Below are 144,179 nucleotides of genomic sequence, written 5' to 3'. Positions count from 1 at the left end.
CCTCCCTGTCAATGTTCATGGACTAGATGGCTGCCATACTTATGCATATTCTGACTGCAAGCAGAACAGTATGAGCATTTCTATAAGGCCATATCAAAGAAACTCACACTCACTAACTTCAAGAAGAGCTGTGTGTTTGATAGCTTATGGTCTATAAGTGGTAATACACTTTTGTCAACTATGCAGACTGCTAAGCTCAGAATTGACAGTAGATGGAATATGCAGAAACTAATGTATATTTTGTTGAAATTTTATGACAATCTATTCATTTGCGAATAGATGGTTGGTAGGTAGGTAGGTAGGTAGATAGATAGATAGATAGATAGATAGATAGATAGATAGATAGACAGATAGATAGGGCTGGGCACGGTGGCTCATGCCTGTAATCCCTACACTTTGGGAGGCTGAAGCAGGCGGATCATGAGGTCAGGAGTTTGAGACCAGCCTGGCCAACATGGTGAAATCCTGTCTCTACTAAAGATATAAAAAAAAATTAGCCAGGCATGGTGGCACATGCCTATACCTGTAGCTACTCGGGAGGCTGAGATAGGAGAATAGCTTAAACCTGGGAGGCGGAGGTTGCAGTGAGCCAAGATCACGCCACTGCACTCCAGCCTAGGTGACAAGGGTGAAACTCCATCTAAAAAAAACAAAAGAACTAGATAGATAGATACAGATATTTGCTTCTTGACAGGTTTGTCACCATGTTTTTAAAATTTCATTTCCCATCAAAAAGAATAACACTATACAAACCAAAAGCTATTGAGTTAAATAAGAGAAAATCAGCAGGATGGTAATATCAATCAGAGGTTTTGCCCGGGGCAATGCTATTTTATGCCACTCTCTAACTTGTTTAGTAAACATATTTACAAATGTCTAAACTACTAATGTGATGGCTAATTGAGAAGAATCTCAGGAGATATATTAAACTGTAAAGTAAAATCATAGTCTCATCTTTAATGTCATCTGCAAATGGCTTTAATGTCATGAGATTGTATCCATATGGCACAAGAGGAAAACAGTCTTGTGAATTTACATACCCATATTTAGTATGTTGCTGGACCACAGTACTTTGCTGTGCCATTGCTAGAAACAATACGTAGTTTTATACAGTTTCAGCCTTGCTGAACGACCCCATATCATAAGACTCCACTATGATAAAACATAATAGGAAGCCTGGTGCTTTCAACATTTTAATTTTAATCATCACAAAATTATGCAAATTAAGAATCAGTATGCTCATATATTTTCAGAGGAGAAAACGGATTGAGAGAGTTCCATCGGCTTGCCTGCGGTGGCAGGTTGCTCATTAGCATAGCCAGCAGTCAAGCAGCAGCCAGGCACAGTAATCGTGGATTCTTCTTTTTTTTCATACTTTTGTTCCTGTGCCATACAGACCTTACCGTGAAAAGAAGTTATGCTGGCCCCTTTGGGGAAACACAGAATGCCTATTAATACTATTTGGATTCCAACTGTGAAATTGTTACACCACATCTTTGAATGGGAACCTAGAGACCTAACAGCAGAATTCCCGAAGAGAGACTTTCTGCCCAGTAGCTACTTTCAATGTTATTCTGTTTATTTAGGGAAGGCATTTCTCAGTATATATGCTGACTGTTTTTCTATGTGAAGACACTTAACAAGGAAATAATGGCCCCATGGGTGAAAATCATAAAATGAAATACCCTAGGGCATATGAATTTTATTACATAAAATTAAAAACACACCATCTACTACAATCCCCCAGTAAACAAACAAAAAGCAAGCAAGAAAAATGCTATGCAAATATTTTTATTAAGAAAATAGCTTTTATAGGTTCTATAATGTTCATAAAATTAATAAAAGTTTATTGTATAAATTTGCATAATAAAGAAAAAACACAAAATTGCATGAAGTTCACCCAAAACACTAGCTGGAAATAGGCATTGTTTTAATTTTTATAATGTCTTCAAATAATTTTTCAAAAACCTGAGAGTATATTCTATGACACTCTGTAGTTTGTTAAATCAGTAACAATTGAGAATTTTTCCCTTTATTACATATTCATCTAAGGAGTTATTTCTAACATCTGACTATGAATATATTATATGGGTAATGCAACTTAACCAATTCTTTATTGTTAGTCAGTTGGTGGTTTTCAATGTTGTATTAAATTAATACTGTGATAAATAACTTTCTATAAGAATGTTAGAAGAGGAATTACTCTTCAAAACGGTGTAAGTGCAATCCTTGGGCGTAGGCGGAGTATTAGCTCCAGGAGTGACCCTGGGATACCAAATTCCATGGATGCTTTAGTCCCTTATATAAAATGGCTTATTTGCATATAATTTATGTACATCCTTCGTATACTTTAAACTAACTCTAGATTACTTATAATACTTAATACAATGTAAATACTACATAAGTCATTGTTATACTGTATTTTTGTTTGTATTTTTTGTTCCTATAGCTATTCCTTATTGTGTGTGTGTGTGTGTGGTTTTTTTTAAGGAAAATTTTTGATCTGCAGGTGGTTGAATCAGATGATGCCAAACCGGCAGATATGGAGGACCGACAGTGTAAAATTGCGACTCATGTTATCAGATTCATAATGCCTTCCTGGCCAGCTGAAATTTCCTAACCAGCCTTAGTTATTTTCATTAAAAACATATCACTTTTGAAAAGGTAACAGCTGAGAAATACTACCTAATGTTGTAACACTTTATATTTACTTGACATTGAGTTTGATTCATATATATGTATATATATTTCTGTGTATACTCATGTATTTTGTGGGCCATTTTTTTCTTTTTTGAAAATTTTTATATTTTTTTCTAATAGGTATGTTTAATTGTTTATGTTGGTTTCAGGAACTCTGTCATATAGGATTAATGCTTCCTGATGACCATTATACTGTAAGTATTTTTTCCATCTATTTTTTTTCCATTTTTTTCTTGGCTTTTGACGACATAATTTTTTATGTACTACTATATCGTTTTCTCCCTTGCCTCAAATTTTAAAAACTCTTCTTTACTATTATACACATACACACATGAACGATACTCAGATAAGTAGAAAAATACTGAAATATGTTAGTGCCCAATTTATAAATATTTTATAATTATTTTGAAATTCAGTCAGAAATGACATGTGTGAGATGGAAATTGTTATATCTCACATATTTTCATATTTGTAACTGAGAAAATGCTAATACATATGGTAGCTATGAACTGTTACTATTATTAGGTAAAATTTGAAGTTTTTTTTTTTTTTTTTTTTTCTTTTTCTGGTACATTCGTCACTCTCTTTTTCTAACACCTAAATTTTACTTTTGAATTTTTTTGTGTAATATGACCAAGTATCTTAAAAAGGAGGCAACTGCTCCCCCTACCTTATAATTGCTCTGTATCAAAGGATTTAATAATTTTCACCAGTTAGTTCATCCAAATCAACTACATAAAAACTAAATCTGAGGTTTAAAGGTCCACTTGGGATGTTGATTGTGATTTTATTTGAATTGTCCATTTATTTGAAGAGATATGCCATCTTTAAAATACTGCATCTTTCTATCCAATATTATAGAATGCTTATTTATGAAAATATTATTTATGTCCCTTGGTACAATTTTATAGATATTTTCAGAATTAACAGACATTTCTGTGAAGTTTGTCTATAGGAATTTAACAGTTTTGTGGCCAGCCACTCATTCATTAAACAAGTATTTGTCGATTCCCTGCACTGTGATAAGTACTTGCAAAACAAATGATGACCAAAGAATAATGGGGAATATTCATACATTGATAGATAGATAGATTTAAAGTCACTCTAGGTTTTAATAATTGCTGCAAAGGAAATAACAGAGTGCTGTGATAAGACAAGGAAGAACCCTCAGGGAAATGAGGACTGAAAGGAAGGCAGAGGTCAGATTGCAAAGGGCCTGAAAGCAATGCTGAGGGTTTTGATATTTATTCTAGTATCAGAGGAAATGGATTCTGTTTTTGCAAGATAACTTATAAATATACAAGTGTGCTCTGTGTTAATTATGAACAAGTATAAAAAGTAAAAATGAAACTCTCAATGCTTTCCTCCACTATCTGATTACCCAAGTTCTAAATGAGGGCATATTAACTTTTGTCATTTTACCCATTTCTAGAACTTTTCTTCACTCTTGAACACTAATAATTTACTGCGCTATAATTATTCTCATCCTCTCAATTAGATTGTAAGTTCCAGGAAGGCAGAGGTGATACCCTTTTATTTATCCCCCACATACTTAGCTCAAGGCCTTACTTATTAACATATAATATTGAAATATTTATTGTTTGATGAAATGAAGAGTCCTTCCTGACATGATTATTCTTGACACGAACATTAAATAAGATATACATAAATGAATCTGATAGTTGCACTTCCTGTTTATGAACATGTACTGGTCTGTACTTGTGAAAAGTGCAGAAGAAATGAAACTGGCAAAAATATGTAAACATATTTTCTGATGACTTAAATGTACTTTGGGCTATGATCTTTATTGAATCCATTTCTTAGTCTCCCACTCAACTCCTTCTATGTGATGTACAAAATATGCATGTCTTTCTCATTAGGATTATACATTGCTGTTAAGGAATCAGTTTAATCTTTGCTTCTTCCTTTCAAATAGAGATGTTAAGATGTTGGCATGTGCAGAAGACTAGTTGTTATGGTATTTCCTAGTTTATTCACCAAAATAATTCAATCTACATCCATTTGTTGCCTGTCAATGACAGATTGGATAAAGAAAATGTGGTACATATACACCACGGAGTACCAGGCAGCCATAAACAAGAACAAGATCACATCTTTTGTGAGAACATGGATGGAGCTAGAAGCTGTTATCCTTAGCAAACTAACACAGGACAGAAAACCAAATACCACATGTTCTCACTTATAAGTGGGAGTTAAATAATAAGAACTTATGAACACAAAGAAGGAAACAACAGACACTGGGGTGTACTTGAGGGTGGAGGGTGGGAGGAGGAAAAAGAGCAGAAAAGATAATTATCAGGTACTGGGCTTAACACCTGAGTGATGAAATAACATGTACAAAAAAACCCCATGACACATGTTTACCTATGTAACAAACCTTCACAGGTATCCCCAAACCTAAAATAAAAGGAAAAAAAAAAAAAACTTGCCTTGATTTCCATCAGGTTTCTAAACTTTCTCCGTCAAAAGATATATTAATTTGTTTTATACTCATTTGTTTTCTTCTTTAACAATATGTATGCAACTGAAAAGTGTGTACTATTATTACCTAAAGCCATTAAAATTTAGCGAGAGGTTACGGGAATGCCATAATTAATGTTTAACAGTTGTCACAATACGAAATAATTTTAACAGTTTTGTTGAGGTATAATTGACGTACAATAAACTGCACACTGAAAATATATACTCTGGTAAGTTTCAATGTGTATACATACTCATCATAATCACCATAATCAATACATTTTATATATATGCATCACTCCAAAAAGTTTTCACGTGTCCCTTTGTAATACCTCCCTCTTCTCCCAATAATCACGCTACTGCTTTGTGTCTCCTTGTAGAATTTAAATATATGAAATTGTTCATGTAGTGTGATACTATTTTTTAAATCTGAAATATTTTCTCAGAATAATTCTTCTGAGACTCATTCGTGTAGTAGAATGTACCAAATGTATTCTTTTTTATTGTAGAGTGGAATTTATTATATGTATATATCATAATGTGTTTTCAAATTTATCTGTTGATGAAAAGTTGAGTTGTTTTCAATTTTTGCTATCACAAGTAAAACTTCTGAACACATTTGTGTATGAGTCTGTATATAAGCACATACTTTCATTTTACTTGGTACTAACACCAAGGAGTAGAATAGTTGGATCTTATGGTAGGTTTATATTTAACTTTTTAGAAAACTGCCACATTATTTTCCAAAGTTGTTGATTTTTTCACATTCTCAGCACCAATGCATGAAGAGTTCCAGTTACTCTACATCCTCATTAATAGTTGGTATGGTCACATATTTAAATTATTGCTATTTTTATAGATCAGTGGTAATATCTCATCATAGTTTTAATTTGCATGTCACTTATAATTAATAATGTTAAGAATATTTTCATGTGCTTATTTGCCATCCATATATCTTCCTGGGTATTGGTTGTCTGTTTTCTTATTATTGTAAATTTTGAGAGTGTATTATATATTCATAATACATATCCATTATCAAATATGTGATTAGCAAATATTTTCTCCAAGTCTAGGGCTTGTATTTATTTCCATTCTCTTAAGAGTGTCTTTGAAATACCAAAAGTTATTAATTTTGATGAAGTCTGATTTACCAATACTTTATTTAGTAGATCATGCTTTGGACTCATATCAAAGATACCCGAATAATATTGAATTATCTGACTGATGAAAATTATATGTCTGTCTTTACTAAGATATTTTGTAAAAATTTCCCTCAGCAATGTTTTATTGTTTTTCCATCTAAAAGTTTTATTTTGCCAGATTTAACTCAAATATTTCATATATTTTAATTCTTTTAATGAATATCAATTACATATCAATGTCTGATTGCCCACTATTAGTATATAGAAGCATAATTGATTTTACATATTGACTTTGTATTCTGAAATTCTGCTAAACTTTCATTACCAGCTTTTCTGTAGATTCCACTGAATTTTTTGTATAAATCATCATGTACCTGTGAATAAAGACCAAATTATTTATTCGTTTAATTATTTCTTTTCAATATGGATGCAGTTAATTTTGTTTTCATGCCTGATTGCACTGGCCTGCACTTGTAATACACTATTGAATAGAGTTGATGAGAGTGGACATCTTTGCCTTGTTCTTGATTTAAGGGGGAAAACAATTATCATTTAAAAGAGGCTTTCATTATTAAACATGATGTTACCTACAGGCTTTCTTTGAATGTTTTTTGTAAGTTGAGAAATATCATTCTATTTCTAGTTTTCTAAGAATTTTTGTCAGGAATGGATGTTAGAATTTGTCAAATATATTTTCTGCATCTATTGAGATTATCATGTGTCTATTTCATTTAGTTTGTTAATATGGCCAATATTATGGATTAATTTTCAAATAATAAACTAAGTTATACAACATTCCTTCAATAAATTCCACTTGGTCCTGGTATTCTATTCTTTCATATATCGTTGGATTCACTTTGCTAAAATTTTCTTAAGAATTTCTGTATGTGTTCATGAAGATAGTCATTTATAGTTTTCTTTTCATAACATGTCTTTGTCCAATTTTTCTAATAGTGTAAAACTATCCTGATAACATTAGTTTGCAAATATTCCTTAATCACGCATTTTCTGGAAGAGTTTGTTTAAAATTCGTATAGTATTTTCCTGAAATGTTTGGTAGAATTCACCATTGGAGTCATCTTGGTCTGGTGTTTTATTTTGTTATTAGATTTTTTTTTTTATTTTTTTCACTACAAAAGTAACTTACAGACATAGGGTTATTAAAGCTATCTAATTCTATTTGAGCAAAGTATCATTTACTTTGGTAGTTTATGCACTGCAATGTATGCTCGTTTTGCCTAAATTGTCAATTTTATTAGCACATTATTCATATTGTTAACCTATTAATGTCTTTAAATCTATAATGTCTCATTTCAAGTTCCTACAGTAGCTAACTTATACTTTCTTATTTTTTTCTGATAGGTCTGGCTCTGGAATTTTGCCAATTTTGTTGATCTCATCAAATAATTAACTTTGATTCATTGATTTTTTTTTTCTTTTTTCTCTTTTCTGTTTCATTTGTTTCCACAGCAAGCTTTTGCGCCAAATTCTTATGCTTCTTTTGGTCTTGTATTTATTCTCACTTTCTAGTTGTTAAGGAGAAAAAACTGAAGTCATTAATTTCAGACCTTCTTTTTTTCTTAGGCATTTATGTTTATAAATTGTCTAATAAACATGGCTATAGTTACATCCCATAGATTTTGAAAATATGGGCTTTTTTTCTCCATTTTTCTTCAGTTCAGAATATGTTCTAATTTCCCCTTTGTGTAGTTTCTTGACTCATAAGTCTTTTGAAAGTTTTTTTTCTTTTTTTTTTTTTTCTTTTTTTGGTTTCCAATTATTTGGGTGTTTTCAAAATATATTTTTGCTTGTGATTTCAAATTAAATTCTACCATGTCAGAGATCATACTTTGTAAGCTGAATGTTTTTTATATTTTTTAAGATGCATTTGATGTCACAGAACACAGGTTAGCAAACTATGACCTGAAGGGCAAATATGGCCTTGGGCTTCTTCTTGTGTGGCTGATAAGCTAAGAGTGATTTTTACATTTTTAAGGGATTGCAAAAACAAAGAACATGTGACAGAAACTACAAAGGCCTGAAAAGCTTAAAACACTAATTGCTTTTTGCAGAAAAAGTGTGCTAACATCTGTCCTTGATAAATATTACAGGTACAATTAAATGTGTATTTTTATGTTTGGGATAGAGTGGTCCATTAAGTCTCTGAAGTCAACTTGGTGTTGATAGTGTGGTTCAGTTCTTTCTTACCCTTACTATTTTCTCTTGCTTATTTATCAATTATTGAGAAAGCAATGTTAAAATATCTGATAATAATTTTGAATTTTATTTCCCCTTGCAACTTTCTCATTTTTTTGCTTCAAATAGTCTGATGTTCAATAATTAACTGCATTAGTGTTTACAATGATTGTGTCCTCTTGATGCATTGAGCACTTTATTCTTTATTAACTAACCTTTTTATCTCTAATAACATTTCTGGTACTGAAGTATGCTTTGTCTAATATTAATATAGCTACTTCAGTTTTTACTGATTAATCTTAGCACACATGTTTTTCTTTTTTTTTTTGAGACGGAGTCTCACTCTGTCACCCAGGCTGGAGTGCAGTGGCACGACCTCGGCTCACTGCAAGCTCTGCCTCCCGGGTTCCCGCCATTCTCCTGCCTCAGCCTCCCAAGTAGCTGGGATTACAGGCGCCCACCACCACGCGTGGCTAATTTCTTGTATTTTTAGTAGGGACGGGGTTTCACCATGTTAGCCAGGATGGTCTCAATCTCCTGACCTTGTGATCCGCCCACCTCGGCCTCCCAAAGTTCTAGGATTACAGATGTGAGCCACCGCACCGGCTCATTTTTTTCATTTTTTAAAACAAACCAATGTTTTTACATATAAACTGTTTATTAAGCATTATATAGTTGGGTCTTGCTTTTTTTGTAAAATCCTATCTGATGATCCCTTTTAGCTGGAAAATTGAAATCATTTATATTTACTATGATTGTTGATATGGACCAACATCCACAAGCCAAGTATGTGCTTAATTGCAGTTCCCAAAAAGAAGCATCAGAGGGAGATCTGGTAATATATTTTACAAAGTTATCTAAAAATATCTTAATTTTTATAAAACTATGAAACTCCAAATTGAAGAAGCAAGAGAAAGACCAAGAGAAAGAAACATGATAAAAATGATGCCAATTCACATCATATTAAAATTGATTAAAAGCTGATAAAAGGGAAAATCTTAAAAGTAGCCAGAAAGAAAAAGATACATTATCTACAGAGTAACAAAATAAGTATGATGACACATAATTCAATAAAGAAGAAATAATGCACGATAAAAGAAAATAGAACATTTTTAAAACTATATTTATTTTAAAAGACAAAATAGTGATGCTTTTGTATATACAAAGGTAAACTGTTATCAACAGAAATTCTCTGCAAAGTATATTCAGGAACTTCCGCAAAGAGAAGAAATATAATGCCAGATGGAAATTTCATATACATTTGATTTTTTGAATTTGGCTTACCATTCAAAGATGTTCTATGTTTTCAAAATGTTTTTCTCTTGCTGTTTAATTTTGGATAGCGTCTGTTGGTATGTCTTTTCTTCTGCAATGTCTGATCTGTCATTGATCTCATACACAATATTTTTTTATCTCAGAGATTCTTGATTTTGTCTCTATAATTTTGCTTGGGGTCTTTTTCATATCTTCTATATTTCTACTAAAATTTTTTTAGTCTTTCTTCTAGCTTTTTGGGCATATTACATATTGCTAAAAAAAACTATAAATATTCATGTCTTTTAATTCTGTCATTTGTCAGTAGTGAATGGCTAATTCTCCTTATAGGTTCTGTTTTACTGCTTCATTGCATGCGTTTGTTCATTTTTTAAATCATATGGCAGACACTGTATATTTTACATAATCAGCTGTTGCATATTTGTATGTTCCTAAAAATATTCTTGAAAGTAGTTTAATCCTTTTCTTTCTTCTTAAGCTTTGCTAAATGGGGCCAGAGCCCTATTTAGTGGAGGATTAATTTTATCCCAGAACAGGAGAAAGGCCTTTCTTAATACTCTAACTTGTGTCCAGTGAATTATGAGGTTTCCACTCTGCTCATTGGAAATGGGCACTAGTTGAGCTCTATGTGAGCTTTAGACACTGTTTCCTCTAATCTTTTCAAGTAGTTATTTCCCATGTCTTAAGAAGTTTCCTCAGATGCATGCACTGATCAGTACCCAAGTAAATACTTAGGAGGGTTCCTCTGGAGGTAAACATATCTTTTTAGCCTTTTCTTCTCTAATATATGTTCTGCTGTGATGCATGTTTCAAGTAATTTAATATTAGAGATCAAAACTTTCCTTTGGTAAAGACATCTAGTCACATATCAAATTCCATAAGGACTAATGAACATCTGGAAAGAGGAAACATTGGAAAAATATCAGTGGGTCAATAATATATGTGATGTAATACTCAAAAAGGAACCAGTTGCACTGAGGACAATTTATAAAATAAGAACACAATTCTGTAAAAATTGTGAAGGCTTGCTTTTAGGAAAAATAATTAATAAACAGTCAAATCATTAAAGAGTAGAATGTATAATTTATTTGTTTTGTGTTTTATTTTAAGGCAACCCTTCATTAAGTAAAGTCATAGGGGGATACTTGAAGATAAAAATATTTGAAGAGTTTAGGATGGAGATATTCAAGCTGCACAGCTACTTTTTATTTAGCATCATGTCGATCATTCAGGAGTATGAAAAATTTCGTTTTTTTTTTTTTTTTTTTTTATTCACAGAAAGCCTAGCCATATCTAGTCTTTTGAATAATAATCAGTGTTACCCTCAATAATTATTAAAGACATTGTATGGAACAGTGTATATGTTCCTTGATATACAATAGTAACAGTAACAAAAGAAAATATCAACAGATTGTGAAAGTATAAATTAGGACAACTACTTTGAAATAAACATTTTGGCAGCATGTAATTGAAACAAATATTCATACTTTGATCTGGCAATTCTCAGTCTGAGAATGTTTCCTGATGAAATAAATGGAAAAGAAGAAAAATATTTATGCCAAACATTATGCTTATTGTAGCAACATTATTTTTTTAATTGTAAAAGCTCAAAGACAACTCTTTCTTCCAAGAAATGGCAATAGTTAAATTCATTGACTCGCCCAGTCATTTGAGTATAATACAATAATTGAAATATTTACAAAAGCCATGTAGTAACTTTGAGAACACTTACAAAATAAAGTTTAAAAGGATTATCTATAGTGAATTATAATTTATAATAAGAAAATGCTGATAAGAAAGATCTACCAAGTCAACATATTAATAATACATATCTTTGAAGGAGGATGGAAGGATAGGAAGCAAAAAAATAGTTATGGAATGGGAAATGGAATCTAAATGAGTCAATATATCTGATCTCTGACTCATAGTGTTGATACTTGAGTAAGGTACATGAAGTCACTTTTCCTCAGCTTTCTCAACTTTGTAAAATGGGGGTAATATCAATTTTAGGATTATTGTTTTCAAAAATGAATTAACACATACAAAACATTTAGAATACTGTCCAAAACAAATTAAGCATTCTTTAAATACTAGCTATAAAATGGATAATGGATTATCTACATTTGTATATTGTACTTTTAAATATTTTAACTAGTCATGTTTTTATAATGGAATCACAAAAATAAATAACCAGCAGAGACTCACTTGTCAAAAATTCTCGCATTTGTTTTCTATTTTCAAATCAGTGGGTGTGAGGGAATAGCTACAGCATTTCATTTTCCAAATTTAGCTCCAATGGAAAGAGGATTTACAAATTTTATGCTCAACTTGACAGATTGCTGAATGCTCCCTTTCTCTACGCAGGTGATGTGCTTACTTTCTCCATCAGCAATTGCTATATTACCAGGCAAAATGGAATCACACTTTTATAGATTGGGTTATGCCAATTATTGATTTTCCTGGTTTACAAACATCAAAACAACCTTGAAAAAGTAGGAAAATTAAGTTCATATTGCTTAGGTTCAGTATGTTTTCACACCACAATGTGTAGAATATTTAATAATTCTAAAAGCAACATATGTAATAAAAAGCACTGTAATCCAAAAGTCTATCTTGCCTAAAAATCCTAAAACAAGATGTATATTTTAATGAATAGACTAGAAGATTGTGAAACTTAGATATAGTCACAAAGGGACTGCTTATTGTGAAAAACAAAAGATATTCTTTCAAATACCTTCGATAGGGTGTCCATTTAACCGGAATGAACTCTTACTGATTAAGCACTTCCTCTACTTCACTTCTATTTCCATTACTTAATATTATTTCTTTACAACCATCAATCATGTTCACCTAAAAGTCCTCAATTTTTAGGGAGAATATTCTTAAGAATTATTTTAAGTGGGAAGAAAACCCTGAAACTGGCTTAAACACACACACACACACAAAAAGAATGTTATTAGCTTAGCTTATATGTGATAAAACTACAGAATTAGTTTGATTCTAGGCACAACTGAATGAATCCAGGAGCTCATCAGTAATCAAAAACATATTCTTTTGCTGATTTTGCATTTCTAAGTTTTTGCTGCATCTGTACACATACTACCTTCATATGGTCACAAATTAGTCCTCAGTATCTCCATGTTAACATTCAATTTGCTTCAAGTCCAGTGGACCAAAGCTTATTTTTCTAAATTCTTGGAACTCAATCTTATTGGATCTGATTGTTTTTGCTTGTATCACATGCCAATTACTAAATAATTACTATGAACATGATTCTAGGGAATATACTGAATGGACAGATTTGGGACACTGTCCAACCTTGAAGTTTGAAGACATTCAACCCATGTAAACGATATGAACGAAGAGGAGGTAAGTATTGCTTCCCATGAAACTTAAGATGCTACTAGAAAAAAGCATTAGTGAATGAAGGAGCATGCTAAAATATTAAAAGTATTTAGGACACTATATGTGCACACTCTCTGTATCTGTATCTTTATTATTCTTTTTCTCTAGACAAATAGGTGTTTAAATAGATGATACAAAGTATATTTGTATATAGAGTGATTGGACTAAACTTCTTAAATTAGTATACAGGTTTTTTTTTCCTACCATTTCCTTCACATATGAACTGTTGAATTGATTTATCCTGTCTCTCAACATTTTGGGAGGATCTCATTACTCTAGTCCTTTTCGAATGTAGTAATAGTCTCAATTTTACATTTTAAACTCCAATCTAAACTACATGAAATCACCACTCTTTTTCATCTATTATAGTGATTTTTACATCCCTAAACTCAGGCCTCATCCTTAGCTTGGGTGCCTGCAGTAAGAAAAAGAGCTAATATTTATTCTTAACTCTTAGCCCACTAGTTCTCACCTCCTGCTTAGGTTCCAGTAGAGTTGGAGAGATAAGCAGAGGTAACTGAAAAAAGAGAAGCAAACCCACTGCTTAGTTGGCAGATGTTACTTGGCCATCACACCTTCTGTTAGTCCCATCGTTGACTCTTCACAACGGCTTGGAGGATCCTTTAGAGATTCCATGCCCACTCATACTGCATCATTCCTTGATGAGTGGCACACTCTCCACTTGATCCCTGTTATCCCTCAACTCAACACCCTCTGCTCTCACACACTGGGCCTCCCCATCTCTTGCTTCTCTCTGCTAGTGTTCCTTTACTCTGGCAAGCAACTCTCTGTATGTACTCTTTAAGGGATCTCACGCATCTACTTTCTCAGTGTCTCCTCGGTCTGTGGGAAACATCGTACATCTCTGCCCTGACAATAGGTCTTGGTTGCTTGCTTCCACTGTTGTCCTCTCTCCTTGCCTTACTCTGCCATGTGTCTACTCCAGTTAGTCATCTGGCCTCAGGCTTCTCTTGGGGAGAAGCAGCCACCTAACCTACCTCTATGACCCCATATTGCTCCACATCTGGAAGACACATGTTACTCTCTTCTAGGATGTTGCTCACTAAGTTGTACTTCATTCCCTTAGTGTCACAGGGGCACACAGTGCTATGGATGTGGAATAAGATGATGACCTTTGTTTCCTATATAATATTCTCTCATCTCTATGAATTTTATTTGGGAACCGTGTCATCTGGCTAAAGGTGGTAGTAGGAAACACCTTGCTTCCTATGGGTACTGGAGGGAAAATAAGAAACTCTCACTTCCTAGAAATTCTCCTGCTTGAATGAACTATCCCTGAAATACTGTTTCTTATTATTTTATATTCTGGATAAATGATGTGACCAGTGGTTGCAGGGCTGCTTTTATTCTTTTCTGTAAATCTCATCTAAATGTGTCTAGCACACTTATTTATAATTGGGAGGGAACTATTCGTCATTCATTGTTTTTAGCTTAGGGGGCTTCGGAGAAAACTCTGAAATAACAGGAAAAGCACTTTCACATCATGTTACCTTTTACATTCATTAACACAAGTAAAAGACTTAATTTTTTATGGACTTATAATGCCCTTTCAGGCAGGCACTGTTAGCCTTTTTTTTTTTTTTTTTTTTTTTTGATAAGGTAATGAGTCACATGAAGATAACTGATTCATCCAAGTTCTGTCACTGGGAGAAGGGCCAAAGCCTTGATGTTCCCCGTTTCTAACCTGTGTTTTCTTTTCTTTTCCATTCAAATACTTTCAAAATCTTTCATGAATGAATTTGTTGGTAAAGTATGAGTGATACCAATTCTACATATGTATTTATTCCTAGTGACTTATTCTTTGAAATAGTTGCTGTCTACATTGTATGTGTAATGAGTATGTGCCTGCATGTGTTTATACGGCTCATGAACTTTGTGTGACTTCTGTTTCTACTGCTGGGAAAACTTTCCGTCACCATAAACCCAATATATGTTGATAGAAATTTCATGGGAAACCACTCACCTATTATGTAACTAAAATTTAAATATAACCTTAGGTGGTTGTATACTTCTAAATTAGAATTTGTTCATGAATAATGGTGGCAAATGAAGAACCCATGACGAAGAGCCCTGAGTTGTATCTGGTCTGTTTAGAGGCAAAGCAGAAAACTATTCTCTTTATCAAGTGGATTCTGCTTTCCTATTCTTTGAGACGAAGAGCAGCTGGGAACAGCTACCATTCCCAACATAATATAGAACAGAACCCCATTTTAACCCCTCTCCTCAGAAATCTGTACATGATGTCGCCAAGTCAACAGTGGCCAAGCTGACTGGAGGCAAGTCAGCCCTCTGGCGGGCCTCAGCATCACAGCACTAGGAGTTGATGGGAGTTCCCAAGGGACAGTCTTTGTTTGGAAGGGTGGTGGCAACACTGCTGTCATAGAGAAGGCCTCTCAGTCACAGGCACATTAACAGACCACAGCTTGCGTGACATTCTTATATTGCTGTATATCTGCGCCACCCATATCCTTCTTCCCTGTAGCAGTTAATAGGACAATTATCAAGTAGAAGTGAGGGATTCTAACATCTTTTTTTTAATTATTATCTGAAGCATCCATTACGCACAAGCTGAGAAATCAGCTATGTTACTGCCTGTGTTTTCCACTGGGCTTTCTATTTGGGCCTGTACTACGATTTTTATTATTGCACTTCCCTGGCTTCCTTTTTTTTCTCAGTAATTTTTGCAATTATCCTATCCATGGTCCGTTGTCTTCTCTGCTGGAAAGTGATAAGGTTCTGTGGGAAACACTGGAAAATATAGGACATTAACTGTGTCCCCTGAACCGTGGACACATATAAATATTACTTTAAGTGTAGTGATAACAATTAGAATAAGAGGATGCTCAGTGTTAGGAAGCAAAGAAACATAACAGGGATGGTGGTATGTGTGTGATATAAGTTTGGGCAGAAGAAAGGTCTTACGACTCTGTTCCTAAGTCGTAATGAAGAAAACGCTAGGTTGATTGAGTGTGGGAGAAGATAAGAGATAAGCTGGAATTCCTGAGAGAATCAAAGTAAAGTGACCTGCCAGAGTAAGCTGATGCCTCATGATGTAATGCTATCATGGGTACCACTAAGGCTTCGTGAAGTACATTGGAGAGGGAGTTTGAGAAAAACCACTCGAGTGCACATGAGAACACATCCTGACGTCCATACTGTGGAACCAGTAAAACATATTCTTTGTAAGGAAATGTTTTACAAATGTTCATGAAATAAGCCTTCGTAAAATGACTGACAAAATTCCAAATTGTTCAGTGTATTTGTGACCATGGAGGCAACTTGGGGGTGGAACAGAGTAACATCCGTAGCAGCAATCTCAAAGCCTTTTGGACACATTAATATTATTACATTTTTTTTCAGCAGGCATCTCTAACATATATATGCATATATTTATAAATGATATAGATACATTATTAATCTACCAAACTAGGTGTATTATAAAATGTACAAATAGTACATATTATGGAATGAAATATAAATACTTATATATAGACATATATATTCATAACATGTGTGTGTATATATATGTATATATTTATGTATTTCTATTTTTTCTTCCAATACATTTGTGTCATCCCTCTCACTCCACTTGGAACTCCACAGGATAAGTTCCCACCTTAAACCCTGAGCTGCTGGAATATGTTCTGGATACCCATGGTCTTTAACTTAAATAACTGGGTAAATAATTATCTTACTTGTTTTAATTAATCTTTTGTCCATCTTAAATATATGCCATAGGACCTTAGTTCTTGTTTATATCAATGAGCTTATTATAAACTTGGTTTTGTCACACATTGTTTAACTTAAAGTCACAGTTTCCAGGTCCATACATGGTATAGCAAAACAATGTCTCCTTGTGATACACACACTTTGTTTTGCACTTGTTCCCAATTTCCTTTGTGATAGGGCTCCACCAAAATATTTAGCAAAGCTAACTGTAAGCCCTTTGGGCCACGACTGAGGAGTGAGGACTTAGAAAGTCTGGATAAATATGGTCACAAGGAAATAAAAATCTAATCAAAGGAAAGCAAAGATAAGGGAGGTGAGTAACATGTATAGTATCTCATCTTTTATCAAAAATATAACTTCAGAAAATGAGTCTTTGTGTGAAACTGTCTTCAAAGAGAATCTTACAAGATGAGACTTCATAAAACAAGAATCCCCCAAACACTGATTGTGCAGAAATGATGTATATTTCTTGTAAAATTTTCTAGTGCATTAACTTTATTCTTTACTATTACTCTGAGGATGCTCAACTCCTGAGTGTTAGTGCTATAAATCTTCAATAGCAAGAAGGAATATCAGTCAATAAATACTTAACAACAGTATAAATTATGTATGACAGAATAAGTGAGTATTGCAGGGAAGCACAGAGACTAATGGGCCTGCTTACTGAATGCCATAAAACTAAACATCCTGAATCTTTACAAGGAGGGCTGCATTACCTAACAAGTATGTCTTTCAAAATAATCATCCTAGATTTTGGGAGAAACTTTTCAAATGCCAGTGGTGATGTGTGTGAAAATTGTTTAGTAATTGTAATCTAAATATCCTTATATACATAATCTGTAACATACTTTTAATCAGAATTGAGTTTGTAAAGTGTAAAACAATTGGATAAACTGTAGATGTCTCAATGAGAATTTATATCTCATTCACTACTTGAAATATTTGTACTGACTTTTACCATTGAGATTATACTATATTTGTCTTTTAATGCTTAGATCCAAATTACTGAATAAAGATTACTAATTGTTTCCTACAACCTTGATGTACAGTGGCTTGTTTGAATACCCAAAGAAATATAAAGATTAACATTATAATTAAATAATGAATAATATAGGAAGTAATGCTATAGACTGGTGTTCGGTTATGCCTATATAATATGTGTTTATGTTTCCTCTATATTTAATATTGAGTCCTGAGAAATTATAAGCTCTAAGCAGAAATGTTAGTACCTCTGTTCAGTTTCCTTATGTGGAAAATTCTCACATACTACTCTAAAACCACTTAGTTCTGGTAGTTTCTTAGACAGTCTGTAATGCAAAAGCCAGAAAGAAATAGGTGTAGAAAAGACAAGAAAATAAAAACCAAAATACATAATGTCCTTAAATTGAAGTACCTTCCATAATCAATTTCAAATTGTCAAAACATAAAACTTGTTTTTGAGGGAAACTAATTTGAGAAATCTGATTCATCCCTGTGGGTTGCATGCACTGATTTTATTTTTACAGATGATTATTCAACTTCTATTTGACTTTGGATGCTTAAATGTAGGCATTATATGTATGTAACTGAATGTACAGCATAAAATAAAGACTGTGTTTCCAATTTCTCTATGCTCTATGCCATCACTTCCCTATATGTTAACATAATCTCAATCAAATGAATCAAAATAAGAGCCCAAAAACCTCAACAGCAAGGCTATTGACAAAAGATTTTGGCATAAATGGGCAAGTAAAATAAATCCATGTTCTTTTCTTTTTGAGGGGGTAACAGTGTCACTCTGCTGCCCAGGCTGAAGTGCAGTGGCATGACAAGTAAGTAAAGCCTCAAACTCGTAGGTTCAGGTGACCCTCACACCTCAGCCTCCAAAGTAGCTGGGACTACAAGCATGCACCTCCATGCCTGGCTAGCTTTTTATATTTTTTGTAGAGATGGGGTTTCACCATGTTGTCCAGGCTGGTCTCAAACTCCTGGGCTCAAGTGATCCACCCGCTTTGGCCTCCCAAAGTTCTGGGATTACATACAGGCTTCAGCTGCCGTGCCTGACAATCCACGTTCTGTTTTTTTTTGTTTTTTTGTTTTGTTTGTTTGTTTGTTTGTTTTAATTGAGACGGAGTCTTGCTCTGTCACCTAAGCTGAGTGCAGCAACCCGATCTCAGGTCACTGCAACCTCCACTTCCTGGGTTCAAACAAGTCTCCTTCCCCAGCCTCCCAAGTAGCTGGGATTACAGGCACCCACCACCACGCCCAGCTATTTTTAAAATTTTTTTTTTATTTTTAGTAGAGACAGGGTTTCATCATGTTGGACAGGCTAATTTTGAACTCCTGACCTCAAGTGATATGCCTACCTCAGTCTCCCAGGGTACTAGGATTAGAGGTGTGAGCCACCGCACCTGGCCAATCCAGATTCTTAATAAGCACAAGAGTTAGCATCGTTTGTGAGTGCATTTTAATTGCTCACTTTATTCAAGTTTATGTCCGTACCCAATTTTGACCCAAATCTTCACAGAAGACCAATAATAATGTCAGTACATTCCAGGAATTGGCCAACTACTGCCCATGGGCCAAATCCAGAGCATAGCTTGTTTTGGTAATAAAATATTATTGGAGCACAGCCATGTTCATTAGTTGATGAACTGTCTGTAGCAGCTTTCATTGTACAATGGCTGAGTTGAGTAGATGACACAGAGACAATATGGTCAGGAAAACCTAAAATTCTGATTTTCTTGGAACTCTGTCTGCTGACCCTTGATATAAACCAGTCAACTCATAGATTATTAGGGACAAGAAGAACTTAAGTGGTAATCCTGCCATACAACTTCATTTGACCACAGAGAAAAGTGAGCTCAGGAAGGTGATAATTTGCTCAATGATATAAAAATAATCAGGGACAACAGCTTGGAATATAAACCAGTTACTACTTCCTGATGCATTAGCCCTTGTACTCTAACTTACGTGGTAGAAATAAATCAGGTTTCTCATATAACTGATTTTTAAGCTTTGTCAGTATAATTAGAAATTACATGAAAACTTTCGGAAACATTTTCTTACAAAGTATAACACAGCATGGGAACAGAATATTTAATATTTAGTTACAGTGATTCTCTCAGTCTTTTTAAAACTTTTCCCCTCATTACACACACACACACACACACGCACTTCAGTGATTTATCACAAAGTCTACCATCATACAGCATGTTGCGAGGACCCAGGAGCTTTTCTCATGCTCCTGTCATTAAACCTTTCCTTTCCTGCAAAGGCAGCCCCGGGCCTGATTTTTACATTAATTGTTTCCTTGCATTTATTTGGTTTTACCACATAAGTATGGTTCTCTAAACACTATTATTATGCCTGTTTTTATGTTTTATGTACATTACATTTTACAATAGTCTTTTGTGCCTGGCTTCTTTACCTACATAATTCTGGTGAAATTCTTGCATTGTGTTCATTTGCACTGCTATATGCATTCAGTTACACGAATATAGAACAATTTATATACAGTCTATTGTGGAAAAATATGTGGGTTATCCCAGTTTGGAGATATTATGCACAATGCTCCCATAAATACTTATATCCATGTTTTGTGGTACACCTAGTTATGCATTTTCATTAGGTAGATATTAAATAATTTATTGAGACTTTTGGATCTGTGGGTTTGTATTTATTCAACACTAGCAAAGAGTATACAATGATTTTCCAAATAAACGGTATAAATATACTCTTGACAAGCTGGGTGGCTCACACCTGTAATCCCAGCACTTTGGGAGGCTGAAGTGGACAGATCATCTGAGGTCAGAAGTTAGAGACTAGCCTGGACAACGTGGCAAAACCTTGTCTCTACTAAAAATACAAAAGTTAGCTGGGTGTGGTGGTGGGCACCTATAATCCCAGCTACTAGGAAGGCTGAAGCAGGAGAATTGCTTGAACCCAGGAGGCGGAGGTTGCAGTGAGCAGAGATTGTGCCACTGCACTCCGGCCTGGGCCATAGAGCGAAACTCAGTCTCAAAAAGAAAACAATATATATATATATACTTTCCTCCCAGGATCGTAAGGGGGTTGTCATTGCTCCATATGTTCACCAACACCTGCTATTTTCTTCTTACTTTTAGTTTTTCTGGTAAGTATATGGTGATATTTCATTGTACCTTTTGTTTCTAATATTCTCATTGCTGAGGAATTTGAAATGTTATATTCACTGGCCATTTACCCTCTTCTATGAAAGACTTTTTCAAATATGTAGTTATTTAACCATGAGGTTGTATTTTTCCTTATTATCAGCAGAGAATCCTTTCATATTCTTGGAAACAAATTTTTGTGGATATATTAGCACAAATAGTTTCCATTACTCTGTGGAATATCAGCTATGTCTTCTAGTGGTAACTTTTTTTCAAAATTAAAACTTAACATTTTTAATACAATCAAGTTGACCAATATTTTACTTTTGATATGGTTATTTTCTAATCCTATTTAATAGTATCCTCTCAATCTAAGGTATTAGATATTCTTTTATATTAACTTCTGGATGCTTAATTTTTATCCTTTCACAATTTGATTTGCTATAGTCTGAATTTTAGATGTGGTGTGAGGTATGGGTCAAATTTATTTTTTTCTTATATACTTTATTGTTCAGTAGCATTTTTTTTTTTAAAGACTGACCTTCACAACTATCTCCATGACTTCTGCTGTATATCAAGTGCCTATATGTGCATGAGTCTTAATTTTGGGTCATTTATTATCTTATTTTCACTTAACATAATATTGGTAAATTTATGTACTTTAATTCTGAATAATGCCTTATTGCTACTAATAGCTGCAAGTTTATAATAGCCTTGATACCTGGTAGAGCCAATTTTTCCACCTTGTTCTTTATTCAGATGTATTTTAACTACCTTTAACTATTTTGGTTTCTATAAATTTTTAAATCATCTTGTCATAAAATGAGCCATGAATAAGATGGCAGAGAAGGAAGCTCTGTGCCCTTCTTATCCCTACAGACACATCCCATCAGCAACAATTCATGCAAAAATTTACATTAAAGAAACGAGAAATCAATCAAAACACTGCTTCACCTGAGGAGAATGTGAAAGTAAACTCAACAAAGCTAGTAGGAAGATTCACGACCTGCTCCTGGATCAGTGCCATATGATTAGGAAGAGATGTCCCAATGGGCCAATTTCACTAGAAGTGAGGGGAGGGGAATGGGAAAATGCATTCAACTTTTCCAACGGACCTCCACAGAGGACTGACTTTTTTCTTGCCAGTCTTGGAGCTCTGATATAATCAGTATGGTCTACACATCCTGGGGAGAACAGCTTGATAGATGCCCTCATCCTCTTCTCTGCTAACATAGAGTAACCAGATAAATAATCGTAGTTCTCAGCTTCCCCCTGAGGTGGGGAAGAATTTGACCCATGCATCCAGCATCACAACTTCTCCAGGGCTTCCCAAAAGTAGCTAGATATGCTTATCAGTTTTAAAGCTCTGATGAGTCTCACATAATTGAGCTACCTGAATAGAGAACATAACTTAGGCTGATAGATGCCACAGTCCAAACCCCACTCCCTCACCTGCTTAGTACAGAGGAAATGAACATAAAACACAAGTACCTGCTTCTCCCTGGGGAGGAAAAGAATTGGGAGAAGCCCCAGAATCTCTGGTTAGAATAATTAGTGGGAGTTTCCTCCTATACAAATCCAGTCTATGAAGACTGAGAGAAGTACCTACTTTGTCTAACGTGCAAACACTAGAACAGAAAGTCAAGGAAAATGAAGATTCAGGCAGACATATTGCAAACAAAGGAAACAATACCTCTCCAGAAACTGACACTAATAAAGTGAAGATATATGATTTACCTGACAGAGAATTAAAAATAACTCTTATAAAGATGCTCACTGAGGTCAAGAGAACAATGTGTGTACAAAGGGAGAATTTCAAGAAAGAGAATTATTATTTTTTAATAACTAAAAAGAATCATTCAGCAAAAGAAAAAAAAAAAAACTGACCTGAAAAATTCACTAGAAGAATTTAGTAGCAGGCTAGATCAAAGAGAAGAAAAGATCAGCAAACTCAGATAAATCATTGTAAATAATTCAATTTGAGGATCCAAAAGGAAATAAAAGGAATGACAAAGAGTGAAGAAAGCTTAAGGGAGGTATAGAAGACCATCAAGCGGACCAAAATGAAGGTTATGGAAGTTTCTGAAAAAGAATGGAGCGCGAGTGAACCAGAAAGCTTATTCCATAATAGCTGAAAACTTCCCAAATCTGGTGCAGAAAATGTCCACCCCAAATCTAGAAGCCCAAAGAACAACAAATAAGATGAACATAAAGAAATACACAGAGATACATTATAATCAAATTATCAAAAATTCAAAACAAAAAGAGAATTTTGACAGCACCAAGAAAAAGTTAACTTGTCGCATATAAAGGGACTCCCATTAGACTACCAGTGGACTTTTCAGCAGAAACATTGCAAGCCAGTAAGGAGTAGGATGGTATATTCAAAATGTTGGTAAAACTACCAACCAGGAGTAGCACATTCAGTAAAACCAATATAGCACCCAGCAACACTTCTCCTTCAAAAATTAAAGAGAGATAACAGCAACTTTTTCATATAAAAGCTGAAGGATTTAATTATGCCTAGAACCGCCTTACAAGAAATGCTAAAGGGAATTCTTTGAGTGGAAACAAAGGATGCAAACCAGTAACAAAATAGGATAAGAAAGTATGAAACTCACTGATGAAAGTAAATATATAGACAAGTACAGAATATGGTATTATTGAAATGGCGATGGGTAATTTTCATTCTAGTGTAAAAGACAAATATATTTAAAAATTACTATAACTAAAAACATGTTAAAGGTGCACAATATGAAATAGATACAAATTGTGACAACACTAACATAAAGTATGTGTGGCAGGGGAGAAGTTAAAATGTAGAGTATTATATGCAATTGAACTTAAGCTACTATCAGCTTAAAACAGGCTATCATAGCTATTACATACCTTACATAAGTACGAAGTTAACCACATACCAGAAAACTATAGTAGTTACAAAAAGATAAAAAAGAAAGGAATTAAAGTGTGACAGAAAATATCAAGGAAACATAAAAGAAGGCAGTAAAAAGAATAAAAGAAATACAAGAGTAACAGAAAACAATTATCAAAGTGGCAGTGGTAAATACTTCACTATCAATGATTACTTCATATAAATAGATGAAACTCTCAAATCAATAGAATGGCTGAATAAACAAAAAGCAAACAAACAGGTCCCAACTATATACTGTGTACAAAGAATTCATGTTAGATTTAAGGAAAAATAAGCTGAAAGTCAATAAATGGAAGATATATGCCATACAAATGGTAAACAAAGGACAGCAGGAGTGGTCATATTTAAATAAGAAAAAAATTGTCCCTAAAAACTATTACAGGAGACAAAGAAGGACATTATATGATAAAAGGTTCAGCGTACCCGGAAGATACAACAATTACAGTCATGTAAGCACTCAACATCAAAACACCTAAGTACATAAAACAAATGTTGGCAAACTGAAGGGAAAAATAGACAGCAATACAATAATAGTAGGATACTTTAATACTCCACTTTCATAATGGACAGAACATCAAGACAGAAGATCAATAAGGAAACAGAAGACTTGAATAACACTTTCAACCATGTAGACTTAAACACATGCAGAATATTTCACCAAAAAGTGGCAGAGTACACATTCTTAATAAGAGTACACAAATCTTTCTCAAAGATAGATCATGTAGTTGCTCACAAGAGTCTTGATTTATTTTTAATTTTTAATTTGTGTGGGTAGATAAGTGTCTATATTTATGGGGTACGTGAGCTATCACATCTTAGAAAATTGGGTATCCATCCCCTCAAGCATTTATCATTTGCACTACAGAAATCCAATTATACTTTCTAAATAATTTTTAAATGTACAATTAAAGTATTATTGACTATTGTCCCATTGTGTTTTCAAATATTAGGTCTTATTCATTTTATTTTTTTTGTACCCATTAATCATCCCCACTTCCACCACCCCCACTACTCATCCCAGTTTCTAGTAACCATCTTTCTATTCTCAATTTCCATGGTCTTAATTGCTGTGATTTTCAGATCTCACAGATAGGTGAGAACATGCAATGTTTCTTTTTCTGTGCCTGGATTATTTTATTTAACATAATGACCTCCAGTCCCATCCATATTATTGCAAAGGACATGATCTCATTCTTTTTTATGGCTGACTAGTACTTCATTGTGTATATGTACAACATTATAATATTTTCTTTACCCATTTATCTGCTGATGAACACTTAGGTTGCTCCCAAATTTTGGCTGTTGGGAGCTGTGCTGTCACAAACTTGGGAGTAGAGATACCTCTTTGATATACTGATTTCCTTTCTTTTCAGTACTAACCCAGAAGTAGGATTACTGGATCCTATGGTAGCTCTACTTTTAGTTTTTTGAGGAACCTCCAAACTGTTCTCTATAGTGATTGTACTAACTTATATTTCCATCAGTAGTGTACAAGAGTTTCCTTTTTTCCACATTCTCACCAGCATTTGTAATGCCTGACTTTTGGAGAAAAGCCATTTTAACTGGGGTTAGATTATACCACATTGTACTTTTGATCTCCACTTATCTGATGACCAATGATGTTGGGCACTTTTTCATATGACTGTTGGCCATTTGTGTGTCTTCTTTTGAAAAATGTCTATTCAAATCTTTTGTCCAATTTTAAAAACATTTATTTTAGGTTCAGGGGTACATGTGCAGGTTTGTTTTATAGGTAAACTCATGTCAAAGGGGTCTGTGGTACAGATTATTTTGTCACCCAGGTACTAAGCCTAGTACTCAATAGTTAATTTTTCTGATTCTCTCCCTTCTCCCACCAACCACTCTCAAGAGGCCCAAGTGTCTGTTATTCCCCTCTTTGTGTCCATGTGTTCTCATCATTTATCTCCCACTTGTAAGTGATAGCATGGGGTATTTAGCTTTCTTTTCCTGTTATAGTTTCCTAAGGATAATGGCCTCCAGTTCCATCAATGTTCCTGTAAAGGGCATTATCCCATTCATTTTTATGGCTACATAGTATTCCATGGTATATATGCATCACATTTTTAATCCAATCTGCTACCGCTGGGCATTCAGGTTGTTTCTCTGTCTTTGCTATTATGAACAGTGTTGCAGTGAACATATGTGCGCATGTGTCTTTACAGTAGAATGTATTCTATTCCTTTGAGTATATACCCAGTAATGGGACTGCTGGGTTGAAAGGTAGCTCTGTTTTTAGCTCTTTGAGGAATCACCATTCTCCTTTCCACAATGGCTGAACTAATTTACACTCCCACCAACAGTGTATAAGCATTCTCTTTCTCTGCAATATCATCAGCATCTGATATTTTCTGACATTTTAGTAATAGCCCTTTAGACTGGTTTGAGAGGGTATCTGTGGTTTTGATTTACATTTCTCTAATGATCAGTGATGTTAAGCTTTTTTTTCTCATGAGTTTTTTGACCACAGTATGTCTTCTTTGGTAAAGTATCTGTTCATGTCTTTTTCCCACATTTTAATGAGGTTATTTGGTTTTATTCTTGTAAATTTGTTAAAGTTCCTTACAGATGCTGGATATTAGGCCTTTGTCAGGTGCATAGTTTACAAATATTTTCTCTCAATCTTTAGGCTGTTTATTTACTCTGTTGATAGTTTATTTGCTGTGCAGAAGCTCTTATGTTTAATTAGGCCCCATTTGTCAATTTTCACTTTTGGTGTGATTGCTTTTGGCACCTTTGTCATGAAATCTTTGCCCATTCCTATGCCAGAATGGTATTGCCTGGGTTAGGGTGTCTTGCAAAATTTTTAGTTTTGGGTTTTACATTTAAGTCTTTTAAATCTATCTTGAGTTGATTTTTGTAAATGGTATAAAGAAGGAGTCCAGTTTCGATCTTCTGCATATAGCTAGTCAGACAGCCCAGCACCATTTATTGAATAGAATTCCTTTCTCCCTGGCTTGTTTTTGTCAGCTTTATTGAAGATCACATGGTTGTAGGTATGCAGCCTTATTTATGAGCTCTCTATTCTGTTTCCTTGGTCTACGTGTTTTTTCTTTGTTGTTGTTTTTATTTGTTTTGTTTTTTGGTACCAGTACCATGCTGTTTTGGTTACTGTAGCCCTGTAGCATAGTTTGAAATTGATTACCATATGCCTCCAGCTTTGTTCTTTTTGCTTAGGATTGCCTTGGCTATTCCGGCTCTTTTTGTTGTTGTTATTCCACGTGAATTGTAATGTAGTTTTTTGTTGTTGTTTGTTCTTTTTTTGTTTTCTGTTTTTTTTTTTTTTTATTCCTAGTTCTGTAAGAATGTCATTGGTGGTTTGATAGGAAGAGCATTGAACCTGTCAATTGCTTTGGGTAGTTTATTAGTCCATTCTTGCTTTGCTGTAAAGACAGATCTGAAACTAGGTAATTTATAAAGAAATGAGTTTTGTTTCATGATTATGCAGGTTGTACAGGAAGTACTGTGGCTTCTGCTTCTGAGGAGGACTCAGGAAGCTTCGAGTCATGATAGAAGGCAAAGGGGATGCCAGCTTCCTACATGGCAACAGCTTATTGTATGTTATTTGTTTCTTTTTTCTTGTTGCTTCTAGCATCCTTTCTTTATCCTTGACATTTGGGAGCTCGATTATTAAATGTCTTGGAGTAGTCTTCTTTGGTTTAAATCTGCTTTGTGTTCTATAACTCTCTAGTACTTGAATACTAGTATATTTCTCTAAGTTTGGGAATTTCTCTTATTATCCCTTTGAGTAAATATTCTACCCTTATCTCTTCCTTTACCTTCTCTTTAAGGCCAATGACTCTTAAATTCGCTCTTCTTTTGAAGATATTTTCTACATTTTCTAGGTGTGCTTTATTGTTTTCTATTCTTTTTTCTTCTGTCTTCTCTGACTGTGTATTTTCAAATAGCCTGTCATCAGACTCACTAATTCTTTCTTCTGTTTGATCAATTCTGCAATTAAGAGACTCTGATGCATTCTTCAGCATGCCCATTGCATTTATCAACTATAATATTTGTTTGATTCTTTTTAATTATTTTAATCTCTTTGTTAAACTTCTCTGATAGAATTCTGAATTCCTTCTCTGTGTTATCTTGAACCTCATTGAGTTTCTTCAAAACACCTATTTTGAATTCTCCATCTGAAAGATCTTAAATCTCTGTTTCACCAGTATTGGCCCCTGGTGCCCTATTTAGTTCATTTTGTTATATCATGTTTTCCTCGATGATGTTGATGCTTGTAGATGTTCTTCAGTGTAGGGCATTGAAGAGTTAGGGAATTATTGTAGTCTTCACAGTCTGGGCTTATTTGTGTCTTTCTTGGGAAGACTTTCCAGGTATTTAAAAGGGCTTAGGCCCCAAGCACAATAATGTTGTGGCTTTTGCAGACTCACAGAAATACCACCTTGGTGGTCTTGGGTAAGATCTAGAAGAATTCTCTGGATAACCAAGCAAAGACTCTTGCTCTTTCCCCTTACTGTCTCCCAAACACAAAGTTTCTCTCCGTGCAGAGTCACCTGAAACTGGAGATTTGTTAATGCAATTATGTGGCTATCACCTCTGAGACTGTTCTGGGGCAGACCTGAAGCCAGGACAAAACTGGGCTTTACCAAAGTTCCTTCTCTACAGGGTGGCAAATTCCCCCAGCCTCCAAACATGTCCAGAGATGCTGTCTGAGGACCAGAGATTGGAGTCAAGAACCTTAGCAATTTACCTGATGTTCTATTCTACTGTAGGTAAGTTGGCACTCAACCCACCATACAATGTTCTTCCTATTTTCCCTCCCCTTTCTACAGCATAGGAGGCTCTCATTGTGGCCAACACTACCACCAGTCCATGGGGATTTCTTACAGGCCATCACCAATGTTTGCTTAAAGCCCAAGGGCTATTTGTCAGCTTGTGGTGAATGCTGCCAAGCCTGGGACTCACCCTTCAAGTCAGTGGGCTTCCCTCTGTCCCAGGGCAGGTCTAGAAATGCTGTCTGAGTCTACGCCTGAACTGGAGGACCCCAAAAAGCCTGTTTGTTTCTCTGCCTCACTGTAGTCGAGTGTTACCTATGGTGTATAAGACATAGTCCTCTATATATATATATATATTTTTTTTAAACAGAAGGAATCTTTCACCATATGCACCACAGCTGGGAATGTTCAGGGTCTCCCCTGAAGCCAGGACATCTGAGAATCCAAGGCCCAAAGCATACTCCCTGCTTAATGTTGTTCATTATTCAGCGACCAAGGTCTCTTTAATCAACAGGTGATAAATCCTGTCTAGACCGCATTTTTCCATTCAAGACAGCAGGTTCCCTTTTGGCCCAATGTGTACCTAGAAATCTCTTCCAGAAGCTAGGTCCTGGAATGGGGACCTCAGAACTCTACCTGCTGCCCTATCCTACTATGTCTGAGCTGGTATCCAAGATCCAAGACAAAGTCCTCTTTACTTTTTGCTCTTCTCTCCCTTAGGAGAAGGAAAGAGTAACTTACACTGCTACAAGCTGCACTGCCTGAGGTTAGGAGAGGGATGGTGAAAGCTATCTATCAGCTATGAGCCAGCTGGTGTCTGCCTGTCACGTGCACCCTAGCTCTCTGTTGTAAGCATAGCCGAGCATTAGGAGTTGCCTAGAAATTGCAGTCCTTGTGTCCTCAGATTGCCTTTTGAGTTTACCTAGGACCCCAGAACACTTTAGTGGTGAGGCTTATAGAGAAACTCAAGTTCCTATCGCTGGGATAGGCAGTACCCCTGTGGCTAGGTCTGATCTAAATGCTCTCTCCCGGCATGGGTGGTGACTGAACCCAACATAGCCTTCTTATCTCTCTTCACTGTGGTAGGGCAGCACAGTGAACGTAAAGCCCTTCAGTTATTGTGCACTCCCTTTGCAAAGTGCACAGTTTCTCTCTCCATGCTGCAAGGGTTTAGGAGAGGTGTGGCATTGGCAATTTAAGACTGTCTCTCCCGCCATCCATGATGCCTCTTTCCATGATATGAAGTTAAAACCAGGCACTATGATCGCTCATCTGATTTTTGTTTTTTGTGATGGTGGTTTTCCATTTGCAAACAGTTGTTGAAATTTGGTGTTCCTGCAGGGAGTACAAACTGTATAAGCTTCTATTTACCATCTTGCTCTGCCTCCTCCCTGACATATTTAAGAAGATTGAAATTATGGAAAAATCTTTCTAACCACAATTTAGTGAAACTGGAAATCAATACCAGAAGGAAAACTGGAAAATTGACAAGTATATCGAAACTGAACAACACATTCTTGAGCGACAACTGGACCAAAAATAGATCAAAACAGAAATGAAGTGTTACCTGGAGACAAATTAAAACAAACTAACAAAAAAACCCAATATACCAAAACCTAAAGGATTCAGCAAAAGCAGTACTCAAGAGACTTGATAGTGATAAACACCAACGATAAAAAAAAAAATCTCAAATAAGCAACCTACATTTATACCCCAAGTAGCTAGAAAAATGAGAACAATGTCCAAAGCTAGCAGAAGGAAGAAAAACACAAAGATCAGAGCAGATACAAATGAAATCAAAACCAGAAAAATACTATACAGAAAATATCAATGAAATTAAGAGTTGGTGTTTTGAAAAGATAAAGAAAATTGGCAAACCCTTAGCTAGAGTAAGAAGAAAAGAGAGAAGACTCAAACAAATCAATTCAGAAATGAGAAAAGAGATATTACAACCGACACCCCAGCAATAAAAAAGATCATAAAGGACTACTATGAACAATCATACATCAACAAACTGGATAACCTAGTAGAAATACATAAATTCCTAGAAACATATGACCTAACAAGACTAAATCATAAAAAATAGAAAGTTTGAACAGATCAATAACTAGTATGAAAACTGAATCATAATTAAAACCTCTCAACAAAGAAAATCCCAGAACCAGGTACCTCATGAGTTAACCCTACCAAGCATAATTGTAAATAAGTATCAATGTATTTCTATTTAATTAATTTTTTTATCATAAGTAGTTGTTGAATTTTGTCAAATACCTGTTCACCATCTGTGGAGGTCATTATATGATTCAGGATTATATGATTTTTCACTGTATATGTGTTGATATTATTATATGTACTAATAAAGATCTGGAAAGTTAAAAAAAATCAAACAAAGAATTAATGTCAATTCTTGCCGAAATATTATTTTAAACGAGAATTTAAGTTCAGGGGTACAGGTACAGGTTTGTTACCCAAGTAAACTTGTGTCATAGGGTTTGTTGTACGTATTAATTTATCACCCAGGTATTAAGCCTAGTACCCATTAGTTTTCTTTCTTGATCCTCTCCCTCCTCCCACCTTCAACCCTTCAATAGGACTCAGTATGTGTTGTTCCCATTTATGTGTCCATGTATTCGCATCATTTAGCTACCACTTGTAAGTGAGAACATGTGGCATTTGGTTTTCTGTTCCTGCATAGTTTGCTAAGGATAATGGCCTCCAGCTCCATCCATGTCTCTGCAAAAGACATAATCACATTCCTTTTTGTGGGTGTGTAATATTCCACGGTGTATATGTACCACTTTTTTTTTATACAATCTATCATTGATGGATATTTAGGTTGATTTCATGTCTTTGCTATTGTAAAATTTAAAAGGAATTAAATTTCCAAATTTATTTTACAAGGCCAGCATTAATCTGATACCAAAGCCAGACAAGGACACCAAAAGAAAAAAAGAAAAATCTACAGATCAACTTCTCTGATGAATTTACCTGCAGAAATGCTAAACAAAATGCTAAGAAACTGAATGCCATGTCACCATAAAAAGAAAAAAGTAATAAAGCATGATCAAGTGAGATTCATCAATGGGATTCAAGGATGGTTCAATAAATAAAAATTAACATGTGATACATCACATTAACAGAATAAAGATAGGGGGGGCGGAGCAAGATGGCCAAATGGGAACAGCTCCAGTCTCCAACTCCCAGCGCGAGCGACACAGAAGACCCGTGATTTCTGCATTTTCAACTGAGGTACTGGGTTCATCTCACTGGGGAGTGCCGGACGATCGGTGCTGGTCAGCTGCTGCAGCCCGACCAGCGAGAGCTGAAGCAGGGCGAGGCATCCCCCCACCTGGGAAGCGCAAGGGGAAAGGGAATCCCTTTTCCTAACCAGGGGAACTGAGACACACAACACCTGGAAAATCGGGTAACTCCCACCTCAATACTGCGCTTTAAGGAAACGGGCACACCAGGAGATTATATCCCACACCTGGCCGGGAGGGTCCCACGCCCACGGAGCCTCCCTCATTGCTAGCACAGCAGTCTGTGATCTACCTGCAAGGCAGCAGCAAGGCTGGGGGAGGGGCACCTGCCATTGCTGAGGCTTAAGTAGGTAAACAAAGCTGCTGGGAAGCTCGAACTGGGTGGAGCTCACAGCAGCTCAAGGAAACCTGCCTGTCTCAGTAGACTCCACCTCTGGGGACAGGGCACAGCTAAACAACAACAACAACAACAACAAAGCAGCAGAAACCTCTGCAGACACAAACGACTCTGTCTGACAGCTTTGAAGAGAGCAGTGGATCTCCCAGCACGGAGGTTGAGATCTGAGAAGGGACAGACTCCCTGCTCAAGTGGGTCCCTGACCCCTGAGTAGCCTAACTGGGAGACATCCCCCACCAGGGGGAGTCTGACACCCCACACCTCACAGGGTGGAGTACACCCCTGAGAGGAAGCTTCCAAAGCAAGAATCAGACAGGTACACTCGCTGTTCAGAAATATTCTATCTTCTGCAGCCTCTGCTGCTGATACCCAGGCAAACAGGGTCTGGAGTGGACCTCAAGCAATCTCCAACAGACCTACAGCTGAGAGTCCTGACTGTTAGAAGGAAAACTATCAAACAGGAAGGACACCTACACCAAAACTCCATCAGTACATCACCATCATCAAAGACCAGAGGCAGATAAAACCACAAAGATGGGGAAAAAGCAGGGCAGAAAAGCTGGAAATTCAAAAAATAAGAGCGCATCTCCCCCGGCAAAGGAGCGCAGCTCATCGCCAGCAACGGATGAAAGCTGGACGGAGAATGACTTTGACGAGATGAGAGAAGAAGGCTTCAGTCCATCAAACTTCTCAGAGCTAAAGGAGGAATTACGTACCCAGCGCAAAGAAACTAAAAATCTTGAAAAAAAAGTGGAAGAATTGATGGCTAGAGTAATTAATGCAGAGAAGGTCATAAACGAAATGAAAGAGATGAAAACCATGACACGAGAAATACGTGACAGATGCACAAGCTTCAGTAACCGACTCGATCAACTGGAAGAAAGAGTATCAGCGATTGAGGATCAAATGAATGAAATGAAGCGAGAAGAGAAACCAAAAGAAAAAAGAAGAAAAAGAAATGAACAAAGCCTGCAAGAAGTATGGGATTATGTAAAAAGACCAAATCTACGTCTGATTGGGGTGCCTGAAAGTGAGGGGGAAAATGGAACCAAGTTGGTAAACACTCTTCAGGATATCATCCAGGAGAACTTCCCCAACCTAGTAGGGCAGGCCAACATTCAAATCCAGGAAATACAGAGAACGCCACAAAGATACTCCTCGAGAAGAGCAACTCCAAGACACATAATTGCCAGATTCACCAAAGTTGAAATGAAGGAAAAAATCTTAAGGGCAGCCAGAGAGAAAGGTCGGGTTACCCACAAAGGGAAGCCCATCAGACTAACAGTAGATCTCTCGGCAGAAACTCTACAAGCCAGAAGAGAGTGGGGGCCAATATTCAACATTCTTAAAGAAAAGAATTTTAAACCCAGAATTTCATATCCAGCCAAACTAAGTTTCATAAGTGAAGGAGAAATAAAATCCTTTACAGATAAGCACATGCTTAGAGATTTTGTCACCACTAGGCCTGCCTTACAAGAGACCCTCAAGAAAGCACTAAACATGGAAAGGAACAACCGGTACCAGCCATTGCAAAAACATGCCAAAATGTAAAGACCATTGAGGCTAGGAAGAAACTACATCAACTAACGAGCAAAATAACCAATTAATATCGTAATGGCAGGATCAAGTTCACACATAACAATCTTAACCTTAAATGTAAATGGACTAAATGCTCCAGTTAAAAGACACAGACTGGCAAACTGGATCAAGAGTCAAGACCCATCAGTCTGCTGTATTCAGGAGACCCATCTCACATGCAGAGACATACATAGGCTCAAAATAATGGGATGGAGGAAGATTTACCAAGCAAATGGAGAACAAAAAAAAGCAGGGGTGGCAATACTAGTCTCTGATAAAACAGACTTTAAACCATCAAAGATCAAAGAGGACAAAGAAGGCCATTACATAATGGTAAAGGGATCAATTCAACCGGAAGAGCTAACTATCCTAAATATATATGCACCCAATACAGGAGCACCCAGATTCATCAAGCAAGTCCTTAGAGACTTACAAAGAGACTTAGACTCCCATACAATAATAATGGGAGACTTCAACACTCCACTGTCAACATTAGACAGATCAACGAGACAGAAAGTTAACAAGGATATCCAGGAATTGAACTCATCTCTGCAGCAAGCAGACCTAACAGATATCTATAGAACTCTCCACCCCAAATCAACAGAATATACATTCTTCTCAGCACCACATCGTACTTACTCCAAAATTGACCACGTAATTGGAAGTAAAGCACTCCTCAGCAAATGTACAAGAACAGAAATTATAACAAACTGTCTCTCAGACCACAGTGCAATCAAACTAGAACTCAGGACTAAGAAACTCAATCAAAACCGCTCAACTACATGGAAACTGAACAACCTGCTCCTGAATGACTACTGGGTACATAACAAAATGAAGGCAGAAATAAAGCTGCTCTTTGAAACCAATGAGAACAAAGATACATCATACCAGAATCTCTGGGACACATTTAAAGCAGTGTGTAGAGGGAAATTTATAGCACTAAATGCGCACAAGAGAAAGCAGGAAAGATCTAAAATTGACACTCTAAAATCGCAATTAAAAGAACTAGAGAAGCAAGAGCAAACACATTCGAAAGCTAGCAGAAGGCTAGAAATAACTAAGATCAGAGCAGAACTGAAGGAGATAGAGACACAAAAAACCCTCCAAAAAATCAATGAATCCAGGAGTTGGTTTTTTGAAAAGATCAACAAAATTGACAGACCACTAGCAAGACTAATAAAGAAGAAAAGAGAGAAGAATCAAATCGACGCAATTAAAAATGATAAAGGGGACATCACCACCGACCCCACAGAAATACAAACTACCATCAGAGAATACTATAAACACCTCTACGCAAATAAACTGGAAAATCTAGAAGAAATGGATAATTTCCTGGACACTTACACTCTTCCAAGACTAAACCAGGAAGAAGTTGAATCCCTGAATAGACCAATAGCAGGCTCTGAAATTGAGGCAATAATTAATACCCTACCAACCAAAAAAAGTCCAGGACCAGATGGATTCACAGCTGAATTCCACCAGAGGTACAAGGAGGAGTTGGTACCATTCCTTCTGAAACTATTCCAATCAATAGAAAAAGAGGGAATCCTCCCTAACTCATTTTATGAGGCCAACATCATCCTGATACCAAAGCCTGGCAGAGACACAACAAAAAAAGAGAATTTTAGACCAATATCCCTGATGAACATCGATGCAAAAATCCTCAATAAAATACTTGCAAACCGGATTCAGCAACACATCAAAAAGCTTATCCACCATGATCAAGTGGGCTTCATCCCTGGGATGCAAGGCTGGTTCAACATTCGCAAATCAATAAACATAATCCAGCATATAAACAGAACCAAAGGCAAGAACCACATGATTATCTCAATAGATGCAGAAAAGGCTTTTGACAAAATTCAACAGCCTTTCATGCTAAAAACGCTCAATAAATTCAGTATTGATGGAACGTTCCTCAAAATAATAAGAGCTATTTATGACAAACCCACAGCCAATATCATACTGAATGGGCAAAAACTGGAAAAATTCCCTTTGAAAACTGGCACAAGACAGGGATGCCCTCTCTCACCACTCCTATTCAACATAGTGTTGGAAGTTCTGGCTAGGGCAATTAGGCAAGAGAAAGAAATCAACGGTATTCAGTTAGGAAAAGAAGTCAAATTGTCCCTGTTTGCAGATGACATGATTGTATATTTAGAAAACCCCATTGTCTCAGCCCAAAATCTCCTTAAGCTGATAAGCAACTTCAGCAAAGTCTCAGGATACAAAATTAATGTGCAAAAATCACAAGCATTCTTATACACCAGTAACAGACAAACAGAGAGCCAAATCATGAATGAACTTCCATTCACAATTGCTTCAAAGAGAATAAAATACCTAGGAATCCAACTTACAAGGGATGTAAAGGACCTCTTCAAGGAGAACTACAAACCACTGCTCAGTGAAATCAAAGAGGACACAAACAAATGGAAGAACATACCATGCTCATGGATAGGAAGAATCAATATCATGAAAATGGCCATACTGCCCAAGGTAATTTATAGATTCAATGCCATCCCCATCAAGCTACCAATGAATTTCTTCACAGAATTGGAAAAAACTGCTTTAAAATTCATATGGAACCAAAAAAGAGCCCGCATCTCCAAGACAATCCTAAGTCAAAAGAACAAAGCTGGAGGCATCACGCTACCTGACTTCAAACTATACTACAAGGCTACAGTAACCAAAACAGCATGGTACTGGTACCAAAACAGAGATATAGACCAATGGAACAGAACAGAGTCCTCAGAAATAATACCACACATCTACAGCCATCTGATCTTTGACAAACCTGAGAGAAACAAGAAATGGGGAAAGGATTCCCTATTTAATAAATGGTGCTGGGAAAATTGGCTAGCCATAAGTAGAAAGCTGAAACTGGATCCTTTCCTTACTCCTTATACGAAAATTAATTCAAGATGGATTAGAGACTTAAATGTTAGACCTAATACCATAAAAATCCTAGAGGAAAACCTAGGTAGTACCATTCAGGACATAGGCATGGGCAAAGACTTCATGTCTAAAACACCAAAAGCAACGGCAGCAAAAGCCAAAATTGACAAATGGGATCTCATTAAACTAAAGAGCTTCTGCACAGCAAAAGACACTACCATCAGAGTGAACAGGCAACCTACAGAATGGGAGAAAATTTTTGCAATCTACTCATCTGAGAAAGGGCTAATATCCAGAACCTACAAAGAACTCAAACAAATTTACAAGAAAAAAACAACCCCATCAAAAAGTGGGCAAAGGATATGAACAGACATTTCTCAAAAGAAGACATTCATACAGCCAACAGACACATGAAAAAATGCTCATCATCACTGGCCATCAGAGAAATGCAAATCAAAACCACAATGAGATACCATCTCACACCAGTTAGAATGGTGATCATTAAAAAGTCAGGAAACAACAGGTGCTGGAGAGGATGTGGAGAAATAGGAACACTTTTACACTGTTGGTGGGATTGTAAACTAGTTCAACCATTATGGAAAACAGTATGGCGATTCCTCAAGGATCTAGAACTAGATGTACCATATGACCCAGCCATCCCATTACTGGGTATATACCCAAAGGATTATAAATTATGCTGCTATAAAGACACATGCACACGTATGTTTATTGCGGCACTATTCACAATAGCAAAGACTTGGAACCAACCCAAATGTCCATCAGTGACAGACTGGATTAAGAAAATGTGGCACATATACACCATGGAATACTATGCAGCCATCAAAAAGGATGAGTTTGTGTCCTTTGTAGGGACATGGATGCAGCTGGAAACCATCATTCTTAGCAAACTATCACAAGAACAGAAAACCAAACACCGCATGTTCTCACTCATAGGTGGGAACTGAACAATGAGATCCCTTGGACTCGGGAAGGGGAACATCACACACCGGGGCCTATCATGGGGTGGGGAGGGGGGAGGGATTGCATTGGGAGTTATACCTGATGTAAATGACGAGTTGATGGGTGCTGACAAGTTGATGGGTGCAGCACACCAACATGGCACAAGTATACATATGTAACAAACCTGCACGTTATGCACATGTACCCTAGAACTTAAAGTATAATAATAATAATTTTAAAAAAAACCAGAATAAAGATAAAAATTATATGACCTTAGTGGATGCAGAAAATGTTTTTGAGAAAATTTAACATATTCTTATGATAAAAACTCCAAACAAACTGGGAATAAAAAGAAATTACCTGAGCATTTTAAAGGCTATATATGAAAAGCCTACAGCTAAACCTCAAAGATGAAAACCCTAAACCTTTTTATGATCAAGAACAAGGTGAGGATGTTCACTCTTACCATTTCTATTCAACATTATACTATAAGTCTTAGAGCAATTAGGCAAAAGAAAAGAAATCAAAAGCTCACATATTAGAGAGAAAGAAAAATAATGCCTGTTTGCAGATTACATGATATACATATATATAGAAACCCTAAAGGCTTCATTATAAAAAGCTTATTCAGTAAATTCAGTAAAGTTGCAGGACATAAGATGAATGTACAAAAACCAGTTAATATTTTATACACTAAGAACTATCCAAAAAGAAAATCAGAAAAACAATAACTAGATAAATAAAATAAAATAACTAAATAAACTTAACTAAAGAGGTAAAACCTGTATATAGTGAAAACTACAAAATGTTGACGACAGAAATTAAATAAAACATACAAATAGACAACCTGTGTTCATGGATTGGAAGACTTAATACTGTTAAAAATCCATACTCCATAAAATGATCTATAGGTTCAATGTAATCACTATCAATATCCCTACAGCATTTTTTAAATAAATGAAAAAAAATTAATTTATATGAAACCACAAAAGACTGCAAGTAGCCAAATCAATCTTCAGAAAAAATAATATAGCTAGAGGCATCACATTTCCTAATTTCAAAATATATTACAAAGCTATAAAAAGTCATCAAAGCAATATGATACTGGCATATCGACCTACAGACAAATGGAATAAAATAGCCCAGAAATACACCCATGCAGATACAAAAATAAAAGAAGAGATATCACAACTGATACCAAAGAAATAAAAAATCATATATAAAATTAACTGATCTTCTACAAGAGCACCAAGAACACTTAATGAGGAAAGGATATTGTTTTCAAGAAATGGTATTGGGCAAACTGGATATCTAAACGCAGAAAAATGACATGCATAAAAAGCAACTTAAAATGCATTAAAGGCATTACACATAAAATGTGTAAGACTCCAAACTGTAAAACTCCTAGAAGAAAACATAGAGAAAAATCTTTATGACATCAGTCTTGGCAAGATTTCATGGATAACAAGCATAGGCAACAAAAGAAGAATAACAAGTAGGACTATATGAAACTAAAGCTTCTATGTAGCAAAGGAAACAATTAAAAAAGTGAATAGGTAATCTCTAGTATGGGAGAAAACATTTGCAACCAATATTTGACAAGTGGTTACTCTTCAGAATATACAACTAACTCATACAACTCAACAGTTAAAACAACAAACAACCAAAAAACTAACCACCCAATTTAAAAAACTGTTGAAGGATTTTAGTAGACATTTCTCCAAAGAAGGCATATGAATGACTAACTGGTAAGTGTAAAAATGCTCAATATCACTAATCATCAGAAAAATGCAAATGAAAATCATAAAGACATACAACATCTTATCTGCTAGAATGTCTATTTTTTTTTTTTTTAAGTTGTGTTGGTAAGGATATAGAGAAACTGAAGCTCTTGAAAACTGTTGGTGGTAATGCAAAATGGCGCAGTCCCTCTGGAAAATACTGTCAAAGTTCCTCAAAAAATAATTACCATTACTTCCAAAGCAATCCCATTTCTGTGTATTTATCTAAAAGCATTGAAATCAGGACCTCAGAGAGATATTAGCACTCTTATGTTCAATGCAGCGCTATTCACAATAGCCAATGTAAAAAAACAACCTAAATGTTCATCAACAGATGAATAGATTTTTTAAAATGTAGAATATACATAACACAAAATATTAAGTGTTTAGAAAGAAAGCTAATTGCACAATGAGAAAAAAGATGAACCTTGAGGACAGTATATTAAGGGAAACACACGAGACACAGAAAGACAAATAGTGCTTTATTCCACTTATATGAGTTATTTAAAATTGTTACCAAAACACCAGGGGTTCGGTCTAGGTTCTGCTACTCATTGCACAGAAAGCCCATTATTAACTCTGTGAATACTGCCAGGGAAGAAGGCTTTAACTGGGTGCTGCAGCCAATGGAATGGGAGATCAGTCTCAAATCTATCTCCCTGACCACCTAAAAATCAGTGGTTTATATAGCAGGGAAGAAATGTGACTCCGTGAATGAAGACAGGAATTAGTCAGGAGGAAGGAAGAGGAGTTGGTCAATGGGAAGCAGATGATAGCTTAGGCAGTCAACATGGGTGAGGAATATGGCATCTCATTGTCCAGATGCAATGAACTGGCAAGTTTCAGTTCCTTTATACTATCTGGGAGGCCTGATGGTTGGTTTTCTGAGACAGGAACTCAGATAAGACAAATGTAACTTTCTCGAGTTTTAACACTGGGAGAGTCCGTTTCTAAGTCTATTCAAAAGAAACCATAAATGCAAGTTCCATGGGAAAATTAGGCTGGTTTTGAAATCATCAAATTCATAGAATCAGAGGGCAATGGTAGTTGTCAGAGCCTGGAGGGAAGGGAAATGGGGACATACTAATCAATAGGCATAAAGTTTCAGTCAAGCAAGATAATCTCTAGAGATCTGCTACATATTTGATATCTATAGTAAACAGTGCTGTATTGTAACATTTAAAATTGTTAAAAGGGTAAAGCTCATATTAAGTGTTCTTACCACCATATTTTTTTAAAATATATGAAGAAAAAAATCATATTGCCTGTTTTCAAACTGAAAAGCTCATGGCCTTCATTTTAAACTTTTCATTGAAATATGATATATTCATATATAACTGATATGAACAAAGTATCTAATTAGGTACTTTTTAATCATTTGTTCTTGGTGAATGTTTTCATTTAATAATTATCCAGATCAAGAAATATCAGGATGCCATAATGCCAGAAGCTCCCTTTATGCTCCAGTTAGTACCTTTACCCATAAAGGTAACTGATTTCTATCACTACACCATTAGTGTAGCCTGTTCTTGGACTTTCTAATTTCTTGAGAGCAAATACATGATGTGCCTAGGTGTGATTTTCTTTGCATTTTGCCTGATACAGTATTTGTGGAGCTTCTTAAATCTGTGGAGTGATGTCTGTGGTCATATGTGAAAAATCATCAGCCAATATTCTTCAAATATTACAACTGTCACTTTTTCCTCTTCATGTGAGGCCCCAGGTACATATATATTAACCTTTTAATCTTGTCCTAAAGTCTCTTTTTTCTATTCTCTTCTGATTCACTATTCTGCTATTGAAAATCTTCCAGTTAAATGATTCACTCTTCTGCTATTGAAAATCTACTTTCCAAATGTTATTATATATAATTTAAATTTTGTATTTGTTGTATATATAGTTTCTTGTTCTCCAATAAAATTATTCATATTTTCTCTATTTCCTGAAATATTTTTAAACTCCTTTCTAATCTCCAATTTACAGATTACTTATTATCTTATTTCCCTTGGGAAGGGTTTTCATCTTTTCATCCTTTCTCAGCATGTCTGGCAATTTTTGTAGAATGTGAACCACTGAATATAAATAATTGTAGAGCATCAAGATAATCTCTCTCTCTCTCTCTCTCTCTCTCTCTCTCTCTCTCCCCCCCACACACACACACATATATCTGAACTAATCTGGAAGATAACGGATACGAGAACATGGGAGAATCTGTTAACAGACCAAGAAGGGAAGTAAGAGATATCAACTTCATCTACACTAAATTAGTCAAAACTGCACAAATTCTGAAAAATGTTATTTAGTTTATACCAAGGAGGGAAGGGGAATGTTTTGGGCAACAACCGGACAGTCTCTGTCACAATGACAAAAGAGAAGTCTAGACACTTGACTCTGCTAAATCATGCATTCCACATACATTTTGAGATCATAATTTCTTTCTGAATCTTAACATATACTATATTTTCATCCCCTGGTATTTGGGTACTATATATAGACACAGTATTTCCTTTATTCTTTTTCTTTGGTATGATAGTATATTTATTTATTTATTATTATTATACTTTATGTTCTAGGGTACCTGTGCACAACGTAAAGGTTTGTTACATATCTATACATGTGTCATGTTGGTGTGCTGCACCCATTAACTCGTCATTTACATTAGGTATATCTCCTAATGCTATCCTTCCCCCCGCTGCTTACCCCACAACAGGCCCTGGTGTGTGATGTTCCCCTTCCAGACACAGTATTTCCTACTAAGGAAAATACTTCAGAAGAAAGAGAGAAAGTTCCTCAATAAATTTGCATACTTTTTATTTTCTTTTTATTTTTAATTATTTTTAACTGATAAAAATTATATATTTACTGTGCATAGTATGTTTAGAAATATGCATAGATTGTGCAATAGCTAAATCAAGCTAATTAACATATGCATTATCTCTTTTAAGTCTTTCATATCATGTTATATATTTCTGGTTTCAGAGCAGTCACTTACTAATCGCTGGCTAAGTTATTTTAATGATTGGATTGTGTACTGTGTTGTTTTCTATGAGTTATTCATTCAGAAAATATTTTTATATGTAGCCATTTATATCCATATGGTGTTATCTAGCTAGAAAAGCAGAGATGATTAATAATTCAAGCTTTAAGAAAAGACTAGGGAAACACTATGGTAAGAGACTGAATTATTCATCTTGGTTTCTACAATGATCTGATTCACAGCTTTTATTATTGCACTTCTCCTATGTTGACATTGTCTAACCCCCTCATCTATTTTGGCTCATCAAATATTTGCATGTGTATTCAAAAAGACTACAGGTTATTAGAATTTAAAATAATTGAGATAAGTTGGGTTGGTTATTATTATAATATCTGCTTAGTGAATCTATTCTGAGAACAACACATGGTTTCAGTAAATCATGAAACAAACTTCAAGGTGTTATAAATAAATCAATAAAACTTTTTAGTGTTTCATGAAGGGTTTTTTTTCACCCAAAACTATATTCTTAAGAACATTCTTAAGTGGAAAAGGAAAAAAGTTTCTCCAATGAAGGCAAATTTTATTCCATCATGCCACCAGTTTGATCTACCTAATCTATAAATTTGATCATGCTACTACATCATAAAATCTTTTAGGGGCTTCCTATGATTACAGGATGACAAAGGACCTCTATAATCCTGTCTTCTGACATCTGTGCCTTCAATGTCATATTGCAACAGTATTGAATTTCTTAGATTCAGAATAGGACATTATGTTGAATATCTCTGTTATTGTTTGTGCTGTTCTATTTAAAATTCCTTTTCTTCCTGACATATTTTCTAATTCCTATTGATCTTTTACAGCATAAGTGCTATTTTTCTAAGAAAGCTTTATATTATCCCTCTCCTCACATAGTCTAAATAATGTTTTTTTCATGTATATTCCATGTGAAGCATATCATATTGTTTAGAAATTATTTTCTAATATATGTCACTGCACTTTTGGATTATAAATTCTTAGATGGCAACAGAGGATTATTAATTTACTATATGTAATCCATAGTGACACTCCCAATATATAGCAGATGCTCATTTAATATTATTTATTGAGTTAAACTGAACTAATAAAAACATAATGTGTCACAGGAAAAGAAATACCATTGGCTGTTACAAATACTATTGAAATTTATATTTGGATAAATTCAGTACAAATCCATTAAATATCCAAATACTACCAAGGTCCACATATCTATTGCTTAATAGACATCCGCAGTCATAACTTGGACCCTGACTTCCAGAATCAACAGCAACTCTTTGGCAAAATTATCTTTGAACCATGTTCCTCTGGGAAAAATTTGCTTGAGGCCTGAAACCGTTAATAGTTAAAACTTCTCTTCATTAATCTGAGTAACAAATGCCACTATGCATTGACCAACTCTTTTAGTTTAAACTGTTCAGAAAGCAAAATAAGGCACAGTTACCTGTTATGGCCCAAACTCATTGCATAAAACAAGCAGAAAGGTAGATGCCTAAAATGTCTTACTCTTTAGAGTGAGACATAAAATATTTTCACACATATTTACACTGTTACACTTTTTAAAGGTATCAAATTGCCATTTGACAATTGCTAGTGTCTTAGCCATAAGTAATCTAGTTTGTTTGGCAGTACCAATTAATCCTGAAATATCAGTGACTTCATACGTGAACTTTATTTCTGATTCATGCTGTATGTGTGACTCAATCTGCAGAGTGCTTACTCCACATAGTCCCTTAGGGACCTGAGCTGATGGATGCTTCACCAAGAGGAATGTTGTGGACTGACAAAGGAAGAGAGATCATACGTGGAATTCTCATACTACTTTAATATTGTTTGACACAGATGGGACATACTTTACTTCCACTCACAGCAATTGACCAGAGGTAATGAGAGGAAGCTAAGGAATATCGGGGAATATATGAAAAAAACAGATCATTACTATAGATGCCATAATTATCAAACAAGATTTCTGGAGCAATAACTTGTATTTTAGTGCACCTCTTTAGTCTACAAAGGTTACTTAATATGTATATCCCACCTTGTGCTATAAATAATCAATACACAAGTACAAGGAAACCTGATACAACAAAATAAACACTGGAATTAAAGTCCTAATAACTTTGTGAATCAAAATGTAATTCATTAAGAAATATTTAAGTAGCATGAAATGTGGAATAAAGAAAGACTTAGGATTCAGACAGACTTTGATTCAAAGAGAATATATTTAAGTAAACTGAGACAAACAGTTTAATTTCTCTAGGCCTCAACATCTTAATCAGTAACATGAGGGTCTTTTTACTTATATTCTCAGAAACAAAGGAGGGAACACACAGTGCCTCGAAAAATATTGTAGAAATGAAACAAACAAAAGATATGTCGCATATTGCCACTTACAACTTGGTCTCCTTTAATTATTCAAAAATATCATCAACCAAATGTGATGATGTCCTCCAGTGAATATACGGACTAGGGAGGAAGAAAGGCAACACATTCTGCCCAGCTGAATATACTACAATGTGACAAGTGCCCCAGAAGGCGAGCACGCATGCTGCTTTTAAAATCCAGAAGTAGAAGAATGAGCACTTGAGATAAAGGGAAGGCCAGGAACACTTAAAGAATGTAAGTAGAATACATAGAGATGAAAAACAGGCTTAACAATTCATAAGACATCAAAGTGATACAACATTAAATGTGATGCTGTATTCAAAATGCTCAGAAGAGTGTTTGGTCCAGGACTAGTATTCAACATATGATAGTTATGATACTCTTGTAAATTGGAAGGGTTTCATTAGCATCTCCTGCAGAAAACCTCCTTTTCCACAAATTTTTGCCCAGTCTGCTTCAGGCCCAGATGTTTCAGCAGCAGCACATGTATTTCTCTGAAATTAGATTTCAAGGAACGTGTTCTCCAAGCCCTTCAGAAAATAATGTTCATCAATAGGACATATTAATCATAACTCTAGACCATTTTACCTTATAAGAAGGTCTTTCTCATAAGTGTATAGAGGATCTATAGGAAAAGATCCATAATAAAGCTAAATAGCTAAAAGATATATGAGCTGCTCCTTATTAGAGTAGGCAATAGGATAAGTAAATAGAAAGTTAGCACCACTTACTGAAGAGGAAGACTTGATCTAGCCAAGTGTATTCTCAGTCTAGAAATTCAACTATTTTACCAGTTTGTAAAGTGTAAAACATTGCTGGACAGTTGGCCTATGAGATTTACACACTGCCATTTAACGCAGCCGGATGTCCAAAAGTGTATCACCATCTGTCTCTACCACTTACCATTGATGAGAACTTCACAAGTTCTCTGACCCAAATTTTGCTAATCCATTTACACACACACAATTCTTACCTATATTATTATAAAGATTCAACAGAAAGAAATGTAAATGTTGGTAGCTGTTTCCATGGTTATTTTTGATCATTTTCTATTCGTATCAAGCAAATATCAGTCTGACTAAATGAAAGAGAGGACAAAACATTCACATGGAGAAACAGCACAAAACATCATTATAAAGACTTTTTTAAAATTTCCCAAAACTTTCTTCCAAGAAAAATTTGCAGAGAAAATACGTAAGACTGATAACTAAACACTTTCTTAAATTGAAATGGGTATGAGAGAGGGTCAGAGTCCTGCCTAATTCCATGCCTTGTTGGTTTGAGGAAACTCTATGGGGCACGCAGGACTTCCACACTTTCAACTGAGGCTCTGAATCATTACCTTGGTGAAGATAAATGTTTTTTTTTTTTTTTTCTTTTTTTTTTTTTTTTTGAGACAGAGTTTCGCTTTTGTTGCCCAGGCTGCAGTGCAATGGTGTGATCTCAGTTCCCTGCAACCTGTCTCCGGGGTTCAACCAGTTCTCCTGTCTCAGCCTCCCCAGTAGCTGGGATTACAGGCACATGTCACCATGCCTGGCTAATTTTTGTATTTTTAGTAGAGATGGGGTTTCATCATAGTGCTCAGGCTGGTCTCGAACTCCTGACCACAGGTGATCCGTCCACCTTGGCCTCCCAAAGTGCAGGATTACAGACGTGAGCCACTGCGCCTGGCAGAGACAAACTTTTAATCAACTAAGAGTCACAGGGACATTTCATTTCATTTTGTTGTAAAATTAAAGCAGATACTCTTAATCTCAAGCATGTGCTTTAATGATATATTTGAACCTAGTTTATGTTTTTCTGGTATTTTAACATATATTATGTTTAAAAATATTTTTGCTTTGAGCTTTCATAATCAATTAAGTGTTTTTTTTTTTTTGGTCTGGGACACTGTGCAATTACTACATAATGTTTGCAGGTGTGGGTTTAGTATAATTTATGTTACTTAGAAATTGGTGTCTTTCTACATTTGATGAAAATTCATAAACAATTTCTCTTCAAATAACATCTCCTGCCAAAACTATGTACATTTTTTCTTATAACACTCAATTTAAATTATGTTGCATTATTTACTATCTTCCAAGTTCCTTAATTTTTTTTGTTTTTGTATCTATTATATATTTATTTTCGTATTATTCTCCTAATTTTCTTATTTCAATCTATAATTTGCTAAGTAGGTGTTCAGCTCAGTTTAATCTGCTTATCAATTTTTTTAAAATTTCAATGATTATGTTCTTATGTATAGAAATGCAGTGTTTTCCTGTTTAAAATCTGTGTACACTTATTTCATAGTATTCTATTCTTTTTTCTTCAGTTTAATTATGGTATAATTGACAATTGTACATATTTAAAGTGTAGAGTGTGATGTTTTGATATACGTATACATTGTAAAATGACTCAAACTAATTAACATATTCACACCTCACATAATTATTATTTTTTCTGTCTTGAGAACATTCAAGATCTACTTTCATAAGTTTTCAAGTAAACATAATTACTTACTCTAGGTACCAAGTACCACAGATCTCCAGAAATTATTCTGTCTAACTGAAATTTTGTACTCTTTAATCAACATTTCTACATTTCTCCCTCCCATCCCACCAGCTCTTGGCACCCACCATTGTACTCTCTGCTTCTGAATTCAATTTCTCTCTTTCTTGAGTAAGGGTCTCACATTGTCATCCAGGCTGCAGGTTGGAGAGCAGTGGTGCAACCATTGCTCACTGCAGCCTTGAACCCCTGGGCTCAAGCAGTCCTCCCACATCAGCCCCTGAGAAGCAGGGTCTATAGGCATGCACCACCACTTCCAACCAAGTTAATTTTTTTCAGAGACAGGGGTCTCATTATGTTATCCAGGCTGGTCTTGGACTCCTGGCCACAAGTGATCCTCTAGCTTAGGTTTCCCAGAGCACTGGGATTACAGGCATGAGCCACCACACCCAGAGGAGTTTAGCATGAGCCACCACACCCAGAGGAATTTAGCTTTTCAAGCTTTCACATATAACTGTGATCATGCAGTATTTCTGTATTTGGCTTATTTCACTTAACATCATATCCCCCAGGATCATTCATGTTGTTTCGAACGGCAGAGTTTTCTTTTGTAAGGCTTAATACTGTCCCATTATATACATTACAATTTCTTTAGTCATTCATCCATCAATAGACATAGGTTGATTCTATATGTTAGCAATTATGAATAATGTTGCAATAAACATGGGGGCGCAGATATCCCTCCATTCTTTTGATTTGCTTTCTAATCCTTCAAAATGTCTCTGTCAACATTTTAAGGATATTTGTGGTATAGTCACTTTCATTTTTTGTGTAGTTTTTTGACTTTTTAAAAAAATTATTATACTTTAAATTCTGGGGTACATGTATGTGCACAACGTGCAGGTTTGTTACATAGATAATACATGTGCCATGTTGGTTTGCTGCACCCATCAACTCGTCATTTACATTAGGTATTTCTCCTAATGCTACCCCTACCCCAGCCCTCCAACTCCCGACAGGCCCCAGTATGAGATATTCTCCTCTCTGTGTCCATGTGTTCTCATTGTTCAACTCCCACTTATGAGTGAGAACATGAGGTGTTTGGTTTTCTCATCTTGTGTTTCTTTGCTGAGAATGATGGTTTCCAGTTTCATCCATGTCCCTGCAAAGGACATGAACTCATCCTTTATTTTATGGCTATATAGTATTACATGGTGTATATGTGCCACATTTTCTTTATCCAGTCTATGACTGATGGATATCTGGGTTGGTTCCAAGTCTTTGCTATTGAGAATAGTGCTGCAATAAACATATGTTTGCACGTGTCTTTATAGTAGAATGATTTAGAATCCTTCAGGTAAATACACAGTAATGGGATCACTGGGTCAAATGCTGTTTCTAGTTCTAGAACCTTGAATAGTCACCACACTGTCTTCCACAATGGTTGAACTAATTTATACTCCCACCAACAGTATAAAAGTGTTCCTATTTCTCCACATCCTCTCCAGCATCTGTTCTTTCCTGACTTTTAATGATTGCCATTCTAACTGGTGTGAGATGGTATTTCATTGTGGTTTTGATTTGCATTTCTCTAATGACCAGTGATGATGAGCATCTTTTCAAATGTTTGTTGGCTGCATAAATATCTTCTTTTGAGAAGTGTCTGTTCATATCCTGTGCCCATTTTTTATGGGGTTGTTTTTTTCTTGTAAATTTGTTTAAGTTCTTTGTAGGTTCTGGATATTAGCCCTTTGTCAGATGGATAAATTGCAAATATTTTCTCCCATTCTGTAGGTTGCTCGTTCATTCTGCTGATAGTTTCTTTTGCTGTGCAGAAGCTCTTTAGTTTAATTAGATCCCATTTGTCTATTTTGGCTTTTGTTGCTGTTGCTTTTGGTGTTTTAGTCATGAAGTCTTTGCCTATGCCTATGTCCTGAATGATATTGCCTAGGTTTTCTTCTAGGGTTTTTATGGTTTTAGGCCTTAGGTTTAAGTCTTCAATCCATTTTGAGTTAATTTTTGCATAAAGTGTGAAAAAAGAATCCAGTTTCAGGTTTCTACATATGACTAGCCAGTTTTCCCAGCACTGTTTATTAAATAGGGAATCCTTTCCCCATTGAATGTTTGCGTCAGGTTTGGCAAAGATCAGATGATTGTAGATGTGTGGTTAGTTGGTTAGTTCTGAGGCCTGTGTTCTGTTCCCTTGGTCTATCTGTTTTGGTACCAGTACCATGCTGTTCTGGTTACTGTAGTCTTGTAGTATAGCTTGAGGTCAGGTAGCGTGATGCCTCCGGCTTTGTTCTTTTTGCTTTGGATTGTCTCGGCTATGTGGGCTCCTTTTTGGTTCCATATGAAATTTAAAGTAGTTTTTTCCAATTCTGTGAAGAAGTCAGTAGTAGCTTGATGGGGATAGCATTAAATCTATAAATTACTTTGGGCAATATGGCCATTTTCATAATATTGATTCTTCCTATCCATGAGCATGGAATGTGCTTACATTTGTTTGTTTCCTCTTTTATTTCCTTGAGTACTGGTTTGTAGTTCTCCTTGAAGAGGTCTTACACATCCCTCGTAAGTGGAATTCCTAGGTATTTTATTCTCTTTATAGCAATTGTGAATGGGAGTTCACTCATGATTTGGCTGTTTGTCTGTTATTGGTGTATAAGAATGCTTGTGATTTTGCACATTGATTTTACATCCTGAGACTTTGCTGAATTTGCTTATCAGCTTAAGGAGATTTGGGGTTGAGACAGTGGAGTTTTCTAAATATACAATCATGTCATCTTCAAACAGAGACAATTTGACTCCCTCTTTTCCTAATTGAATACCCTTTATTTCTTTCTCCTGCCTGATTGCCCTGGCCAGAACTTCCAATACAATGTTGAATAGGAGTGGCGAGAGAGGGCACCTTTTCCTGTGCTGGTTTTCAAAGGGAATGCTTCCAGTTTTTGCCCATTCAGTATGATATGGGCTGTGGGTTTTGTCATAAATAGCTCTTATTATTTTGAGATACGTTCCATCAATACCTAGTTTATTGAGAGTTTTTAGCATGAAGGGCTGTTGAATTTTGTCGAAGGCCTTTTCTGCATCTACAGAGATAATCACGTGGTTTTTGTCATTGGTTCTGTTTATGTGATGGATTACATTTATTGATTTATTTATGTTGAACCAGACTTGCATCCCAGGGATGAAGCCGATTTGATCGTGGTGGATAAGCTTTTTGATGTGCTGCTGGATTCGGTTTGCCATTATTTTATTGAGGATTTTTGCATGAATGTTCATCAGGGATATTGGCCTAAAATGTTCTGGGTATTTTTGTGTCTCTGCCAGGTTTTGGTATCAGGATGATGCTGGCCTAATAAAATGAGTCAGGGAGAATTCCCTCCTTTTCTATTTATTGGAATAATTTCAGAAGGAATGGTAATGGCTCCTCTTTGTACCTCTGGTAGAATTTGGCTGTGAATTTGTCTGGTCCTGGACTTTCTTTGGTTGGTAGGTTATTAATTATTGCCTCAATTTCAGAATCTGTTATTGGTGTATTCAGAGATTTGACTTCTTCCTGGTTTAGTCTTGGGAGGGTGTATGCGTCCAGGAATTTATCCATTTCTTCTGGATTTTCTAGTTTATTTACATAGATGTGTTTATAGTATTCTCTGATGGTAGCTTGTATTTCTGTGGGATTGGTGGTGATATTCCCTTTATCATTTTTTATTGCATCTATTTGATTCTTCTTTCTTTTCTTCTTTATTAGTCTTGCTAGCAGTCTATTTTGTTGATATTTTCAAAAAACCAGCTCCTGGATTCACTGATTTTTTGAAGGGTTTTTGTGTTTCTATCTCGTTCAGTTCAGCTCTGATCTTAGTTATTTATTTTCTTCTGGTAGCTTTTGAATTTGTTTGCTCTTGCTTCTCTAGTTCTTTTAATTGTGATGTTAGGGTGTCAATTTTAGATCTTTCCTGCTTTCTCTTGTGGGCATTTAGTGCAATAGATTTCCCTCTATACACTGCTTTAAATGTGTTCCAGAGATTCTGGTACATTGTGTCTTTGTTCTCATTGGTTTCAAAGAACATCTTCATTTCTGTCTTCACTTTGTTATTTACCCAGTAGTTATTCAGGAGTAGGTTGTTCATTTTTCTTGTAGTTGGGCAGTTTTGAGTGAGTTTCTTAATCCTGAGTTCTAATTTGATTGCACTGTGGTCTGAGAGACAGTTTGTTGTGATTTCTATTCTTTTACATTTGCCGAGGAGTGTTTTACTTCCAATTTTAGAGTAAGTGTGATGTAGTGCTGAGAAGACTGTATATTCTACTGATCTGGAGTGGAGAGTTCTGTAGATGTCTATTAGGTCTGTTTGGTCCAGACCTGAGTTCAAGTCCTGAATACCCTTATTAATTTTCTGTCTCGTTGATCTATCTAATACTGACAGTGGGGTGTTCAAGTCTCCCACTATTTTACTGCATGAGTCTGAGTCTCTTTATAGGTCTCTAAGAACTTGCTTTATGAATCTGGATGCTCCTGTATTGGGTGCATATGTTTAGGATAGTTAGCTCTTCTTGTTGCATTGATCCCTTTACTATTATGTAATGCTTGCCTTTGTCTCTTTTGATCTTTGTTTGTTTAAAGTCTGTTTAATCAGAGACTAGGATTTCAACCTCGCTTTTTTTTTTTTTTTGCTTTCCATTTACTTGATAAATCTTCCTCCATCCCTTTATTTTGAGGCTATGTGTGTCTTTGCACATGAGATGGGTCTCCTGAATACAGCACACTGATGGGTCTTGACTCTTTATCCAATTTGCCAGTTAGTGTCTTTTAATTGGGGCATTCAGCCCATTTACATTTAAGATTAATATTGTAATGCGTGAATTTGATCCTGTCATTATGATGCTAACAGGTTTTTTTGCCTGTTAGTTGATGCGGCTTCTTCATAGTGTCAATAGTCTTTACAGTTTGGCGTTTTTGCAGTGATTGGTACTGGCTGATCCTTTCAATGTTGAGTGCTTCCTTCAGGAGCTCTTGTAAGGCAGGCATGGTGGTAACAAAATCTCTAGCATTTGCTTGCCTGTATAGGATTTTATTTATCCTTCACTTATGAAGCTTAGTTTGGCTGGATATGAAATTGTGGGTTGAAAATTCTTTTCTCTAAGAATGTTGAATATTGGTCCCCACTCTCTTCAGGCTTGTAGGGTTTCTGCCAAGAGATCCGCTGTTAGTCTGATGTGCTTCCTTGCTTCCCTTTGTGGGTAACCCAACCTTTCTCTCTGGCTGCCCTTAACATATTTTCATTCATTTCAACCTGTGTAAATCTGATGAATATGTGTCTTGGGGTTGCTCTTCTTGAGGGGTATCTTTGTGGTGTTCTCTGTATTTCCTGAATTTCAATGTTGGCCTGCCTTGCTAGGTTGGGGAAGTTCCCTTGGATAGTACCTTGAAGAGTGTTTTCCAACTTGGTTCCATTTTCCCATCATGTTCAGGTACACTAATCAAATGTAGATTTGGTCTTTTCACATAGTCCCATGTTTCTTGGAGGATTTGTTCATTTCTTTTCACTCTTTTTTCTCTAACCTTGTCTTCTTGCTTTATTTCATTAAGTTGATCTCCAATCACGGATATACTTTCTTCTGCTTGATGATTCAGCTACTGAAACTTGTTTATGCTTCATGAAGTTCTCATGCTGTGTTTTTCAGCTTCATCAGGTCATTTATGTTCTTCTCTACACTGGTTATTCTAGTTAGCAATTTGTCTAACCTTTTTTCAAGGTTCTTAACTTCCTTGCAATGGGTTAGAATATGCTCCTTTAGCTAAGAGTTTGTTATTACCCACCTTCTGAAGCCTCTTTCTGTCAATTCATCAAACTCATTCTCTGTCCAGTTTTTTTCCTTGCTGGTGAAGAGTTGTGATCCTTTGGAGAAGAAGAGGCATTCTGGTATTTGGAATTTTCAGCCTTTCTGCACTGGTTTCTCCCCATTTTTGTGGTGTTTATCTACCTTTGGTCTTTGATGTTGGAGACCTATGGATGGGGTGTTGGTGTGGACATCCTTTTTGTAGATGTTGATGCTATTCCCTTCTGTTTGTTAGTTTTTCTTCTAACAGTCAGGACCCTCAGCTGCAGGTCTGTTGGAGTTTGCTGGAGGTCCACTCTAGACCCTGTTTGCCAGGGTATCACCAGTGGACACTGCAGAACAGCAAACATTGCTGCCTGATCCTTCCTCCGGAAGCTTCGTCCCAGAGGGACTCCCACCAGATGCCAGCCAGAGCTCTCCAGTATGAGGTGTCTGTCAGCCCCTACTGGGAGGTGTCTCCAAGTCAGGCTACACGGGGGTCAGGGACCCACTTCAGGAGGCAGTCTGTCCATTATCAGAGCTCAAACACTGTGCTGGAAGAACCACTGCTGTCTTCAGAGCTGTCGGGCAGGGACATTTAAGTCTGCGGAAGCTGTTTCCACAGCTGTCCCTTCCCCCAGGTGCTCTGTCTCAGGGAGATGGGGGTTTTATCTAAAAGTCCCTGACTGGGGCTGCTGCCTTTTGTTCAGAGATGCCCTGCCCACAGAGGTGGAACCTAGAGAGGCAGTCAGCCTTGTTGAGCTGTGGTGGGTTCCACCCAGTTCGAACTTCCCAGCTGCTCTGTTTACACTGTGAGCATAGAACCACCTACTCAAGCCTCAGCAAGAGCAGACACCCCTCCCCCAACCAAACTTGAGCATCCCAGGTTGATCTGAGACTGCTGCACTAGCAGCGAGAATTTCAAGGCAATGGATCTTAGCTTGCTGGGCTCTGTGGTTGTGGGACCCCCAAGTCCAGGCACCGGAGGGAATCTCCTGGTCTGCCGATTGCAAAGACCATGGGAAAAGCACAGTATCTGGGCAGGAGTGTACCGTTCCTCCTGGTACAGTGTCTCACAGCTGCCCTTGGCTAGGAAAGGAAAATCCCCCTAGTCCTTGTGTTCCTGGGTGAGGCAACGCCCCACCCCACTTTGGCTCACCCTCCATGGGCTGAACTCACTGTCCAACCAGTCCCAATGAGATAAACCAGTTACCTCAGTGGGAAATGCAGAAAATTACCCGGCTTCTATGTCAATCTCGCTGGGAGCTGCAGATGGGAGGTGTTCCTATTTGGTCATCTTGCCAGAAAGTCCCACTTTCAGTTTTTTGAGTTACCCTCAGTTTCCATGCTTTTTCTGTTTATGTGTGGACAGCTTCTCACAAGTTTGTTTATAACCATTTGTGTGTGTGTACCCTTGTTCAACTTGGCTTTTCATTCTCCATGAGTTCCATATTTCCTGAATTACCAAAGCATTTAAACAGAGTGGTTTTCATTAGGGATCTCAGGAATTTCAATGCACTACCAAATTTTATGTTTTAGTTTGGGGCTCTTAAACCTTGTAGGTAGTATAAATTAAGACTCCATATCTACATACATTGAATGCCTGGGCTTTTCATATTTATTTTCCTGCCCAAAGTCCACACAAAAGAAAAGCTCTGTAATTGTTTCCTTTGCTGAGAGATTGGATGAGATTTTTAGTTCATAAGGATAGACAGATCGTGGGGCTTCAGGTTTAGGCAGGGAGAAAAGTTCTAGTTTCCTGTCTAAATTTCATCCATAGTTATATCCTTAGAATCTCTTCCTTGTCTAAACATCTCATAAGTCCTCAATTTATCAGCCTATCTATCATTCTGATTTTATTTATTTCAAGTACCTGAGAGATTTATCTTTCTTTCATCTGCCTCAGTTGTGCATTTTAAATGTTATCAAGCATCATTTCTGTGTGCTTTTAGTTAACTATGTGAGCAGAGTTGGCCATGTCACCTGAGTCTAATCATTGGTTTGAAGTAGAAATAATTTAGTTATAAGCAGTAATGGGCATATGGTATAGAAGTGTGGATGATGAAAAACTATCTCTATTTCTAGGTAAGCAAACCAAAATATACACCTTGTTTTAAGTGGCTCATTATTTATGTATTATACAATATAAAGACTCTTTCTGCTCTTCTTGTGTTGGGTATCCAGAGATATTATTCTAATATCTTGGATGAATATTCAAAGCTTTTAGGCAGGGCATTTTACATTTCTATTGTGAAATTTGAAGAGCCATTGGACTTACTGAATGAAAAGTAAAACCCATCCAAATGTGTCTCTAATTAAATAGTTTTGCATTATTATTCTGGTAGAGTTTCAACTTTTGTTTTAAAATAGGTTTTGAGCTTTAAAATTCCCTCAGGAAGGAAAAAAAAAAAAAAAAGAAAAGCTCACTGCAAGGATAACTCTGAACTTTCTTGAGCCTACGAGTACATGTCTAGTTTGAAGGTCACGATTTCCTAATGAAAAAAAAAAAAAAAAAAAAAAGAGGTGTGACAAAGTGATAAACTTGGTTTTTAACAAGAACACAATATAATACATAAAAAATGATTTTTTCTCACATTTATTGGATAATTAATTTATTTAGAGTCTCTTGTCCCTACTTAATAATACAGAACTTCAGCTACTGCCATACCCACCTCCCTCTTCCCTTACTTGTTTCTTCTCAGTATTGTTGGAACCACCTAAAAGGTTTCAAACAGTTACCCTAAGGGGCCTGCAAGTTTTAGCCCCAACCCCTAAGTAATTAACTTCCTCTATTCCATTCCTTTCTTTTTCCTCCCAAGTAATGATTCCTACGGGTTTATTTTCTTTCATTCCTTTCACTTTCCTTCCCATCATGATGTCAACCTAGTGGACCTTCTTTGAAAGCTGTGCACCCAGCGTGCACTTCTGCCTCTCTCACTGGTCATGGAATGTGCTTAACATGCAGCAAGTTCCTCCTGCCTGCATTGATGTGCTAGATTTTTTGGTTTGTGCACAGATTTGCTGTAAAATGGAAAAAAAAAAAGTTTTTTCTTGTCTGTGTGTGTGTGTGTGTGTGTGTGTGTTTTATTTTGTATTATACTTAAAAATCTTGCCACCAAGACAGAGCTGTTTATTCTCTAGTGTCTTATAACAGTCATAGGAAGGAACACACTGTTAAATTTTTGCTTGTAGTTTTCCTTACCTTTATATGACTCAAGACACTTGTGAGATGGGGATTGGGTCAAAAAAAATAATAATAAAATATCTTTAATCTTTCTTTCAAAGAGATTCCAGTTTGTCCCACAGCTTTGGCATCCTTGGCAGTGACTGTCTCACAAACTAAACATGATAACTCTATCTTTTGTTCAAAAACCACTTATGAAGGTGTCAGCTGGATTTGGTGACTCATTTGTAACAAATGAAGTAGGAGAAGAAAACTCCCAACTCTAAAGTCTTGTTAACACCAGATTCATAATATGTTGAAAGGGCTCTTGACCTCCATGGTATTCTTCCCCAAAAGCAATAAACCCAGTGTAGACATGAGAAAGCATTAAACAAATCCAAATTGAGGGTCACTTTGCAAAATAACTGACCAGTACTCTTAAAGGAATTAAGGTCATGACAAGAAAAGAAAGACTAAGAAACTATCAAAGACTATAGGAGACTGAGGAGCCATGGGAACTAAACACAGTGTGGTATCCTACATCAAATTACAGAACAGAAAAAATGCATGGTGAAAAAACTGGTAAAATTCAAATAAATAATTCCATGTAGATATTGGTATTCTATCTACATTAAATTTTTAGCATCACTATACCATGATTTTATATTATGTAAAAATTAGGGGAAACAGAATGTTACTAATTATCTTTACAACTCTCCTCTAAACCTAAAAATATTTTAAATATGTTTTTGTAAACAAAATATTAAGCTTCTTCTCTAATTCAAAAATTTCATATTAATAGACCCTCACTAGGCTATGCTAGACCTCCTTTCAAGAACTAGGACACCATATCCTTGGAGAAAAAGTGATATATTCTGAACCCAAAGATAATCTGTTGTATTCTGGATGTTTTTTTCCTGAAGGGAACGACCCTTAGTTGACTCAATTGTCAAGAGTCATCACTTACTGGAAGAACCTCATTACCTGACTAGTGTTTTAATCAGAACTTGAATTTAGGCAACCAATGGCATATTAGGTTGGATAAATTAAACTGAAATTAAATTTAAAATATGAGAAATAAGCTGAGCATGGTGGCTCACATTTGTAATCCTAGCACTTTGAGAGGCCAAGGCAGGTAGATCACCCGAGGTCAGGAGTTTTAGACCAGCCTGGCCAACATGGTGAAACCCCATCTCTAATAAAAATACAAAAAATAGCTGGGCCTACTGGCGCATGCCTGTATTCCCAGCTACTTGGGAGGCTAAGGCAGGAGTTGAACCCGGGGGGGCAGAGGTTGTAGTGAGCCAAGATGGCACCATTGCACGCCAACCTGGGTGACAATAGTGAAACTGTCTCAAAAAAAAAGAAAAAAAAAAAAAAAAGAGAGAGAGAAAGAGAGAGAAAGACTTTCTCAAAGGGCAGAAAACTTTCATAAATTCTTGTGACATATCCTGTAGCTGACTGCAATACAAATGAGGCAGGCTGTCAAACTTCTATATAAAATCTGATCCCACCATCTATCCAATACCAACAAAAGTCTGATTTCCATTAAGGTAGAAGACTTGTGATGATGTAGTATTTTGTATTCTGTTCCTTCCAAAACGCAGAGCATCTTCAAAAAAATACATAAGGGTACATTTAGGTATTTCAATACACTTTGCTGGGATAAACAGGCCCTGGATTTTTACACTAGAGGTTCATTTACTGGAAGAATAAATGACATATGCTTTTGACTTTATATTTCTTTAAAATCAATCATTCTGTGTTTAGACTCTTCTCCAAATTGCAGAAGCAGATTAATTCTGCAATTATGTATGTTAGTAATTGAATGACTCTGATGGCAAACCTCAAAGACATATTGATTTCACAACCTTTCTAAATAAATACCCCCACTCACCAATCTCAAGTAAACAGTCACCTTCTGCCCCAAACACTTAACAACAAAGTGTTCTCTTACCTAAGAATTGAAGAAAGCCACGACACTGTTCACTCATCAAAAACTTCCCTTGCTAAAAGCATTTTTTCTTCTTTCTATTCCTATATTTCCTTCATGTTTTTTTTTAGCTTACACAAACCTCACACTTTCTACCCCATTACACTGGACTCATTGCAATATCCTTTTCTACCTTGCTTCCAACCCTTCATTCAGAAGTTGCATGCCCAGGCAAAAGATAGCAGTAGTTATTGCACACCAAGTTACAAATATCTCTAATGATTAGCATGATTATATAATTTATCATCTAAATAAGAGCCCTTTTGAGATTAAGTGGGGACATAAACCAAATGGGATACTAGGACAAAAGGCATAAAATGACACTATCCATGAAAATGTGGCATATGGTCATTCTCCCGATAAAACACAATGTGAGGCTTTCCTCTAAGAAAAACGAAAGTTTCATCGAGTGAAGGCTTAAATTTAAAAAAAAAAAATTTGTAAATTTTTAATTTCAAATAACAAGCTGAATTCACAGGATTTTACCCACTAAGGGAGATCTTCCCTAAACTAAAACAATATATCTATTTTCTATCTTCAGCTCTTCATCTTTTAGGAAATTAGTGAGACAGTAAGAAATCTAATTAAAACTGACTTGTATATGTATAGTCTTTTAAATTTTTGAAGTACTATAATAGCTATTATCTTTCCTACACTGTGTAAAAACTCTATTGCGCTTGTGCAGATTAACACTGCTCCTTTTGTAGATGAGGACAGTGAGTCAAAATTTAAGACTAGGATGCTGTCTATTTATCTTTCAGTCAAAAAAAAAAAGAGGACACTAACTACCTTCATTCTTCTATCTGTCAGACTCTGTGTTAGAGATTAAGATGAAGATGGTGCAGTCTCTTCTTCCAGGCTGCTTATGGTCTAAGCAGAAGAGATAGACAGGTATTGTAGACAAGATTCACTTTTTGTATCCAGTATGTTTTATATTAAAGCATAGCAACCTATTTACATTCTAAGTCTACTATGACAGCTGCCCATATTTTTCAATAGCTTCTTATACAATTTTTGGAAGTTTAGACACAGATAAATTTGTGTTTAGACAAAGATAAAGTTTTTGTTGTTTTGTTGTTAACTCTTTTTGTGTTCTCTGAGAAATCTGGGAAAAGATCCTTTCTATGGACCAGAAAAATAAGAGAGGTAAGTTTCTGAATGGGCTCCTTTCTAGAGAAAGATATGGCAGTAGTGATTATAGACTAATGGCCAGGTGATATGTATGTGATATCTCAAGAGTGCAACTTATCAAAAAAGAATAAAGGCACACATTAACTACAAATGAAAATATTGGAAGCACGCTGGGTTAAGCTAAGGTAAGTTGAATTAGGTCATAAGGAACAAAAACCAGGTGGCTCAGGAGTGGGCAAGGGTACTTTTAAGATAGCTTTGGAAAAATACTTTTGTTTTTAAAAACTGATGCTAAATCGGTTGGCTTTATTTGAAGATTTTTGCAAGTACTTTAAAGCAACCACCACAGGTAAGTATGCAGAATAATCTTGATTTATCATACTCAAAATGGGATCTAGCATCATTGGCATCTCTTGGGAGCCTTTTAAGACTGCAAAATATCAATTGAACAAGATGCCCAAGTGATTCCCATATGCAGTAGACTTTCAGAAGCACTGTTATAATGGGATAATTTATACAATGCACTCTCAGATCATATTTTAAGAGTTGCAAGTTTTCATAATACCCTTGCAGAGGATCCAGGCCAGACCAACATAGAACAGTTGTTCGAACAGGAAGTGACTCAAGTTTCCCAATAAAGCAAAGAAATCTTTCACAATGACAGCTTCTGTCTCTGAAGAGCAATGGCTTATTGCCAATATTCTGTTTTGGTGATTGCCAAGTAGGTCTGACCTTTATTCTACCTAGCATAGACTGCAGTTCCTCTTCCAAACTTTCACTCCCATGGGGGCAGTTAACAAACTGATTCCAATTGTTTGTTTCACATTCTTGTGAAATCACCATAGACAGCATATTAACTAGGTCATGTTATGGGAATGGCATATGCTAAAACTTTTAATAAAGGTGGTGGTGGCAGGAGATACCACTTTGTTTCACTTTTGTTGTCTGAGTGAAAAAGACATCCTTTGGGTAATTTGTCAGGCATTGGATATTTAAGAAATTTGCTTGGGGAAAATAACTTAAGGTCAATGACTTCTTAGGACCCTACATTTTTAAAGTTCTCCAAATGCAGTGTAGGGTAAAGAGCATGATTATGAAATTGGGCAATCTAATATTACCCTTATAAGCTATATGACTTCAAGAAACTTACTTAACATCTCAAAGTTTCCATTTTCTTATCTATAAGATGGAGATAATTATATTGACCTTGAAGGAGAGTTGTGAGCTGCAACAAGATTATATATATATATATATATCTGAATTACCTAGCCCCTGTTTAGCTCTTTATAAATGTTAGATTTTTTTTCATTTATTGTCACCCTATTTCTCTAAACTGATAAAAGTGTGAAGGAAAAACCATTTGAGCTGTTTATTTTCTTATTATATTATCTTGGAAAGCACAAACAACCAGGGGAAAGAGATTGCATAAATGGAATGAATATTACATTTTAAACATGATGATATCATATATTCAAACAACAGTGTTAGAATCTTATTAAGCTGGGAGCACATTATACTATCTTTAAGTTCTCTGCTATAAAAATACCTAATACGTTAGCTTATGAGGTTTCAAAACAGCTGCAGATACATTTACAAAGAACACATTTATTTCCAACCTACCATCTAGTTTGAGCTCTCACTTTCACACAACGACCCTCTCCCAAGCAGCAATATCATCCCCTGCCATCCTACATATACACAAAATGTTGCAGGACTTTTCCTTAGTTCAGCTAAAGATGGGGTTCTTTGTCGCACAGCCATGAAAATTCAGGCTCACAAACAATGTGAATGGTAAAATGGTTTTATTGGGTGAAAAGGAAGAAAACGGGGAACCATGGACTCTCCCAAGGCCAAAGTCTCTGCTAGAGTGTGTCTCACCCACAGCTTGAATTCCAGGTTCCACATAGGAAGAGGAGGAGCCCGACTTTTCCCCACTGCAAAGGGCATGAACTTCTGTGGCTCCACCCCAGTGCACAGGCCCTTTGGGGTTTTTCGAGGAAGGCCCTCCCACCTGGCTCTCATTGTCACACACCCAGATAACTGGTAGCAACCGTTATGGTTGCTAGGATTTGGCTGCATGATGCTGGCTTTGGTTGGTTCCCTTGGTCTTACTTTCCCAAAAAGGAAACCTCCGGGCAACAGGCACCCTATGTATTCTCTATTTATTCCATCGCCTGGCAGGATTTGCAGGATGATTGCTCAGAACTAGAATATTAATCCAGATTTCTACATTACCCATCCCTCTTGTTCTTTCTGAGCTGCAGCCAGGGATTGATGGTTGGTTCACAGGAACAAGTAAGGTTAGTCTAAAATGTAGGCAAAAACTTAAAAACAACTAATGAGTTTAGGATTTAATAAATGTATGGTAAGTTTTGGAACATAATTTCTCTCTCTCCAGTCCCCATTTTTGTTAAAAAGAAAATTATGATAAGGACTGGGTGGTTTGCAAAATAGACTTCAGTCTTATACTTGGCCTGATTATCTGCATAAAGTGAAGCAAGAATAACTATTTCTACACAGGCCTTTTGGATTGGCTTTGATGGAAGGCTGTTTCACAAGGAATCTCAAATAAGACCCTTTTTATTTTTGAGATGGATCTCGCTCTATTGCCAGGCTGGAGTCCAGTGGCGCAATCTCGGCTCACTGCAACCTCCGACTCCCTGGTTTAAGCTATTCCCCTGCCTCAGCCTCCCAGGTCACTGGAATTACAGGCATGCGCCACCACGCCCAGCTAATTTTTTTTTTTTTTTTTGGTATTTTTAGTAGAGATGAGGTTTCACCATGTTGGCCAGGATCGTCTGTATCTCTTGACCACCCGCCTCGGCCTCCCAAAGTGCTGCGATTACAGACACGAGCCACCTGGCACAGCCAGATAAGACCTTTAAAAGCTGAGCCCAACCATGGGTTTGTATCCTCAGACACCTGTGAGTTGGGTGATTCTCTCCTCTTAAGGTCCCAAGATAAAACTGGGAGCTCCAAGACTTGTTAAAAACTGACATTTTTAACAGACCACACGTCAGGAGCCCTGTACAGGGACTGCGTAGATGAGTGTATGAGGCCAGTTTCCCCCATGGGGCATTTATAGGCTCTGCAAGTCAAGATTGACTCCTTAAAGGGAAGTATACCCTTCTAGTCAAAGCCTTGGTAAAACAATCACTTTCTCCAATTGTGTTCTGTTGCTAAAGAAAAACGGATTCTTATTGTACTGATGCAAACAACTATATTGCCAGGAGAATACTCACAGATAGTTTCCAAATTTTAGGGGAACGAGGCAGAGAGAAACAAGCATGCTTCAAATTTTGATCATAGGGGGCATAACTTACTCAATTATTAAAGGCCGTAAATAGCTCAAAATAAGTTTCCTTGACTCTGAACAACAAAACAAGGATCAGCAATATTCCAAGCAAAAGCCAAAAAGATTTGCTTCAGCTTCCTGAGTTCAGTCCATTTAGTTAACTCATTTTGCCTGACATTCGTGAACATTTCAGCTCTCTGAGTCCTGTACATTTTCTTTTATTCCAATGTTACAATCTCTACAGTTGTTAAAAGGCTGTTTTTGAGAGTACCTGTTAAAGTTATATAGCTCATTATAAACCATCCTTTGAAAAGGATTAAATCAGACAACAATTGTCTGTGAATAGCAAAATGTCCAGGGTAGTTACAGTTAGAAACGCAACTGATAAAGAAGTTTGGTTATCTCTGTGGTTTACAATAACTTAACATAAAAACCTTAATTATGATTCATAGCATATACTCAGACATTACAATTTTAGACGCCCCATACAATTTTGGAACATATATTAGCATTATTCACCAAAATATAATCTAAATAAGATTGAGCATCATCTTGGCAATCCCATGTACCTAAACATGTCAACTAATCCTGTTTACCTATTATTTCTGGACACTTCAGGGGCCCACTGAAGTATTCCAAAAGCCGGGTGCCAGGGAAGACAATTTTGATTTGGGGAAGGCTGTTTAAATGTTCAAGGTTTAAAACGCTTGGTATTACAAAATAGAATTCCAGACTACCACCAGTTATTTATTTTGCCAAAATGATAACTCAGAAATTCTAAAGAAGCAAAAACCTTCTATAACCGTTTACAAATTTTGCCAGAGAGCAAGTTAGCACCTTAGGAACACCTTGCTATGCTTTTATTTCAATGCTCAATTTACAGAAAAAAAACTAACACTCCTTTTTGAATTTAGTTAATATGTTCACATAGAGAACCTCTTCTGCAAGATTAATTTCCACAATTATTCCACCACTTCTCTAAAATTTCATCTTTTTCCTAATTTAACTCAAAACAATCCTTTAACACTAGGCAAAGTTTACATTTCCATGCCTTCTTATAACTTTTTACAAAATAGACACACACACACACACACACACACACACTTTACTGTTCTTACACTCATTGCATGTAAATCTATTTCTAGTAGTTTCAATTAACTCCTAGCAATTTTAACTTTAAGGTAAAACTTGGTAAATTGCTTTAATTGTCTCCTAACTGCAGCCCAAGGAGTGCCTTCTTAGTCAAGGGCATGGTTACTTCTATAGGTCCCCTAGCCTTACCGAGAGTGAAGCTGGCAACTCAAATAGTTCTCAAAACCCAAAAGAGCCGTTTGTAACCTCAAAACACATAGCAAACCTTGCATCTGACCTGCATTTTACCAGCAGTCTTTAGGGATGCTTATATTGTCAAAGATTAAAGTCATGTGAATTGAAAGGTACCACAGCTTTTATCTTCCCTTTGAAATATATTAGATCCAAGCAATTGCCTTTCTTTAAACCAAATTAATTAGAGCTCTTTTTACAGACATTACACACAACACACACAGACAGGCAGAAGAAAACCCAGTCGCTGTGTGGGGCCCTTTAAGAGACAGGGTTAGGAAATCGTGCAGATATCTAACCTGAGAGGGCTCATCCCCTAAGGTAGGGTTGCTAAACAAAGCCTTCCCAAGTAGTTACTGGCCAAGTCCCCAGGATGTAAAACAAGATGGAAGCCTGAATTCACAACCAAAACTTGGTAGAGAATACAGTGATATTGCGGGAGGGGGGGGGGCGGGCGGGGGCTAACCTAGTAAAACTCTTATGAATGAAGAAAAACAAAACGCCAAGCATGGTGGCTCATGCCTGTAATCCCAGCACTTTGGGAGGCCGAGGCACGTGCATCTCCTAAGGTCAGGAGTTCGAGATCGGCCTGGCCAACATGATGAAACCCCGTGTCTACTAAAAATATTAAAAAATTAGCTGGGTGTGGTGGTGCACACCTGTAATCCCAGCTACTCCGGAGGCTGAGGCAGGAGAATTGCTTGGACTCAGGAGAGGGAGGTTGCAGTGAACCCACACAGTGCCACTGCACTTCAGCCTGGGCGATAGAGTGAGACTCTGTATCAAAAAAAAAAAGAAAAAAAAAATCTTTAAAGATTAACTGCCGACTGGGTGAAGGGGAAGGAAAAAATTACAGTTTAAAAATGCCTGAGGAAGAACCGCTTATTCTTATGCAAGTGGTTCCTCCACCAGGGAGAAAGTTTAATTGCTATCCTACGGAACTGAATCTCTCGGCTGGAAAAGGGGAAGGCTCCAGCAGCAGCACTCGGTGGCTAGAACCCTTGGGCCATGCGTCCCAGCCCCTGCGCGGAGCCGGAGCGGCCTGGAACTGCTGCTCGCCAGTCCCTCCTGAAAAAGGAAGTAAAAGGCCATGAGGATGAAAAGGCTCAGAAGGAAGATGGAAAAAGAATTGGTTTGCGTCGCACTCACCACTTCTGGAGCTCCCAAGTTGCGTGCCAAATATGTTTCAGGACTTTTCCGTAGTTCAGCTAAAGACCGGGTTCTCGTCCGTTCCACGGCCACGAAAATTTAGACTCGCAGATGGTTTAAAGGGTGAGTAAACCAGGGTTTTAATGGGTGAAAAGAGGGAAAAAAGGGGGGAAAGAGGGAAAAAAAGGGGGGAAACAGGGACTCATCCAAAGCCAGAGTCCCTCGGCTAAAGTGCTTCCCGCCAGGCCAATCGAATCCCAGGTTCCACACAGGAAGAGGAGGGGCCAGGCTCCTCCCTGCTGCAAATGGCAGGAACTTCCTGAGGCTCCACCACAGTGGGCAGGCTGACTGGATTTCTCTGAGGACCACCTTCCCTCTGGCTGTCTCAAAAATGCTCCAGGCTTCATTTTTTTCCACATTGCTTTCGATCTATCAGGATTATTTACTACCACTGCTTACCATTGCTTTCAAGTATAAACGTAAGTAATAAAACAAAATAACTCCTATTACTAGCAATAAATGAGGTAAACAATATCCTTACCGTAACAGGTATTGTGTATATATTTTAACAGAAATGTATGGGGGTGATATTTCAACCCCCATGGAGTGTCTTGATTGTTGTCTATATTAGATATAGAGGTAAGAGAGGGAGAGAGAAGGCATTGAGGGGAATGAACCCAAAGGGTAGCCTCTAGTTCTCCTTTGATCACCTACTGTTTACATGAGGACTTGCCTATAGTAACCTAGTAACCAATATTTAGTGATCCAATATTTAAATCTTTTCAAACCTGAAACTATTTTTAAGCAAACTTCTTCACAGTACTCATCAATATATATTCTTGTCAATTATTTTTTTCTATGAAAAGTATTTTTAATAATAAAAATAATCATTTGATTTAATCTTTTAAATAGGTTGTAAAGATGAGATACTATAAAATCTTTATAGCTGAGCTCCTGATTAGAATACACCTATGAGTTTTGTTAACAATTAAAGGAAAGTTTCAAGCTAGGAAGAAATTGATGCTTATAAGGATTTTAAAACTGTTTCTTCCAAAAGCTAATAGATAACTTTTTTCTTACCAAAAACATAGCAAAAAAAAAAACCCTATAAAACCAGCATGGAGTGGCAATATAGGTCTTACTACAAAATGAACAGCACTATATTCTCATTTTTGCCTGTCACATCATTCTATTATTGATCAAGGGAGAGAATGGTCTAAAATTCCACAGGGAACTATTAATACCTGTGATTTGGGAGCTTTTTTGGGGATACTGCTATAATAAAATGCCATATAATGAGTAATATATAAACAATAAAAATTTATTTTTCACAATTCTGGAAACAGAAGTCCCAGATTAAGGTGCTGACAAATTTGGTGTCTGGTGAGGTTCATTTCTCATAGATAGTTCCATATTGATATTCTCACTTGGGAGAAGGAGCTGGAAGATTTGGCAAGTCTCCAAGTCCCCTTTTATAAGGGCATTAGTCCCATTAATGAGAGCAGAGCCCTCATCACCTAATCACCTCCCAAAGTGTCTACCTTCTATCACCTTAGGGCTTAAGTTTCAACATATAAATTTTACAGGAGCACATACATCCAAACCATAGCAGGATGAGAAATCCCTTTCACTATTTATGAAATTTCAAAAACAAAAAAAAACCCAATGACATAGAGAGGCAACCACAATAATAACTCAATTCTGATTACATGAAAGCTTGAGGGTTTTGAGTTAACAATATCTTCTGAGAGGAATGCCCTTAGATCTTCTTAAAGAGATGTTAGTGTTAAAACCACTACAAGGATATATTTATCATCTTTATCTGTACAGTCTAGGATCTGTTGTTCAAATGAGTGATTCAAGTTCACTGAAGTCGTTATTCTTCCTATATTATTTACCAGTATGCTTATTTACCAGTATGCTATAGACCAATTTCTTTCTTTCTTTCTCTCTTGCTGCACATCAAACTCCACATAAACCTGTTATTGCCATCATAGTTTAAATAGAATCACTAGAAATATTGGGCAGAGGTGAGGCTCTGCATAATTGTTAATCACCCCATATGTAGCCATCTCTCAAATTCAAAACAATGATTAAGAGGCCTTAATGCACAGTCTTGGTTTCAATTGTTGTTCGTCCACTCACTAACCAAACATTTGTTGACTAGCAAATAGATTTAAAAATAAATGAGAAACAGAACCTTGCTTTCAGAAGCTCATAGCCTACTGGGAGAAGTTAAAAGGTAATCACATGATTATAATAAGACAATGGTAACTTTTACAGTAGTAAAAGTTACAAAAAGCAATTGGAGAGGGTGATTAGAAATCTATGCAAAATGTTCATTTGGGCACAAACAGGTAGGTTTATTTGGACCCAGCACATTAAGAAACTGGGAGAAGGTGTAGAATTAGAAACAGTGTAAAGGGCGACTGAACTCTGCCTCAGGTATCAGAACGTTAAACATGTTTAAAATAGATTCCAAGGTAACATAAAATAATAGATGCTCCTCAATTTAGGATGGGGCTATATTACATTTTCAACATACAATGGATTTATTGGGAAATAACCCCATCATAAGTCCAGGACTCTACCGAATGTGTTTTCATTTTACACCATTGTAAGGTAAAGAAATTATAAGTCAAACCATCATAAGTTGGACCCTGGCTGTAAAATAATTCACTACACACCCACTCTCTGGTATTTCGTTACAACAGCCCTGGCAAGCGAATGCAATAGGTGACCGAACAGGAGTTGCATATTGATAGCTACACAGAATGCAGAAAAGCTAGGATTCAAACACTAGAATTCTCATAGCAGAGCCCATACACTTCATTCTTTCACAATAAAACTCTCATGACAAATGTGGAAACTGAGGTAGTGAGTGGAAGTCACATGCCCCATGTTACACATTTGTGCAACCCAGAGCCAGGATTTAAACTAGCTCTATTTTATTTCCTCTGAGATAATTTAAAAGAAATTGTATGATTCCTTGGATAGCCAGTTTGACTAAAAGCTGCATTTCGCTGAGTTTCAACTTTCCTGTAAGTGAGGGTTGAGGAAATGCGAGCTTTGACACATGTATACAGGCTACTAAGTTGATTTCCATGGATGAAAGATGACAAAATTTTGCAAAGGAGCTCCATAGTCACTTAAGGCATTAGTGTCATATTTTACATCAACTCCTAACTGTCCCTGGTAAGCCATACATGATATCATTCTTTATAATATCAACTTAAACACAAATTTTATTTGTCAGGCTGATGTTGAAAGCCTTTTAGTGCCTTCAATAGCTACCAGAAGAACCATTACAATAGATGCCCTAAATTATAAAGAGTTTCCCAGGAGTCTGACTACTCCCATGTTTTAGTTAGTGACTGAGGAATTGCAAGCATCAACCAGGACTGATTATCAGTTATATAATGACTTAAGTCAGAGCTTCCTCTATTCTGGCACAAATCACTTCTTTAAAACTTTGGACCTCATCCTAGCCTACATGTGGAAAATGTCTGCGCATTCTAAGGGTTGGGAAGAAAAGAAACCTTAAGGAGACTAAATTAAATTCTACAATTCAAAGTTCTTCCCATCAAATTGTATAAGAAACTTCTCATGTTTAAATGCATTCTCTTTATTGCAATGGTTAGTACTGTAAATTACTAAATTAGTAACAACATTCTTCCATGGGGGAATCTGATAATGGTACTTAAAATAAATACCACCAAGATTAAACATTTTTGACAAAGTACCATAGTATAGTAGGAAAGTGGCAGACAATGTCTACAATACAGCAGATGTATAATATTTGTGGAACTGTTACCTTCACTGACTCCAGACTTAGGAAAAGTAGACATAGATATATGGAGCTCCAGGCCCAATCCCTTACTGTTTTTTTTAGGACTATCTCCCTTCTAGAAATATCCTGGATATGTACAATTTTCCATCCATACATACATCTTTCTGGGCTGCGTGTCTACGATGGGTGGCAACCACTGTTTCATTACTGGGGATATGGCAGAGCACATTCCCAGCTATGGTGGCCATGGGGAGAGCCTCCTTCTGCTTGAGAAAAGAAGAAAGAAGAAAGAAAAGTAAAGGGGACTTTGTGCTGCAGCTTGGGTACCAGCTCAGCCACAGTAAGGTAGAGCACCAAGCAAGCTCCTGTGGTCCCCGATTTGGATTTGGTCCCCTTTATAGGATTTGGCTCCTACAAAGAATTTCTGGACTTACGTTAGTAAAGAAGATAACCAACTTACCTGAAGGGGACCAAGTCTGGCAGCATTCATCATAAGCTGACTTTAGAGCTGTTGGGCTTTGAATGAACATCAGCAGAAGTCAGGCCATATGTCCCCTGGGCCCTGGGTGGTGGTGGCCATGATTAGGAGGAAACAAGCAGATTCCTCCTGCTTGAAAAAAGAAGAGGAATGTGTGGGAGAGACTTTGTCTTGTGGCTTGGATGCCAGCTCAGCCACAGTGGAATAAAGCATCAAGTAGATTCCTAAGATTGCTGACTTCAGGATATGACTCAAGTGGAAAAGTTAGGTTGAAGACAAGCTCTGAAACAGGTAGAAAAGACAAAAGCAAAAAGAATAGAAAAGAAAGAAGCACACCTACAAGATCTACAGAGTGACTCAAAAGGGCTAATCTAAGAGTTATTGACCTTACAGAGGAGGTAGAGAGAGATATTTGGGTAGAAAATTTATTCAAAGGCATAATACTGAAGAACTTTCCAAATCTGGAGAAAAATATTAATGATTAAGTACAAGAAGGTTGTAGAACTCCAAGCACATTTAACATAAATAAGACTAAAAACATAATGATCAACTTCCAAAGATCAAGAACAACAACAATAAAAATACTAAAAACAGCAACAGAAAAGAAACAACATACAAAGGAGCTTAATACATTTGGCAGCAGACTTCTCAGTGGAAATGTTACAGGCCTGGAGAGAGTGGCATAAAATATTTAAATGTGAAGAGAAAAAAAACATTTTATCCGACGATAGTGTATCCTGTGAAAATGCCCCTAAAACATGAAGGAGAAATAAACATTTTCCCAGACAAACAAAAGCTGAGGGATTTCATCAACACCAGACCTGTTCTACAAGAAATGCTATAGGGAATTCTTATCAGAAAAAAATGTATATATATTAACGAGCAATAAGAAATCAAGTGAAGGAACAAAGCTAATGATAAAGTAAGTACACAGAAAAACAGAATATTATAAAACTGCAATTGTAATTTGTAAACTACTCATGTCTTAAGTAGAAAGACTAAATTGTGAACCTATCAAAAACTATAATTACACCAGCTTTTTAAGACATAAACTTTATAATAAGATAGAAATAACAAAGTGTTAAAAAGTGGGAGGATAAAGTTAGAGTATAGAGATATGAGTTTTCTCTCTGCTTCTTTGTCAGTTTTTTTCTGCAATTAGTGTTGTCATCAGTTTAAAATAATGGGTTATATGATATTGTTTGCAAGTCTTATAGTAACCTCAAATAAAAAAACCTACAATAGAGACACAAAAATCTAAAAGTGAGATATTAAAACATACCACCAGAGAAAATCACTTTGGAAAAAAAAAAAAAAGAAAGCAAGGAAAGAGGGAAGGAAGAGAAGACCACAAAACTACCAGAAAACACATAAAAATGGCAGGAGTAAGTCCTTTTTTATGAGCAATAAGTTTGAATGTAAATGGATTAATCTCTCCAGTTAAAAGACACAAAATGGCTCAATAGATAAAACAATAAGGTCCAATAATCTATTGCCTTTAAGAAACACAAAAACACATATAGACTAAAAATAAAGGATGGAAGAAGATATTCCAAGCAAATGGAAACCAGAAAAGGGCAGAGGTAGATATACTTCTATCAGACAAAATAGATTTTAAGAAAAAATATTAAAAGAGATAAAAAGGTCATTATATAATGACAAAGGGATCAATTCAGCTAGAGGATACAACAATCACAATTATATATGCAACCAACACTGGATTACCCAGATATATAAAGCAAATATTATTAAAGATGAAGAGAGAGTTTGACCTTGATAAAATGATAGCTGGAGCCTTCAGCACCCTACATTCATCATTGGAAAGATAATTCAGAGAGAAAATCAAAAGACATATCTGTCTTAGTCTGCACTACATACCAAATCGACCTAGAAGATATTTACAGAACATTTCAACCAAGGGCTGCAGAATGCACATTCTTCTCCTCAGCACATGGACCATCCTCAAGGATATCCTTATTTTAGGCCACAAAACAAGTATTAAAGCAATTCAAAACATTAAAATTATATCAAATATCTTATCTGACCACAATGGGATAAAACTAGAAATCAATAACAAGAGGAATTTGAAAACTATACAAACCCACACAAATTTAACGATATGCTCCTGAATGACCAGTGGGTCACTATGGAAATTAAGAAATATTTTAAAATCTTTGAAACAAATGATATTGGAAACACAACATACCAAAACCTATGCAATACAGCAAAAACAGTACTAAGAGGAAACTGTATGACAAAAAGCACCTACATCCAAAACGTAGAAAAAGTTCAAATTAGTGTAACCTAATGACACATCTTAAAGAACTGGAAATGCAAAAGCAAACCAAACTGAAAATTAGTAAAAGAAAATAAATAACGAAAGTCAGAGCATAAATACATAAAATTTAAATTAACAAAATACAAAAAGTCAACAAAATGAAAAGTTGTTGTTTTGGAAAAGATAAACAAAATTGACAAAACTTTAGCCAGACTATGTAAAATAGAGAGAAGACTCTAACTAATAAAATCAGAGACGAAAAAGAAAACATTACAACTGATACAGCAGAAATTCAAAGGATCATTGAAAACTACTCTGATCAACTATAGGCAAATAAATTTGAAAATGTAGAATAAATGGATACGTTTCTAGACACATACAAACTACCAAGGTTGAGCCATGACAAAACTATAAAACCTGAATAATCCAAGAGCAACTAATGAGGTCAAAGTTGTAACAAAAAGTCTCCCAGCCAAGAAAAGCAAGGGGCCAGATGACTTTGCAGCTAAAGTTTACCAAACTTTGAAAGAGTAACGAATACCAATCCTACCCATACTATTCTGAAAAATGGAGGAGGAAATACATTAGAACTTATTGCACGAGGCCAGTGTTATTCTGTACCAAAACCAGAAAAAGGCACATCAAACAGGTCACTAAACCTGATGGACATTGATACAAACATCCTTAGCAAAATGCCGGCAAACTGAACTCAACCACACATTTAAAAGATCATTTATCATGACCAAGTGAGATTTATCCCAGGAATGCAAGTAGAGGTCAACATATGCAAATTGATTAATGTGATACATCATACCAGTAGAATGAAGTATAAAATTATGTGATCATTTCAATTGATGCTAAAAAGCATTTAATAAATTCAACATCCCTTTGTGATTAAAAAAAAAACCCTTAAAAATAGTGGTTATATAGGAAACATACCTCAACATAATAAAAGCCATATACAACAGACCCACAGCTAGTATTATATTAAGTGGTAAAAAAACTGAAAGCAAGCCGGGCACGGTGGCTCACACCTGTAATCCCAGCACTTTGGGAGGCCAAGACGGGCAGATCACGAGGTCAGGACATCGAGACCATCCCGGCTAACACGGTGAAACCCCGTCTCTTTTACTAAAAAAATAAAAAAATTAGCCGGGCATGGTGGTGGGTGCTTGTAGTCCCAGCTACTTGGGAGGCTGAGGCAGGAGAATGGCGTGAACCTGAGAGGAGGAGCTTGCAGTGAGCCGAGATCAAGCCACTGCACTCCAGCCTGGGTGACAGAGTGAGACTCCTTTTCAAAAAAAACCAAAAAAACAAAAAAACAAAAACTGAAAGCCTTTCCTCTAAGATCTGGAACATGATAAGGATGCCCACTTTCACCACTGTTAGTGAACACAGTACTGGAGGTTCTACCTAGATCAGTCAGACAAGAGAAAGAAATAAAGGGACTCCAAATTGGATAGGAAGAAGTCAAATTATGTTTGTTTGTGGATGATACGGTCTTATATCTGGAAAAATCTAGGGACTCCACTCAAAAACTATTAGAAATAAACAAATTCAGTAAAATTATAGATAAAATGTTAACATACAAAAATCAGTAACTAACAGTGAATAATCCAAAAAAGAAATCAAGAACATAATCCTATTTACAATACCTACAAATAATATACCTAGGAAAAAACATACTACAAAAAGTGAGAGATCTCTACAATAAAAACTATGAAATACTGATACAAGAAATTGAAGATGATACAAAATAATGGAAAGATATTTTATATTTATGGATTGGAATAATCAATATTGTTAAAATGGCTGTACTACCCAGAGCAATCTGTAGATTCAGTGCAATCCCTATCAAAATATCAATGACATTCCTTAAAGAAATTAAAAAATAATTCTAAAATTTATATAAAATCACAAAAGACCCAGAAGAACAAAAGCCATTCTGAGGGAAAAAAAAAAAACTGGAGGCATCACATTTCTTTACTTTCAAATTATACTTCAGAGCTACAGTAAACAAAACAGCATGGTACTGGCATAAGAACAGACACATAGACCAATGGAACAGAATAGAGAACCAAGAAATAAATTCATACATCGACAATAAAGTTATTTTTGACAAAAGTGACAGGAGCAAACTTCTGGGAAAGGACAGTTTCTTCAATAAATGGTGCTAAGAAAACTGAAGATCCACATGCAGAAGAATGAATCTAGACCCCTATCTTTCACCATATGCAGAAATCAAATCAAAATGAGTTAAAGACTTAAATCTAAGACCAGAAATTATGAAACTACTACAGGAAAACATTGGGGACATTTGACAGGGCAAATATTTTTATAGTAATACCCCATAAGCACAGACAATCAGAGCTAAAGTAGACAAATGGTGTTACATCAAGTTAAAAAGCTTCCACTCAGCAAATAAAACAATTAACAGAGTAAAGTGACAACCCACAAAATAGGAGAAAATATTTGCAAACAATATTTGCAAACTATCTCTCTCACAAAGAGTTAGTAACAAGAATATATTAAGGCTCAAGTTCAATATGAAAAAAATCTAAAAATCCAATTAAAATGCACAAAATATCTGAAAAGACATTGTTCAACAGATATACAAATAGAAAACAGATATTTGAAAAGGTACTCAAGATAATGGATCATCAGAGAAATGCAAATCAAAACTACAGTGAGGTGCCATCTCACTTGAGTTAAAATGGCTTTTATACAAAAGACAGGCAATAACAAATGCTGGCAAGGATGTGGAGAAAATAGAGCCCTCATAAGCCCTCATACACTGTTGGTGGGAATGTAAATTAATACAGCCACTATGGAGAACAGTATGAATGTTCTCAGAAAATTAACAATGGAACTACAACATGATCTAACAATCCCACTGCTGGTCTTTCACCCAAAAGAGAGGAAATCAGTGTATTGAAGAGATATCTGTGTTCCAATGCTTGTTTCAGCACTATTCACAATAGCCAAGATTTAGAATCAACTTGTGTGTTCATCAACAGATGAATAAATAAAGAAGATGTGGCACATGTACACAATGGAGTACCATTCAGCCATTAAAATAATTAGATCCTGTCATTTGCAACAGCACACATAGAACAGGAGGACATTATATTAATTGAAATAAGCTAGGCACAGACGAAAAACTTTGCATGTTCTTACTCATTTGTAAAAACTAAAATTCAAAACAGTTTAATTCATGGAGATGAAGAGTAGAATGATGGTTACCAGAGTCTGGGAAGGTTAGTTGGGCATGGGGAAGTGGGAATGGTTAATGGTTTCAAAAATGTAGTTAGATAGAATGAATAAGATCTAATATTTGATAGCACAACAGGGTAATTACAGTCAAAATAATCTATTGTACATTTAAAAATAACTACAAGAATATAATTGGAATCTTTGTAGTACAAAGAAATGATAAATGCTTGAGGTGATGGATACTCCATTTACTCTGATGTATTACACATTGCATTCCTGTATCAAAGTGTCTCATGTACCTCATAAACATATCTATCTGCCTTATATGTATGAAACTTACAAATTAACAAAAAATAGATGTGGAAGAGAGAATATTACAAAACAATATTATTGCTATATGCAAAGCTTTCCACATAAAGTTAGAGAGCAAATTACATTTGCAATATTTAAATTTTATTAATTTCATTATTAATTTTACATAACAACATAGAAAAAAACAAAAACCAAACAACTGTTCTGGTTAGGCATATTAGGATGCATAGGTTCTATGACTTGCAAATGTTCAGTTGAGGAGCCAGGGCCAGAACATAGCTATTTTGATTCCAAATTATTTCTTCTTTCCATTTTACTCTGAGACTTCCTGGGAGAACAAGTGAATAGGCTCCCTCTGTACGCAATCAGGAAAGAATTATTTTAAACAACGATAATAACTCCAATACCTTTCCTAGGAGTGTGTTCTGGTTCCTCAAAATCCTGGGTCCTACATATTGCCTACTCCAAAGGTTGCTCAATAGTTTTTTGGTATCTCTTTTAGAGGATGTTAATAAGCAGAAATGTCGATTTCATCATTTAAAAAAAAAAAAAAAAAACTTTTAAGAAAAGGAAAAAGTAAAGTTATCCGTAGAGAATATGTAGTGTGATCTGGGCTCTTCACAAAGGCTATCTGCGTAGGAATTGTTACTTCTCTTTACGTAAAACACACACATACATATACGCACAGAGTAAAACAAAACTCCACTTACAATCCCATCATGATTGAAAATACTTATAAATTACAAAGCAAAAATCCCTGCCTATGGTCCCTTCGATCCCACACCACTCGTACTTTGGTCTGGAGTCTTCCAAACTTTTCCTAATGCCATTATATAGAGCACACTATTACTTTCTATCTCAGTCTCCTCATATTCCCACAATACACCCTAGTTTAAAAAATTTATACATACTCATCAGCAACTCACTTTGTTATTCCATTTAGTTATACATCATGCACATTCATATGAATTTAACATTTAACACAGACTTGTGTGTGTGCGCTTATAATTATTTACCCAAATAAGAACATTAAGATCAGATTTCAGAAATCATGCCCAAAGCCACAGAGTAGTGGCAAAGTCAGATCATGGATCTGACTCCCCCTTGTTTCACACCCCATTCCCTTTTCCCTAAAACATGAAGTCCCCCTAGGAGAAGAGAGGACAAAGTCACCCACTCTCATCATTGTTTTATGAACAGTCTGCTGATTAGCATCAGATGTACTAAGTCTGTCAAGGATTTGGATTTACTCCACTTAACTTTTGGGTATCCCTAAATTCCACCTGTTACTAAACCCTCTCCAAAAGCAAAAGCTGTGAGCATTTAAACAAGCACAGCCGGCAGAGGCAGCTGTGGGACTAGTCGGAATTGGCACCACCTCCAAGGCTGACAGAAGCTACAATGATGTTGGGGAGATGCCTGTGGCTTCTGAGCCAATTCTCTTTTCCATGTTGCTGGCATCAGGGGGATTCCAGACCTGGCCATGTGCATTCAAGCGTTGTTCACTTGGTGCCTGGGTTAATGTAGTGGCATTAATATCTGAACCAACCATATCATATGCTTTGATTTTATGTAGAATTTTGAATGCAAAGGTTGGATTTTTCCACTTGACTTTTTCTGCCATTATCCTAAAGGCAATAAGTTACACTCCTGTTTCAGACATGGCATCTAATTAGCAGGTAAGTCCAGCCTTTAGCATCTAATACTCTACTTGGCACACAGAGATTGCTCAATTAATTTTGACTGATAGAGTGAATGAACAGATGATTGGGTAATGTCACTGGATCCCCAAGTGGGCTTTGTTTGCCCGCAGTGGGTGTATTAGTCAGGGTTCTCTCACATGACAGATCTAATAGGATAGATGAATATATGAAGGGGAGTATATTAGGAGAATTGACTCACATAATCACAAGGTTAAGTCCCACAATAGGCTGTCTGCAAGCTGAGGAGCAGGGAAGCCAGTCCGAGTCCCAAAACTTCAGAAGTAGGGAAGCCGACAGTGCAGCCTTCAGTCTGTGGCTGAAGGGCTGAGAGCCTCTGGAAAATCACTGGTGTGAGTCCAAGAGTCCAAAAGCTGAAGAACTTGGAGTTGCGTGTTTGAGGGCAGGAAGCATTCAGCTCAGGACAAAGATGACGCCAGGAGACGCAGCCAGTCTAGTCCTTCCATGTTCTTCTGCCTACTCTTATTCTAGGGGTGCTGGCAACTGATTAGATTGTGCCCACCCAGATTGATGGTGAGTCTGCCTCTCCCAGTCCACTGACTCAAATGTTAATCTCCTTTGGCAACACCCTCCCAGACACACCCAGGAACAATACTTTGCATCCTTCAATCCAAGAAAGTTGACATTATTAACCATCACAGTGGGTAAGTTCAGAACTTTAAGGTATTCCAGTCAAAACAACTTTATTGAAACGTCTGTGACATAAAACAAAGAACTTTCACTTATAATAAGAAAACTAGAGTCTTTGTCCTGAATCTGTAGGCTATATGTCTAGAGATGAGTCACTTAATCTCTCTCTGTCTCAGACTATTCATCTTAAAAAATGGAGTGGGGGTACTATATGATAGTTCTATTTCAGAGTTCTTGCATGTTATTAATGAAAATGTCAATGTGATCCCTTAAACCACTATATAAAATACAACAAATAAAATGTTGGGCATACAGGAATTTTACCTAACAATTAGACACAATACTAAAGATTAGGCATGGTCTCTGTGGTGAGGATACTGACCAAATGATTGCAGCAGCAAGGTAGGTATGAAATTACTGGAAACATAATTTCCCTAATGCACAAGAAGCCCAGGTAAGCTTGATGCAGCCCAGGAAGATAAATTGAACCTAAACCATTACTAATTCTCAAAGCTTTTCTGAGTTTGTGTAAATACTGAAATTAATTTCTCTTAGGCACAATGCCACTATGGACTCTGAAAACCATGTGGACACTGTCTCCTGAGTCTGCCCTTAAACTAGTCCTGGAAAGATTGTCAAGCTGTCCCTGTATCACAGGAGACAGATGAGAAAGTGAGTGTGTGTCATTGACTACAGCCAGTTCAAGACCGTCTCTTCCTCTGTTCCTCACTCTTTCCTTTTCACTTTTTTCTTCTGACATCTTTGGTTTCAGATACCCATTTCTGACTTCTATTTGGTCTTGGGACATTTTTCTCTGTCTAAGTGACCTCTCCAACCCTTCCTAACCCATTTGGACTCTCAGCCTCCTGTGTACCCAGTTTCAGCTCCTTTGCAACTCCTGTTAAGATACATTTTGCTGCTAGCCTTGACCTTGCAAGAATCACACGAGGTAGGCTAACCTTACCCCTTGCCTTTCACACTGACCCTAGGTCTCCCCATTACAAGAGGGAGAAAAAAGTATTTCTGATTTTTGCTGAGTGAATACAGATAGGGAATGGAAGTGTGAAAGTTCAATAGCTCTGTCCTTATTTATCATCACTAGAGAGTCCTATCTTTTTCATCTCTACCTGTTCTCTTCTTCAGCTGCTAGATTCCTAGGTGAATAATTCAGGCCTTACTTATTTATTTATACCAGGTGATCGGAGGTATCTTACACATAAATTTAGATGCAGTAAGATGGAAAAACTTTGGTAAAAAAAGAATAAAAGATGAAAATCCAAGTAATCAAAATGGAAGAAGAAGAAGAAAAATAAAATTCGGAAAACCAAGGCTATTAAGAGTTATGACAGTTAAATCTATTATGTGTGTCCCAGTTCCTTAATAGCTAAAAATTGAAGAAACTTAGTGGGTCATAAAGTTCTCAGTTTTGATTAGCAAGAGACAGATGAGTTTATAAATGAAAATCAGGCTGTATCTTGGGCTGGGCTCTAAGGAAAAATAAAATTCCTAGTAGGTCTTCATATAAGGGAGTTTAGATAAAAATAGTGGATAATATTTGTAGTAGTTTTACTCCTCCTTGCCTTCAAAACAAAATACTCCTTTATTCCATATATGACTATTTTTTATACTGAAACTCAGTAAAATCTGTGGAAATACATTTCAGTCTTTTTCACTAAAGATAATTATACACATACCAGAAAGAATAAATTGACTATGAAGAATAGGCATGGGCTCCTTCGAAGACTCTGCACCAAATTTGCATTAATTTTTTTTCTTAAGGAAGGTCCCCTTGATTATATTAAATATATGTTTGTGATCCTCCAATACCTGGAGGTACCTTGAATCAGATATCATGTAATCTGGGTAATCTCTAAGGCAGTTTATGGAATTTGAAGAGTTTTATTGACTAGCCTTCAAACCATTAGCTGTCTCTTCTGGGCTGCAACATTGTCAGTATGTCATGAAAGGGAAGCTATTATTGATGAATGACAATGTATCCACAAACTCTAAATAATATGACTATTCAATGACTACTCATTAAAATTTCACTGTAGATTGTCTTTGTTAAATGCAGTCAGTAATGAAATTAAAAACACAGTTTGTAGTTTTAAGAAATGTTTAATAGGAAACAAATATGCATTACAATATAATATCATAAGTACTATTATTACAATATATACAAAGAGTAACGAGAATATTAAAGAAAAAAAATATATGCTTGAGAATTTCCAGGGCAGTGAAAATACTCCGTGTAATATTACAATAATGGATGTATGTCATTTTCTACTTTTCAAACCCATAGAATGTACAGCACTAAAAGTGAATGCTAATGTAAGCTATGGACTTAGGGCAATAATGGTATGTCAGTGTAGCTTCATCGATTGTAGCAAATGTACCACTCTGGTGGGAGATTTGATAAAGGGAGAGGCTGTGCATGTGAGAGGAAAAGTATATGTAGGCTATCTCTGTACCTTTCTCTCAGTTCTTCTGTGAACCTAAACCTGCTCTAAAAGCTAAAGTCATTAATAAAACAACAACAAAAAAGTGTGCTGAATTTTTGTGGAAGAGCTAGAGAAGGATTTACTCAAAAATAGAATTAACGCATGTAACGTTTTGGATTGAAAATAGATAATTAGCTCAAATTTCCTAGTTATATTAGGAAAATTAGTTATTTAATCTGAAAATGATGTCTTACAGTAGTGAAAACAATAGGGAAAAAAAAAGAGAAGAGGAATGAGTTTAGATATCGGTGGATTATTTGGAAAGATAAAGACGTCTGAGACAATAAATTCAGGGATTTGGACTAGCTAGAAAAATGGAGAGAACTAAGATTAGCATGGAGGTGCTAACCGGGCCAGGCAGAAGATCCTGAGTGGTCCTGCCATGTTCTACATGAATATCTGATTCACAGAACTAAAAGGATCAAGCAACTAAGTATTTTAAAGTAAGCAAGGTATTGCCAAGTTTTTCCTGCGTAAAATATTCAACTTGTATCTCCAGAAATATGAGTATGTAGGGAGTCAGTATATCTATTGAATCTTTTTGTGATGCTCAGAAATTCTGTCTCATTGCCAATACATCTGGAGCTCAGATATATCCCTTGATATCCATGGACTTAGCAGCTTACATCTTATAGTGGGCTCTCTACAGAATCCATGAATACTGTTTTTGCCAAGATAAGAAGCCAGGGACACCAGGGAAGCCTGGAAATAAAAACAAGCAAAAAAGACAACAGAAACAAAACAAAACAAAAAAAACACCTCTTTATTTGCATCTGCAGCAATGTAACACTGAAATACTTAATTTTGTCCAAAATAACAATGCCAGCCGGGCGCAGTGGCTCATGCTTGTAATCCCAAGAGTTTGGGAGGCCGAGTTGGGCAGATCACCTGAGGTTAGGAGTTCGAGACCAGCCTGGCTAACGTGGTGTCTCTACTAGAAAGACAAAAATTAGCCGGGCATGGTGGTGGGCACCTGTAATACCAGCTACTCTGGAGGCTAACACAGGAAAATCGCTTGAACCCAGGAGGCGGAGGTTGCAGTGAGCTCAGATCGTGCCACTACACTCCAGCCTGGTGACAGAATAAGACTCCATCTCAAAGCAAAACAAAACAAAAACCAAAAACAAACAAATAAAAAATAACAAAAAATCAAAATACCAGTGCCTTGAAAACGGGACTATAAGAGATCTCTACTTTTGCTACTACATTCTGGCTGCTCCAGAATGCTTCCCTGTCTAATCTGTAGTGTGAAAGCCTGGTGTCATGGCTAAACCCTGCACACCAAAGCATTGTCACTGTTAACATCTTCTGCACTTACCAGATCACAAATACATAAGAGCCTCCTATCATATGTTGTGGCCAAACTTGGTCATACTCTTCTTCTCACTGCCATTAGTGGAGACAATTGTCTTTCCCCTGTAGTTCTTCAAGGGAAAGACAGGATGACACACCTTCCTTGGTGTTATACTTGATTAAGAATGGTTTATTCCAGCATGGTTTTTGGGGGATTGGGGGGCATCATGTTTCTTTATATGCACTCAGTTCCCTAGGGATCCCAGTTGGTTGAGCAGCAGAGGGTTCAGCATCTGCTGCCTCATCAATGTAGCTCTCTCAAATTTACTTCTCTATCAACAACTTATCTCAGTGCAGGGACTGCCCTGACAGCCCTAACTCTTCCAAGCATGCAGTATTTTTTATCTCAGAAGTGTTGTTTACCCTGACTTTGCATATGGATCTTGGTTAGAAAAACCTGAGTCCATTTAGAAAGTCTTGCTGGTAAAACAGATAAGAGTTTGTATTCTTCTTCCCTTGATTTCCTCATGACATTTGCCTATTCCCTTCTCAGCCACCTTCAAGCTTTACCTAACAATAATTTATCTTTATGAAGAAAAAAATGTGCTATCTCACCACACAGCACAGAAGCTTACGTATGCATTCGTTTATATCTAAAAAAGACACAGACATAAGCCTAAAGAAGGTTGTACTTTCTTGGGGAAAACAAAATCTGAATAAATATTTATAAAACAACGTGATGCAGAATAGGAAATTGGGCCACAACAAAACAATATGTTGAAAGCTTGTGGAAATAATGCCTGAAAAAAAAAATACAGTAAAACACAAGACTTAACTGATTACCTTTATTTGTATTGGACCCTTCCAAATAGATTGTCTGGGAAAAGCACTGAGCATGGAGTCAGAAAGTTTTTAGTCTTCCAAATCGAATTAGGAAATAATGTGCTCCCCTTTATATTTGCAGATATTTTCAAAACTGAAATTGTCTACCTCCACAGAAATGAAAGCCATCACAGATTATCCTGTCTCAGCAACTTTTGCTGGGAAGTTTCCCAGACCTGAATAATATTAGTTCTTGTATTTTCCTTTATAAGAACAAAAACTATATAGCTCAATACAAACCTTCCCTGAAGAACAGAATTATTGTATTTCAGTGACAATCTGTTTTTGTGCTGTTTTCTGAATGAGTTGGTTAGAAATGAGTTGATTAAAATTCAAGGGATCCTAAGTTCTACATCCTCCCTATATTGGTCTCTTGTGTTTACAAAGTCATGTGTGAGTTAACTAACCCCCTAAAAAATGTCTGATTTGTACTGCATTTCTAGTCTTTGAATGGTGAGAATGAAGTGAGCCACTTACGAATGACTCTACAAGTTAAAACTTCTAGGAGCTCTTTCAGCCTTCAAAGGTCAGCATTCAAATTTCCCAGTATATTTTAAGTATTAGAAAAGGACTCACTACTAGTGTTACACATTTTTGTTAGACAACTGTAGCTAAAATTAAATTACATTAAACTCACACAAAATAAATAAAAAAGGAGGAAGAGAGAGATAAAGAAGATCCTCAATGAGTGTCATTTTAGAGGTGAGAAGTATATGGCATACAGCAACAACTGTAGTTATGTCCGTTTAAATCAAGTTATTTCTGTTTCCATTGCCTGCTCTTTTTATTTAACAATCATCAATGTAGCAGTTACTATATCCAGATTCTGTTCCAAACACTTAAGAAATATTAAGTTATCTGAGGTAGATACAGTCATAATCTCCATTTTACAGTTGTGGAAAATGAGGAAGAAAATATGTCCAGGTAGCAGAGCTGGGATTCAAATCGGTGGAGTGTGAATGCTGTAGTCAAGCTCTTACCCACTATATGGCACTGTCTCATCCCTGTAGGTGGGATGTTTCAATCACAGCTATGTTCCAGAGTGACCTGGGTTTTTTGTTTTATTTTTTTAAAGTACACATCTCTGGTCCCGATTCAGATCAATGAAGTCAGAATTTATGGAGGGTAGGCCAGGGTATGGTCATATTTCCAAAGCTCTGCAGTTAGTTTCTAGATGTAACCAGATTATTTTATTTACTTATTTAGTTATTATTTTTATTTATTTATTGTTTTGTGATGGAGCCTCGCATTGTCGTCTGGGCTGGATTGCAGTGGCACGATCTCGGCTCACTGCAACCTCTGCCTCCCGGGTTCAAGTGATTCTCCTGCCTCAGCCTCCCAAGTAGCTGGGATTACAGGCGCCTGCCAGCATGCCCAGTTAATTTTTTGTATTTTTAGTAGAGACAGGGTTTCACCATGTGAAATGTTGGCCAGGTTAGTCTCGAACTCCTGGCCTCGTGATTCGCTGGCTTCAGCCTCCCAAAGCGCTGGGATTACAGGTGTGAGCCACCATGCCTTGCCCCAGATTATTTATTTTTAACATTTTTAATTATTAGAGGTACATAACGTGTATATATTCATGGGGTGCATGTGATGTTATGATGCAGGCATATGATGTGTAAAAATCACATCAGAGGAATTGGGGTATCCATCATCTCAAGCATTTGTCATATTTTTTTGTGTTAGGAACATTCTGATTCCACTCTTTGAGTTATTTAAAAATGTACACTAAATTATTGCTGACCGTAATCACCTGTTGTGCTCTCAGATAGAACCTCTGTGCTCCAGGAAGCTTCAGCAAAGCATAATGGACAAGAGCAAGGGCTGTGTAACCAGATGATCCTGGCTTCAAATTGTGGTCATTTCCCCTACTGGAGCGTTAACTATGAGGAAGTTACCTTGCTTTCTGTGTCTTGATTTCCTCACCCATCAACTGGGAAGAATAATCAAAATAGAAATAAAACATCATACCTACTTGATAAGATTACTGTGAGTTCATATTAATACTCTTTCAGCATGTTTAGTGGCTTGAGTTAAAAATTTCAAAGTTGTTAGGTTAAGAGAACCTTTTGCATTGTTGTCAAGGAAATGAATAGATTAGGAGAAGATCTGAGTTGGAATAATTTGATAAGATATGATATGTTGATGAGCAAAGTGCTACTTACTTTCTTTTTTACATTTTGTTTAACAGCTTTTAGGATGTTTAAAGTCATTCCTGGAATGCAAACTAAAGAGGTCTGTGAATGTTGCACATGGCAATTATAAAAATGTCTAAAACTAGCATTTGTTGAGTATAATTTGTATGTGCCAAGCACTGGCTAAGCAGCTGACATACATTATCCAGTTAAATATTTATACTGTATCTATGAAATAGTTAATATTTTTTCCAGTTTTGCCAAAGGGGAAATCAAGACTTACGGATAATGTGTTTCCCAGAATCAGATAGTGGTTTCTCTCCTCTCCTGCTCTGTCCTCAGCCACTGTAACATATTTCAGGTTTATCTCATAACAGTGTCTTAGAGGCCGGGCACGGTGGCTCAAGCCTATAATCCCAGCACTTTGGGAGGCCGAGATGGGCAGATCACGAGGTCAGGAGATCAAGACCATCCTGGCTAACATGGTGAAACCCCGTCTCTACTAAAAAATACAAAAAAACTAGCGGGGTGAGGCACCTGTAGTCCCGGCTACTTGGGAGGCTGAGGCAGGAGAATGGCATAAACCTGGGAGGCGGGGAGCTTGCAGTGAGCCAAGATCCAGCCACTGCACTCCAGCCTGGGCGACAGAGCGAGACTCTGTCTCAAAAAAAAAAAAAAAAAAAAAAAAAAAAAAAAAAACCATGTCTTAGTTCTATAACCAATGCCTGGATTAGTCAGCATTTGCCACTGTAATGCTGCATAACAAAAAAATCTCAAATAATACTTATATTTTGTTTTTGTTTTATTTATGCAACTGAGACTTGGCTTTAGTGCATCTGAACTGGTTGGAGTTGGCTGAGTTTAGCTGCAAGCCAAGAATAGCTTTGCAGGAGCTTCTTGTGTCTCTCATTCTTTGGGGCCTGTAGATTATTCAGTGCATGTTCTTACATGCACAGAAGAAGTGGAAAAGAGGTGAGTACACACTTGCAATGAATTATGGAATTTGGACCCAAGCTCCACTGTCACTTCTACTCACAATTGATTCAACATTGGTGAGCAGAGATGTAATCTCTGCCTCTAGCGAGAGGAACTGCAAAGTCATATCAAAAAAGGCAGAGACAGGGCCGGGCCTAGGAGGCAGAGGTAGGAGGATCACCTGAGGTCAGGAGTTCGAGACCAGCCTGGCCAACATGGTGAAACCTGTCTCTACTAAAAATACAAAAATTAGCTGGGCATGGTAGCATGCACCTGTAATCCCAGCTACCTGGGAGGCTGAGATAGGAGAATAGCTTGAACCCGGGAGGCTAAGGTTGCAGTGAGCCTGGATCACGCCATTGCACTCCAGCCTGGGCAACAGATTGACATTCCACCTCAAAAAAAAAAAAAAAAAAAGGCTGAGATGCAGAGTGATGATGAATGAGATTAATGATATAAAATCCCATTCACTTTGTAAGTGACATATCTAATAATTGAAATATAAATATCTCTTACTACACAACTGAGTTTCACTTGTGAAATTCTTTTTTTTTTTTTTTTTTCGCTCTTGTCCCCCAGGCTGGAGTGCAATGGCGTGATCTCGGCTCACTACAACCTCCACCTCCCGGGTTCAAGCGATTGTCCTGCCTCAGCCTCCTGAGTGGCTGGGATTAGAGGCACCTGCCATCACGCCCAGCCAATTTTTGTATTTTTAGTAGAGATGGGGTTTCACCATGTTGGCCAGGCTGGTTTCAAACTCCTGGTCTGCCCACCTCGGACTCCCAAAGTGCTGGGATTACAGGCATGAGCCACCGCTCCCAGCCTGTGAAATTCTTTTATTGAGAACCTAGGTCTGATAATTTTGAAAGGCTGAGAAACATGACAAAATAAAATTTCATGGCCTTTTTTTTCCTTGATCTACTAAAGTTAAAATTAATAATCTTATTACTTTTAACTAATTTATAGAAGGCCCAAATTCTGGAGAATTATCAATTGGTAATTCACATGATTACCTATCTACATTAGGACAGATTTACTCACATTAGGCAGAAGCAATTCTACACGCACATATATACTCTTACTTTGAAGACTACAGTCATGATAGGCTTTCGATTTTAAACTTTGTAACCACCAGTGTTATAAGCTCTACTTACATTTTGAAAATCATGTTTGCATTATTCAATTCATTGAGGTAGATCACTCTATCTGCTTCTTATGTTATGTCAGTGGAGATATACAGTCTGCCCTCCGCATCTGTGGATTCCTTATCCTTGGATTCAACAACCAGAGATAGAAACTATTTGGGAGGAAAGAAAGTCCAATTTCCAAGAAACAAAACTTGAATTTGCTGTTGAATCCTTGTGAATGAAGTAATGTGTAGGCGTTGCATTAGGTATTACAAATTAATCTAAACATGACTTAAAGAAGATGTGTAGGTTATCTGCAAATACTATGCCATTTCATATAAGAGACCTGAAAATCTTCAGATTTTGGTATGGGGAGTGATCCTGGAACAAATCCCCTATGGATTCTGATGGATAACTGTATTTCTTTTTCATTTTTATATATACCCTAATACATGTACAAATATGTTGGAAAATGTTTACAGAAGAAAAGCAAGTTAGCTCTAAATGAATGGTCAAAGTAAAACTTTGATATTTTTAAAGAAAATTATAAACAAGAGTGACATATATATAATCCTTAACTAAATAGGGAAATAAATTTGGTAAAATGGTGAAGAAAACATTGCAGCTCAAAACTTGATCTTATTGTTTCCAGTTAACAAAGTAATAGTTCTTTGGTAAGTTACTTCATTCCTTATTTTGCATATATGTCCTTCTCAAAATTTGGGGGATTTTTGAGATTTCCCCAAAGCCCTCAAATTTTGTAAGAAGGGAGATTTTCTTGTATATTTAATTCCTCCAGATAATCTCAGCATGAATAAGAAAGGCCCACAAGATGCTTTTCTGTTTCCCTTAGAGCCAAAATGTGTTAAAAATCAAAGGGCTACTTTTGGTAAGAAATTTACTTTCTTATTTTCTTGTGTGTGTGTGTGTGTGTGTGTGTGTGTGTGTTTGTGTGTATGTTTTGAGACGGAGTCTTGCTCTGTTGCCCAGACTGAAGTGTAGTGGCTCGATCTCAGCTCACTGAAGCCTCTGCCTCCCGGGTTCAAGCGATTCTCCTGCCTCAGCCTCCTGAGTAGCTAGGACTGTAGGTGTGCACCACCACGCCAGCTAATTTTTGTATTTTTAGTAGAGATGGGATTTCACCATGTTGACCAGACTGGTCTTGAACTACTGACCTCAGGTCATCCACTTGCTTCGGCCTCCCAAAGTGTTGGAATTACAGACGTGAGACACCTAGCCCAGCAAAAATTTATTTTCCATAATGGTTCTCTCTCTTTAAATGTAACTTCTTATGTATTGAAATGTTGGACTTAAGGCCCAATATCTGAAGCTCTATAGCTTTCCAAATTAGAAAAAGCCGAGCAAGAATCGTGTTTTTAAATCTCCACAAAAGAATCAATCATTCTAGTAATAAATGTCAAACTCTCTAGTCTTTAATTCTTGTAAGAGAAGACATATTTGAGGCTAGAATTTACTAGATAATCTGATAGAGTGAATTTTTATGTGTGGCTGACTCATTTAATCCTTATTACAAACTCACAGCTTTATCCTAAAGAATCATCCATAAAGAAACTTCTTAACAGAGAAAAGGCATGGCTAGGCCAGGACTGACTTAGACAAATTTTTCATGTTGGTATTGATCTGTTATTTTTTTCACGATGGAAAAACAGGTACATCATTCTAATTTGAGATCATGGACACTCACATTGGCTCCTGCTTGATCCTTAGATTAAATTATTCTCCTACCTTATAAAACAGAATTTGTCAGATCAACAAAAATAAAGTTGGGAAGACAATGATAGTAAAATTAAGTTGAAGAATGGTTGAGACAGCTCTTATTTCGTTTCTGCAAATGATTTTGGAAAAAATGGAAAGAAACTTGGAAACCATACACTGTCACTTTGCAAGAGATCTCATGGAGGAGTGCTTGACTTACGTTCTATGGGATATGACTCTTTAAACACCAGTGCTCTGAAAATGCCACTGAATATTTATAGTTATTATCAGAATAAAACTATATATGTATTTTAACTTTTTATTGTAGAAAATTTTAAATATTTATGAAAGGATAGGCACTAGTACGGTGAACACTTATGTAACTTTAACTCATGCTCTACTTTGTTACGTATCTACTCCCATTCGCTTCTGATCCCAGATATTTTAGATAAACCCAAGACATCATGTTTATCCAGAAACATCAACTTACAGACATAAATTTCACTCATAAATATATTTGTAGATATTTTTCAAAGGTGAGGGTTCTCATTAATATAATCACAAAACTTGCTATAGATAACATACTTATTGTCATTAACATAAGCATAACTTAATATCATCAAGGACCCAGTCAGTATTCAAAATTTTTAAATTGTCTCTCTCTCTCTCTCTCTCACACACACACACACACACACACACACCCTTTATTTTAAACACAATTCAGGAAGATCTATTTATAATGATTAGTTGAGATTTCTCAAGTGTCTTTTAATTTATGAGTTCATCCCACATAACTTTTTATCTTATTTGTAATTGATTTATTGATGAAACAGAGTTTGTTCCACAGTTTTCCATAAACTGGATTGTGCTGATTGCATTACTGTGATGTCAATTAACGTTTTTATTTGTTCTCTACATTTCCTGTAAGTTGGTATTTAGATCTTGAGACTTAAGACTTGATCCGATTTTGGGTTGACTCTGGGTTAACTCTTTTTTCTTTCTCTCTCTTTCAAAAATACTTCCATTAGGAGGGACATGATGTCTGGCCCTTCTTTGTATGATACAAGCAGCCATTGGTGATCATTGCCTAGCTCTACTTTTCCACTAGGAAAAATTGTGCTTGTCTGATACAATCATGCTTTCATCATCTATTAAGTCAAATAGTTCTCTAAGAAAACCCCCCACTCTTCAACATCATGGGTACCTCACTTATGGATTTTATAGAAAATCAAGGTAAACAGTTTCTTTTTGGTTTTGTTTTTTTACTTTTATTTACTGATACTCAAAATAAGTCGCTTTCCCAGAATCCTCCAAAGATGTACGTGCCTTTTAGATTTTTTCTTTTATTTCTTTCATTGTTTACTCAAGAATTTAAACACAGTATATATATTTCAGTTTAGTGCAGTTATTATCAATTTCAATGATTGAAATGACTCAGCTTTGGCCAAGTGGTGCTGTGATTTACTCCTGTATACTTTTAACTTTACAGAAAATGGTACTTGAAAGGTTTCTTGCCTTCTATATGACAAAAGATATTCCATGTGCATCTCCTGCATTTTCTGCCTTAGTCCTAATGTTAAATATTTGCAAGCTTTCCTGGTTCCTTTTATCATTAAATAAAAGTTGGAGACAAAAATATGGTTAAATATTGCCACTGGGTCAGTCATCGTTCCTATGACTTTTCAGTGCATAAAGATAGGTTACATGCATTTTTATTTCCAGTTAAAGGCTTTGTAAATTTATATTGATACTTCTCATTCAAATTCTATACCAAGGTTATTAGTTAACCTCTTCTATCTTTATTTCCTTTCTTCCATCCCCAAATGACAGTTGTTAAAAGTGCCAGAAGAATTACTCGTTTCTTTTAGCCGTAAGGTACACACTGTTGCCTCAAAATAAAAATTACACCACTCACAACAATATGCCTGAGAATTTAAAATACTTCTTGCACTTGTTTTTGTCCTTATCAGCATATACCACTTATGAAATACCTCATTTGATATATACAGTCAAATTATGGAGTTTGAGCATTTGGAATTGTTCCTCTATAATGATTATGACATCAACTTAATTCACAATTCATTCATCTTTTTGATTTTGCTTATTTTTTTAGGAATTTTGTGAAAAGCTCATTCTGTTTTGAAATTATGTAAAATGTACCTAGTTTCAAATAAGATCTATATAACAACATACATGTTGAAAGAAGTTTGGTTTCTACAGCTGTTCTGGTTGCCCTATTGCCTTTTTTTCCTTATACATAAAAAGTTTGTTTTAGTATTACATTTAACTTTACTATTTTGTAGTGTTTTACATAAATATCTCTGTATCATCTCTTTACACACACACAAACATACAGCACAAACATATATATGTCTACATTATATTTTTTAATGGCAAAACATTACATATACTTACCTCAATCTTACTTTTTCACTTAGCCTTACATGGTAAATATCATTTACTTTAGTGTACACAGAGATACCTCATTTAAGTTTTCTAGATTCATTTTCTCATAATTGCATTTCATGGATATTTCATGGTTTATTCAATGAGTCCCCTATAGGTGAATAGTTTATTCAATGAGTCCCCAAAACACCCCATTTGGGATGTTTTGAGTATTTTGTTACTATAACTATTGGTTTATTAAATTGCCTTTGCATAATTTTGCCTATATAATGTTTTAATATATGGCCAATTCCCCTCCATAAGACTAGTAACATCTTACATTCCCAACAGCAATATCAGAAAATTCATTTTCTTAAGCTTTGTCAACTAAGTCAATTATCAAACTTTTGAGTTTTTGCTAATCTGAGATGGGAGAAATCTCTCTCAGTGAAGCATTAATTTGCATCTATCTTATCGTAAGTGAGGGTTAGCATATTTTATATGTTTAAGTTCTATTTGCATTTCTTCTATGAAGGTTTTATTAAGATTCCCAGCACATTCTCTCTAAGGTAGTTGATAATTTTCCCTTCTATTTTTAAAAGCTATTAGAATTTTGTAAATATTATTTGTAATATATACAACAAGTATTTTCAGCAGTTTGCTGTTTTAACTTGCTTCTGATGTTTCTGCTGTGAAGTTTCTTTTTTTGCTTTTATACAATTAAATGTCTATAGCTGTTTTCCTTTTAGTTATTTTGTAATTAATAAATAAATTTATATGTATTTGTCACATACATGATGTTTTGAAATATATATACATTGTGTAATGACTAAATCTAGCTAACTTGTATATACAATATATAGTTAGTTAATACACATAGTTAATGTTTTTCTGGTGGGAACACTTAACATCCACTGTTTTAGAATTTTTCAAGTACAACAAAATGACCATAGTAATTAACAATATATTGTATTCTGTTTTCTTTTGGCTTTTCAATTTTGTGTCATAGTTACTAAAGCCACCTCAATCCTTGATTATGAAAAACCACTCATGTACAAAACTTGATTTTATGAATACTTGACCTCTTATTTTATACCATGAACTTATTGGGAAGAGCATAAATAGGATATTATATCTAAGTTTCATTCCTGTATCTGCTACCAACCAGCTCTGTGAGCCTGAACATACTGCCAAAATAAACTGAGACCTCTAAAGTTAGATTAATTATTAGCTGTCACCACAGATTTTTATTAGGGTTAATTGAGAATATATTTCAGAGATGATTTCCTAGGTACAGTAAGTTTGTAAAAAAAAATTTAATTTTGAATTTTTACATGTGATTTTCTTATATAAAATAATTTTCTGGATTAGGCTCTTCCAAAGGTAAGATTGAGTTTTGGCTCAAAATTTAAGTTATCACACTATAAATCATAGCTTGTTCCTTTATAACCATTGAATTTCTACGTTTCAGCTCTTCAGTAACAAAAAGTATCTGTTTGTTATTTTTAGAATAAATTAGTTTTAAGTAACAATTAAACAATTATTCGCTTTTCAGTAGCTCAGTACATACAACTACTTGTTCTTCTTGAAAACATCATGCTTTTTCTCACCTCTAGACATTCATTAATTCATTCAAAACTTTTCTTGAGTCTCCCTTTTTTCCAGGACCTCTGCTACACCCGGAGCTCACCATTTCCACCATCATATTTAGCTCTTGATGCTTCATCTGTTGAAATGTCCAATGCTTGCCCTGCCTTGCAAAACACTATTTGGTAATTTTCAGTCTTTGTCTGTTATCTCTATCCAATCCATGATGTTCCACCAAATAAAGCCCTTTTCAACACCAAAAATTAAAAGAAGAAATTAATCTTTTATTGATTTATAACCTACTACAAAAAAATTCAAAAATCAAATATATAGAGGCAAACGAATGTTCAGAGTTGACAAAGCTGTGTAATCAACCAAATAATAGACCATTACCAACACCTGAGACTTTTCCAGGTATGCTCATGCCAGATGAATACTTTCCACAACAGTAACCTTTATCCTACATCAAAAGACCTTAGATTGTCTTGCTTTCCACTTTTATTTTTTCTTTTGCTTTTTGAAGTTTATATAAGTAAAATCTCATAGCATGTGCTTTTGTTTCTGGATTATTTTTCATTGTCATATTGTTGATTAATATTTGTTTTTAGCCTGGACATGGTGAAACCCCATCTCTATAAAACATTAGTCAGGGGTTGTGGCATGTGTCTGTAGTACCAGCTACTCAGTAGGCTGAGGTGGGAGCCCAGGAGGTCAAGGCTGCAGTAAGCCATGTTCAAGGCACAGCACTACCTGGGTGACAGAGCAAGATCCTGTCCACATATATATACACACATACATGTATGTATGTGTGTGCACATATATATACATATTGCATGTGTGTGTATGTGTATACATATTGATTTTCTGCCTCTTCTTATTGATCAGTAGGAATTACTTATTCTGGACATGAATCAATCACTTGTCCATGTATGGACATATGTGCTCCCACACTGTGACTTCCATTTTCACTTTCTTCATTGTGTCAATGTTTTCATTTAGATATTTTACCATATTTTCTTCTTGAAACTTGTTATATTTAAGCTTGAAATCCATGTGGAATTTTATTTTTGGAAGTTAAAATTGATTTTGTTTATGGTGTGAGGATTTTTAACAGAAGAGAAATCTCTATAAAAAGACAAAATTGTAATGACACAATTTCCCATGCACGCTTAGTCCCTCCACTCTACCACCTACCATCTCCCATTGGGGACCTAGCTGCAGAAGATAATAGAAGTCTTGGAATTCATCCCCACATGAAGGATGTGGCTTAAACAGCTTACATTAACTATAGTATTAATGACTTCTGGTCTTCTACAACCCAGCAAATTTGCTTGATGATCAGAGTTTTCAGAGTTAGTAAGATAAATTATAAATGACATTTATGATTCATGTATATATGTTAGAAAGTGATCCAAACAATTTACAGACGCTAGTCAATTTATTTTTTAACAATTATTTGAGATAGGTACTACTATATCCATTTTACAGATAAAGCATTGAGTGATTAAGTAATTTTCAATAGTCTCACATCTGATATGTGTGAAAACTGAGATGTGATTGTATGGACTGAGACTCAGAGTTGTTAGCTACCAGGCAGTAGTTTTGTTCTTTACCACGGGTTACTTTGGAACCTTGGTTTAAAAAGCTGATGCTATACCATTTAGAGCCATGAATAAGGTTTATCTTCCTTTTACATCATAAACTCAAAAGGATACTGTTTTCCCCTCTCAATGGATTATTTATTCCAAGCCACCTCTTAAAGAATGATAATTAAGTTATTTTTGGTCAACTAATCTTCTTTAGGGAGATACATGTAAACATTCAGAACTGTCTTATTTTGAGTTTGTTTTGACCAGCACAACTTATTTTTGCCTTTGATGCACAGTATAGTTTGGATCAAAATATTCCAACCATATTAAGCCCAGTTATTTCTTTTATTTTCAATGTAATAAATATCTTGACAATATTCTGCAAAGAAAATACCAGTTTCACCTTTTCATCACACCTTTGTCATTCTTTCAAACTTCAAGAATCCATTAATAAATATTATTTAAGAAATTATATCATATCAATGAATATTTTGAAAATTCACTCAAACATCATCTCTTTTTTTCCCACTCTCTCTGACCCTACAGCCAAATTTCTCAGTTTTCCATAGCAATTTATACACTTTTTCTATAATACTTATGGAGGGCTATATCACTTAACACATTGGATTATAGCTATTTCATTTACCCATTTGATGTATGTTAAAGACCAGGGCTGCCACCAGATCAGTAAAGCATACTTGTCTCCAGGCAGGTTATTTTTTTGCAGAGAGCTTGATTATATAAACCATTTGATTTAAAAATACGTTATAAAATAATGGACCCATGTGAAGTGTACTGATTGTTGGTACATATTTAGAATCATAGGCAGAGAAAAAGTAGATATCTATTTGTTTATTGTCCCATGAAGAGTTGTAGAGGTTTTTCCTAGACTCCAGGTACGCTCTCTTCCTATTTCAATTCAAGAACCAACTCTTCATGTTTTATTTTTATTGCCAAATATGCTGTTCTTGGCTAATTTCATATTTTCTACCTCTAGGAAGAGGTTGCAATTTTGTTATTACTTATAATTCCATGGCTCTTTGTAAGTGTTAATATTGAAAGAATATTGACCTTCTTGCCTCTGCAGCTCCCTAATACCACTTATTTCAAGTCAATCACAATATTACTCATGACATTGCATCATTCTTTGGGAGTCCTGTGAAGGTTTCCAGACTCTCAAAAGTTGTTACTGGCCAGGTGTGGTGGCTCATGCCTGTAATCTCAGCACTGTGGGAGGCCAAGGCAGGAGGATCACTTGGGCTCAGGAGTCTGATACCAGCCTGGGAGACACAGAGAGACTCTGTCTCAAAAAAATTTTTTTTAAATTAGCCAGGCAAGGCAATGCACACCTGTGCATTGGGAAGGAGCTAAATAGCTACTAAGTGCTACTAGGAAGGCTAAGGTGGGAGGATTATATAATCCCAGGAGCCTGAGTTTGCAGTGAGCCATAATTGTGCCACTGCACTCCAGCCTGGGTGACAGAGTGAGACCCTGTCTCAGAAAAATAGTTGATATCCTATTTTGTTCATGATGACCACAAAGGTGCGTCTTACTCAGACTATTCAGGAACATGTGAGCAATAATTTCATTTCTGTCATGTGAATTTGACCCTCTGTAAATATAGAACATCTTCTAAATATGTCTTCTTAAACTCCTTAGGCTGTATTTACAGCATTCTTAGAATATGTCTTTCAATATAAAAACAATCTTGCCTTCCACATACCTGTACCAGCAGATAGGACAGACTATGAGCCTATGGGTAGAATGAGAAGAGTTGGTCCTACTTGCACAAGGAATTCCTATTCTTGGTCTAGCACAGCTCAAGAAAGAATGAGAACATATAGTCAACATATTGATCTAAAGCAGGAGAAAACGTCAGAAGATAACCCTTGGTATTGTGGAGCAACAGTCTAGAAAATCCTCAAAAGAAAGACATGGTCATCCCAAAGAAATGACAAACATATGGCATCAAACCTATAGAGGAGCTGGAGGTACTTAGCCCTCTAGGATGGCACTATCAGCCACCAGCTAATCCCCGGACCCAAAGGGGGACTTTGATATTTTGAGGGAAGACAATATGAATACTGGATTCCAAGGTGTGAGTACAAAAGGAAATGTAGGGATTCCTGTAGGGGTGGACTGAGGCAAGCCATGTGTGCCCTGTTCTAAAGATGGTTCTGTTGACAAGAGTTCACAAATCTATATTCAGATCTCAGACCTACAACTTACTACTATGTGAATGAAAAGTCCCCTCTCTATAAAATACAATTCTATGTGTAGCTTAAATAGTTCTTCTGAGAATATAAATACAATTGAAAACAATTAAGATCGTTGCTTTGGTTCCCAGTGCCTACGATATTGTGTGTGTGTGTGTGTGTGTGTGTGTGTGTGTGTGTGTGTGTGTAATATATACAATGTATTTAAAATGTATAAGGAACTGTGCTACTTCCCTGGTTATGGTAATTGTTCTAAATTACTCAATCCATTCTAGGCTGTTACGTAAGCATTCTGACATTGTCTTCACAATTGGTCTAGGACAAAACACATGGGGATTTTTCTTAAGAATTTTTCCACTTCTTTGGAGTCGGAGTGTGGAATTTTTTTTTTTTCCTTTAGTGACAAAGCTGTGGGATGTGTAAACCTCGAAAACCTGGCAGTTTTATCCTTAATCCTCTTAGAGAAAAATCCATCCTTAGTCACAGAGAAAGACAATAAGTACAATAACAGCTATGAGAGAGATTCTGGTGAAATTTTATCCTTGATTGTCTCAAGATTTAATCTTGTTTACTAGTTATGATTCAATATATTTTGTTTATGCTAGTTTAAGTGTGATTTTTTTGTGCAAATAAAAGAAATGTCTCTCTCTCTCTATATATATATATATAGAATACCTAGCATGATGTTTATACTGGTAAACTTTCACAACGTGTCTGCTGTTATCCAAAGTAGTACTGGTTTTCCACTGGGTAGTGTAGTCATTATCAGTAATGAATAGTTCATGTGATCATATATTTATCCATGCCTAGTTAGCATTATCTGTTTGGCTGCTCAGTTTTATTGTCCCTCCCTTACACACACTCTAAACTGGAAACTTTGAGATCTACCATGTAATAAAGCACTAACCTCAGTGCATGAGAGAGAAAGAACACAGTATTTAAAAAAAAAAAAACTCAGTTAAAGGGAATTACATTTCAATTGTTGAAAAACGGGAATGATGAACCAAGGTTTCTGAAGATTCCAGTTTTCAGTTGTTTCATATTTTCTCTTTGTTATCTTACACTGAAATTACACATAAAGCTAAGAAAAACATACAGAAGATGAAATTTTATTTATATAAAGTAGAACATGCTAAGATCTAAAAACTCTGTGAACTTTATGTAGGATAATTAAGAAAATTCTGTGAAAAGAGGGCTTGCCAGCATTATTCTATTTATTAGCAAACCAGGTTATTGAGTTTAATTGAATTCTTTTAAGTTATATTAGCAGACCTCTAACAATAAAGTTAATTTTAAATAGCAATTCTGGATTGTACCCTCTTCAAAATTGTGAAGAAACACTTTTAAATTATTTTATTTTTCCTGTTGCTTTGAGAGAACACTTCTGCAGGGCTTTCTGCACAAAAACAAGTGTGGAAAATTATGGTTCTTGTATGTTCAAGAAGATGCAAAAAAATATTAGACTTATTCCTCTTCTTTAATATAAAATGTATTATCTATCAATGAAATGCATTTTGTCATTAAAAGCAATTATTATTTATTTTAAATAAGCTCTGAAGTCCAAAAATTGTATAAATTTGAATATATTGTCTATAGTGTATTAGGATTCAGGTGAATTGATTCCCAAAATTGTCAAAGGGTTTTGTAGATAATTCTTATTGCGAGAGATAAAATTCATCATAACCTGACCTTGAATCTCTTTCATTTATTTTCTCTTCAATTGATCAAGACTAGCCTAGTTAAGCTGCTTTCCCCTAGGCAAGCTTCTACATCATCACCTACTTTCTCATTCAGTTGGCATTAAGCAAGTCAAACACAACGTAGTGTATCAGACAGTGCAGCAAACTTTCTTCAAAAATATATTTGAAAATGTATTTAGAGCCAAAATGTATGTCTCTGGGAATCGCATATTGTTGTGTCATTAAGACTCAGGGCTATTTATCAAGTTTGTTTTATTCTCTTGCTGCGGGTAGCAAGGACTCAATTGTTTACCCCTTGGTCTGTGGCTCCTGTGATTGTATTTCTTCAAAACTGGCTCTGGAACCACATGCAGTATCCCTAGATCCTATTTTCTTTACGGTCTCTGAAGACAAACCCAAATGTCACTTTACATCCAAGGAATAACAGAAACAATTTTTTTTTTTTTTTTTTAGACGACGTCTTGCTCTCATCCCCCAGGCTGGAGTGCAATGGCACAATCTCAGCTCACTGCAACCTCTGCCTCCCGGGTTCAAGCAGTTGTCCTGCCTCAGCCTCCTGAGTAGCTGGGATTACAGGCGCCTGCCACCATGCCCGGCTAATTTTTGTATTTTTAGTAGAGACAGGGTTTCACCATGTTGGCCAGGCTGGTCTCGAACTCCTGACCTCACGCGATCTGCCTGCCTTGGCCTCCCAAAGTGCTGGGATTACAGGTGTGAGCCACTACGCCCAGCCTTCAGCATCTTATAAAGCATCACAACTCTTACATCCAGAGGCCTTTCTGAGATAGTAGCTGTATGTGCCGATGGATTTCCTCTAGCCAATTTTGTCTACCAAAGAACAATACCTACCCATCTTTTCACCTTCTCTGGACTTTCTTTATAAAGGCTTTCTTTGTATTCATTCTCTGTAATAACCCTAAAACCTAAGTCATGGACCATCTAGACACACTCTCTCTGTGCACTTACCAGGCATGAGTCTTTATTGAAGAAAATCCACCCAGAAGTCTATGTGAATGCTGAGAATTTAAGGCTTTATCATACCTAAGGAAATATTTTATTATTTGAATGAAAGTTTTCCTAAAATGCAAATGTTAACCAAAGTGAGTGAATTAACATAGCTATTTCAAAAATGATGATAAGAATTTGTAAAGACTATTTGGAAGCAAATGTGACTGATTCCCCAATGACCTGGTGGAACATTTTCAATCAATATGAAATGTTCCTAAAATCCCTGGAATTTTTTTTAAAAATGCAGATTCTGGCTTTTTTGAGATGGTATGGGAACTGAGATTCTGCATTTCTGTTAAGTTCCCAGGTGCTGCAAATGTTGCTGAGCTTGAGACCACACTTGGAGTAGAAAGGATCTAGATGGTAGGGGCAGCAGGAAGCGATTGATGAATCCAAGGATATTCAAAAGATGTCATGTGAACCACCCATGGATACCTTCTCTGTGTGTACAATGCAAACCTCCTTTTCTGCTTTCAACATAACTAGAAGGTTTTCCTAGAAATGACTAATGAATTACTCATCACTAGATATAATTAAGTAGGTGAGATAATTCTTATTAAGATGTCATAAAAATATACATTTAATTAGAGAAGAAAAACAAATCCTTCTCCAGAATACTATGTTTAAAAAAATGTGACTGCTAATAATGCAAACATTTTGTACTTTTTTTTTGTTTGTCTGAGACTGGATCTTGCTCTGTTTCCCAGGCAGGAGACAGCGGCACACTCACAGCTCACTGCAGCCTCAACCTCCTGGGCTCAAGCCATCCTCCCACTTCAGGTTTTCTAGTAGCTGGGACTACAGGTGCACAACCACCACACTCAGGTAATTTCTCCATGTTTTGTAGAGACAGGTTTTCACTGTGTTACCCAGGCTTGTCTGGGACTCCTGGGCTCAAGGAAGTCACCTGCCTTGGCCTCCCAAAGTGCTGGGATTACAGGTGTGAGCCTCTGTGCCCTGCCTGAAGTAACTTAAAAACAGTTCTAAACAATTTAACGCTCCAAAACAATGTGCTTCTTTTTTTCCGTCTTCTGTCAAGAAACAAAATTACAACAAATTTAGTTATAGAAATAATTGGATTTTATTCCCAGTTCATGAATCTGGCACTCTCGATTCTGCAAAATAGAATGAAAGCTCTCACTGAACGATAGCAGAACAATGGGTTTTCTTATGGTAGGAATAAGGAAACAAATCAATAGAAAAAGAAGCTGACTGGTTAATATCAAGTTACTTCATGTTACTTTTTTTAAGAGTAAAGCAGAGGGGACTTCTTATTACACTGACTCAGGTAGATTGGAATCTCCTGTTTTCAGGTAAACTGTTCTGTTTGTGGATCTATCTGCTTCCTTACATTTTTAGTTTGACTGTGTGGCATTCAGCATGAGTGACTGCATTTTGGCTTGGTCTGGTCTGTTTGGGCCTAGGAGCTCATTCTAAAACTATAGCCTCGTATAATTTTTGTTTAGTAGCATACATTAATGAAAATTTATTTTTCAGTAAACATGACCTATATTAAAATGAGACTTTATTTTTTATAATTTATTTTGCTTAATGTAAGTATTCATGCTCCTTACTGCACAAATACTAAATAATTTTAGTATGGGGTGCTACTCTAACTGCAGTAGGGGCATTGCCTAATATTTGGTATATGCACCCACATTTATTTTATAAAAATTTATAATAGTATGAATTATCAAAACCACCCATTCCTAGGGAATTTGGGTAAGAAATTATAGACCTGTATCACTTTTTTTTATGAAAATGAGATGCCCTAATTGCTTGGTTTAAGATCATTAAAACTTTCATATTAAAATTTGTATCTAAAATATCTAAATATTTGTTTATTTGTTATAGCTAGAAGAAAAAAGGGAACACTCGACTGGCATCTAGCCCAAAACTATTTTTTGTTCCAAAATGATTTTGATTAAAATAAGGTTTATACATTATAACATTTAAAGGCACTAAAGGAGAAATGTTGCAGTTATTTTGGTGAGATATTTTGCTGAGATTATATGGCCACACACTAAACTTATTCCTAATGAATATCAATCATTATTGTCCCCTTCAGCAAGTATTGGTCTCCACTTCATATTAGTCAATATTTACCTACTCATTTAATAGAGTTTGATATTTGTCTCCACAGTAATCAATATCTATTTAATATTTAAAGGAGGAACAAAAGAAGTAAACAGTACACTACAAAAGATATTTTTCTGAATTATTCATCTCCTGTGAAACCATTTGTATTTAACATAGTTTTTCCATATTTATTGTTAATTTTTAAATTGTATCTCATTATGTTGAACTCCTTAAATTTTCCAAACCTTTAGTTTTGTTTGGGATTTTGCCATACCTAATAGGTATGCCTAAGTAGGCAGTAGGAAATAGACACCTTCAATGTCCAGGATATTGACACTCAAAAAAGCAAAACTTTTTGTTAACCATAGTTCATAAATTCTAATTAAAAGTGCTGATATTGACGATTACCATTATTGTCAATGATGACCACTAATACTGAAGTCTTAAATTTACATAAAATGTGATTTTTCTCAGTATAAATGAGATGTTAAGCACATAAACGAAAGATTGCTTTTTATATATCTTTGGTACCAATGTTGTAAATTCACAAGTTACCCACTCAGACACAAATGCACACACTACACACACACACACACACACACACACACACACAAACACACACAACTATGTTGATGTATCTTTCTAAACTTCAGAGGTTTAAATTATGGTTACTTTTTAAAACAGAGGTTAACTAAAATCTTTTTGAATTATTTTTAATCAATTACTGTTCATTACTGAGGTTTAAACCAATAGCAACAGCATCATCCAACCTTATGTAACTAGGATTTCAATCCAATAAAGCTTGATAGAATAAACACATTACTAAGAATTATTACTAAAAATTTAAGGAGGAATAGTAGTCACTTTTATACATAAATACTTAATTTTATCAGTTCCCAAGATGATTCCCATGCATTATTTAAAATTAGAGTTATAGGCCAGGCACAGTGGCTCATGCCTATAATCCTAACACTTTGCGAGGCTGAGTCAGGTGGATTACCTGAGGTCAGGAGTTCGAGACCAGCCTGGCCAACATGGTGAAACCCCGTCTCTACTGAAAACGCAAAAATTATCTGGGAGTGGTGGTACGTGCCTATAATTACAGATACACAGAAGGCTGAGACAAGAGAATTGCTTGAACCCAGGAGGCAGAGGTTGCCATGAGCCGAGATTGTGCCATTTGCACCCCAACCTGGGATATAAGAGCAAAACTCCATCTCAATACATATACACATACATACATACATACATACATAAAATAAAATTAGACTTATAGAGTTCCATAGTAAATATCTGAATATCCATGTAGAACAATTGCCTTTATTTCTCATAACTGGAAGAATAGATGGTATCGTGTTACAGGGAAAGTGACACAAAGAAGGGAAAAATAACAAAAAAAAACCTTACCTCCAAAACTTAGCAGTTCATCAGTAAGGCTGTTGGCAACAATGTTTTTATCCCACAGAACTCTACACTCATCTGGTCACAACTACAGTACTGAAATCAGTTATATGCATAAGTTAATGCTTAACTTGAAAAGATAGGGACTAGTGAGAGAACAATGAAGAGGAAACAACATGCTAGCTTGAAAATAAAAATGGTCATCGGTGACAGAACTGTACTCACAAAATCATAGGTGTTTTTCAAATCTGTAAAGTGATTGGGGCCCCCAATATTATATATTTCTTAATAGCCATGTCAATTTGCTGGATCACAGATCTAATTTTCTGCCATCCTTGTGGTAATCACTCAACACTTCCCTTTCCAATATTATTATGTTGATGGTGATTAATTTTCCTATTTTTACCATTTCTAATAAATCCTTTGTTGAAAGTTTTTATCTGTTTTGGCCAGCTCCTGAGAAGTTTCTTGTCAATTTCTTGGCTGATCAAGAATCTTCAAAGTAGAAGCATTTCTAACCATTGATTATATATCTTTAGTCTTCCAAAATATTATTTTCCTCTTTACATTTTTGTTATCCTCCTTCGCAAAACATAGAATATGTACTCACAAAAAAATAAATAAATAAAAACAAAAAACATAGAATAACCCCCAAGAACATAAGAACAACTTTACCAAGTTTAGATGAAACATCTTTCTTATCAACTTAGTTGGTGCTCAGATTAATGCCTAAAATGTTTAGGCAAGTGCCTGACTCATTACCCATTCACCAAATGAATGAATGTAAAATACTCATCTCTATCTTACCCTTATATAAAGATGAGTTCCTTCTCAGGAAACTCCCTTAAGCCCTAGATATTGGTGCATCATCTGTGTCTCATCCCTCTCTTTTTTTTCCCAAGTTTGTCTACTGGAAATTTCTGAGCAAACACATCGGCCCATCTATATTTTTTTTTTCCTGTGAGAATTGCACATTTTGATAAAAAATAAATTCTCCATTCCAGCCTTGTTCTTGGAGAGCTCCAAATGTAGACATGCAGATTAGTACATAACTCTTTTGTTGAATATGTAAAGGATGTGTAGAGGAAATGAGGGAATATCTAAACTGAAGAAAAGACTCAGTAGGGACATGGTTATTCTTTGGGGTGAACTTTTAAGATGTGTCTTCCACAAAAGGAATTAAACATTATTTTATTAAGGGTACAGAAGTAGAGAATCAAGGCTGACCATCTTCAGTAAAAGCTTCAAAGGCATAGATTTATGGTAAATTTAATAAAGAAATTCCTTATAGTTAAAGTTCTTCAAAAATTGTAGTGGAAATTCCAACAGAAAGAATATGATGGCAGTGTAGACGTTTATAAAATTTCCTTATAAAACAAACAGAACAAGTAAAATATTTAAAAATAAACATGAATGATATTTTCAACAAAATCTGATAAAAAAATAATTTACCAGGAATCTCAGAAAAAGGTAGATAGGTCAAAATAGCAACGGGCTCTGCACAATACCAGCAACTATGTAATAGCAGGGTCAAAGTAAAGGAAGTAAGAAAAGAATGGCATTATAAGCCAACAACCAGTCACCCCTATGGGGGGAAAAAAAAAAGCACAAGCAGAGTGGTAATCCAAGAGGACAAACTTGAGAACAGCTAGCAGAAAGCACAAGTTGCAGATGAAGTACAAAATAGCGAAGATGAATTACCGGACAAATATGGGACAATCTAGATATTATTTTCAAAAGATTGTAATTTATTTAAAAAGGAAATATAAAAATAGCCAGGAGCTCAAATGGGAGCTTTCATTCTTGGACAAGGAGAAAAAGGAGGCAACAGAGGAGATAAAAACAAGAGAGAAGAACAAAGCGTCACTCATCAGACACCACTGAATGTTGTTAAGACAACCATTTATTACCCTGAAAATTTATAGCTAATGGGAATTAGACAAATATCTCTGGATAACACAATAGGTCTAGCAAATGCAGAAAGTTAGTCTATTAAAAGCAGAGGATTTTAGGTAATAAATCCACAAGGGAATACCAAATTGAAATACAGAATTACAGAATTAAAAGATCACAATTTTACAATCCTTAACTAAATACAATCAATAGATGATGCACTAGGTTGCGTTATGTCAACATGGCTACAGTTAAAAACTTTGCTTGCTAGAATTCCCTTCTTTGTACGGGACCACGCTACAGTTGAGTATTTGCGCAAAATTAAAAAGGAAAAGTGACACAAAAACTACTAATTTCAGAGGGGTACTGTGGTTAGACAGTGTGACAGATGCATGGTGGCTGGAAAACTATGCATGTCCTACTTCTCCACTGTTTTGTATTCAGTTCATCTTTCTAATTGCTAACCTGGCACTCAACAGTGGCCCCAAAGTCACCGAAGGTGAGAGGTGAAGCCAGCTGGACTTCCTGGGTCGGGTGGGGACTTGGAGAAATTTTCTTTCTAGCTAAAGGATTGTAAATGCGCCAATCAGTGCTCTGTGTCTAGCTAAACGTTTGTAAAAGCACCAATCAGCACTCTGTAAAAACCGAACAATCAGCACTCTGTAAAATGAACCAATCCACACTCTGTAAAGTGGGCCAATCAGTACTCTGTAAAATGGACCAATCAGCAGGATGTGGACGGGGCCAAATAAGGGAATAAAACTGGCCACCCAAGCCAGCAGCAGCAATCCATTCGGGTCCCCTTCCATGCTGTGGAAGCTTTGTTCTTTCGCTCTTCACAATAAATCTTGCTGCTGCTCACTCTTTGGGTCTGCACTACTTTTATGAGCTGTAATACTCACTGTGAAGGTCTGCGGCTTCACTCCTGAAGTCAGCAAGACCACAAACCCACCAGAAGGAAGACACTCTGGACACATCTGAACATCTGAAGGAAAAAACTCCGGGACACACCATCTTTGGTGTGTAACATCCACTGTTACACCACGTAACAGTCACCGTGAGGGCCCACACCTTCATTCTTGAAGTCAGTGAGACCAAGAACCCACGGGAAGGAACCAATTCCAGACACATTTTGGTGACCACGAAGGGACAATTGACTATCGCTAAGCGGTGAGTACTATCGGACCCCTTTCACTTGCTATTCTGTCATATTTTTCCTTAAAATTCAGGGGCTAAATACTCGGCACCTGTCGACCAGTTAAAAGTAACAAGCGTGGCCACCAGACTAAAGACATGGGTGTCAGGCTTTCTGGGAAAGGGCTCTCTAACAACAACTGACTCTTCAGAGTTGGGAGCATTAGTTTGCCTGGAACCAGCTTCCACTTTTCCTGTACTTCTGGGCTGAGCCGAGGGTCGACAGGAACGCCATTCAGCTCTGGGGTCCCTACAACAAGTTGGTTGACCCTGCGGCCATGAGCGGACCTCTCAAAGTCATGTCGCCCAAATGAGACTCGCCCATCTATCCTATCTATCCTGACCCTTGCCTCCTGGGTCCTAATGCTTGTCAGACAAACTTTCTCTTGCCTCTCTTCTCCGAGGCTGGTCCTGCTTCTAAAAACCACTCCCTGTCTCTGGTACTTTTTAGTTTCTCTTCTAAGAATGATTTCTAGTATAAACTTCAGGACTCTGTTACCTTCTTTAGGCACCCGGGCTCACCAGTCAGAAAGACATAATTTTTGCCCAAAGCCCTGTCAAAGGGGGAATATCTGGAATTTTAGGATTCCTCCTCAGACAAGCAGGCATAACAAAAACTATTCCTGAAGCTAGGATATGGGGAGCCTCAGAAATTGTATCCTTCCTATAAGTGAAGACAAAAGGTGTCACTCTTCCAACCCTGGAGATCCCTTCCCTCCCTCAGGATATGGCCTCCACTTCATTTTTGGGGCATAACATCTTTATAGGACAGGGGTAAAGTCCCAATACTAACAGGAGAACACTTAGGACTCTAACAGGTTTTTGAGAATGTGTTGGTAAGGGCCACTAAATCTGACCTTTCTCGGTCCTCCTTGTGGTCTGGGGGAAAACTAGTGTTTCTGCTGCTGTGTCAGTGAGCACAACTATTCTGATCAACAGGGTCCAAGGACCGTTGCAGGTTCTTGGGCAGGGGGTTTTTCTGCTGCTGTGCCAGTGAGCGCAACTATTCTGATCAATAGGGTCCAGGGACCATTGCGGGTTCTTGGGCATGGAGTGTTTCTTTTGCTGTGTCAGTGAGTGCAACTATTCCGATCAGCAGGGTCCAGGTATCGTTGCGGGTTCTTGGGCAGGGGGAGAAACAAAACAAATCAAAACCACGGGTGGTTTTGTCTTTCAGCTGGGAAACACTCAGGCATCAACAGTCTCACCCTTGAAATGCATCCTAAGCCACTGGGACCAATTTGACCTGCATACCCTGAAAAATAGGTGGCTCATTTTTTCTGCACTATGGCCTGGCCCCAATATTCTCTCTCTGATGGGGAAAAATGGTCACCTGAGGGAAGTATAAATTACAATACTATTCTGCCCCTTGACGTTTTCTGTAAGAGGGAAGGCAAATGGAGTGAAATACCTTATGTCCAAGCTTTCTTTTCATTGAAGGAGAATGCACAACTATGCAAAGCTTGTAATTTACATCCCACAGGAGGACCTTTCAGCTTACCCCCATATCCTAGCTCCCCTATGGCTCCCCTTCCTATTAATGATAAACCTCCTCTAATCTCCCCTGCCCAGAAGGAAATAAGCAAAGAAATCTCCAAAAGACCAAAAAAAAACAAAAAACAAACAAAAAAAACCCTGGGCTATCGGTTATGTCCCCTTCAAGCTGTGGGGGAGGAGAATTTGGCCCAACCCAGGTACATGTCCCCTTCTCCCTCTCTGATTAAAAGCAGATCAAGGCAGACCTGGGGAAGTTTTCAGATGATCCCAATAGGTACATAGATGTCCTACAGGGTCTAGGGCAAACCTTCAATCTCACTTGGAGAGATGTCATGCTATTGGTAGATCAAACCCTGGCCTTTAATGAAAAGAATGCAGCTTTAGCTGCAGCCCAAGAGTTTGGAGATAGCTGGTATCTTAGTCAAGTAAATGATAGAATGACAGCCAAAGAAAGGAACAAATTCCCTACCGGCCAGCAAGCCATCCCCAGTATGGATCCCCACTGGGACCTCAACTCAGATCATGGGGACTGGAGTTGTAAACATCTGTTGACCTGTGTTCTAGAAGGACTAAGGAGAATTAGGAAAAAGCCCATGAATTATTCAATGATGTCCACCATAACTCAGGTAAAGGAAGAAAATCCTTCTGCCTTCCTTGAGCTGTTATGGGAGGCCTTAAGAAAATACATTCCCCTGTCACCCGACTCGCTAGAGGGTGAATTGATTCTAATAGATAAGTTTATTACCCAATCAGCCGCAGATATCAGGAGAAGGCTTCAAAAGCAAGCCTTTGGCCCTGAACAAAATCTGGAGGCATTTTTAAACCTAGAAACTTCGGTGTTCTATAAGGGACCAAGAAGAACAGGCCCAATGGGAAAAGCGAGACCAGAGAAAGGCTGCAACCTTAGTCAGGGCCCTCAGACAGACAAACATCGGTGGTCCAGAGGACAGAAATGGAGCAGGCCAATCACCCGGTAGGGTTTGTTATCAGTGTGGCTTACAAGGACACTTTTAAAAAGATTGTCCAACGAGAAACAAGCTGCCCCCTCACCCATGTCCACTATGCCAAGGCAATGTGGAAGGCACGCTGCCCCAGAGGACAAAGGTTCTCTGGGCCAGAAGCCCCCAACCAGATGATCCAACAACAGGACTGAGGGTGCCCGGGACAAGCGCCAGCTCATGTCATCACCCTCACTGAGCCCCAGGTACGTTTAATCGTTGAGGGCCAGGAAATTGACTTCCTCCTGCACACTGACACGGCCTTCTTACTGTTAATCTCTTGTCCTGGACAACTGTCCTCAAGGTCCATTAACATCCGAGGCATCTGGGGCAGCCTGTAACCAGGTATTTCTCCCACCTCCTCAGTTGTAATTGGGAGACTTTGCTCTTTTCACATGCGCTTCTTGTCATGCCTGAAAGACCCACACCCTTATTAGGGAGGGACATATTAGCCAAAGCTGGAGCTATTATCTACGTGAATATGGGGAACAAGTTACCCATTTCTTGTCCCCTACTTGAGGAGGGAATCAGCCCTGAAGTCTGGGCATTGGAAGGACAATTTGGAAGGGCAAAAATGCCCACCCAGTCCAAATCAGACTAAAACACCCTACCACTTTTCCTTATCAAAGGCAATATCCCTTAAGGCCTGACATTCATAAAGGATTATGGATATTATTAAACATTTAAAAGCTCAAGGCTTAGTAAGGAAATGCAGCAGTCCCTGCAACAACCCAATTCTAGGAGTACAAAAAACGAATGGTCAGTGGAGACTAGTGCAAGATCTTAGACTCATCAATGAGACAGTAATTCCTCTATATCCAGTTGTACCCAACCCCTATACCCTGCTCTCTCAAATACCAGAGGAAGCAGAATGGTTCACTGTTCTGGACCTCAAGGATGCCTTCTTCTGTATTTTACTGCACTCTGACTCTGTTTCTCTTTGCTTTTGAGGATCCCACAGACCGCATGTCCCAACTTATGTGGACCGTCTTGCCCCAAGGGTTTAGGGATAGCCCTCATCTGTTTGGTCAGGCACTGGCCCAAGATCTAGGCCACTTCTCAAGTCCAGGCACTCTGTTCCTTCAGTATGTGGGTGATTTACTTTTGGCTACCAGTTTGGACGCCTCAGCCAGCAGGCCACTCTAGATCTCTTGAACTTTCTAACTAATCAAGGGTACAAGGTGTCTAGGTCAAAGGCCCAGCTTTGCTTACAGCAGGTTAAATACCTAGGCTTATTCTTAGTCAGAGGGACCAGGGCCTTCAGCAAGAAACAAATACAGCCTATACTGGCTTATCCTCACCCTAAGACATTAAAATAGTTGCGGGGGTTCCTTGGAATCACCGGCTTTTGCCAACTATGGATCCCCAGATACAGCAAGATAGCCAGGCCCCTATGTACTCTAATCAAGGAGACTCAGAGAGCAAATACTCATCTAGTAGAATGGGAACCAGGGGCAGAAACAGCCTTCAAAACCTTAAAGCAGGGCCTAGTACAAGCTCCAGCTTTAAGCCTTCCTACAGGACAAAACTTCTCTTTATACATCACAGAGAGAGCAGGGATAGCTCTTGGAGTCCCTCAGACTCGTGAGACAACCCCACAACCAGTGGCATACCTAAGTAAGGAAATTGATGGAGTAGCAAAAGGCTGGCCTCACTGTTTAAGAGTAGTTGCGGCGGTGGCCATGTTAGTGTCAGAGGTTATCAAAATAATACAAGGAAAGGATCTCACTGTCTGGACTACTCATGATGTAAATGGCTTACTAGGTGCCAGAGGAAGTTTATGGCTATCAGATAACCACCTATTTAGATACCAGGCGCTACTCCTTGTGGGAACAGTGCTTCAAATACGTACGTGCATGGCCCTCAACCCTGCCACTTTTCTCCCAGAGGATGGGGAACCAATGGAGCATGACGGCCAACAAATTATAGTCCAGACTTACGCCACCTGAGATGATCTGTTAGAAGTCTGCTTAGCTAATCCTGACCTTAACCTATATACTGATGGAAGTTCATTTGTGGAGAATGGGATATGAAGGGCAGGTTATGCCATAGTTAGTGATGTAACCGTACTTAAAAGTAAGTCTCTTCCCCCAGGGACCAGCACCCAGTTAGCAGAACTAGTGGCATTTACCTGAGCCTTAGAACTGGGAAAGGGAAAAAGAATAAACATATATACAGATAGCAAGTATGCTTATCTAATCCTTCATTTCCATGGAAAGAAAGGGAGTTCCTAACCTCTGGGGAAATCCCCATTAAATACCACAAGGAAATAATGGAGTTATTGCACTCAGTGCAAAAACCCAAGGAGGTAGAAGCCTTATACTGCTGAAGCCATCAAAAAGGGGAAGGAGAGGGGAGAACAGCAGCATAAGTGGCTGGCAGAGGCAGGGAAAGACCAGCAGAGAGAAAGAGAGGAAGTCAAAGACAGAAGGAAAGAGAGGAAGAGACAGACAGAAAGTCAAAAAGAGACAGACAGAGAGAGAGATAGGAAGTCAAAGAGAAGGAGACAGAGAGGAAGAGAGAGAGAGGCAGAAAGTCAAAGAAAGAGACTGAGTGGACGAGGCAAAAAGTCAAAGAGAGAAGGAAAGAGAGGAAGAGACAAAGGAGTCAAAGAGAGAGAAAGCGAGAGAAGTAGTAAAGAAAAAGTAGTATACCCTATTCCTTTAACAGCCAGGGTAAATTTAAAACCTATAATTGATAATTGAAGGTCTTCTCTGTAACCCTATAACACTTCAATACCACCTTGTTGTCAGTGTAAACAAGGGCATAGCCCAAAAGCACTGAGGCCACTGACAACCCGTAGCCTTCCTATCAAAAATCCTTAACCCAGCAGGTTTCCTAAGAGGGGATCTAAATCTGAAGGACCGACCAGATATAAGAGGAACTCCCTTTAGGACAGGATGATAGATGGTTCCCGCTGGGTGATTAAGGGAAAAGACACAATGGGTGTTCAGTAAGTGATAAGGAAACTCTTAAAGAAGCAGAGTTAGGAAAATTGCCTAATAATTGGTCTGCTCAAACATGCAAGCTGTTTGCACTCAGCCAAACCTTAAAGTACCTACAGAATCAGGAAGGAGCCATCTATACCAATTTTAAGTTAATATGGACTAAACGAGGTCTTACTAATAGCAAAGAATAATTGAAATCCCAAACTGACAAGGTTTTCAACAAAAGTAAAGTTTGCTAAAAGTTAACAGTGTAACCTATATTATCCTAACTTCTAATCTTATGGAAATCAGACCCTATCAGTGCCCCTCAAAGCTCAAGTCCATCAGCACAGTCATACAACTAATACCCCTGCTTATAGGGTTAGAAATGGCCACTACTACAGGAACTGGAATAACCAGTTTATGTACTTCATTATCCTACTACCACACACTCTCAAAGGATTTCTCAGACAGTTTGCAAGAAATAACAAAATCTATCCAGTAAGGATAGTAACTACAATCCCAAATAGACTCTTTGGCAGCAGTGACTCTCCAAAACCACCGAGGCCTAGACCTCCTCACTGCTGAGAAAGGAGGACTCTGCAGCTTCTTAGGGGAAGAGTGTTGTTTTTACACTAACCAATCAGGGATAGTACGAGATGCCACCCAGCATTTATAGGAGAAGTCTTCTGAAATCAGACAATGCCTTTCAAACTCTTATACCAACCTCTGGAGTTGGGCAACATGGCTTCTCCCCTTTCTAGGTCCTGTGGCAGACATCTTGCTATTACTGGCCTTCAGGCCCTGTATTTTTAACCTCCTTGTCAAATTTGTTTCCTCTAGAAATGAGGCTGTCAAGCTACAGATGGTCTTACAAATGAAACCTCAAATGAGCTAAACAAACAACTTCTACAGAGGACCCCTGGACCAACCCACTGGCCCTTTCACTGGCCTAAGGAGTTCCCCTCTGGAGGACACTACAACTGCAGGGCCCCTTCTTCGCCCCTACCCAGCAGGAAGTAGCTGGAGTGGTCATCGGCCAGTTCCCGACAGCAGTTGGGGTGTCCTGTTTGGAGGGGGGGGATTGAGAGGTGAAGCCATCTGGACTTCCTGGGTCAGGTGGGGACTTGGAGAACTTTTCTGTCTAGGTAAAGGATTGTAAATGCACCAATCAGCACTCTGTGTCTAGCTAAAGTTTTGTAAACACACCAATCAGCACTCTGTAAAAACAGACCAATTGGCACTCTGTAAAACGGACCAATCAGTGCTCTGTAAAATGGACCAGTCAGCAGGATGTGGGTGGGGCCAGTTAAGGGAATAAAAGCTGGCTACTGGAGCCAGCAGTGGCAACCTGCTTGGGTCCTCTTCCATGCTGTGGAAGCTTTATTCTTTCGCTCTTCACAATAAATCTTGCTGCTCCTCACTCTTTGGGTCTGTACTACCTCTATGAGCTGTAACACTCACTGGGAAGGTCTGTGGCTTCACTCCTGAAGTCAGCAAGAGCACGAACCCACCAGAAGGAAGAAACACTGGACACATCCGAACGTCTGAAGAAACAAACTCCAGGCACATCATCTGTAAGAACTGTAACACTCACTGCGAGGGTCAGCAGCTTCATTCTTGAAGTCAGTGAGACCAAAAACCCACCGGAAGGAACCAATTCCGGACACAAAGGCATTGGGTTCTCAGATACTCTGTGACCTTTCCCTAAGCCCTCTTTTTATTTAACCTCATCGTCTAGCCACTCTTGACTTCTGTGGTATCCTTGCCATAGCATTTCCAGGTGACTAGTTACTGGCTGTTGTTTTAGTCCTGCCACCATCCCTCCAGATTTTGCCTTTCTGGTTCCTCCCTCATTTATACAGGTCACATCCTAATAAATCCTTTACTACCACAATAGATAGAGTGGCTCAGTTTTTTGGCTGGATTCTGATTGAGCCAGAAGGTAAACATTAGTAAACGTAGAGATGTTAGGGCATTTTCAATGAAAAAATCAGGCAGCCCAAACCTGAACCCTTTGCTCATTTTTACATTAAGCCAAGTGAAACAGTAAACATTACACATCTCCTGACATAAGTTACTATGAGGATACACAGACTATGTACTCACGCCAAAGGAAAACAATGAATCTAAATCTAATTAAGTCTTTATATTTAACTTCCTGTTACTAAAAAATGGGTCGTTGGAGTGGATGAGCTTTTAGATCCCTTCCAACCAAAGGTATAATGGCGTTATATCTTCTAATCTATCTTTCAGAGAGTATTGTTACATCACAGTTTCCTAAAGCAGCCCAAAAGAAATGTAATACAAGACACATATGCAGTTTTTGTTTTCTAGAAAGCATGACTTAAACAGGTAAGTGATGCTGACTAAATTAATTTTAATAATATATTTTATTTAACTCAATATATACAAATCATTTTATCATGTAATTAAGAAATGAGATATTTTATATTTTTCATAAGTCTTTAAAATCTGATGCGTCTTGTGCACTCACAGCACGTCTCAATTTAGACTACCTGCATTTTGTATGCTCAGTTACCACCTGTGCCTAGTAGCTAATATATTAGACAGTGCTAGAGTAGTTAATAACTACTCTACAGAGTAGTTATTAAGTAATATTGCTTAAACAATCTGCATCTTACATATAAATAAAATACTAGAATTATAAATTCATCTCAACTTGTTATAACAGAGAAAACATCAACCATAAAATTGTGCTTAGTTTGAAAATACTACTTGCCTTGAGTCTAAACTTCAAAAAACAAGAAGGAAGAGAAAGCAAGACAATAACACTCATTTGTTTATTGAACCATGACTGTCATAAGGGAATTCTAGGCACATTCCATTCCATGCTTATGGCAATCCCATGGTGCAGTTTCTGTTGTATTCCCATTTTATAGCTAGGGATACTGGGTTTTAATAAGGTTTTGTAATTTACTGGGATCACACCCCTAGCAGGATTTGGGGGAGCTGGAATTCTAAACTTATGTCTGGTTAACTGTAATTCTCAGAGAATTTCCTCTGTGACATCAGTGAAAAAAATCATTTTGTATAGACCAGAATAGGAAAAAAGGAAAAGAAAAAGGAGAAAAGTTTAGTTATTTTATTTTAACTTTAATTTTAAGTTCAGGGCTACCTGTGCAGATTTGTTATGTAGGTAAACCTGTGACTTGGGGGTTTGTTGTATAGATTATTTCATTAACTTTAGATATTGAGCAAATGATAGTGATAAATCAGGAGACAGAGCATAAGAAACTAAAGGGTTTTCCTACATTACGTTGAGGTTCCCCTCTATTTCACAGAATATTTTTTCACCTAAATTTTTCTTCAGGCCAAGTTTGTGTGTGCAGGAACATCTCTAATTATGGAATTTACTCTATGTTAGTTAAATTTAGAATGGCTTAATGGATGGCTCTCTCTAAAGCTTATTACTGTATACCTAAGGTCATCACAGTATTAATGGTTTCTTAGAAAAGAAACTGTGTAAGACTACTAATAAGCACCATGTTTTATGCATATTTTATGCCAGTCACTTAAAATTTATAATTTATGTTGCTAGAGCATTTATTCAATATTGATAGCTTATTTTATGCCACTTCTACTTGGTATTAGAAATATATTAAGTGACTAAAATGCATATGCCCTTTCTATCAATATGCACTTAATGTTAATGCTTTCTGAAACACTTTTGAAGTAATAATAACCACCTTCCATTCAAAATTGTTTTTATAATACCCCTTACAATTAGCTGAAAATTCATCAAATGCAATGTTAATTCATCAACATTATTGTACAACATATACTGAGAAGAAAAAATGTGACTGTCTCCTCCACAAATTAAAATTGTGACTTTATGATAGGATATTATTTCTATCCTATAGTACCCAGTTGGTGAGCCGGGGACCAGTAGGAGTATAAACTGTCCTGTGTTACTTGAATCCTTTATCTTTTGATGACCACAGGAATGTCACAACAACAAATAGTGTGACATTGTTTTTTCCCAAATGGTAGATGCTTTGATGAAAGTTAATCATGGAAAAAGATGAAATAAATGACTTAGAAGTATTTATTAACTGATCCCCAAACATAGAAAACCATAGACTACAGAAACAGAGAAAAATGAAGAAGACTAACGACAAGTAACAAAATGGCTATGAACTTATGAAACAAAAGGGAACAGGATGTAGCCACAGTGTGAAGTAGAGGCAGGATACCCAAAGAAGATGTTATTGGAGCTGGGCCTTGAAAAGTAAATTACTTAGAGAGCGAATGCAAAAAAGCCATCGAGAGAAAATAGTATGTATATGAAAAAATAATAGGCTGATTTGTCCAAAAATGAAAACTCTTAAATCAATTTAAAAGGTAAAGGAGAGGGAAGGAAACTATTTAGGGATAAAGCTGGATAGTTAGTTTGTTACCCAAAAGAAAATAATTTTGTGTGCCTCACTAAATATTTATTCTATTGACAAGGGGATGAAATTTGTAGTTTTAACATATGTGACTAACATGCTGAGAGCTCTGAGTTTGTATTTATGATAACTGATGATGTGGACAATGTGTTGGAGGGAGGACAGATCAAATGCAATAATGCAGTGAGAAATGGTGAGGAATAAATGAGATATACTTCATGATACGTATGATGTAGACATACATATCATGATCCAGGTATTAGCTTCTTTGATATGGAGTCATAAAAACATTACTTTGGAAATACAAGAGAAATCAATTTCAGTTAGGTGGGTTAGGGAAAACAAGGTAGATTTATTTTTTGTCTAAACAATTCTCATTGTTCTTTATAATGTTGGTGACAATGACAAAAATGAGAAATGTAAAGAGCACAGTATATTCATGTGTAGGATAAACTACCTATGCTGAGAGCAGCTAGATTTCTATGCCATTGTTGACATTTTATTTATCACAAGCCTGCCTAAACACGAATCCACTTTGGATTAATTGCTTCCAAAACTATATATTTAAATGTTGAAGCTGTAGCGAAGTAATTAACTATGTGATCATTTATCATATCATGCTTTAATGCCAATGGGACATTATGAGCAATGAGTATTTATCAATGTTCTGATTGTAACTGAGTAGCAGTACCCCTGTTTATTATTGCTATTTTTAAACAGTATGATTTTAACACCTGGCATCCTAAAATTGTCCTGTTAATGTGTTCTGCTTTGGGATCAGGCTGACATTGAAAGGCCAAAAATTCAAGATAATTCCACAATAAACAGCTTTGTGATCAAAAGTTAGGGTGATATGAAACTTCGACCTGCCATAAATACAGGACAGGTTTGCTTAATCTCCACATCATTGAAACATTGGCATGGTAATTCTTTGCTGGGAGGAGTTTCATGTCTATTCTACGATGTTTAGCAGCATCTTTGGTCTCTACCCACTGGATGCCAGTAGCAATCTCTTATAACTGTGACAATCAAAATGTCTCCAGATATTGCCCAGTATTGCCGCCAATATTAGCTAACATAAAGACATCCTTTAACTTGAAAGCTGCACCCACATGAAGTAACCTACCATGTGTTTTACCACAAATTTTTAAATTTTTAAAGTAAACAGTTGCAAATAAAATTACTGGAGATCCCCTAACGTACATTAGACAGAAAAAAAAAATCATAAATATATGGGTATATATTTTGGGCTTTTTTGCTCATCAGTAAAAGTGTTCAATTAATCCTTATTTCTACCCATTTTTCTGAGTCACTGGCACGATTAACTTTACTATCTTGTTAGCATAACCAAAAACATGTATGTTTTTCTTTGTAAATCTTTTGCTAACTAAGCACATTCTATATTTTCATATTCAAATTGATTGTTACAGAGTATAAGTTTGTATTAGTGCACAACTTCTATGCCCTCTAACTCTCCCATTTACGCAATGGTAAACAATAACATTGTTTTTCCTTCATCTGGCAGGAGGTAAGGGTTAAAGTTTGAAAATCCACGCAAATCAGACTTTATCCTAAGAACTTCATATAAAAGCTATAAAATCTAAATTGCCTTCTCAAAAGTGAAAAAAGTATAAATTATATTTGGAGGAATAATTAATTAATCAAACTATAGAGCAATGGTGGAGCAAAGAGGAAAATAAGAGCAATCCATTAAACTTAAAGAAAAATTGTCCAGTGTAATCAATCTACTTGATTCCTGTGGGGGAAAAAAAAATGGAATAGGGACCTGATAAATAGGGAAAAAGCTATGGGGAATGTGCCTTAGTGGAAACAACATCATTTTCAAATCCTAAATCTCCTGATTTCTAGTTGAACTTCTGGGTAGTTTAATCAAATTTTCTAGATCTCAGTATTCTTACTAGGGGATGCTATCATCTACTTTCAGGTTTGATTCAGGAATTAAAATAATAACAATAGCTAATCCTTGTCAGTAACTTCTATATGTTCTCTAAATATTATATTAATATTAATGACAATCCAATGATGTGAATATTATTATTATCTCTGTTAAATAGAAAAAGAAACAGAGGAAGGAGAGGTCACACATAGATTTAAGTTTAGGGCTCATGCCTGTAATCCCAGAGCAGGCGAGTCTGTTGAGCTTAGAAACTGGAGACCAGCCTGGGCAACATGGTGAACCCCTGTCTCTATTAAAAATCCCCCCCGCCAAAAAAAAAATAGCCAGGTGCGGTGGTGTGTACCTGTAATTCCAGCTACTTGGGAGGCTGAGGTGGGAGGACCACTTAAGCCTGGGGATGTGGAGGTTGCAGTGAGCCAAGATTGTGCTGCTGTATTCCAGCCTGGGTGACAGAATTAGACCCTGTCTCACTAATAATAGGAAGAAGAAGAAGAAGAAGAAGGAGAGGGAGAGGGAGAGGGAGAGGGAGAGGGAGAGGGAGAGGATCTGACTTTAAAAGAGTAACTCCAACATTATAATATGCTTTCACAAATACCCTAAAAAGATGTCTTACGTGCAGTGGGTTGGCCAAACAAAATAGCTCTCTGCCTTTAACTAAAAAAAATATGTGAAGAAAGATAAATAATAATTTACCTAAGTGCATGAAGAAACTCAGAAACAGGAGCAGGAACAGAGTATGGGCCTGCTAATAAAAACCGAATGTACTATTTCTCTCTTCCTCATTTAGCTACCTAATGTCTTGCGATTTTCCTATTTTTTTCTACTGCTTTGAACCTTGCCTTAGTTCACATCTTCATAAATTTTTGCTCAAGCCTAATTAAGTCTGCATATTCTGCTACAAATTTCTAAAACAAAATCTGATCATGTTGATGGCCTTGCTTAAATATCAAGAGTTTCCTTTGGCTTCTGGGATAAGTCTAAATTCTTCTCTTCATTTAGTAGTATCTAGTTAAATTCAAGATTTGCACACCCTTAGAATCAGTGATTTCACGTGCAGGTATACATTCTAGATAATCTCTTGCATGTGTGTAGGAGATACTTACAAAATGTTTGGTGTACCAGAGTTTGTAATAGTGTATGATCTAAATGCCATATTCTGGGACAATAAAGAGAAAAATTATTGTATTCAAATAATGGAGTACTATACAGTATTTCATTTTTATTTCTTAGTGACAAATGAAAATTATATATATTTATGGTGTACATGTTGTTTTAAAATATGTATACATTGCAGAATGTCTATAGCAAGCTAATTAATATGCATTATCTCATACATTTGTGGTGCATACACTTAAAATCTACTCTGGTAGCAGTTTTCAAGTGTACAATACATTGTTTTTAACTATAGTCACTACGTTGTACAATACATCTCTTGAACTTATTTCTGCCTGGCTAAGTGAAATTTTGTATGCTTAGACCAACTTCACCCCAATCCCTTCCACCTCCCCATCCTCTGGTAATCACTATTCCACACTCTGTGTCAATGACTTGATGTTTTTAGATTCCACATATAAATAAGATCATGTAGTATTTGTCACTTAGCATAATATCTTCAAGGTTCATCCATGTAGTTGCAAGTGACAGGGTTTCCATCTTTTGTAAGGCTGAATAGTATTCCAGAGTGGATATATACCACATTTTTATACAGCATTTTAAATGAGCATCTTATGCTTATTCAGAATACAGACTAATTTTAAAAGTAGAATAATTTCAAAAATAATACAATACAGTATGATATATATCATCTACAAGTAAATAAAATAATAATATATATTGTTTAGGATTACATTGCTCATAGAGTAATATTTGGGATAATGATTACCTGTGGTGATGAAAAGAAGGTGAATTAATAATTTTACATACCGGGAGCTTTAAGTATATTTTCAATTTATTTTTAAGCTGTTTGTCAGTTACATAGTATTTATCATATTATGCTTTAGATGTTTTTGTATGCTTCAAGCACTTAATAAAAACTTAAATCATCTCTACAAAAGTAAATAACTATAAATAAGCCTGTCAAAAAGGTCCACTCTGAATTGATTGTTACATACTTTTCCAATATTGCTTATGGACACTTTATTGATCTCCAGTCGTGATGAACCATGCTGCACAGTTTTCCTAACACATCATTCTCTCTCTTTTCTGTACAGCTGGTTTTATACTATAAGAACTTTCCATTCACCTTACTCCTACTAACTTGTTCAGGCTCAGCTCCGAGCTCTCAAACTCCAGGACTCTTTTTTGAAATCTTTAGTTTGGCCATTGTGTTCTAATATCTCATGACACCATTTCTACTTTTGTGGCAGCTCTGAAACAATACCTGTGAACTCTGCTGACATGACACAGCCAGTGGAGGTTGGCAAGGGGGCTCTGCTCCTCATTAGCCACTCAGGATCCCAGGTGATGGAGGCTACAACAGGAACTGTGCCTACACAGTCACTGTGGCAGGAAGAAAGGGGAATGGTGGATCATGATCTCTTTCTTAGAGCCCCTACCCGGAAGTGACCAAAATCATTTTCATTCACATTTCTTTTAATGAAGTAACTCAAATGACCTCTGCTAACTTTAAAGGAAATGAAAAAATTCAAGCCCTACGAGGTGACTAAATGGTGAACAGCTTTGTATGAAATACGTAAACAGCCCTAAAGACTACTACAGTCCGCACACTTCTCATGTTGAATTGTGATGAATTATTTACTCCTCCTGTGCAGACATTTTGTCTTAGCTCTGTATGTTGGCCACTGATATCATATAGACACGTTCAAAACTATATGTTTCGCCCGGGTAAGAGAACACATCCTCACTCAGAGAACAGGTCCCCATCTACTTCTAGATGAATCCTTCAGAAAGTAGTATCTGTGGGTGAACATTAGCATTTCATTATTGGATCATTTTTTGACCACATTCTGCTCGATTGACTGTAAGGTTATCAATCTATGAATTTTCAGAGCTGACCATATTTAGTTCAGTCTTCCCACAAAAGAAGGGGGATCTCAGCATGTATTCACTTTTATGTACCTGAAAGACATTTGCTGAAAATTGATAAATCAGCCCAGCCTATTGCAGTGGTCTGTCTGTCATCAAAGGATAGGAGAGCCAATTTCTTCAGTTTTCAAGGCACAATTATTCACTGTAAAAAATCCAAACTTAAAAGGTTTTTCTAAGACGGTTGCTCATTCCAAGTCATAAGGATCCATCCTCCTTGAATTGGTTTACCTATTTATCATCAAAACAGTAATGTTATTAAAAATCCAATTTTCCCTAAGACTTATTAATTTCAAATCTATTTCCTTTTCTACATTTCTTTTAAAAATGAGATTTTAGCATGTTGAGAGGTGTGAAGGAATACGTCGTGTTTTTCCTTTTCTTATTCCTCTTGTCAAGTTATGTGCATTTTTGTATTGTACTATGTTAACATTCTACGGAATTTCTAAAACTTGGACTAAGCACTCTTACCACAGATGATCTCGTATGTAGTATCATATTAAACATAATTAATTTGTATCTTCACTTTGAAGATTAAATGCCAATCTCATTTATGAAAATGTGACAGGAAAGTATCCTAAACTCTCAGTATTTACAAACATTTTTGCATGACCTGTCAATCTAGCAACAAATTCTATAAACTGTGCCTTAGAAACATAATCAGAATCAACTACTGCTCACAGTCTTCAGTGCTCCTCCTTGTGGTTGAGGCCATCAACATCAGGACTATTTCAAGTCTCATTCTGTCTGTTCTTTCTACAGACTTAGTCCTCCTTTAAAAATGCAGTTCAGGCCAGGCGCAGTGACTTACACCTATAATCCCAGCACTTTGGGGGGCCGAGGCAGGTGGATCACGAGGTCAGGAGTTTGAGACCAGCCTGGCCAAGATGGTGAAACCCCGTTTCTACTAAAAATACAAAAATTATCTGGTGGCAGTGGTGGGAGTCTGTAATCCCAGCTACTCAGGAGGCTGAGGCAGGAGAATCACTTGAACCCAGGAGGCAGAGGTTGCAGTGAGCCGAGATTGCACCACTGCACTCAAGCCTGGGCAACAGAGCAAGACTCTGTCTCGAAAAAAAAATGCAGTTTATTAAGATCACAGTCAGGAACAGAAAACCAAATACCATGTGTTTCTACCTATAAATGGGAGGTAAACATTGAGTACACATAGACATAAAGATGCAAACACTAGACCCTGAGGATTACTTGAGGGGAAAGAAGAAAGGAAGGCATGGACTAAAAAACTACCTGTTGGGTACTAGGCTCACTACCTGGGTGATGGGATCATGGGTAGGTACCCCAAACCTCAGCATCAGGCTATACGCTGTGTAACAAACCTGCACATGTACTCCTGAATCTGAAATAAAAGTTGAAATTAAAAAAAAAAAAAAAAAGATTACCGTCACATGAATTCTCTGTTGAAAATCCCTCTCCATGGCACATAGGGTCCTCCATTACTGAGCTTCTAGCTAAATTCCCCACCTCCCAACATTCTCCTGCCCCCACTTTGCTTTTTTTGCTTTGCATTCATTGCAGCTTTGACTTTCATGTCAGGGTCTTTGTACCTGTTTTCCCTACCTAGGTCACTCTCCCCCTTGTAGCAAATAATTAATCCCCACTCTTCTTACAGATCTTTGCTCAACATTCACATTTTTCAGAGGGGACTCCTCAGATAACATTATCTGAAGTTAAAATATCATGACACTCTCTATCCCTTATCCAACTTTCTTTTCATTCTGTTTATTAATTATCATCTGATATTGCACAGTTGATAAGTGAGTACACCACATATACATATACATATAAACATAAACATTATTTGCATATTCTCACTAAAATGCAGATTATATAAGGGAGGACTTTTTTATTTTGTTTCATTCACCAGTACCTAGAAGAGCATCAAGAACATTTTAAGTGTTTCAAAATTATTTCTTGAATGAATAAATGATTAGATAAGCTCTTACAGAGTAGATGGATCAGAACTTCATTCTCAAGAAATTTCTGCAGTCGTTTGTACTGCAGTGCCTTACATTTATACCAGTTATGGTAAAGACCAAAGTTGCAAGGGTACCAGGGATATAATTCCATTAACAGTTCTTTTTTATTTATTTATTTTTGTGAGACGGGGTCTCTCTCTGTCACCCAGGCTGTAGTGCAATGGCATGATCATGGCTCACTGCAGCTTCAGCCTCCCCAGGTTCAAGTGATTGTCTCACCTCTGCCTCCTGAGTAGCTGAGACTACAGGCATGGGGCACCATGCCGGGCTAATTTTTGTATTTTTTGTAGAGATGGGGTTTCGTCATGTTTCTCACGCTGGTCTTGAACTCCTGAGCTCAAGTGATTCACCTGCTTTGGCCTTCCAAAGTGTTCGGATTACAGGCTTGGACCACTGCGCCTGGCCTCACAGTCTCATTTTAATCAAACGTCTCTCCTATGCTCAGGACACCAATTGGCTTCCTTCATTTTTCTTCCTTCTTATTTTCCTCCTTCCTTCTCTTCCTTCTATTGTACTTTTCATCCTTTTTTCCCTTCAATTCTAATCATTCACTATGGGCTATAAAACTCTTCAGATTCTGTGGTCCAGCTCACTAAGTCCACCTTCTAAGGAATGTTGTTTCTCTGTATGTAGCACAGTGGCACTCTGAGCTGTTAGTGTAGCATGAACATGGGTTGTAGCCTAAAATGCTGCTACCTCACCACTGTGAGAAAGATTGTATCCCACACGTTTCATCAATACTTTTGAAACTGTGAAAGAAGACGGTGGACCAAGCTTAAGTTTTGCTTAAGACTTCTGTCAAACAAATGAGGGCAAATCATCCGATAGCAACCATAGGAGGTGAAAATTCAGTCACTAGAGCTATAGCTGATGCACGATTCCTCCACAGCCTCTTTCGTTCTCAGATAGCACAGAGGAATTGAGCAAGAAGAAATGTCAGAGTTTTGGACAGGAACATTGGCTCTTGAATTGTGAAGCATTTAATATGCTTGATTAGGAAAACACAAGCCCCACCCTATTCAGCATAATCAGTAGCTTGACCACAAGTCTCGTGTTACAGCAGTGCGATGTAGCAAAACTGCATCCTCTTGCCCTCACTCGGAACACCAGTCCTTTCCCTGGCACCATCAAAGCTCTAGGACACGCAAAGTGGCTACATGATGTGGCTTCATAATGTAGCTTCTAGCCCCACAACCTCAGCATCCTACCAGGATTGACTGCCTTATGTGCTTTGATGTATCTGCTTTCCATTGAGTGGGTCTCGTTTCCTAAAATACTCTGCTCTGCAGGATACAAACTTGCTTCCCAGGAGTCCAAGCTACAGGGATCAGTCTTGGGCAATTTAGTCCTTGTATCTCACTTTGTTGAGTCACTTCTTTTTCTTATTTTCTCTCATCAGTTTAATTAGCTGGGGGTAATTAGAAGACTTATCTGGCTATTAATACTGAGAGATTCCATAATGATATTTCATCATAGATCATGTATTGTTGAGCCAGTGCTCTGTGGTATCATAATCTCTAAACATACTAAGATGATCTCCATCCTATTTTTAATTTTCTAATATTGGAATCTTTGTTTTTATTTAACACAAATAAATGCAAAGTTCACTATGTGTGAAGCACTCTTTTAAGTGCTTTATAGTTATTAACTCATTTATTTCTGATAACAATTCTATGGTATAAGTACTATTATCACTTTCATTCTACAAATGAGAAAACTGAGACCCAGAGAGCTGAAGCAAGTTCCCCATGGTTCCACCTCTAATAAGTTTATAAATTGAGCTGTTCCATTCTAACCTTAGTCCCTTGCCTACCATTTTATCAATATTTTATTAATCAATTCTTTTCCCAAGAAATCTAGAAATGTATTTCAAAGAAATACATTTTATTTTAAGTAATTTTCTTATATTTCAAGAAGTGTAAATTTTCAAGGAAGTTCACCATAGATAATCATGATGCTTGTCTTAAATTCCTCATGTTTGGTGACCTTACATATAGATTCCCAGATTCAGAAAAAGAATTTTATTTTCCCAATACAACTATAGAAAAATATGTAACTACAGAAAGATGTAAAGAAATGTTTGCTGCAACGTGGATTCACTGGTAAGGAGGGAAGATAAAATACTGGAAAAGATATCTGCATGAAATTCCTCAAAATTAAATTTTCCTCTTAGTTTTCCCAGAGTACTGACCACTTGGAACAATAAGCCTAAACGTTGTTTTGGAGGAACATCAAGATTTTACTGGCATAGTAATATCATATGGTTTTTAAAAAACTCCTTTTTAGAATATGATATCTTAACTATATTTGCTAAAATGCATTAATTTATGAATTTGATATTAATATCTACTGTTGCTGTGTAGGCTTTCTCAAATTTGAAATTCATTTAGTATTTCTGTAAAGAAATACTTGCATATACTAACCTTTAATTCATTCTTAACTAATATATCTTCCAGCACAGAATAAACACAGGTAACACAGGTGTGTTTTGACTGATAGGCTATAGCAGACATGGTTCTTAGGCTCCCAGTGGATCTTGGGCATTTTAACTTGAATACTCTGACGTTGATCTTTTTACCTCATTTCTCAGTGTATTAGGCCTTTACTGTCTTTCACTTAAGAATGCTCAATTTTCCTACTAATGCACTAAATCTCCCTAAACAACCACCCTCTATATAATTTCAAAGATTGCTTTACCTTCTCCCCTCTATTGCATTTTGATAAAAGTTGAGGTTTTTTCTGAGCTGACTTGAAACTAAAGAAAGTATATTTTATTTCTCTAGAGTAATTAATTCTTTGGTAGAATATATTTTGAAATCCTAATATGTATCACACATGATTTAGTTGCTTTACCTTCTTTGGCAAAGCCTATACCTGAAATGAAAAGGCACACCCACACTAAAGATGAAGGACTGTAAGATGCTTGAAATCACATGTCAGAATCACCTCTGCTAACATACTTTTGCCCCTATTCACATAACTCTTCTTCAAATCAAGTATGTCAGGCAAGAAAGTGCACTGAATAAATGTTAATTGTTATAATAAATGTTAAGCTGCCCTACAGTATTGTGAACATACATGCTCTGTAGATTCCCCACTAGTTTATTTTAGAATGAACATCTCAGGGATAGTCACAGCATTTTGTCCACAATGGTAAACCCATATACAGTCTGATAAATAATAACGGCTAATTTTTTATCATAAAAATAAATGATAACTTCAAATATGAATGATTGTGTCAAAGAACAAAATATACATAGGCAAACCCAGATTTATATCTCATTTTTTCTCAGGGGGCATAGTTTTGATAATAAGTCATCTATCAGCATTTACTAAGTGTCAGAGTTTGGGCTAGATATTGGTATATATGGTATACAATTTACTATATAAAATAGCAGTGTATGCCAGCTACTATAATATTTATTTAAAAACTTTGTTGAAACTTTGTTTGTTGCCCAAAGTGGGGGTAAAGCTAAATTTTAAATATTGATCTCTTGAGCCTGATTGCTATTCTCTTTGCATTTTCTCCAGTTATCTAAAGAATATTAAATAAAAAGAAACTTTGTTTTGGAAATCTAGAGATTCTCTTTAGGGTCTTCATTGAAGAAGGGGCAAGAAGAAAACAGAAAGGAATATTATTATGTATTCTACTGCAGCAGACCCAGATAAATGAACTGCAGCTGCACACCTGAGACAACGGTGCCCTAGATTTAGTGATTTAGCACAAAACAGAACAACTAGTCAAGAAAATTATGTGGTTGGAGTATGTGATGAGACAGTAATAAGAGGAATTTTAGCCGTCATGACCCTTTTACTACCTAAAAGCTATGATTCCTTTCCCAAATGCTATGCCAGTAATCTATAAAAAAAACCAATATAGAGAATAATGCTTAAACTGCTCAAATGTGACACATTTCAGAGTATTTCCAATTATACAGTGGTCTTAACACCTTTCTATTTTGGATTTTCCAATCTAGAATTAGAGTTTAACAAGAGACCATGGCCAACCATGAAGAATCTTTGTATACCCTCTCATTGTGTTAATTTGAAAAACAATATCTATATAATGTAATTTAAAGACGTTGGTAATGTGCTACTTAGGAACAGATTTTTAAGTCTCCTCACGCATAGTGGAGAATACTGTTTCCATTGGCAAGAGGGGCTCAATGGGTTGAGAATCTCTGCTTTGCCTGCGTCCAACCAGACGACTCTATTTCACGTTTCAAGGTCTCACTCCTTCCTGATCAATGGTGTAACTTTAACATGAGTGAGTTGGTGAGCCTGAGAATTCAATGGGTAATAAATAAGCACATAATGCATTCATAATTGCCAAAACCTCATATGTGCAACACAAGTGCAATACTGTCACTAAATCTCAATTGTATTATGCTATGAAAAAGAAGCCAAACTAGAAATACAACCTAATATATAACCCTATTTATATCATGTTTTGGAAAAGACAAAACTACAGAGGCAGAAAATAGATCAGTTGTTGTAGGGGTAGGAGGTGGGAGCAATAGTATGATCTTTAAAAAGATCACAGGTAAATTTTGGGGGGAATAAAACTACTCTGTATCTTGATTGTGCTGGTGAAAGGACTACATGTGTTTATCAAAACTCACAGAACTGAACATTAAGAGTGGACTCTACTGTATGTAGATGTTACCTTCTTTTAAAAATTTTTCATAACACAATACTGCTGTACAGCCGTTGAGATGGCTAAAATTAAAATGACCACCAGTGCTGAGCGTTACTGAAGATGTAGAACAAGTAGAAGTCACAGACATTTCTATTGGTAAAGTAAAATGACACAACTATATTGGAAAAACAGTTTAGCAGTTTCTTAGAAAAAGAGTTAAAGGCTAGAGGCTGTGGCTTAGGCTGGTAATCCCAGCACTTTGGGAGGCCGAAGTGGGCAGATCACGAGGTCAAGAGATTGAGACTGTCCTGGCCAACATGGTGAAACCCCGTCTCTACTAAAAATACAAAAATTAGCTGGGCAGGGTGGTGCATGCCTATAGTCCCAGCTACTTGGGAGGCTGAGGCAGTAGAATTGCTTGAACCCAGGAGGCAGAGGTTGCAGTGAGACGAGATCGCACTACTGCACTCCATCCTGGCAACAAAAAACAGTTAAAGATAGTTACCATATAGCCTAGAATTTTCAATCCTAGGTATTTATCCAAGATAAATGAAAGCTTATCTGTATGTGTGTGTGTGTGTGGTGTGTGTGTGTATATATATATATATATAAACGACGTGAATAACAACCTTCATAGAAGCTTTATTTAATGTAGCCCCAAAGTGAAACAATGCCAATGCCTATCAATGGGTGAATGAATAATCAAATTGAAATATAGTTATTAAATGCAATACTGATGAGGAATATAAACTACAAACTACTGATAACAACAGCATAGACGACTCTCAAACCATTATACTGAGCAAAATAAGTTAGCCACAAAAGTATTGTGCATTTTTTATTTCAAATTCTATCCCTATTTATTTGAAACTCTCGGTAAGGTAAATTTAAATTATAATTATAAAAACATACATTGGTATTGAATAGTTTGGGAAAACTAAATACAAAATGGAATAAGAAAACTTGTTGGATTACAGAATACCCTATATCTTGATTCTGGTGTTGGTTGCATGGTTAAATACATTGGTAAAACTCATTTAACCATACCTTTAAAATACATTAAAATAGTTTTAGTTTATTGTTTACAAATTATACCTCAATAAAGTTGATCTAGAAAATACACCTCCTACATAGTGTGAGTATTCCAAAAGTAAGTATTGTAAATATTGCTTATTGTTTGGTGTTGTAGCTGGAGTCTTATTGGAAGTAAATACACCGTAGTTCTGAAAAAAAAAAATCACTTAAACGGCATTGGAATTTGGAATTTTAAAGTGTGGAAAAAACTCTACTAAAACATATTCCACATGAAAAATCATGATACACTATGGAAATACTTCAAGAGGTAGACTCAATAGATAACACAATGAAGAGTATTATTGTTCCCAAGCATTTGAGATAGATAACACATATAAAAGAAATCATTAATAAAATAAGTAAACAGATAAACTACAAAACATCAACACCCAAGACTATGACCAAAAATAGGCTTATTTAGAAAAAGAAATGTGTCAGTATATATAAATATACATATATGTATATATAAATATATACATATATAAAAATATACATATATATGTGTGTATATATATACTGACACATTTGTTTTTCTAAATATATACATATATATGTGTGTGTGTGTGTGTGTGTGTGTGTATATATATACTGGTAATCCCAGCACTTTGGGAGGCTGAGGTGGGCAGATCACAAGGTCAAGAGATCGAGACCATCCTGGCCAACACGGTGAAACCCCGTCTCTACTAAAAATACAAAAATTAGCTGGGCAAGGTGGCACATGCCTATAGTCCCAGCTACTTGGGAGGCTGAGGCAGGAGAATCACTTGAACCCAGAAGGCAGAGGTTGCAGTGTATACATATATATATATATATATATATATAGTCACTTAAATACATTTAAATAAAAATTAGAAGAGTATAAACAAGCAGTTAGGTATTACTTAAGAAAATCGGTGGTTTGAAAGATATAAAAAGGAAATTGTTCAATATTTAGCATAGAGAAATTAAACATTCAGAGTATTTAAAAATGAATACAATCATGGAGGAAGGAATAATATTTTCCAACATGTGTGTAATAGAAATTCCCCCACTAAAAATATACAGCATAGGTAATAAAGGAAACATTACTAGATTGTGTTCTATAATTGAAGAATGAATGTAGTCCTAATAAAGTCAGAAAGAGTATATTAACATCAGAAAAATATTCAAGATGAGTATTTTACTAATGAGAAAGAAGGTCTTTTCCAAATGGTAAATGGTCTATTAAGAAGAAATAATAATCTGAAGTGTGTATGCACCTAAAAAGCTTTTAATGCATTTTTTTCTCTGAAAACAAAAAACAAAAAACAGAGAAAAAGGCAAATCTGTTCAAACATTAAAAAATATCACTCAATAATGGCTAAAGCATGTAGAGAAAAAGGTCCATGTGACTTGAATATCAGTGGCAAACTAAGTAATCAATTAAGCATTTTTCTAAACACTTTACCCTAAAACCAGAAAATATTTTGAACTAAATGGATGTTAAAGCACAACATATTAGAATCTGTGGAGTACAGTTAAGGTAGTACCTGGAGGGAAATTTATTGCTTTAAGTGCCTATGTTAGAAAAGAAAAAAATACTTATTTTTACATTTTAAAAAACAGAAAAAAAAAGAGAAAATTAAATCCTAAGTAGAGGACAGGAAAAACTAATAGAAGAAATCAATAATATAAAAATAGCACACAATCACATTTTTTTAAACCCATACATTTGTCCATAGAAAAGATGAGTAAAATTGTTAAAAATTTAGTGGTTCATTTACTATGCTGTGTAGAACTTGCCTCAACATTTACAATGGTGAAATTACCATTAATTTAGTTACTGATTCTGTGTGTAAAGAATTCAGACCAAAGATGGTGGGAAAGTTGTTTTCTTCCCAACTGGCATTTGTTGGAAGAACTGAAAAGCTGGGAGCTGGAGTCATTTTACTCATGTGTCTAGAGATTGATGCTAGGAAGACCCTGACTGTTGGAAGTTGAAACAACTGATGCATCTAAATTCATAAAATTAAGTCTGAAAAAGTTACTGTTCAGGAATCTTATTTTGAACTTCAGAATATGTGCCTTCTTTCTTAGAAGACCAGGCTATTCTGGGTTTCAGGTAAAACAGAAGTGGATAAATCTAAGGGAAAAATTATTACTACACAAATAGTAAGGCAGCTGAACCAACTGGCCAGGGAAGCTGTTAAACGACAATCAGCAGTTATTCAGCCGAGATTCAACTGGGCTCTAAGGGGAATAATTTACAGGTAACAAATCTAATCCTTGTTCTCTAAAATGTTTATGGATAAGTTGATTCTTCTAGAGGCTTCTAAAGAGAGAAAACTTGAAGAAAAGTCATTTTGCTACTGTATACCAAAATCACTCACAAATAATACATTTTCTTTTCTTTGGGGAAGCTGATGAAAAATTCTGGACGTGAGCTTATATTCCTTCCCTGTAACTTTGATAAAGAAAACTGGAAATTGCAAAGAGAATCTATTTTAGAATTTTATACAGGAGAGTTAGAGAAAAAAAGAAATGGGGGAAATTCAAGAGAACAAAGGAAAAGCAAGAGAGAGAAGACTGCAGAGATGGTGAAAAAATAATAAGAAAGAATAAACATTTAATTTTACAGAGAGAGTGCTAATTTTTAAAAAATATCATGTATTTGACAAATAATATGTTTGACTGTATGTTTAATTTTATTACCTAGTTAAAAGAAAAAAAAAATCTAAGAGATATTCAAGTTTCTTAATAGTACGAAGATAAAAGAAAGCATAGGTCTTATTTTCAAGTTTTTATTCTTCTGGTGAGTGAGTTTCGCAAAACTAATACTGAAATTTGCTCAGCTAATTCTCCAGAATAAATGTACAGACACTATATTTGTTGATGTTATCTTTAAATTATTTGAAATAAAGTGTGAAGTCAATAATCAGAATTTTTATAGTCTACTTTAGCTAGCTAATTAATTAGCAAATGCAGTATATGATATTCCTGAATTTGAGGCTAATTATAGCTACCACAGAATTTCGTTCTCCTTATTATTCAGTTTTTAATTCATGCATTCATTCTATAAATATTTTATTTTTACACAAAGTAAACAAAAATTTAAAAAATAGTAAAATTGTATTTACTATTAATAAATCTAGTCAATAAAAATAGGATTTTCTGACTTCATGCATTTCACGTTTTAGTATGATGTCACTAATTTTCATTGGAACTATAAGGAGATGCTTTGGTTTAAGGTTTAAGGGGAACATCACACACAGGGGCCTATTATGGGGAGGGGGGAGGGGGGAGGGATTGCATTGGGAGTTATACCTGATGTAAATGATGAGTTAATGGGTGCAGCACACCAACATGGCACAAGTATACATATGTAACAAACCTGCACGTTATGCACATGTACCCTACAACTTAAAGTATAATAATAATAAATTAATTTTAAAAAAATAAAAAATAAAATAAAAAACGAGTTTAAGTCAATACTCCTAACACTAAAACTATCAACTATAGAATATTGACTAATAGTTGAGTTACTCCCTCCAATTTAGAAACACCGCTTGTTTCCAGTCATGAGTTGATATCACCCCTTCTGTTAGTTTCCACCTAATATTATGTAGGTTAGTTTATAAGACTTGTTTAAATACAAGTGTTTATAACACTTAGAATATTTAAGAGTTTTTTATATTTTATAAAAATGTTTCACTTTATTTGAATTAAAAGCCATGCTTTGTTTCCCCTTATGGATTCAGCAATTTGTTTGGAAGCAAATGGGCTTTGAATAATTGCCAACAAGAAAAGGGTTTGCTATATTTCAGAAATTGGTGGTGTTATGACTCCAAAAGCACAGGCAACAAAAGCAAAATTAGACAACGAATTATATCAAACTAGAAAGCTTTTGTACCATAAAGGGAATAATAGCGTGAAGAGGCAACATGTAGATTGGAGAAAATATTTGCAAAAACATACACCAGAAAAGGAGCTAATATCTAAAATATACAAGTCACATACTGCTCAATAACAAGAAAACAAGTGATCCTCTTTAACAAAAATGGACAAAGTACTTGAATAGACATTTCTCAGAAGAACACATACAAACGACCAATAGATATATGAGAAAAATGCTCAACATCTCTAATAATTAGAGAAATGCACATTAAAATCACAATGAGATATCACCTTACACTTGTTAGATTGGCTATTATCCAAAAGATGAAAGATAAGTGTTGGTTATAAGTGTCTTACATAAATGTTACCCAGTCTCAGATAAAATTTTCACCTGTCTTGTGTTCTCATTTGCATGTCTCCAGTTTAGGTGAATTTTGATAGCAATGTTGTGAGCAGGATTCAAGCTGGTAGTGGAGGGACTACTTTATTTATTTATGTATTTATTTTTTTTAAGAAGCTGAATGAAAGGAAAAATCTTTGCATCTCAGAGGAGGTTCTCAGTTAAAGCTAGCACCAGTGCTCTACATTTGGTGCATTTAAAATATAGCAGGGCTGGATCATTCTAGCTTTCACAGAATTATTTTCTTAAATCAGAAAGTAACAGAAGAAACTCGTTCTCAATTTTTCTTTATGTTCTTGAAGTTTGACACCTTTCCCTACTTCTGCCTCTGAAACTATACTTTCTCCTATGAGAATCATAGCTTGCTTTCCTCAGGCAGTTTAGAGTTTCTCAAGATGTTTTAGGATCTTACAGCTTTCATGGTAATGGTTTTTGATTGAGCTATTTGACTAGTATATAGTTTGAAAATAAACAGGAAACATGGCTCAGCAAACGCTCCTCTCCCCACTACATTTTTTTCTTGCTTCTTCTCTCCTATATTGAGAAAATTTGATTTCAAGAACCTAACAGAGATGCCTGGATTGTTTCTTTCCCTCTATTCAATTCTTCACTTCCACAGAGTGCAAAGATTTCTATTATTTTTATTCTCAAGACTTCCAGGCTTTCTCTGTTAAGATTGTGCTGCATCTAGTATTTCAGCTCTAACTCACTCCTGGGCATTTCTATTTGGATGTTCTTTAATTATATCATATTCTACTTGTGAATATCCATGCTTAACATTAACAGGGGAAAAGTAGCCACCCCTTCCAACTTTACTATTTCTGTTAATAATACCGTTTCTCCCAGGTAATGTGGAAATTGATTATCATTATCTATATGTTTAGCCACCACCTTCTGTTAACTTAAAAAAAGTTCCCATTCATCTTTTATATTTCCACTACTGTGGGAAAATGTCTTATTACCTCAGTGAACCTGCTGGCATAGTTTCCTACTTGGGCTCTCTGAACCTACCTTTTGTTTAAACTTAACTTTCATATTGTCATTCATTTGTTCAAAAATACTTGCTGGATTCCTATTACTAGCCACCTTGAGAATCAATTTGTCTGCTTGACTTGGCATATCTTTAGAATTCTAGCCATATGATATTGTTCAACTTCCTGCAAAATTTTCTCTCCAGTCAGAAATCTAGTTGCAGTTTACTTCCTCTCACTGCATGGTCACTCCTAACTCTGTCATCTTTCGTGTTGCTTGTATCTCTTGTACTACCATCTACTCTCCACCTAACCAAATTTTATTCACTGTTGATAAACATAGAGGAATAATTACAAAGTTAGAATTAAAATTTAGATAAACATTAAACATGAGACATATAAGCCTTGTAAGTGTTCAATGTCTTGTTCAAAGTCACCCATTGAAGAAATGGAAGAAATAAAACCAGAACCAGAGTTCCCTTTTGTGTAAGTTTCTTAGATTACAATGTCCTGCCCAAGTGAATGCTTCCAAATTTCTAATGATGCTTCACTTGCCTGTTTCAACCTTCTATTTTCTTAAAGACTTTAAAAGCTTAGAGTCATCTAGTAGATAAATGATTTATTTTATAGCATGTATCCAAACTGCTATAATTATCACTATTATTATAAATAATTCAAGGTTAGGTTTAATTGTTGGAAGTTTTATATGTTTTGTTGAAATCCTCTTTAAGAGAAACTGGAATCCTCTGGCTCTTACCTTGCCATCAATAGCTGCACAATACAAATCCATTCTCTCATCAAGACCTCAACCCTTCACACATATGTATAAAATAATTGTTTTATCTTTGTGAACCTCTTATCACTTCTTGCATGACTTCTCATATGATCTATTATGTATATGAGCCAGGACATTTTAAAGTGCCAGCTATATTAACCCATTTTAAATAGCTTAAGAATAAAGATCATCCAACCCTTACCAAATGGAGGATATTATCTCTCAGAATTGGAAACAATTAGATATTTCTATCCTAGTAAAACATCATGAAGTGGACCCTGAAAAAAACTGAAAAGATCAAGATTTATGTCAATTATGCAAAGATAAATACCTCTTCTTTGATATCACCATCAATATCAAGTAAATCCTTTCAATTAAGGAAAAGAAAGATAGTGCTGAACTTGTGTCGATTCAAGCTACTTCAAGACACGTGAGCTTCTTTTCTATACCCCTTCTTATTCCTACCTTCTTTTCTCAAAATTCATCATGAAAGGATGGTATATTTTGGCAAAGCTTTCAAAACAGGTGATGGTAAAACAACTCAAAACATACTGACTCACATAAGTTAGCCAAATAATTAGATTACAAAGTAGATCTGAAATCCAAAGATCTGAAGTTCAAAGTAGATCTAGCTGACTTCATGAAACAAATGTCAGGAGGGAAGCAGTGTGTTGCTTAAACATTCCTGTCTACTTTCTCGAGCACATTTGCTACCAAAAAGGAGAAGCCTGCTGTCTAACACTCACCGAACAATACCTTTAGTGAAATCCAAAGGGGAAAAAAATAGGTCTTATCTCTTTTAGTATCCAAGAGTAAAAGTGAATAAATCAATGAGGAATAACTTGTGATCATGGGTGCGAGACTGTATAATTGATAGTCCCATTAACATGTGGAATCGGGAAAGAGGTATTCCATGAAGGGCGGAACACCAGGCGTATGAACAACTTATATTCCATATGCATGTTTTAAAACTATTCCCTCCTCTTATTGCTCTGTTATACACAGCTCTAGTTTTGAGTCGTTTCTTCTTAGACTAAGATGCCTAGCACTACAGTGAGCTTATTGCCTTCAGTAATAAGGACCCCACATTCTTATCTCTACAGGCTAAAACTGTATTAAATTTTTGAGCTGCCACATCGTATTATCAACTTGTATTAAACTTATGGTTGCCTAAAAGTCCCGAATCTTTTCCACATACACTAATGTTGAGAATCATTTTCTTTTGAGCTTGATTCGAGCCCATTATTCAATACCATATATTGTTATTATTTTTATCTTAACCCTTTCTTTTTTCATGTCAACATTCTCATTCAGCTTTTGAGTTTATTAAAATCATAAATATCCATATGTTCTAGTTCTTTATCCAGGTTATTGGTAAACTTGTTGAAACTTGAGAAGATCCAGGGAAAACCTCTGAAACACTGTTTTGAATATCCATTTTCTTTTGCCTTTTAACTTTCAGTAAATTATTTTCACTGGGCACAAAAGCACCTAACTGAACCATTAGCCACCCTTTCATTATTTATTACAAGGATTTCTTTTCAAATTTCAAAGATATCGTGTCTCTTTTACTAGTATTTGTCAATTTACTAAATAATTTGAAAGAGAAATAAGTAATTATGGCAAAGCTTCATTTGGTAAACCAGCTCATAGTGGTGTTGACTGATCACCACATCACGCTGCACAGATTCTACTTTGTGATCTGATACAGGCTTTTGCTGTGATTCAGTGTTTGTCAATATTTATTGAATGTTGTTTTCTTCTTTTGGTTTGTATGTTCTGAAATCTGCCTTGGTTTTTTGTGTCAATTTTCTACCAGTCTTCTCAATCAAAGCACTTGCATTTTAAATGTGGTCTAAGCCCAGTGGTAGGAATCTACACTATTCATGATCAAGCGCATTCAAAGACTGGGCAATAACTCATAAATTAGTGTCACATCAGATTTTCTCCTGCAGCACTCGGACTTCTTTTGCCCCTCAGCTATATAATAATGGCTTATAATATGCCTCTAATCGTGCATTTGCCTTGATTCATTGGACAAACACCTGCCAACTGCTTTAGTTCCAACATCTAAGTTGTGTATCTGTGTGTGTGTGTATATATATATGTGTGTGTGTGTGTGTGTGTGAGAGACAGAGAGAGAGAGACAGAGAGAGAGAGAGAGCATAATTAGTATAATTCCTTACCTTGGTAATCTACTTACAATAAATGACACATTCCTCTTAGTTGGATATGGTGTCTTAATCTCCTGAGTCTTTCAGGGGCTAAAATACTGCCTGACTCACAATCTGATGACAAGAACCTCATTTCCTGTGGATGAACTTTTCTGAGTCTTTCTACCTTCCAGCTGCCTGTCTCCCTGATTCCAGGCTTATCTGCCCCAGAAGTCCTCATTATCATGCTCCCTGCACTTGCTGATTATGTCCCCTGACTTTCCCAGATATCTCCTGCCTGCTTACACTGCCATCTCTCACTTCATCATCATTGCCAGACGCCAAGTTCTGGTTTATTGGCTGGATGGGGGAGACCTGTTTCAGGAATTCAGGCTCCTTTGCTGATACCCTGTCACTTGCTTTGCTGCTGCTAGATTTCTTACTTGGAACATCCCAAGTCCAGTAGGCCTGATGAGTCTTTGCTTGCCACAATCTCCTCACCAACACAAATCACCTATTACTGACAGTCAATTTCTTTGCTCCCGTATATGGTTTCCAGTCTTCTTTCCTGTTAAGTCTTTCTAGTTTCGACATCCCAGCACTTTGACTAATGCCAAGCTAGTTATTATATCATCTCCTACATAGTGCTAAGAATTAGAGGGTCCATATATATAAGTTGCTCTGTAAGATTCCTCTCATCTGCCACTTTTGTGAAATCTCCATCCTCTGTTATCGTAGAGCAGTCATTTACATCTTTTTCATAGTCCATAGGGCAAGTGTGTTTTTTACCAGTTTGTCTCTTTTACTGGACTATGTGTTTTTCTGGAATAGAAGCCACATGGTTATTTAGTCACATAAACATTTATTAAGCACTTAACACTTGTCAGGCACCATGTTTGGCAACACAGGTAAAGAAAAATATATACAAATATACACAATTGTGTGGTTTTAGTAACTCAGGGTCACTGGATTTTATTGCTAGTATAAGTAGTTTAGTTTAAGTATTCCACAAAAGTTTTCTGAATGAATGCATGTTTGCTAAATAATTGAAAATAGATTTTTAAATGTAGTTCCTGAAAAAATAATGTTCTCTAGTGCATGCTCCCTAAGAAGTAAACGACACTGAGCAAAAATAAAAACATAAAATAACCATTGAAGTTGTTTTAGATATGCTAGACCTGAAAGATTTACCATAAATGAGATAAAGCTGTATGCCAAAGGTTAGCAACTGCTTTCTATAAAAGACCAGATAATAAATGTTTTCAGAATTGTGGTCCATACAGTTCTGCCACATCTACTCAACTCCAGTATGGTTGCTCAAAAACAGCCACAGATACCTAAATAAATGGGTATAACTCTGTTCCAATAAAATTTTATTTATGGAGTCTGAAATTGGAATATATAAAATGTTAATGTGTCATGAAATATTATTGTGTTTCTTAATTTTTTCCGAATTATTTAAAAGTCATTTATGGTTTGTAAGACTTTTAGAACAAGGTAGTGCTTAAATTTGGCCAGCGGGCCCACATCTACTGACCCTCGATCTTAAGCTTTTCTTCTCCTTTTTTTTCTTTTTTTTTTTTTTCAAGAACCCTTCTATTAAGATTAAACTTCAGTTTCTTGATATAAACTTTTAAAATTTTTGTAAACAAAAATAGCTTAGGTCCAGTTTAGATGTTCAATATTGAAAACAAGAAGGAGGCTGGGCTCGATGGCTCACGCCTGTAATCCCAGCACTTTGGGAGGCCAAGGTGGGCAGATCACTTGAGGTCAGGAGTTCAAGACTAGCCTGGCCAACATGGCGAAACTCCGCCTCTACTAAAAATACAAAAAATTAGCCGGGTGTGGTAGCGGGCATCTGTAATTCCAGCTACTCGGGAGGCTGAGTCAGTAGAATCGCTTGAACCTGGGAGGTGGAGCTTGCAGTGAGCTGAGATCACGCCATTGCACTCCAGCCTGAGCAACAAGAGCAAAACTCCACCAAAAAAAAGAGATAGAAAAGAAAAAAAGAAGGAGTGGTGGCATTGCCAAATACTCTGGACAAAGCAAAATGTCATGGCATAATGCAAGAACATGCATGATGGTCTCTTGGCTGAAGGCAGGAGCTTATAGTGGCTTAGTCTCTAGATTATTTTCAGTCTTCAGATTTATCAGTTCCCTCCATGGGATTTTGGTAGAGAGGAACTAATAACGTTCAATAAAATTATCTTTTTGTGAATAGGTTTAAAATAACTCCGAGTATTGCTTGCATTAAAAGCAAACAAACAACTAATCTATCCTTGTTAAAATCATACATAACAGTAGAGTTGAGGCAGGGATGTTTGATCTTGGAAAACTGGATAAGCCTTTGCCTTAATTTTGTCTAATCTATGCTAGCATTATAACACTGTTATTTTTCAGCCTGTACTTCTGCTTGTTGGTCAGTTGAACCAATTGAACTGTGTTTGTCTGAAAGTTAAACAGACTGACCCCAATCCCGATATCCTCTTCAGAGATGTCCTCTTTTCATTATTTCTACTAATTTCATCTGCACATTGATTGTAAACAGTAGGTTTCTAAAGTTTCTAAGAAACAGTAGGTTTCTAAAATTTCTAAGAAACAGTAGGTTTCTAAGACTAAATTCATCTCCAGGTTGATTTTAAACAGTAGGTTTCCTGCAAACGATTTTTAAAGGCCATACAATTCTGAGAAGAAGGTGGTGTCTAGATTATTTATTTCTCTCCCTCTTTGTCCATGAATATCTCTCCTTTCTCTATTGATCATGAAGGTTTTCTCTTCAAGTAACTTCTAGAATTCTCTCTTTTTCCAATAAGAAGGTGAAGAAGTGATATTAAAAAGAAAAGACTGTTACTGAACCAAATGAAAGGCTATATAAACATTTCATGTAACGGGCCAAAGAAGAAAGATGCATATGGTCTCTGTGGCAACTACTCAACTGCATAATAGAATGAAAGAAGCTGTAGAAAATTTAAAAAAAAAAAAAAAAGAGCTGTGTGTGTCCCAATATATTTATGAAACAAGGCAATAGGAAGGATTTGACCAGCAGGGCATAATTTGCCAACCCCTGAACTAAAGTATACATTATATTGGTTGTGCCTATTGAGTAATTAATATTATTCTTAAAGTAGAAATATATTATTTTGTGTCTTAAGACAAAACAAAAACAAAGCAAATTAAATTATTATTATAGACTTTTATAATGGGGAAGAAGTCTTTCAAAAATTATATATATATTTATTAATATATAAGGCTTATATATTTATATTAATAATAATATAAAGGTTTAATATAACCTTTTTATTAAATTAGTAAATGTCCCTTTAGGCCTTTGCATCTCACACTTGGTTTATAGAGCCTGCTTCAGCAGCAGACATTTCTGTACATGTTTCTTTGCAGAAGAGTTAGGAATAAACTGTGACTTTAACCATTTGCATGGGCTGAACACAGGATAAATCTCAGTATAACGTGACAACCATTTCATCTGCAATATTCACAGATTTGTTTGTTTGCTTTGGCTGGTGCCATAGCGTTTACGCCTTATCATACACTAGGTGAATCATACTGTATCGTACCTCTTTCCAGACTCTAATTTTGAGTTGATAAAGTCTGCGGTTCAATGGCAGATTTATGCATGCTGTTTGTCCACCTGGTCCCTATTCAAAACAACTGCTTCCTCACAGTGAACACTTGATAGCAATGTCTATATTCATTCTATTCTAGACAGATCCCCTGATGCTATCTTTCTAATGTCTGTAAATAATTATTTGGTATAATGGCAGTGGAAACATAAAGCAATTTTTAGGTAGTAATTAGCTGCTTTGCCATCCAAAGAAGCTCTATATAACATGAATACTATGTATGTGCCTAGGTACAGATATTTGTTGAGTCCCTATTATATACCAATTTCTGTATCTAGATATTTCCATGTATTTTCATTTAATCATCACAAACAACCTGTGTGATAAATAATGTTAAACCCAACTAAAAGTGAAAAAATAGAATTGCAGAGATAAAGTTTTCCAAGGTTTCACGTGCAGCATATGGGCAAAACTACATCATATTGATGAGGAGCCCAATTTCTGTAGTAAACTGAGAGACACCAGAATCCTAGTGCTAACTGCACTCTTACAATCTGGTATGACCTTGGCAAGTTATTTACCTCTCAAAGCCTGATTCTTCAGGTCAAAAACACAAGGATGTTAATTTGTAAACCAGATGAGATGTTGCATGTAAAACGCTTAACAAGGTTTCTAGCTCTAGACAATATACTCAATATATGTTGTTGGCTCTTACTAAAATCATAGATCCAAAATGAGAATCCTCTTTCTCATGGCTTGATAGTCTGATCTTTCAACCACACAAAGGTTAGTACACTTTCCATTCACGTTCACAAAATCTGTGTATCATAATTGAAAAAAAAATCCTGAGAAATCCTTTAGATTAGGGTCCAATTTCAGATTCTGGTAGGGCCAGGCAGGTAACATAATTGGCTCCAGTGGGGTGGGAGTAGAAAGTGCATTGCGTATGTATTGTGAGTGATGAGAACTGGAGTGCACAGTCCCTATCTTAGAAAAGAGAGCAGCTACTTAGTTCGAACAAGTTGTTGGTGAATAGAAATGCAGACCTGAATTTGTTAGTTCGTTCCATTTTTCAAGACCAGGCAGATATTCACATTTTCATGTGAAATGTGCCAATTTTAAGTTGCTTGCTTTTAAAACTTCAAAAACACACAGCCATAACAAGCACATATCCCAACTGGATTTGGCACTTGGACCGTTCACCTGTGATCTTCTCTAGATTAACCTTGATGTTTGACCAATGACAAAACACATTAAGAGAGGTAGATGACTTGTCAGTGTCACACTGGACATCAGCTGAACTCCAGGGTCAGCCAGTGAGGAATATGGTGGAATTAAGACTAAAAGCCAGGCCACTTTTTACTCTCACACACTATTACTATTAATACTTTTATGTTTGAGCAATTCCATTCAGGTGATTCCATCCCAGATAACTCTAAAATCTCTTTAAGTGAAAGATGTTTCTTTCTTTTCTTTTTTTTTCTTATTGTACTTTAAGTTCTAGGGTACATGTGCACAACGTGCAGGTTTGTTACATATGTATACAAGTGCCATGTTGCTGTGCTGCACCCATCAACTCGTCAGCACCCATCACCTCATCATTTACATCAGGTATAACTCTTAATACCATCCCTCCCCGCTCCCCCCTCCCCACAATAGGCCCCGGTATATGATGTTCCCCTTCCCGTGTCCAAGTGATCTCATTGTTCAATTCCCACCTATGAGTGAGAACATGCGGTGTTTGGTTTTCTGTTCTTGCGATAGTTTGCTGAGAATGATGGTTTCCAGCTGCATCCATGTCCCTACAAAGGACACAAACTCATCTTTTTTTATGGCTGCATAGTATTCCATGGTGTATATGTGCCACATTTTCTTAATCCAGTCTGTCACTGATGGACATTTGGGTTGATTCCAAGTCTTTGCTATTGTGAATAGTGCCGCAATAAACATACGTGTGCATGTGTCTTTATAGCAGCATGATTTATAATCCTTTGGGATACCCAGTAATGGGATGGCTGGGTCATATGGTATTTCTAGTTCTAGATCCTTGAGGAATCTCCATACTGTTTTCCACAATGGATGAACTAGTTTACAGTCCCACCAACAGTGTAAAAGTGTTCCTATTTCTCCACATCCTCTCCAGCACCTGTTGTTTCCTGACTTTTTAATGATCACCATTCTAACTGGTGTGAGATGGTATCTCATTGTGGTTTTGATTTGCATTTCTCTGATGGCCAGTGATGATGAGCATCTTTTCATGAGTCTGTTGGCTGTATGAATGTCTTCTTTTGAGAAATGTCTGTTCATATCCTTTGCCCACTTTTTGATGGGGTTGTTTGTTTTTCTCTTGTAAATTTGTTTGAGTTCTTTGTAGGTTCTGGATATTAGCCCTTTGTCTGATGAGTAGATTGCAAAAATTTTCTCCTATTCTGTAGGTTGCCTGTTCACTCTGATGGTAGTTTCTTTTGCTGTGCAGAAGCTCTTTAGTTTAATTAGATCCCATTTGTCAATTTTGGCTTTTGTTGCTGTTGCTTTTGGTGTTTTAGACATGAAGTCCTTGCCCATGCCTATGTCCTGAATGGTATTACCTAGATTTTCTTCTAGGGTTTTTATGGTTTCAGGTCTAACATTTAAGTCTCTAATCCATCTTGAATTAATTTTCGTATAAGGAGTAAGGAAAGGATCCGGTTTCAGCTTTCTACTTATGGCTAGCCAATTTTCCCAGCACCATTTATTAAATAGGGAATCCTTTCCCCATTTCATGTTTTTGTCAGGTTTGTCAAAGATCAGATGGCTGTAAATGTGTGGTATTATTTCTGAGGGCTCTGTTCTGTTCCATTGTTGTATATCTCTGTTTGGTACTACTACCATGCTGTTTTGGTTACTGTAGCCTTGTAGTGTAGTTTGAAGTCAGGTAGCGTGATGCCTCCAGCTTTGTTCTTTTGACTTAGGATTGACTTAGCAATGTGGGGTCTTTTTGGTTCCATATGAACTTTAAAGCAGTTTTTTCCAATTCTGTGAAGAAACTCATTGGTAGCTTGATGGGGATGGCATTGAATCTATAAATTACCTTGGGCAGTATGGCCATTTTCACGATATTGATTCTTCCTATCTATGAGCATGGTATGTTCTTCCATTTGTTTGTGTCCTCTGTTATTTCACTGAGCAGTGGTTTGTAGTTCTCCTTGAAGAGGTCCTTTACATCCCTTGAAAATTGGATTCCTAGGTATTTTATTCTCTTTGAAGCTATTGTGAATGGGAGTTCATTCATGATTTGGCTCTCTGTTTGTCTGTTACTGGTGTATAAGAATGCTTGTGATATTTGCATATTGATTTTGTATCCTCAGACTTTGCCGAATTTGCTTATCAGCTTAAGGAGATTTGGGGTTGAGACAATGGAGTTTTCTAAATATACAGCCATGTCATCTGCAAACAGGGACAATTTGACTTCTTCTTTTCCTGACTGAATACCCTTGATTTCTTTCTCTTGCCTGATTGCCCTAGCCAGAACTTCTAACACTATGTTGAATAGGAGTGGTGAGAGAGGGCATCCCCCTGTCTTGTGCCAGTTTTCAAAGGGAATGTTTCCAGTTTTTGCCCATTCAGTATGATATTGGCTGTGGGTTTGTCATGAATAGCTCTTATTATTTTGAGGTACGTTCCATCAATACCGAATTTATTAAGAGTTTTTAGCATGAAGGGCTGTTGAATTTTGTCAAAGGCCTTTTCTGCATCTATTGAGATAATCATGTGGTTTTTGTCTTTGGTTCTGTTTATATGCTGGATTACGTTTATTGATTTGCATATGTTGAACCAGCCTTGCATCCCAGGGATGAAGCCCACTTGATCATGTTGGATAAGCTTTTTGATGTGCTGCTGGATTCGGTTTGCCAGTATTTTATTGAGGATTTTTGCATCGATGTTCATCAGGGATATTGGTCTAAAATTCTCTTTTTTTGTTGTGTCTCTGCCAGGCTTTGGTATGAGGATGATGTTGGCCTCATAAAATGAGTTAGGGAGGATTCCCTCTTTTTCTATTGATTGGAATAGTTTCAGAAGGAATGGTACCAGCTCCTCCTTGTACCTCTGGTAGAATTCAGCTGTGAATCGGTCTGGTCCTGGACTTTTTTTGGTTGAGAGGCTATTAATTATTGCCTCAATTTCAGAGCCTGCTATTGGTCTATTCAGGGATTCAACTTCTTCCTGGTTTAGTCTTGGGAGAGTGTAAGTGTCCAGGAAATTATCCATTTCTTCTAGGTTTTCTAGTTTATTTGCATAGAGGTGTTTATAGTATTCTCTGATGGTAGTTTGTATTTCTGTGGGGTCGGCAAAAGATGTTTCTTTCTAATATTAGTGTAAAGGAGTATTCTAGAAATAACTGCTAATTTTTCCAGGTTTGATTGTTTTAGCCTAGAATTTCCACATAAAATATTACAAGAATTTATGACTTTAATGTCAACATCTTT

General features: G+C 36.4%; 1 long non-coding RNA gene across 1 annotated transcript; it reads left to right on the top strand.

The window, feature by feature from the left end:
* The first annotated feature begins 65,177 nt into the window (after positions 1–65,177).
* LOC135967659 (uncharacterized) lies at positions 65,178–112,253 on the top strand. Its single transcript, XR_010581813.1, has 2 exons — positions 65,178–65,497; positions 111,743–112,253. It is a non-coding gene; the product is annotated as an uncharacterized lncRNA (long non-coding RNA).
* Positions 112,254–144,179: the final 31,926 nt, after the last annotated feature.

The sequence above is a fragment of the Macaca fascicularis genome, chromosome 16 (genome assembly GCF_037993035.2).
Source record: "Macaca fascicularis isolate 582-1 chromosome 16, T2T-MFA8v1.1".
Taxonomy (NCBI): domain Eukaryota; kingdom Metazoa; phylum Chordata; class Mammalia; order Primates; family Cercopithecidae; genus Macaca; species Macaca fascicularis.
The sequence above is the reverse complement of the archived record's forward strand: the minus strand, read 5'-3'. Positions and strand labels throughout refer to the sequence as shown.